This window comes from Talpa europaea, assembly GCF_964194135.1.
Source record: "Talpa europaea genome assembly, chromosome: 9".
Classification (NCBI taxonomy): Eukaryota; Metazoa; Chordata; class Mammalia; order Eulipotyphla; family Talpidae; genus Talpa; species Talpa europaea.
The window spans coordinates 55,619,706-55,745,356 of record NC_140076.1 but is presented as its reverse complement, the minus strand read 5'-3'; the positions used below and the strand labels follow the sequence as shown (position 1 = coordinate 55,745,356).

The 125,651-nt window shown below is 39.1% G+C and overlaps 2 protein-coding genes and 1 pseudogene across 6 annotated transcripts; 1 reads left to right on the top strand and 2 right to left on the bottom strand.

The window, feature by feature from the left end:
• Positions 1-14,178: 14,178 nt before the first annotated feature.
• Positions 14,179-16,058, bottom strand: LOC311177691 (T-complex protein 1 subunit zeta-like; annotated as a pseudogene). The gene has a single exon. The product of its transcript is annotated as a T-complex protein 1 subunit zeta-like (transcript).
• Positions 16,059-32,988: 16,930 nt separating this feature from the next.
• IL12RB2 (interleukin 12 receptor subunit beta 2) lies at positions 32,989-96,507 on the top strand (the record flags this gene model as incomplete). Its single annotated transcript, XM_084241599.1, has 15 exons — positions 32,989-33,064; positions 35,167-35,454; positions 40,800-40,914; positions 41,303-41,487; positions 42,633-42,775; positions 47,474-47,624; positions 58,664-58,743; positions 68,733-68,949; positions 75,407-75,607; positions 80,208-80,306; positions 80,396-80,554; positions 84,855-84,992; positions 88,561-88,651; positions 91,625-91,724; positions 95,977-96,507. The coding sequence occupies 15 exons, from the start codon at positions 32,989-32,991 to the stop codon at positions 96,505-96,507; spliced, it is 2,574 nt and encodes an 857-aa protein (XP_084097725.1).
• A 10,772-nt stretch (positions 96,508-107,279) lies between these two features.
• SERBP1 (SERPINE1 mRNA binding protein 1) lies at positions 107,280-121,889 on the bottom strand (the record flags this gene model as incomplete). 4 transcript variants are annotated; one of them, XM_084241781.1, is made up of 8 exons in its annotated part: positions 107,280-107,501; positions 108,836-109,009; positions 112,621-112,798; positions 115,784-115,903; positions 116,472-116,561; positions 116,673-116,813; positions 117,443-117,593; positions 121,202-121,889. In XM_084241781.1, the coding sequence occupies 8 exons, from the start codon at positions 121,512-121,514 to the stop codon at positions 107,445-107,447; spliced, it is 1,224 nt and encodes a 407-aa protein (XP_084097907.1). In that variant the 3' UTR covers positions 107,280-107,444. The 4 variants fall into 4 exon arrangements, with proteins under 4 accessions (XP_084097907.1, XP_084097905.1, XP_084097904.1 ...); XM_084241779.1 differs by having other exon boundaries at positions 115,784-115,858; positions 121,202-121,514; XM_084241778.1 differs by having other exon boundaries at positions 116,472-116,543; positions 121,202-121,514.
• Between the last annotated feature and the right edge of the window lie 3,762 nt (positions 121,890-125,651).

Sequence of the window (125,651 nt, the reverse complement as noted above, 5' to 3'; positions counted from 1 at the left end):
ATCAAAACAGGAATATTTGCTTGCAAGGGAAGAAGCAATTTTAATTTTATTAATTTCTCTCAAGTGGATAAAAATATAGCCCCCAAGAACAAAATAAGTAAAGGACAGAAACAGAGGAGCAATTAATTAGTATGTCTGTGTTGTTTGTGTTATTATTTTTTTCTCTACCACTTTCCACTGAGGTATTAGGGAATTGATCTTTCCTTACTTTGGTTTTGGACTAAGAAAAGTGTAAAACAACGATGTGTGGAAATCATGAGATTACTGTCTCACTCAGGTTAAGAGTGATGGCATTGTTGTCTTGTGGCATAATTAATATATTAATTATACTATAGTAGATGTAACAGATGTAGGATCAGCAAAGTGTAATTGTTTGTTTTATAATCAAACATATATTAAATTTTGCTAAGGAATTATTGTGAAAAGAGATGTTTTCACCAAATCTGGGATGGCAATACTTGCCCCACTATTGTTACCCCACACCAGTCTCTCCTGCATACATAGTTGATCACCAGTTGATCAATAACTGTTGAGCCCAGCAGTGGCCTCACGATGCTCTCCACACAGTGCTCCCCTGACTGCCACAGGCAGCCAGGGCTGGGACCATGGATGAACTCTGCCAACCAGGTCAAGGGGGGGTCATCTTAAAAATACACAATGTATATTCTAAGTTGAGACATTTAAGTTGAAAAATACTAGCAGACTTCTCTATTCTGATTTTTATGGAAAAGGGAAAATTTTTCTAATGATCAGAGCAATTGGAAAATAAGGTACATTACTGAATTTCTCTTTCTCTTTTAACAATTGTTAATAGCAATTTGTATTCAGATGTAATAGTTTAATCTTACTATAACAAATCAAGCAGCGAATCAAAAAGGACCAGTTTCCTACCATGTGTTCCACACCTGAGCAAACTATTTTGTTTTGGCATTTCTTTTTAAATAAAAATAAATAAGTAAAAGCAGATTTGTTGTCATTGAATCTCTATGAGAAGATGACCATATATCCCATTTTACCCTAGTTTTTGTCTGTTGTCCCAATCAGAAGAATTCATTTGAATGGTAAATTAGATATTCTATCTATGAAGACTGTTTAATGTCCATCATTTTACCCAAAGCAATTATCAAAATTAATCTCTTTTTTTTATCATTTTCTAGAGCCATTTTGCTCTAAAATGCAACATTATTATACAGTGTAAAAATGTATCCCCTGCTGTGAAGTTCTATTTAACCTAAAATATGCATATATTTGTTAAACTTTGCATATTCTGAAATGAGTACATTTTAAATCACTAATGAAGTGGTAATATTAAACATTCTGACTTATAAGTGACCTATGTCTTTGCTTTATTCTTCTCCAAAGGGAAATATAGTAAAGAAAAAAAAAGAGGTAGGGCCTCCCCGGTGGCGCAGCGGTTGAGCGCTGGGTTGCGAAGCTGCCCGCAGCCTCTGCAGCGCCAGTTCGATCCCCGGCCGCTCGCCGGCCACCGGAGGAGGGTCCCACATGGCGTGCAGACCTCTCCTGCCGCCCGCTGCTCCCCTCAGCAGTGTGCTTCGGTCCTTCTGCCTGCTCTGCTCCCCACTCTGGCTCTGGTGGATTCTCTCACCCTCCGGTGCTTCTGACTGTACCCAGTGCTTGTATAAATAAATAAATAAATAAATCTTTAAAAAAAAAAAAAAAAAAAAAGAAAAAAAGAAAAAAAAGAGGTAGGTAGAATTTGAGATAGATATACCAAACAACTGAGATAAATCTTTGATGTTCACCAATCTGATGAAAGATATCTTTTAATATGTGAAGAATATTTTCATAGTGTATTTCAGTGTAATTATAATCTGCCACACTTCAAAAAGCATTATTTTATCTTCTGCATGTGCTTCCATTGCAGTGAGCAAATCCTTCAGAGCTTTTCTTTCTTGCCCCGGGGGTAGGAAGAGCTGCTTTCTCCTCTTATAGTGTTGTCCTCACATTCACATTACTATTTGGCACAGTTTTATCTGACTCCATTTCTGCCATTAGCCCTTGTTGGTCCCAAAGGACTGAAAATTAAGACAGTACATGTTTTGGAGGTAATGTGCCTTATGGTACCCAACTCAGAGAAATTTCCAACCAGTTTAGCACAACCTTATAAATGGGCAAGAGTTTTCATTCTATGATTCTTTTATTCAAAAGTATTCATTTATATTGAATGTCCCTACTAAAAGCAAGGCCCTTTGAAGTACATAGATGCTAACAAAGCCAGCCAAATTCCTGCAACTTGGCACTTATGATTTAGGAATAAGAGATAGATAATAAATGGCACAAAGTCACTGCCCTTTAAGGAGCTTACATTTTAGTGGAAAGGGAATCAGGGCAGAAGATGGAGAGAGGTAGAAAAAAATAAAGAATGCCAGATAATAAGGAATGCTGTGTGGATATATAAAAATGGGATAATACAGTAGAGAGCAAGTCAGTGGTCATTTTATGCTGGTAGCCAGGGAAGGTCTGTCCCAGAAGGGGTTCTGACATTGCCACCTGTACCACAGGTAAGAGCCATAAGGTGAAAATGAGTTTGTCACTCATATGGAAAAATTCTCCACTAGCTAATGTCTCTACTTCTTTCCCTTCTGCACAAGATGACCCTTATACCACTCCATCCACACCCCACCCCCACCACAACCATAGCCACTACCACTTATCCTTTTACCTTCTTCAGCCAGAATTTCTGTAGCTTCTGGGGACAAATACAAGTATTTCCATCTTTCCACATAGCCCTTGGACTTATTATTAATTTTCTTTCTCTGTGTCTCACCATTCATAAATTGTTGCTTCTTAATGAATGTGTATTGATATAGGTTGGGGAAAACAGGAAGCGAGAAAGAGAGAGAAAATGTCTACAAGCTGCCATAAAGAGAGAGGAAGAAGAGAAATATACAAAGAAAGAAAGCACATTAATTCTCGGTGATGCTGAAGCAAAATGGAACACCATAGTTCTGAATAACACTAAAGCTGACTAAAGGTCATCCAATTTCCTTCTGTTCTAGTATATTCATTGCCCCTACCCTTCTTTTCTTTCATAGAAGCAATGGGGGAAGCACAAGTGAAGTACAGTTTGAGTTTTTTAGTTCTGTTGCTGTTTTTTTGGTGTGTGTGCATTACTATTTTCAAATAAGGAATTTATGTTTATCAGAGCTAGGAGTAATACTGAGGAGAAAAGAAAGGCTATGAGTTAAGGTATGGTTCTCAGGTAACATATATGGTTTTACCCGCCCTCCCTCCCCACCGCTCCCCGTTCAACCAGAAGGTGTTTCCAGTTTCTTTTCTTATATTTTCAGTCATCCTCCCTTTGATATAGAGGCAGCACATGACTGTGGCATAGGGCAGAGGTTTTCAAAAATAAATATTAGCAATTGATTCACTTCCTCAAAGTGAAATCTATTGCAGAAGCACAAAATGTAAAACAGGTGAAAGTTAGCCTTCTCTTGTAACAGGTTGAAGATTATGTCAGCTTCCCTAACCCTCTCATCTGCAGCTGCCTCTGAAGAAACCTATATATGCCCTGTGAAAATCCAAGGGAGTGGGGTCCTCTCTTTCATACCTATGTGATCTGGGTCCTGGAGAAGCCTGGAGAAGCCTTAAAATATAATAAAGTCTTCATCCCAGTCACAAATCTGCCAAATTTGGCTAAGGTGACCAAAACTCCCCCCAACCTCCCTACACCCTGAACAACTTTACAAAAAGGAGCTCTCTCTCTCAGAGGTTACTAACAGAGACATGCAGTGTTTCGTACACCCAATTTCAATGAATATGTGCAGACTTTCCCATACCAACAAGCAATTCCGAGACACCAGTAGGTGTCTGAAAATTCAATTTAATTCTGATTCTACTTGGAGATAGTGTATCAGATTCCACAAGTAAAGAGTTTAGTATCCCAAGACCGCCTCTCAGACTTGGCTGCAAGCCCAGGCTGCCACCTGGGCTTCTGAGCAACCAGCTACAGACTGGAAGTTCCCAGGACCCCTCCTCAGATATCAGGTGCCTGTCCTTGCAAGCCCAGATTATTATCTGCACTTCTGACCTACTGGCTATAAATCAGAGGTTCCCAGGACACCATCCTCAAGTTCAATTAATTTGCTAGAATGACCCACAGAACTCAGGAAGCCCATTTAATCACTACATCACCAATTTACTACAAAGGATGTAACTCAAAAGCAGTCAAATAGGAGCTAAGAGATGCCTAGGGAAGGTGTGGGAAAAACATAGGGCTTGTCATTCTCCTCAAATTTTCGCTAACCCAGAAGGTCCCTGAACCCTCTCCTTTAGGAGCTATGTATTCCTTACATAAGCATGATTGATTAAATCTTTGGCCATTAGCAATCAAACTCAACCTCTACTCCCTCGTCCCTCCCCCAAAGGATGGGGGGTGGAATGGATATTCCAAGCCTCTAATCACAGGGTGGTTCCCCTAGCAACAAGAGCCCCCCCATCCCTAAGTGCTGCCCCCAACTTGCCTTCATTATAACAAAAGAAATACCTTTATCACTCATGAAATTTTGGAAATCCCAAGAATTTGGGGAGCTGTGAGTTAGGTATTGTGGATGAAGACCAGGGACCAAATATATATAAGAAATATATTGTGCTCAGGGGCCTCCCTGGTGGTGCAAGGGGTTAAGACACAACCTATGAAGCTGTCTGCAGCCTCTGCAGCACGAGTTCCATCCCTGGCCAGGGAGCTACCCACATGGCACAGCAGACCTCTCCTGACTCACCCACTGCTCCCCTCAGCAGTGTACTTGGGTCAATCTGCCTGTTCTGTTCCCTACTCTGTCTCTGGTGAATCCTCTCACCCTCCACACCTCTGGCCTTTATCCCAGCTCTCTCTTGTATGCATAAATAAATAAATATTAAAAAAAAAGAAATTTATTGTGCTCACCTGAATGATCAACACACACACACACACATACACACACACACATACCCTATAAATCACAATATTGCAAGCTAGTGCTACATGCAATAATTAACTAGTCTCTTTCCAATTACTTTATCATGAATGTCTGGCTTTTGTTCAAGTTAATGTTCTTCTGATATAACTAAGAATAAAATATTGTGTTGTGAAAATAGATTTTATAAACCCAAAGATTGTCAAACTGTGCTTCAATTTATCTCTTTATGAAATAATTATACCAATTATAGGAGGTGATGTTTTAATGGAAAATGTTACCCGCTTGGCAGACACTATTGATTTAAAATAAGAGTAGTGATTAAAAACAATTTATGGCTCTCTCTTGGGTAAAAGCATGAGCCAATATAAAATAATTGGATTCTGATTCATGGAGTGATTGTGTACGACTTTATTGGATGCTATAGTTAAAGCAATTTTACGAGGAACTCTAACAAAAGTTTGATAGAATGTTATTATGTCTCTTTCCCATTGCTAAAATTGCACCATTAAATCCCAATTAATGCTTCATGTTAGGACTCTCTTAGCTATTTTACAACTTTCACTTTTTAACTTAATTTGGAATAAATACTTTGCTTTTTTATATTCAGCATTTTCATGTGTTTTCTAAAGATGCATTTTCTTTATGCTTATTTTCAGGAAAGTAACTTATTATCTAATTGTCATAATTAGCATTTAGCAACAAATTAAGAATTTATTATTAAGTGATTGATTTTTGTTTGGTGTAGTAAAAGGATGCTGGCCTAGCTTTATGAGAAGGAAAAAAAAAAAAAACTAACCTAAGCACGAATTGCAGAAACGGTGCTTTCCTGAGATCACTGGTTCAAAATTTCAAGCAAAACAAAGTGCTGTTTCTAACCATAAGGGCATACCTAAAATTAGTGACTGTCAGTGCACAGGAAGGAAATTATAAATAGTCAAGCACTGGAGCCTAAGTGTGAGATACGGAAGTCAATAAACCTGACTGTTTACTTTCTGTTGATATCCTGCCTGAGAATTTTATCAGAAGTGAGGGAGAAAGAATATAATAGTAAAAATTTAAAAAGCTTTTTCAGTTTTAAGCACACAGTAATTCAACAGCAACGAAAAACACTTTAAAAAAAAATCAAAGTAGGGGCCTCCCTGGTGGCACAAGGGGTTAAGATGCAACCTATGAAGCTATCCGCAGCACGAGTTTGATCCCCAACCAGGGAGCTACCCACATGGTGCAGCAGACCTCTCTTGACTAGCCCACTGATCCCCTCAGCAAAGTATTTCTGTCAATCCGCCTGTTCTGTTCCCCACTCTGTCTCTGGTGAATCCTTTCACCACCACACCTCCAGCCTATACTCCAGTTCTTGTATGCATAAGTAAATAAATCTTTTTAAAAAATCATCAAAGTAATACCAATGTAAATGGAGTAAAAAGTGAGTTACTCTTCAACTGAATTCCTAAATTCCATCCAAATCATCAAAAGTAATAGCTCTCAACAAGTTAGTGTTTTGCACTCCATTTTTTTTTAATTAAGTGGTTAAAACATTGTTCTTTGATTTTCTATTTTCACCTAACAATATATCTTGGAGATCTTCACACATCTTTATAATAGCGCTTTCTTATTCTCTTAAACAGATGCATAGTATTCCATAGAATATCATCATTCGTCACTTAACGATGGGGCTATGTTCTAAGAAATGCATCATCCGGCTATTTCAAGGCTGTGAGAAGGTCATAGCGCATAATTACACAGATCTAGATGGAACAGCCTACTATATACCTAGTCTAGATGGTAGAGCCTGTCAGAACCACCGTCACATATGCATGCAGTCTATTGTTGACAGAGGTGTTGTTTAGCAATGTATTGTTACCTGTGATCCTGTTAATGGACATTTAAACTGTTTCCACTTTTTCACTATTATTCCCATTCCTGTAATAAATCTTCTCTTATACACATCTTTATAGACATTTGAGAATTTGGTGGGGGTGGGAATGAGGGAAGAAGGATAGAAGCTTAACTGGATATATTTAGAATGGGAATACTAGGTACCTGAGAAGAGAGGCAGGAAATGTCACTAGACTCGTGGAGTGAAAAGGAGATGAGGAAACAGGACTAGAATAGTAAAAAAACATTCAGTTTTTGTTAGCACAAGACTGCTGTTATCCACCTAATAAAAAGTACCAATCCTATCGTACTGCTCTTTCACTTAGTGTTCAGGATTTCAGAGTAAACATGTAAAATTGATAGTCGTTAAATATTGACTGATGTCCTAGTTATTCCAAGCCACTTCTTATCTAGATTTAAACCAAGTTCAGCATTCATTTTACTTTGGGATTCTATGTGGAAGATTTATTTTATCATAGTTGGTGAAATTGAAAATCACTTGTACTTCATTAAATGAAAAGATTAGAGCTTTAAAAAACTGCCAGCTGCCACGTATTTGAATATGCATTTGCCTTTTTTAGTATTCATTACACATTCTACTGAAAAGAAGCAGCATGTACAGAACCCTATGAGGAACAAACGGGCGTTTGCTCAAGTCCTGAGTAATGCAAAAAGAGCAATTCTAATGCAAAAACAAATAAGGGGAAAAAAAACAAAAACACTTTGGAAACACGATAGATGATAAATTCAGCCCATCCTCATTACTGTAGTGAGATGGTGACTTTTTAAAGCTCTTTAAAACTTATGTTATTTCCCATGTCATGTGTCTTGTTTTAGTAAGCAATGGAAAACCTCCGCAAAAAATTTCCAGAGATGCATGTAGAACAACAAATACAAATGATGTAGCAAAGAAATGGACTAAACTTTATTTTATTTCCTCCATAGGATCTCAGATTAAGGTTAAACAGTCAAGGTTTTTAAATTTCAAATCTACCCCAGTTCAAGTGTACGTGACACTGGGTAGTTACTAGAGTTTCATGTCTCCCTCCTTGTTTTATTTTCCAGGATAGGGATTCTGATGTTGGTGTACCTTGCTTAAGATTTGACTGTTAACACTACCTCCTTGAAATACTTTCTTAACTTCAGTCCTAAAACACCACAACCCCCGGCAGTGGACTGTCCCATTCATCTGTGCCTCCGTGGCACTGGCTATAGTTATCTATTTATCTATCACACCTAACTTGTTCCTATTTACACTGCGTGACTTACAGTAAACTTACAGTAAAAGACTTAACTGTAAATTTACAGTTCATCCTAACATTCTTACTAACAAAATCCCTGTATTATTGAAGGTAACAATGAACCTACTAAAACATACATTTTCTAGCCTCCTTTGCCACGGAGTGTGGCCATGTGACCAAGTTTTGTCTTCAAACAATGAGTTGTTTGAGGAATTTCCAAGAACTCTTTTCAAAAGGGGAGGCAGACAAATGGAGAACTCTTGTCCTTACTTCCTCCTCCTTCCTCTTTCCTGCTGACTGGAGAAAAGACACCACAGCTAGCCACCTAGGACAATAATGTGACTTGAAGGATAGAAGCCACTCCGTGGAGCAGAGAGACGGAACCATTTCCCTGATGATACTGAGGAGCTGCCCCCGGGTCACATACCTCTCTTTCTTTTACATTAGACTAATGTTTTTAAGTCACTGTTGTCAGTGGTTCTGCTATATGTCCCTAATGGATACAATAGGTAATCACTGCTTTTTTTTCAGAGCCTGGATGGAATACTCCCCTATAGTGGTCATTGTCTTCCCAACTCTCCTACCTGAGACTACCTCTTTCTTCCCATCCACATTTCTTCCTTAGGGATCATGTTAGTCAGCTGGTTGCAACTGATTGCTGTGAGGTATACATCTAATGGAAGTCACACCTTCTTTAGGTCATAACAATTGGGCTAGGTGTCCACACCAGACCTAAGTTACAATCAAAGGCCTTCCCCAGGAATTTTAAAGAAACAGACTCTTTCCAGTGACAGAATGTAAGATGCAAAACTCAAAAGCTGTTGTCAGTTATGTTTTTCTCCATCTGGCCATAATAAAGGAAGGATGTTCTACACACAGACAGCAAGAATAAACAAACAAAAAAGAGAGCATAGAGTAGAGATGGAATGAGAAACCTAAATTCATCTGAGTCTTTGGTTTCAGTTGTTAGTAAGTCTTAGTCCCCTTCATGACTTATGGTTCATAAGAAATTTTTATTTATAGTCTTCTTTATGCTTAGGCTACTTAGAGTTGTGTCTTTATTAAAAACAGTTGGGCATTCTAATACAATCCCCAGAATTTAAAAAAAGAAAAAAAGTTGTATTTTGCTCCCAGAATCAACATTACTTTTAAAAATAATGACTAGCGGGCCAACCCTGGTGGCGCAGGCGGTTGTGCGCAGCGCTGTGAGGCTGTCCAAGGCCTCTGCAGCACCGGCTGGATCCTGGTCGACCAGTGAGGGTCCCACATGGTGCAGCAGACCTCTCCTGTCGCACCCGCTGCTCCCCTCAGCATTGTATTTCATCAGTCTGCCTGTTCTGTTCCCTGCTTTGTCTCTGGTGAATCCTCTCACCCTCCCGTGCATCTGGCCTGTACCCTGGTTCTTGTATAAAATAAATAAATAAATCTCTAAAAAAAAATAATGACTACCAATAATGGTACTTGTTGCCTGTTTTATCCAGTACACTAACTTACCTATGATTGAACAGGAACCACTGCACAAAGATATATGTGATGTTGTTTTCAGTAAATTGCTATTGGAGATAAACCTCAAACCATCCTGACAACTTCTCCCAATCAACTTCTTTGCAATTGCAGACAGAAGAACTACCAATAAATTCAGCTTGAAGAAAATACCATCAACTTGAAAAGCCTGTGAGGGACGACTAGATTCCATTATCAACTCATTGTGAATCCTATTTGAAAAACTATATTAGACATGAAATTCTAAGCTTTTATTTTTATAAGTGCTTATGGCTGTTATCTTTCAATCTCAACAAGTATGCCTGAGAAGAGGAAAACCCCTTTAATTGCATGACTGGGTCAGACAACGTATAGGTATAGCTGACGAAAATGCTCAACCGAGCTGATGCAAATTTCCTTTCTCTAACTACATAAACAAAAATCTTTTGCACGATCTTTTATATGTGGTATAACATATAAAAGAAAAAGCACCTTGTCTACATTTGCACAGAAACCAGGTAACCTTGTCATAAACTGGGGGAGAAATGACTTACATGTCACCTCCCACAGCTCTGGCTATGAAACAGACTTCAGAGCTACCAGGTGTCATAACCTTTAACACACAAACTGGACAGAAACTAAATCTTAGTGCACAAACTGAAGAAAATGTATCTTCTACTAGTGAGTTCTACAAATGCATACTGGGCGATTCTCAAACATCATTTAACTTCTCAGCAATGTGTGAGGTAAGTGTTATTACTGTTACCACTTTACAGCTGAGGAAACTGAGTCAGAGAAATGAGGTATTTAGCCATGGTCACCTAGTTAGTGCGCTTTTAATATAAGTCTTGTCTCTCCCACCCTAACGGCACCCTTAAGCACTGTGCCATATTGTGAATTCTTCAAGGTATGGGAGCTGCTGTTCAAACTGTTCTTTAAATTTACATTTTCCATGGGAGACTGAAATCTTCCTGGCAGTAATAATGTGTTCAGCACCTAGAATATAGCAGTTATACCAAGAGTATATACAGTCAGCAGGTGTGTGTAATAGAGGAATTGCAAAAAGCATACCTGTGAATATGTTCAGACTCAACCATTTTAAGTCATTTGAAAATTGGTTTGACCACCTAATACTACACATGATCTGGTATTGCATCCTATGCCGAGGGCTGGTATGAGGGGAGATTGGCTATCAAGATTATTACTGGAACATTCAACAACAACAAAAAAATTTTCTGAGAACAGAAAATGGGAATTTATTGAAACACACAGCTAAAACAAGCAGCTGGCAAGACAGGAGAGGTCTGCACCATTCAACAAAATTTTAACCTCGATGACAGATTATGTTTTAAATACTCTTTCAGTGTTAAAGTTCTTGCATTGAAACCCGTACTGCTGTACTGTGAATATTTAACAGCATGTCTTTATTAATATGAACACACAGAGAAATGTTACAGCTAAAAAGGCAAGACTGCATGCAAGCAACCTGTCACCTCTCAGAAGCCTTAGAAAAAAAATTGAAGGGAGAATGAATAAAATAAAGATGCTAAAATGTTATAGACAATCTAATAAAATGCATATGGGCATTTTTTGTATGTATTGTTGGCACGATTTTTCTGTGGTTTGAATTTTTCAAAATGTGATGTTAACTAAAAGGAATACTAGGCTTATTAGACCCAGGAGTTCTGGGTTCAGGTTCATATTTCCCACCCATCTGAGCGACATTTGTTATTTCACATAACCTATCTGGGCCATGTAAAATAAACAAGTTTTTTTTTTTTTAACTGCAGATTGGCATTCTACAAATAAGCCTCAATTCCTCCATTCTCCTACATTGGGTAGTATAGACTTTTTCATGGTTATAAGCAGTGATGCAGTGATCGGTTTTATACAGGCTTGCTTTTGTGCAAATTTGTCCTAGTCAATTCATAAGTATAGCAGTGATAAACTCAAGAATATAGCTCTGAGTTAAAAAATAAAGTATACTGCAAAAGGAAACACTAATATGACTCCACGTAAATAAATTTTCAGACACTGAAATGCTTCATTAAAATACAAAAGCATATAGTGGATCAGGGAATTGAGAAGCTCAGAGATAGATTTAATTTTGAGTACAACTTGACTTAATAGCTCAGGCAATGGCATCAAAGCTCAATTTCTGCCCCATCTCTTGCCTTGGCTTGTCAAATATTTCTCTGCATTATTGATATTATCATATGTTTTTTATCCTTTTTATAATGATGCAATATATTACATTAATTGACTTGTTCACATTAAACCATCCTTGCATCCCTGAACTAACTCCCACTTGGTCATGGTGTGTGATCCTTGTGATGCATTGTGGAATTCAGCTTGCTGAGAATCATTGTGTCAATATTCATCAGAAATACTGATCTGTAGTTGTCTACTTTTGTGGCATCTTTGTCTGGTTTTAGTATTAGGGTAATGGCATCACAGAATGTGTTAGGAAGTATTCCCTCTTGAATTTTTTGGAATAATTTGAGTAAAATGGGCATAAGTTCTTCTTTAAAGGTTTGATAAAATTTACTTGTAAATTCATCTGGTCCTGGATTTTTGTTTTGAGGAGATTTTCATTCACTTCTGATAGTGGGTTCTAAGCCAGTAGTTTTGTTTTATTCCCACCTTTTTTATATAAAGGGGAAGCCAATCTAGCCTTCCCCACAGCTCAAGCTCCAGCTATTCACAACCAGGAGCCACTGACTCAAGTGGAGGATCACCACCTTAGATAAACTCCATACTGAGGATAATCACTAAGAGTGTCCACTCTCCTTAAGCAACCCTTCTTTGAGGTGTGGGGTGTTTTACTCTCTGTTTCTGGTTGGCTAGTTACCATCAGGCAGCAGAGAGTCTGCCTTTGTAGGTGCTAGTTTACCACTACAGCATTCTACCATGGGCCTCCACTGCCCTACTCCTATAGTTTTACAAAGGTAGTATTTCTGCCCTGCAAAATATGTGTGCCCTCCCTCTCCAGTGCAACCTTCAGGTTCTAAAGTCCCCATTGTGAACATAAACCCTTGAGTCAACAATACAGGCTTGGTATTATAGCAGTCTCTCCCTTTCTTAGTTGCACTACCCTGATAATGCTCCAAATATAATTAACTTTAAATTTTTCCTAACCCCCCTGCTGTGCATGCCATTATCCATATAATGGTTGTCCTCCAAGGATCATTGTCTTAATTTATCTATAACTTGGTTGGAAATATGTGGAGAAGGTGACCCTGGCATCTTTACTCTTCTGCTGTCTACTGATCTACTGGTCTCTTATTTTTCTTATTTTATAAAATGACAGCAGAGTAGAACATTGCTTGGCACCCAACCCTCACATATCAATATATCTTGGGGATAATTTTATGTCACTACATATAAAATTGTTTCATTCTTTGAAAGTGTAGCTTTGTATCCATTTACATAATCTATCTTATAAAAATGGAAATTGGTGCAATGTTATTGTGAAATTCCTGTACATAAATCATTTCCCACATTTTCATGTGCAAGAATATCTCAAGTGTACATTACTGGAAGAGGAACTGATAAAGGGTATGTTCATTTAAAATTTTGATAGCTAAGTCAAATGGGCCTCCATAGACATTGCACCAATTCACACTCCCATAGGCAGTGTGGATCAGTGCCTATTTTCTCCCACTCTACTATTTAGCTCCATCTTTGCCAATATGATAGGTAAAAAATGGTCTCACACAAATGAAAACAAAGAGATACTACTTCACATGCACTAGGTTAGCACCAATAAAAAGGACAGATAGTGAAGTTTTCCTCATATACTTCTAATGGTAGGAACTTTTACCAAGTACAGCCGCTTTGGAAAATAGTGCAGTAGTTTCTAAAAAGTTTAAACATAGAGATACTATTTGACCCAGCAATTTCACACTTATGAATATACGTAAGAGCAATAAAAAATATATTCCCACACAAAAATTGTACATGAATGTTCATAGTAGCATCATTTCATCAAAAAGTAGATATAACAAAATGTCCATTAGTTGCTGAATGGATAAACAAAGCATAATATACTAATGCAGTGGAATAATATTATTTCCTATAAAGAGTAAAATGCTATATATGCTACAATACATATGAACCTTGAAAACATTATGCTAAGTGAAAGAAGCTGGTCACAAAAGACCACCTATTATATAACTACAGTTATATGAAGTGACCAGAATAAGCAAAACTATAGATACAGAAAGTAGTTTAGTTATTGCCTAGGGTCAAGGTAAAGATTACAGTGGGTTTTTTTGTTGTTGTTGTTGTTGTTTGTTTGTTTTTTGTTGTTTTTTTTTTAGTTTTTCAAGGAATATTTAATAACAAGATAACATATGCTTATCTGACATGTATTTTTATGTCACTGAAGTGAAAACAAAACATCCTGGTCATTGGGTAGAAATGAGCTGCTTTATGTGTATATACTTCAGTGCAATTAAAAAAATAGTATACATATAATTTCAGAACTTGAGAATTTGAGTAGGCGCCAATGTTTTCCTCTTTTTTTTTTTCTCATATGGGAAAAGAAAATTCCTTTGAAAATCATTTGAAGCTCAGACAAAAATTCCATAGCTGTATTATCTTAGGATCACTCTGTTGAGTCTTCATGTTTCAGGTGATATATGGGAAGTTTCAATTCAACCCTTTAGAGAAGACATTCCAGCTCGCATGATTTCATCAACCAGGAGAATATTGGTGGCAATCACAGTGCATGAGTGAAGAAGCTGCTTTTTTTACACAATAGTTATCCCATACGCCGACTTTTGCTGCTACCATTGGCTCACCTGTGTTCAAGTCCACACCCACCAGTTGACCTGATTCTGAATGTTCTGCTTGAACTTTAACTAGTGTTTCCTGAAGGTCAAAACCAGAGTTCTGAGCAAGAACCTTGGGAATAATGAGCAATGCATCAGCAAATGCTTGAACTCCAAGTTGGGCTCTGCCCTTTACACTGGACTTATATTTAACCAGGGCTTCTGCCATTGCCACTTCCACTGCACCAGCACCTGGTACTACACAACCGTCATCAATAGCATTTTTAACAGCTCTTAAGCCATCTTTTATGGCATCTTTGATCTGAGTGAGTGTGTGCTTATTTGGTCCTTTGACCAGCAATGTCACAGAACGAGGATTATTGCATTTCTCGATAAAGATGAACTTCTCTTCTCCCAATGTATACTCATAGACAAGTCCCGAATGTCCCAAACATTCAGGACTTAGGTCATCAAAAGAATTTAGAGCTATCCCACCACAAGCAAGTGTCAGCCTTTCCATATTTCTCCTTTTAGCTCTGCTCAGAGCCACTATGCCTTCTTTAGCAAGAGCATCTAAGGAGAAGGGGTCAATTCCCTTTTGATTAATAACAACAAATCCTTTATCTGAATCACCGCAAACTTTCTTTTTCAGTTCTATTAGTTTTTTAACTCTATCTTCAATGAATTTTCTTTCAGCTTTTACTGGTTTCTCTCTCTCTCTTCTGCACTCTTGTAAAAAAAAGCCAGAATTCACTTCTGTTTTTTCATATTCTAATGACATATTACAGGTGAGGATGTATGCATCTTCTCTTTTTTTCATATCAGGATGTCATGCCCCATGGTCCAAAACCAGACCTCTAATTAAGCTTGTATCAGTTTCAGATTTATGTTTCATTTCCATTATCTCAACCATGAAGAGGTAATAGGTTCACCTTGTTTTTTAATGGCCAAAATGGAGTCCACGACTGCCTCTGTTAAGACATCAGCGAGCTCAGCGTGAACTTTAGTACATAGAGATGTTCTGGCCACATCTCTAAGTGTTTCCCTGTCCATGTCTTTGCTTTCTTTGACTTGTTCCAAAAACTGAAGTGCTTTTTTCTTTGCAGCTTCAAATCCATCTGTTATAATTCTGGGATGAAGACCTTCAGAAATGTAGAGATCCGTTTGTTTCAGCAGCTCTCCAATGATTAGGATATCGGAAGTGGTACCATCACCAGTTATGTCATCCTGGGCTGTTGCCACTTTGGCTGTTAAGGAGGCTGTTGGGTGCTGAATTTGCATTTCATGAAGGAGCACATTCCCATCTTTAGTAAGCTTGATATCTCCAGCACCAGACACAAGCATCTTCATGGTGCCCTTAGGCCCCAAGTTGGTCCTCAGCACGTCCTGCAGTCCCCGGGCCGCGCTGATGCTGACCGCCAATGCCGCCTGGGAGCGAGCCACCTCGGCCTTGGGATTCAGGGTCTTCACGGCCGCCATTGCTGAGCCAAAAGAGGAAGAGGAGGGGAGCCGGCGCGTGGAACGCCCGAAGCCGGCTCAGCATGGCCCATGGGTTTTTTTTTTTTTTTAAATGGGAGTGGGAGAATGAAAACATTGTAAAATTGTTGTGATGATTGCACAACTCTGTAAGTATACTAAATACATTAAATTATAAACTGCAAATGGGTGAATTATATGGTATATGAATTATATCTCAAGCTGCTACCAAAAAATGGCCTAAGTACAGTTACAGTTTTAATGTATCACTGTTATTTGGAATAAAGCTGAACATGTCTCCATATTTATGTTGATGGTTTCATGCATTATAGATACATGCCCAACAGTGGGATTGCAAGGTTTTATGGCATTTCTATTTTTAAAGTAAATCCAGATTACTTCATATAAGGTTTTACCAGTTTACATTCCCTCCAACAGTGTAATAGGGTTCCTTTTTCTTCCTAACTCTTGAACACTTGTGAAGGGTCTTTTTGATATGCCAGTCTCATGGATGTTAGGTGGTATCTTAATGTAGCTTTAATCTGCATCTCTCTTAGTAGTAGTTACAATGAGCATCATTCTTCATGTCTTTTGACTTTCTGGATATCCCCTTCAGTGAATTGTCCATATCTGCTGCTCATTTGTTAATAGGATTATTTTTGTTATTGTTGAATGAATGGGTTTTTAATATATCTTAGATAGTTATCCCTTATCAGTTATATATTATGTCAATATTTTTCCCACTCAGTGGGGGAGTCTATTTACTTATCTTGTAGTTTCTTCTGCATCATAGAACTTTTTAATTTGAGGTAATGCCAATTGCTTATTTTTGTGTTTAATTCCCTTGCCATACGAGTTGAGTCACCAAAAATATCTTTATTGTGGATATATCACCAATGTTTTCTTCTATGTGTTTAATTGTTGTAGGTCTTATACCTAAATCAGTAAAAGATATTTTTAGACAAACAAAAGCAGAGAAAACTTGTCACTAGTAGTCCTCCACTATAGAAAATGTTAGAGGTATTTCTTTAGGTGAAAGTAAAATGATGCTCAGTGGAAACTGATGGTATGTATGTGGGGAATCAAAAGTATGTGGGAAAATATTGAAAACCTTTTTCTTATATTTAAATTTCTTTAAAAGATAAACGACAAATGCAAAAGTAGTAACATATTGTGAGACTTAGGTATGAAAGTATGATATACATTAAAATAGTATGGATGATAAGAAGATAAGAGCATACTGTTATAAAGTTCTTTCTTATATGTAAATTAGCATAACACTATTTGAAGGTAGACAGTAAGTTAATAATACATATTTTTAAAAAAAACTCTCAGACATATGAAAAGATGTTCTCAGTCAAGGTTATAGAGGTTAAAGCTTACTTCTTTAGATTGATATAAATTATAGAAGATAGATATCATTGACTGTTAGTGATAATGTGATATACTACTAGGAGTGTGAATTACCACAATGTGGATAATAATGTGGAATGATCCATTACAGTAAATATATCATATACCCTTTTGCTTCAACAAGCCACATGTGAAAATCTATTACACATAAATAAAAAGGACCATACACTTGTACATGTATCTGTATAAGAATATTTTTTATTTTCAATGTTGTATTTTTGTTTGGGAGAAAACTGGAAAAAACCTTAAGATCTATAAATAAGAGAGTGGTTGACTAAATGTTATTATACATACTGTATGGAATACTTATAGTTACTGGGGAAAAAACGTGTGCTATGGAATAAAGTTTATGCCATTCGGTAAAGAAAAACAAAAGATGGGTGATGACTGATGGATAGATAGATACATAGACAGACAGATAGATAGATAGACTCAGTTTTGTTAAATGCAGAAAGACATATTATGCTTTTATATATTTATAAAGGTATGAAGAGAAAAAAGATTTCAACAAAACTTTCATTTTGGAGAGAAAACAGAAATTATTAGAATTATATATTACTATGTAGTGTTTGGCTCACAGGAAAGGAGTCTTCTTGAACTTCCTATCTCAGTTTTACCAAAGGGTCCTATAGGTAACATACCACTGCTTCAGACTAGTGATTTCTGGTATTCCATAGTTTTCTCTTTTTCACCATTTTACATGGGGGGGTGGGGAAGTGGGATGCAAGCAACATGTATTTTGAATTTATAGGCATTAAACCAAAGGAGTCATATCACTCTAGACAGACACCAATACTCACTCCCCAGAGCTTAGACACTAAGCTGGTGGCAGAGACACCAAGTGGGTTTTCTCACTTGGGAAATCACAGAGTATTTCTTTTTCATGGAAAGCATAGAACAAAAGAAGATATTTGGAAGCAAAAAGGCTGAAATAAAGAAAGAAATGTTAATGTTCATCAATATCCATATTCCAGAGTACTCTTCATGAAGCTCTCACTGAAAAACTCAATGAATGAATGAATGAGGAATATATTGTGATTTTGTGTAGGAATGGTTGTGAGAAATATATATTTTATGTTACTTGCTCTTCTCTTTAAAATAACATACAAAACACTGTCTCTTTAGCCACCAAAAGTTCTCTCTCTCATGACCAAGTAACATACCATTATATTATGGAAAATGTGAATTCTATAACTTTTAGATTTACCCTTTGAGAATAGTAGAGGCAGACTGTAAATCAAATTTGTATTCTGTAGAACCTTATGGTTGTCAGTGTTTCAAATTTGCTTATGTCTCATTTCACTCTTTAATCTTTATTTTCATTTAATGGACCCCTGAAAACATCTTAAAAATGCATTGCTACTACTGAAGACAAGGCATTTTGTATGTGGTTTGTTCATCTACAAATATCTGTGCTTGGGCCACCCTAGTGGTACAAGGGGTTAAGACACAACCTATGAAGTTTTCCACAGCCACTGCAGCATGAGTTCAATCCCCAGCCAGGGAGCTACCCACATGGTGCAGCAGACCTCTCCTGACTTGCCCACGGCTCCCCTCACCAGTGTGTTTCAGTCAGTCTGCCTGTTCCGTTCCCTACTCTGTCTCTGGTGAATCCTCTCACCCCCCCATGCCTCTGCCCTGTACTCCAGTTCTTATATGCATAAATAAATAAATCTTTAAATATCTGTGCTGGGCCTCCCCTGGTGGTGCAGGCGGTTGAGTGCAGCGCTGTGAAGCTGTGAAGCACGCAGCCTCTGCAGCGCTGGTTGGATCCCGGCCGGCCGGTGAGGGTCCCACATGGTGCAGCAGACCTCTCCTGTCTCTCCCGCTGCTCCCCTCAGCAATGTATTTCGTCAGTCTGCCTGTTTTGTTCCCCACTCTGTCTCTGGTGAATCCTCTCACCCTCCCACGCATCTGGTCTGTACCCTGGTTCTTGTATAAATAAATAAATCTTTTAATAAATAAATATCTGTGCTTGCTAAATGCCAGCTGTGGAAAAGTTGCAACTATGCATTTTAAGAATATTTGGGGATTACCAATAATCTGTAAGTGCAACACTTTGGACAGACAAGTAAATATAATGAAAAAATAATAATGAAAAACTCCACAAATGAAATTTTTACAAAATGAAGCCATATGATTAATCTTAGATTCTGATCTCCTTGTTATAAGTAACAGGTTAAAATGTATGTCAAAAATTCTCTTTTTTTTTAAGATTTATTTATTTTTATATAAGAACCCAGGTACGGGCCAGATGCTTGGGAGACTGAGAAGATTCACCAGAGACAGAGCGGGGAACAGAACAGGCAGACTGACGAAATACGCTGCTGAGGGGAGCAGCGAGCGAGAGGTCTGCTTTGCCATGTGGGATTCTCGCTGGCCGGCCGCCGGGATAGAACCCGCGCTGCAGAGGCTGTGGACAGCTTCACAGTGTGGTGCTCAACCACCTGCACCACCAGGGAGGCCCTATGTCAAAATATTCTTACCAAATTCAACAGGTGCCAACATTTGTCTGATGCAATAAGTTCATAATTTGGCAACCAACTCTCACTATTTATTCTGACAAATGACACTCAGTTGATTATAGCACAGTGTGAGTAAGTATTTTCAGGACTTTTAGTATCAACAATGAGCCAAAATAGACATTTAAAGGAATAGAAATGAACCAGAAATGGAAACTAAACTGGTATTTCCTAGAAAACTCTTTGTCACTGTCATTGTGGTTATTCACTTAATTGCACTTTTGATTTACCAGTGCATTCATCTAGCTGTAGCTATACAAAAGGTCATCTCACACCCATAGACTTAAAAATAATCATTTTAACATACATAGTTTGATATTTTGGTTTATATATTAGGCTCTCAGTTCTTCAGGCATTCTTTATTGTATAGAACTTGTTCTCAGAAAATACATAAGATTTTTTTTCTCTAACTAGAAAGGTAACCGCGGACAACAATGATGCATCTGCTAGGAAATTCCCTAGATGCTAAAAGAAGGAGGAGGAGAATGATGAGACAGGAAGCAAAAAAAAAGACAGGCCTCCACAGATGGTTGGATTCCATAAGGAAGGGTCACTGACTTACTAAGAAAAATTGTATATAATTTTCAACTACTTTGTAACTCTGTTGAAAGATTTGAAGATTCAACACCTCCTACTGACCAAAAAGAGTGAGATCTCTCCAGAACAAGTCAATGCTACTAAATATATATTTGATGTTTACCTGTCCTGTTTCAGCTGCTGTAGATAAGAGAGACAGGGTTCTTGCACTTGTGAAGCTTTTAATGCAGGAAAGATGAGAGGCCCACTGTAATTGAATCAATAACCATTAGCACAAATCTTTTGGATTTAACCCTGAAGTGAATGATACACTTACAGATTTAGAAGGTGGTGATTCTCAAATATTTCTATAATTGGTCACCGTATTTATTTATATCTAGGGGTAAATAAGAATGAAGGCAATCACTGTTGCCTGCATCTTACTTAGTCTTATCCTGTGTCTAATTTAACAATTAGACACAATAAGATGTTGCAATTAAAAGTTAGACCAAGATGTTTAAACATTTTAGATTTGTGCACTCCTTCAGAAAAAAAGGAATCTGATAACACATCTTCAGTATATTTATTGCTTTCCTCATTTAGTTATAAATTTTTATATATGCATACATAAATAGATATTGCAATGTTTACAATACAAACATTGTAAAATGTACACAAAATATAAATTCAATTTTAAAATGAGATAGAGTAAGTAAAGTATGTTTTTGGAATAACTTGTTAAATAATAACCTTTCTTCTCACTAAAAATTATTTTAAAATTACCTAATCCATGAGTTATACAAGCTTATTATTAATGTTTGGTTAACACATTTTATTATCAATACTATTGATCAGTTGTCCGTTCAAACTAATTAGAAACTTGCATTTTCACATTTTTTAACAAAAGAGTTCACAATTCACTGAACTACTCAAATGAAAGAGAATAAGGAATTGTTCCCATATTTTTACAGCATTATTTTGTAGGTGACCAACATAAATTTTAGCCAAAAAATACACAACAATGGCAACATTTTAAAATATTTGTTGTCAAATGTTCTCTTCATAAAACTTTCTCATTCAGTGTTAAATAGTATCTTCATCTTTAAGGAATAAAGAAGTCTATGATTTTTTTTTTTTTCAGAAAAATCTATTAAGTAACATACTACTGAGAGACATATATCATTATAGAAAAAATTTTTATCATTGTAAAAAAGATAAAATTAAAAACCTCACTTTTAACTAAAAACACTTAATTTGTTGTAAATGATTTACTCACTTAATAATGTTGACTTCACAACTTTAAAGATTTTATCAAATTATTGAGTAGATAAATTGCTCAAGTATGTGAACTACAATGTCAGTCTCAAAAAAGCAATCTACTGTACATTGCTGATTTTTAAGATGTACATTTTTCATGTTTAATGTGTCCAAATTGCAGATGTCTTATGCCCACTCCCCAAACAGGATGTCATGAAATTGGCTGTTGGTGAATGCTCAGTAAAACTGCATTGGGTTTAGTGGGTTGGAAAAATACCTGAGATAACAGTGGGAGGACAATCTTTAAGAATTACTGCTTTAAAAAATACTGGATGGTCTCACTCACAGCAGGAATTTAGAAAACCCAAATAAGGGACCAGCAAAAAGACTAATAATAATAAAGTTAAAATCAAAATCAACACGCAACTATAAAGGGGGGGAGAGAGGGAGAAGAGGGAGTAGGATCAATACAAGGGTGGTGGGAATTGTACAGGGACTATAATCAAGATGAAAAGGCATACATTGTACAAAAATGAAAAATGATGTAAAAATAAAATAAACAGATGAGCAGATGGGAAAAAAAAAAAAAAAGAATTACTGCTTTATTAACACTGTGTCACTGAGATAGATACTGGGTGAAACGAAAACCTGATCAGAAGTGTTGGAGTCTATGAAAGTGTCTGAAAAATATTTTAACCAATTAATTTTGCTTATATGTCCCTTTTTATTGTTTGAAGGTGTGTGAATGATTGATGATAGACATGTTTAAATCTAAAAGGGTTATTACAGTACATAAAATGTTGATTTAAATATTCTTAGTGATATCAGAGCATTATGCCACAGTTTATGCAGCAATTATTTTTGTTTCTGTGGTACATGCATAATCGCATGGGTTCTATAGAGTTGATGAAGTCCTAATTTAATGTCCTAAGTAGAGGGTACAGTTGCCCAGTTCTCTGCATTTGTGTAGTTTCCCCCCTTCCTTAGACTCCTCACTTACATAGGACACTGCACCACGTCATACCATTAGCAAACGTTAATTTCTTACTTTTTAGACAGCAAACAGATGAAAACCGGAATATTTTCTCCCCACACCCCCGTGGACTGTCTTGCACACTTTAGAGACATCACACCAGGCTGGGGTAGGAGCGGGGTGGCCCGCAGTCACGGAGGAAGAACGTCTCTGAGGAAAGTTGACAAATAAATATCAACCAAGTGCCCCTTCTCTGTCAGAGCCGAGAACATGATTTTTTGTGGTGCTTCTCTTATCAACCAGCGGCGCGTCAGTCACCACACCGACTCGCTCAATCCTCCCTCCGTCTTCTGAGCCAGGCTCTCCCGTCCAGGTGACATACAAAAGGAAACCGAGGTGCGCGGCGACAGTACCTTGCTCCAGGCGACACGGCACAGCCGCCAGCGCCGGGCGGGTTCCTGCCCCGCCGGGCCCTGAGCGTGGGAGCGGCGGGCGCGGGCCCGGCAGCGCGTCCGGCCCCCGAGCCGCTGCGGGTTTCCTGGCGCCGGGCCCCGCTCGCCACACGTCGGCGCCGGAGCGCCCCTCGCCGGGGTCCAAGGGGCGCGGCGGGCGAGGCGGGCGTGGAAAGGGGCGGGCGCCGGGAGCGGCCGCGGCCAGCGCGACACGTGCAGCCCGAACCCCCCCCCAGACCACCGGCTCGCGCCTGGCCTGCAGCTGGCGAAGCGGGGTGAGCGACCCACGGCTGGAGGGAGGGGAAGTGTGGGGGGAGCTGTGGGGGGAGCAGTGGGGGGACGTGTGGGGGGACGAGTGAGGGGAGGTGGGGGCGGGGCGCCGGAGACCCCGGGAACCCCCGGCCGTCGTGGAGCTGGGCGTCCGAAAGCCCGGGCTTCCTCCCCCTGTTCTCCTGGGAGGCTGAGGGGGGGCAAGGCCTCTCCTCGTGAAGGTGCTCACGCCGCCCAGAGGTGAGGTTCACTTGGGAAAGTTCAGTGGAGGCTCGGCCAGGTAGAGGAGAGGGGAGGGGGCGCGTCCTGGCGCTGGAGGCGCTCCCTGAGGCGGTCTAGAAAAGGGCGAAGGTACCCCTCAGCATCCAGACTTGGGCTAGGCCTGCGAGTGAGACTCGGTGTTTGAAAATGGACCTGTAAGCCCATTTTCTGTAAGACAGTGAGGCAGCTACTTAGTCTCACGCGAGGGTGAGCTGTCCCTTTCTCTTTGCTCTTTCCTGTGGGTTCTGTCGCCGGAACAGGAGTCCTGGCTGGCTCCTTTGTAGAAGGTTCTGGGCAACCAAGGCCAGCCTCAGTTTGCTCATTTGTGAAAGGGCTCGCCGAGGGAGGCCCTTCTCACCTGGTTGAGGGGCATATGTAACCTTTGTGAAAGGTTAAAGTCTTACAAATAGTAACCCAAAAGACACAAAAAGATTTTTCCCTGATAAGTCGAAAGGAGGAGGCAAAATTAGTCTTTATTGTTTTTTCAACTCTGGATAATTGTTACAACCCTGTAGGCATTTGTAGTGTGTAGATAAAAGTGTTTGTTGAGCACTTACTATGTTCCTGACCCTTGAGTATACATATTGTATTTTTACATAAGTCTTTAAAAACCCTGTGAAGTGGTGGGTACTTTTTGTGCACTTTCATAGAGTGATGAGTTATGGGTGTCTGGCTCCAAACTCTCGGCTCCTTGTCTTTTGCCTCATACTATGATATCCATCTTCACTTGAGCAAATAAACAGTAGATTTTCTTTTCCCACCACCAAGGAATGGAACAGATCCCTATTTCTCTGCCCAAGATATAACTGAATGGATTTTAGTGGCTAAGAGCTGATGTTCTTCTCTACCACTGTAATGTTAAATCCTCAGTTCATTACTATCTTTTGTTAGGCTCTAAGAACTTGCAATATGCTTTTATTTTTATGTCATGTTTAAGTATCATGATGTTTACATCGGATGGTGAATGTCCAAATTTTCACAAGTTCTTAATCTTTCCTATATTAAAATGAGTTCTAATGTGAATAGAATTTTAATGCACATAAATGATTTTTATGGACAAAGAATCCTCTAAGCATAGTAGAGGTTGTACATCATTTCTTGATTGTGGATTTATTTTCTAATTGATGCACACGGCTTGTTCCCTTACATACTGTACTCTTTGTAATTGTGTGCACAGCATTGCTCTCAACTTCTGCATGAAAATTTGTGCCCACCTGAAAAGAAAACTAAACCCCAAAGAAACTTCATCCAGTTTCCTTTGCTCTTGGAACTTTGTGGTGCTTTATGCTAACAATGGCTTTTTAAAGTTCAAATATGCATCAAACACCTGTTATATTCAACACATTTGTACTAGTTGCTGTAGTGAATATAAAGAAATGTAAGACCTAGTTTCTGTCATTAAGAAATGAAAACTGTTTGGGAAGACAAGAATTACAAGTACACCTATTTTTTCATAAGTGATAGATGTTATAAAGAGGCATGGTATTTAATTTTAATCAAATATTTCAGTGATCACCCAAAGGAATGGGCAAAGAGGTCAGAAAGTAGTCTAAATTCTAACAACAACCTTGAAAATAAGTGATATCATCCTTTTTTTTAATAATAGTAATAGCAAATGATAATATTTATTGCGCTCTCGGTATATGCCAGGCATTTTGCTAAGAGCATCTTGCTTAACTCCTCCTCCCCACCCCACAATAACCCTGTGAGTTAGGTGCTATGTTTATTCTCATTTTACAGATGAGGAAACTCAAGCATGGAAGGTAGATCTAATTTATGTAATTCTGAAGTTACCTCTTTTTTTCCTATATTATCTTGGTCAACTTGAAGATTTCTCTGCTGTAGAATAGAGATACCAACAGTTATTTTATGTAGTAGAAGACAGTTATTAAACCTCAGTAGCATGCTCAGCATTGTGATAAATTGCTAAATAAGTAAAGTAAGAATCTTAACTTTGTGTCTCTTTTGCAGTAATGCACAGTAGGAAAGGAAAACGTTAAGTAAAACATCAGACAGAAATGTGGAGACAGTGGGTTTGTTAGTACAGACTTCAGTTGAGTTCTTAGTTTACATAAAACACCTAGGGAAAAATATGGAATGGTGATAAATAGTCTTAGTATTTTCACTCTTTTTCCCCCAGTGTGCCTTCACTCTAACTTATCTAAAGATAATTGTGAAATTTCTAGAGAACTCTAAAAACGAAGTAATTGTAATATGTTTTCATATGTATAATGTCTCATAGCACTTTGTAAAAAGACTCAGGGATTGATGTTAAAAGGTAAAGCAAACTTGCCAGAATATCACACAATACCCAAGATCCAGAGGTAAAGCTGCCACTTTCATGACGTTCACAAAAACTTCAAAATTGAGAATGTCCAAGGAGAGTCCTTTCCAACAGACTAAGGAAGAAATGTTAATGAAAGAGATTTAGTATTCTCAGTAAATGACTAGTCTTTTTTCAAACAGGGAAAAGAGCCTTTGAAATGTGAGGTTAGCTATGACACAGTAGAAGAAGAGGAACCAGGATAGAATCCAGATCCTCTGGTCACAGACACTGTGCTCCTTCGAGTACATCATCCTTCCCAGTAGAAGATGGTTTGTTTTATTTATAACTTCAGTGGGATGCAGAGGTAGAAAATAGGGAAGGTTGGACTATTCAAACTTAATTGACCAAATGTCATGAAAATGGGAGGCTTGTAGGAGCTAATCAAAGAAAGAATAGGAAATGCAGCAAATAATATCAGTTGGTTTGAAAGTTCCTTCTTTCTGCAAGATTCCACCCATGTCTTGTTCCTTCTTTCTTTCTGTATTTTTCATTCTTATATTTTAGGAGCACTTGTTCAGTTCATAAGACAGTTCTCAGTGCAATTGATTCATTGGTTGGGGTAAAATAAAATTCCCTAATGCATCTTAAATGTAATTTTTACACACAGCATTTCAGAAGCCTGCCTGTTGTGTCCAGTATGATCTATCTGAAATAAAGAATAGAAAATCAACAGAAAGAACATTCCAGAAAAAAAAATGAAAAAGTATGGAGAAAAGAAGGGGAACTTTCTTGAGAAAAATGATAAAGAAGTTATTAAAAGGGAATAGAGAAAACACTCTGAAATTAGAATAAAAAGGGATTTAAGCTTTTAAAGTTTCTTGAATTTGAGGAACTAGCCTCAGTGGAAAGTCTGCTTTGTGCTCGATGTTCTTGTGGGTTCATGAACGCTGTCATATTAATCTTCCCAATAACTTTGACTAGGTAGGTATCACTATGCCCACTGTATGAATGAGGAAATAGCACTCTTGACAGCTAATAGCACACAGCAGAATTGAGATTTGCTAGCTCTTTTCTTTTCCATAATACCACACTGCCCCTTGAACTTAACACAGTGCTACAGAAAAGTAATGTGAAAGTAGAAATTATTACCTGTGATAACGATTTTTCCTAACCTAGTAAAATGTGATTTTGAGTTAGCTGCCTATTTTGTGCTTCCTCCTAGAGCAATGTTGGAAAGAGACTGAAGGGTCTCTGCCCTCCTGCACAGTGTATCAGTGTTTCTTCATTGAAACATTATTTTCACTGTCTGGAAACTGTCACAACTTAAGTGATGAGTCAATGACATAGCATGCTCTTTGATTTTTCTGATTCAAGATAGAGTTGTAGTTTGAATATCGACCCTCCATGCAGGCCAAATGAAGGATGTTTACAGTCAATAGGAGGTTTCGTTTTATTGGAAGTTACCTCATTTACTTGAAGATCTTTCGGACTCTGAGTTTCTTATAAATAAAAAAGCTATTTTACTTGGTATTCAGAGAAAACGAGCAAGTTTGTGCTTGGTTTAATGTACTATATAAATTTAGATTTATCCTCTCTTGCCAATTTCATATATAGTTGTATTTATGAGTATATGTATATATGTTCACATATATGCACATTTCATAAATGTATGTTCTAATATGCACTTATAATGACCAAATGAATATTTTATTGTTGAATATGCTACTATTTGAAGAATGGTATAGCTTCATAGTCAATGCATATTGAAAAATATCCTGTAGAAAACTTTTGCAGAAACCTGTTTAATCCCTATGTATCTGTTCATAAATTATCTTCTGTTTGATTCATAATTTCCTACTTGCTAGAATATTTCAAACTTTAATGAAGCAACTAAAGTAACTATAATAAATAAAAACATATTAAGGATAGGGCCTCCCCTGGTGGCGCAGCGGTTGGGCGCTGGGTTGCAAGGCTGCCCGCAGCCTCTGGGACGCCGGTTTGATCCCCGGCCACCGGGCAAGGGTCCCACGTGGCGCGCAGACCTCTCCTGCTGCCGCTGCTCCCCTCAGCAGTGTACTTCGGTCCTTCTGCCTGCTCTGCTCCCCACTCTGGCTCTGTTGAGTTCTCTCACCCTCCCATGCTTCTGTCTGTGCCTAGTGCTTGTATAAATAAGTAAATTAATCTTTAAAAAAAAACATATTAAGGATATTGGCCACAATATAACAGAATGAGATTTAATGTAGTTTTAATATAGCTACATTAAACTTGAAGCAAAATCAGTGAACAAAGAAAAACCATTTACGTTTCATTCAGATCAGCACTTGCCTGCCACAGGCCATATTTTCGTGCCCGCTGATGAAGAGCTTGAAAGTTAGTGGAGGAGCCAGGCAGATACCAAAAAATACTAGTTCCATTTACTCTAGCCAGTGCTAAAATAGGAGGATGCCAATATGTTATGAAGATAGTAGGAGAAAGAGGCTTCAGTCTCACCTGAAGATGTAGGTAAGGCTTCTTTCCATCACTAGTACTATAACTGTAGTCCACAACATCATTATTTCTTAACTGGATCTCTGCAATTGCTTCCTAAGGGTCTACCTGCTTTCATCTGCCCCACATATGTGGGGCCAGTAATGGTGCTCTTGTTTGTTGTTTTTGTATGTGTGTGTGTTTAGGTAATTCATATCTTATAACACCTCCAATTAAAAGCCAGGTAAATAAGTAAATAAAACTTCTAATTAAACACTAGTTGTTTCCCATAACTTTGAGGGTAAAATCCAGGCTCTCTTACACAGCAACAAGTGTATGGTAGATCTGGCTCTTGCCTTCTTTTCCAATTTCCTTTCATACCATCCCTCCCTGCCACCCTGTATTTCTCTACCTCACTAGCAACAATCTTGTTTCTCTTCATCCAGGCTTTGCACTCTGGTTTACTGTCAGAAAAATTCCGAGTCTTCATTTTACCAACATCAATTTCAACACAAGCTTCACCTCAGAGAAATGCCTTCATTGACCAGATTATCTCCTTTCCAGGCTCTCTCTCCCCAGAGCCTCTTTTATGTTTTCTTTTATCCTTGTCTGAACTTATTGTTTTATTTCTTTGTTTTCTGTCTCCCATTCCAGAATATGGATACCACAAGAGCTGAGCCCCTGTCTTGTTCTGTATTGTATCCCAAAACCATAGCACATAGCAACTGCTTAGTACAAACTCGTTGGATGAATGACTGAATGCAAGGTGTCTGGGCTGACTTAGATTGGGATGAGAAAGATGCAGCCAGTTTAAGAACAGTGAAAAGGTAAATAGCATGAGTATAGACACAGAAGCATGAATTGGCATGAGATGTACAGGGGAACTGTAAGCAACTCAGTATTACTAAATGCTAGAGTATCAGCAGAGTGTTGGGTGTGGCTGGTGATAAAGACAGGAGTCAGCTCACAGAGGCCATTGTATGCCTTGACCTTGGACATTATGGTTTAGTAAGAGGAAAATTGTCAGGTTTTGGTTTATATAAGTGTTTCTCAATCAGTTTAAGACAAGATCCACCAGGAATCTATTTTATGTTAACTGTAAACTGATACCCATCCCCAGATGTTAGAGGCTACCACATTCCTTGGCTCATGGCCCCCTTCCTTCAGAGCAAGTGGTGGCAGGTTGAGTCTTTTTCACACCATAGTTCTCTGACTCTTCTGTCTCCCTTGTGCATTTTTAAGGTTTCTTGTGATTAGATTGGGTCCACTTGAATAATACAGGTCAACTCACCCTTAGGCCCTTAACTTTAGTCACATTTCCAAAGTCCTGCTGTGACTTAAAATAATATATTTTCAGGTTCTGGGGATTAGGACATGAACACCTATGGTGGGCCAGTATTCTGTCTACCACCATGTTTATACGAGATTTTCCATAACTCATATTCCAGCTTTCTTTCAATAAACATTTTTAGTACTAACTGTTTCCCAATGCTAAATGCTGGCTTACAACGGTGAGCAGGACAGTCAATGTTCTTGCTATAATGGTGACTTAAACTCTAGCACAAAGGTAGATGACAAATAATCAAGTAAATAAACAAAGTGGTTACAGATTTTACCATGAAGGCAAGTGAGTAGATAGTAACTAGGCAAGACCACTTTGACCAGGAGGTTAGGGAGGGGCTGTCTGAGGAAGTGACACATGATCTGAATTCTGAAAGTCGTAAGTCTTCTACTAAGAACTGGGGAAGAGGATTCTAGCAGAGGAAATAGAAAGTACAGAGTCCCCAGGCAGCAAAGGGCATATCTTTTTCAAGGAACGGTCTGAAGGTCAGTCTGAGTAGAGCAGAGTGAGCAAGTCAAAAAAGTAGAAGAGATGATGACGGTAAAGCTGGACTGAGAGATGGGATGTGGTGAAACTTTGGATTTTATTCTAAATCTTATGGAGACTGGTTGAAAGGTTTTAAATATTGGTGGTATGAAGCAGGTAACAATCTGGTTTATATTTTTAAAAGGTAGTCAGCTATGTGAAAATGACTTAGAATAAGGGCAAGGATGAATTGCAGAGGTATTTGAGGGCTACGGTAGTCATCTAGGGGAGAAATGAGAGTGGTTTGGACTAGGATGAAAATAAGAGAAATTGGGAGAATTGGATGATCTGTGATATAGTTGTGAAGTAGAATTGATAGTGTTATAGGGAAGCCTCGATACAAAACAGGTTGCCTGACTGTGGGTCCTCACCCACACGCTTAAAAGGACTTATCAATACGCTACTGCAGGCACACACGAAAGGTCAATAAAAGGTTTATTTACAAGGGAAGGGAAAATGAGGAAATGTACAACTCAGGGAGAAAAGTGGAAGACAAAGTTTTAAATGTGTCCCACCTGATCCGCCAATCTGGAATCCCAAATGGCGATCTGAGAGCTGGCTGCAAGCCAGGAGCCGTGATGCCAGGAAGTGAGCGAGAGAGCGAGCCCCCCAGGGCCCATGTGTTTGGTTTTTATACCAAACCTGGCTGCTTAACTCCACCCTCAGGTCCCAGCCACCTTCCCTTTGATGGTGACGGGATTTGTCTTTCCCAATGTCTTGATGGCTTTGGTCTGGAATGGGGGGTGGAGTCCACAAGCCTGCATGGAATTAGCTCAGGACATCCTTTCCCCCTAACAGTAGGACTTGGTGATGCTGCCACTGTGTGATTACAAGGGATAAGAAAGAGGGTGGACTCAAGGATGACGTCTAGGTTTTCTAGCAACTTAGAGGATAAGGATGTTATTCATAGAAATAGAAAAGACTGGGAGAAGAACCAGTATGTAGAAAGAAGAAAGAAGAGAGACCAAAAATTCCAACTGAACATTGTTAATATTAGCAGTATGATTAAAAACAACAACAACAACAACAAGGAGTGATACCTAGAAGAGGACATGTGAGACTAGACTTCAGAAAGATGTCTGAGGTGAGGATATGTATATGAGAGTCTTCAGCAAACCTGTTATCTAGAGCCAACTGTTTAGTTGAAATGAGATTCCCCCCAGGAGAAAGTAGAAATGGAGAAAAAATACATCTTGTGGGTACTGAGGTTCTCCAAGAGTCAGAAAGTAGATGAAGGATAGCCAGCAAAGACTGTTGTAAAGATGCTAGTAGTATTTGGGTCTTTCCTGAGCCATAACTCTATTAGAGGTAGAAGTTTCCAAAGGGGCAAGTTGGCAATCACCTAGCTGCCCTCTAGGGCGGAACTGAGATATCGCTAGCATTTAATGTAGTCCTTGGCACATGAAAAGTCGTCATCAATGCTGAATACTCATTCAAGTGAATTTTACTAAGGCTGTCCAATATATTCTGGTGTATTTCTAGGTATGGGAATAAGAAGTAAACATTCTCAGTGGCTGGCTCTGAGTGACCTGACATCACAGAACTTTCTACTTTATAATTTTTTGGCTTACTGTAATAGAATTTAGAGAATTTGCTAATGACTAGAAGCACCATTCCTTAGGTTTAAATTTGGAAGCAGAAATCACCAGTTTGCATTTTCTGAATCATTCAAGATAAAAAATACTTTAAAAAATAATTAATAAAGGGGCCTCCCTGGTGGCGCAGTGGTTGAGCGCTGGGTTGAGAAGCTGCACGCAGCCTCTGCGGTGCCAGTTCGATCCCCGGCTGCTCCCCGGCCTCCGGAGGAGGGTCCCACATGGCGCGCAGACCTCTCCTGCCGCCCACTGCTCCCCTCAGCAGTGTACTTCGGTCCTTCTGCCTGCTCTGCTCCCTGTTCTGGCTCTGGTGAATTCTCTCACCCTCCCGCACTTCTGACTGTACCCAGTGCATGTATAAACAAACAAAAAAACAAACAAACAAACAAACAAATAATAAATAAATAAATAAAACATGCCTCTATAAAAAAAAAATAATAATTAATAAACAAGCAAACAAGTAAAATCGAACTTCTGTGGAAAACCTAAGCATTTGCATTAGAATCCTTAGAATTCCTTTCTTACTGCCAAGGAGATCACTCTTTTTTTAAATTCTTGGAAAAGGTGTATGTGCACTATTTTTAAACCCCTTCTTCCAGAAGCACACAAATAGATCAGAAATTCTCATTCTTAAGAGTTAATACCTCTGGTCTCCCCGGTGGCGCAGCGGTTGAGCACTGGGTTGTGAAGCTGCCCGCAGCCTTTGTGGCCCTGGTTCGATCCCCGGCTGCTCCCCGCCCACCAGAGGAGGGTCCCACATGGTGCGCAGACCTCTCCTGCCGCCTGCTGCTCCCCTCAGCAGTGTGCTTCAGTCCTTCTGCCTGCTCTGCTCCCCGCCCTGGCTCTGGTGAATTCTTTCATCCTCCCGTGCTTCTGACTGTATCCAGTGCTTGTATAAATAAACAAACAAATAAATAAATAAATCTTTAAAAAAAAAAGAGTTAATACCTCTATGTTTAAGTATGATGATTCAGCCTTGTTTGAAAGGAAAAAAAATTGTGTGGAACTGGCTCAGAAATATGAAATAATTTGCCCATAGTCTCAAAGTATTTAAATCTAGTTCTAAAGGACTCCAAAGGCTATGGAACCTCTCCACCCTTTACTAATCCAAGAAGTTTAAGTGACAGGATGGGGGAGGGATGGTAAGAGTCTTATTTTTGCTAGTTTCATCTGTGGCTTTAAAGGTATACTTTATCTTTTAAAAATAACAAGCAAAATCCTTAACAATATGTAGAAAATTAAAGGAATGTTTGAAGCCCTTCTAAATGTTGTTCATTCTGGCATTTTCTGAATGTATTTAGTGAATTTGTCTTCTTTTACAAGGAAAAATACAGAAGTGTATTCCAGAGTGGACTGTTCATGGCACATACGGTTAGAGCATGCTCACTGGCTCTTGTTTTTGTAATCCTGTTGCTGTTCGTTAAAGCAAAAATAGGTAAGATATTTCTGTAATAGTGTGTGGAAGAACTTGTGGTTTTAAATTTTTGGTAATAGATGAAATATACATTGTGTTTTGGTAGTTGGTCTTTAGTAGCTAATTTTGTCTGGCCCTGTGTCTGTAGCTAATATGCATTTTATTTACCTTATACTAATGATTAGTATAAGAGCTCAATCATATTATTTTTCTCTTAAGAAAGTGGCCAGCAACCTAACTAGACATCATGAATGAATGCATTACATTACGGTGTATTTTACGCGGTTATTCATGGGTGTACTCAGCTTTGTTTTAAAAATATAATAATAATGGCTGTCATTTTCTTTTCTTTTTTTTTCTTTCTTTCTTTTCCTTTGCTTTTTTTTTTTTTTTTTAATTTTCTGGCCCATTAGGGTCAAAGAACAGAAAATAGGCATTAGGAAAGTAAGAGAAAGAGAGAGAAAGAGAGAGAGAGAAGACTTAGTTTTAGTCCTGAAAATAAAAAATGAGAACTTTTTCCTGTAAGTAAATTTTCAGTATTTCCTTTGATTTAAATAACTTCTCTCCCAATTCCTGTTTACATTAGTTGAGCTAAGCAGTCTCAAAATTACCCAAAAAAGACTTTCAGTGGAAGCTTTAAATCACATCTAAAAATTCAGTGGTGAATCTATAATTCTGAGTTTCTTTCAACTGTAGTTACCAGGTGCCATCCAAAACTGCTAGTTGCTGAATAGTCATCATATTTATACACAAACTTCTGGAGAGTAAGAGTGACCTTCCTTTTAAGTAAGAGTCTAATGTAATATCTAGCATGGAGTACATAATATGAAGAACTCTTAAAAAGGAGAATACATCCATGCAATTTCATATTAGCTGTGTTGAGTAATGATTCAGCTAGCCCAAGGACTAATATCTTGAAGGAATATCAGAATGTGGTATAGTAAGACCTAATTCCACCACAAACACACCAGAGCCCCTGAATATTTTCTCTTTATTATACAATAATGTAACAAATTACACATACTTTATACCACTAACATAGCAAAAGAAGGAATTATTCCTAAATCTATTGCGTAAAGTTTACAATAGTCTTTTAAAGCTTTCTTCATTTTTCTTTTTATTATGAGTACTACTGTAAGCATTATAAATCAGAAATGAGGATGGAAACAAATCTGATTTATTCTGGAAAGTATTTTTTAGTAGTCTGGTGAATAATTTGCATAGAAGAGATTGGTTTTTCCTGGAACTGTGTTCCTGAATGTTTGTTCCAACACAATTTTCTCACCTCACCACTTTTCTTTTCTTTCTTTTTTTTTTTTTAAGATTTATTTATACAAGAACTGGGGTACAGGCCAGATGTGTGGGAGGATGAGAGGATTTACCAGAGACAGAGCGGGGAACAGAACAGGCAGACTGATGAAATACACTGCTGAGGGGAGCAGTGGGCGTGGCAGGAGAGGTCTGCCACGCCATGTGGGACCCTCGCCGGCTGGCCGGGATCGAACTGGCACTGCAGAGACTGCGGACAGCTTCACAGTGCAGAGCTCAACCGCCTGCACCACCAGGGGAGGCCCATTTTCTCACCATTTTTCTATTAATAGTTCTGGTTATAGTATTACTGTTTTGAGAAGGATCCAGGTTTTAAATCAGATCAATCAGACTTTAATATATTTAATTTTGGACCTCCCTGGTGGCGCAGGCGTTTGAGCGCCACACTGTGAAGCTGTCCACAGCCTCTGCAGCATGGGTTCGATCCCGGCTAGCAAGAATCCCATATGGCGAGGCAGACCTCTCATGTCCCACCTGCTGCTCCCCTCAGCAGTGTGTTTCGTCAGTCTGCCTGTTCTGTTCCCTGCTCTGTCTCCAGTGAATCCTCTCACCCTCCGGTGCATCTGGCTTGTACCCCGGTTCTTGTATGAAAATAAATAAATCTTTAAATATATATTTTTATATATATATATATTTAATTTTGTTCTCTTTGTGCATCACCAACACAGAGTAATTTACATTTCCATGATTTGATGGGGTTAATTTTACTCTGTTTTAGGGAATTACATATACTATCCATTTTAAAATGGGTTTCTTACGCATTGACTGAGTATTATGTTTGTGTCTTACCACAGATGAGTGCCAGAGAGGAAACGTGACTGTGAAGCCTTCCCGTTTAATTTCCCTTGGATCATCAGTCAATATTTCGTGCTCTTTGAAGCCCAAGCAGGGCTGTTCCCCATATTCTAGTTTCAACCAGTTGATCCTCTATCAGTTTAAGAATAGAATCCATAGCCAGCATGGTGACTCCCTCAGTTCTCAGGTCACAGGCCTTTCTCTGGGTACAACCGTCTTTGTCTGCAAACTGGCCTGTAGCAAAAGTACTGAGATTAGAATATGTGGGGCAGATGTCTTGGTTGGTGGTGAGTATCCCATTCTGAACTCCTAAAAATTGGTCATCTTTTGGTATTTGTCATATGTTGAACAGAAATCCAAATATAGGACAGTGTTCTTTCTTTTTCTACCACCTGGACCTATTTTATCTTGATACCAGCATGAGTACCTTGATGTGAGACATCAGTAGATTTTGGGTCTCCTTTGGTGAGTGTCTCCCTTTCTCATTCTCCCATCGTCTTCCTCTTCCTCCCTCTTCTTTTTGGCCATTAAGATCATTTACTCGTGGTCCTTGTGCTCCAGTGGCAGGAAAATGAGTCTCTGCTGCTAAGTCTTCAATCCTTCTTGACATGAGAATTTTAGAGCTACAACCTCCTAAAAAGAAGAGGTGACTTTCAATTTATGCAACCCAGCCTGACCACCCAACTCTAAGCACTCTCCTTGCCCCCTTTATTTCATGCACAAAAAATAGTTCTTTCATCTATGCACACCCTAAACCACTGGTTATCATACTTAGTAGAGGTTAACAGAGAACAGTCATCATAATGATTATCCTTTACTGGTCTTTTAGAAAACTACCTAAGGCAAATCTGGCATGTAAACATTTCATGGAGGGAGGGAGAGTGAGGGAGAAAAGGAACAGAGCAAGCAAAAGTAGTCAAGTTACTGAGCAGACCACAGTGTCAACAGAAAATTCAGCTGATTGTTGGTCACTAGGGACATCTCCAGAAAGAATATATGGAAAAACAATGACAGAGAAAGAGAAGAATTTAACTGTCTGCCATTTGTCACATTTCACCTACAGGGCATCAGTTCCCCCACACTGCTGACGTGCACTCCTGGCGTGCACTGCCTTAAGAACTCAAGTGTCACAGTGCAGCATGAAATAGCACACACCTGCCTGCAGCTTGCAGCCTGCACCCTGCACCCTGCAGTCTCAAAGGCTCAGCCAGGCAAGCCAGTGAGCTTGCATGGACCCAGAGCAATCCCATGGCACTCTGTGCCTCTGTGGCTCCAGGGAAGCTCCAGAGTGGCAAGTGAGAGGCATAAGGAAGCCTGAAGCAGGCTAGTGAACCAAGTTGCAAGGCCAGGGTCCCTGTCATAAAGGCATTGATAGAGAGTTTAATGAGACTCTTTTCAGGACAGATGGAAGCACCTTCTCTGTGACCTAGAAGGATTAATGCCAGACAATCTTCCTGGAGGGCTAATAGAAGCATTAAGCAGAACACCAAACAAATGCCAGGCAAATCACTGAGGGGTAAGGAGGCATAAAGTAGGTCTAGTGTTCCTCTTTCAGCTCAGGGCGTCCCGTTCACTCTGTTTACAGGTCACATACTCTCAGCTCTGACAATCTGCGGTGTAATTAAAGGAGCTTGAGCTTTGAACCCCAGCCCTGTTGCTAGCAGTAAACCCTTAGACAGTCAACTCTGTGAGCCTCAGTTCCTCTGTCTGTTTCGTGAGGATACTAACACCTACCTGACAAGATAGTTGTAGTGATTAGATGCAAAGTGTTTAATCAAGTAACAGAAACATAGGAAGCGCTTAGACAACGAACACTAAGATTGCAGTTCCATCCAGTTTTACTTTGCTCCTCATGGGTGCAGCATGCTGGATAGCTGAGCACATTTCCCATTAAGAGAAAGACTGATTATTGACAGAATGAAAAATTTTCTTAAAAACACTATTGTTCCTCACCTCGCTTGTCCTCAAAACACCTAAATATTTCATCCAGGTAGTTTGATCTCTTACCAGACCAGCATTACATATTTGTATTAGACATTCTCAACCCTATGATGTCAAGTCCATGTGTCCACAGTGCTACTGTCATTTTCTTCTTTTTAGCAATGCATTGCCTTGGAAGTCGGCACTTGCAGATGTCCTTAGCCCTTCCATTTCACTTCTTAGCTTTTTTTTTTTTCTTTTCCATCCAGAATACTGTTCACCTACGTAGTTGTAAGAGTTTGCAGCACCTGAAGGTCTATGGAGAAGGTGATGAGTATCTATCCTGGTGCAACTCAGTTAGGTGGTGTTGGCAGAATGTTGCTTGTGCAGTGTGCTCAAGTGGTAACTGCACCATCAAATCGCTGTTCTTTGAGCAATTTTAGCACCTTTGAGGTGGAGAACTGACTGGAAGCCAACACCTTTTTCTGAGTATGCCTAGTCATTCCAAGAAAAGACACAATGAATATTGGTTTCACCCAGTGTAGTAAGCTTAATCCTAATTAGTGAGGGAGTAAGCAGCTCATTTTCTATTTTGGGGTTAAATGATAGCTCATAGTGCCACTGTGTGTCTTCAGAAAGCCTGTTGTAAAGTTAGCTGGTTTTTTAGAACTAGTGATAGGCAAACAAAATGTCAGCCTTTTCTGCCGCCCCTTCCTGGGCCTTGCCTGCTCTGCTGCCAAGAGCTCATCAAACTGTAGTAACTGAACACCCAATGCTCTGCTCAACCTCATGAGATTCATCCACAAACTAGTTAGAAAATCAAGGCAGTAAATGAAAGACAGCACATTTTTGTGTGGTTGATTTCAATGTATACTTGGCTGCTATTTCTGAAAGCTGTTTTTCTAAGATTTTTTTTATTCCCCTTAATAAGACTTTTTAAAAAAAAAGATTTATTGATTGATTGATTGATTGATTGATTGATTTATGCTTGCTTGCATGCATGCAAGCACTGGGTACAGTCAGAAGCGCAGGAGGGTGAGAGAATTCACCGAAGGTGGAGCTGAGAGCAGAGCAGGCGGAAGGACCGAAGTACACTGCTGAGGGGAACAGCGGGTGGCAGGAGAGGTCTGTGCACCATGTGGGACCCTCCTCCGGTGGCTGGGGAGCAGCCGGGGAGGAGCCTGGGATCGAGCCGGGGATCGAACCGGGGATCGAACCGGGGATCGAACCGGGGATCAAACCAGCGCTGTAGTGGCTGTGGGCAGCTTCGCAACCTAGCGCTCAACCATTGCACCACTGGGGAGGCCCAATAAGTAAGACTTTTTAAAACAATAATAACCATATAATGATGCACACCTGAAACCTATGTAAAGTTACATGCAATGTTACTTCAATAAAATTTTTTTAAGAAAGAAGTAGTAGTGATTGCACAAGAATTATGGATATATTTAACATTACAGGATCATGCATTTTAAAATGGTTAATGCATTTAAAAATGGTTATTTAGTGGTTTTTGCCACAATTAAAGATTAAGAAGAAAAAATTTGTAACAGTATGATTTACTTTAACAAACAATAATAACATAATATTCATAACAATTTTTTAGGAACTATTTTAATTTTTGTAGGCTTTGATTTCTGTCCTTCTTGGCATCAGCTATTACACATTTGCATTGAAGAGAATTGGGTCTGGTTTCTCCTGGGATAGTCTCTGCCTAAACCAAATCCCTGGCTGAAGTAGATACCTTGACTTCATGGTCCAGGGAATTCACAATGATAAAGTTAACTTGATTTGTAAGTAAAAGCTGTGGTCTTTAAAATGAGTCTTTGCAAACTTTTAGGAGTGAAGGTGAAGGTGAGAAATTACTTTTTCATTATGTAAAAGTACCATGTACTGGGCCTCCCCCATGGCACAGCGGTTGAGCACTGGGTTGAGAAGCTGTCCGCAGCCTCTGCAGCACCGATTCGGTCCCCGGCCACCGGTGAGGGTCCCACATGGTGCGCAGACCTCTCCTGCCGCCTGCTGCTCCCCTCAGTAGTGTATTACGTTGGTCTGCCTGCTCTGCTCTCCCTTCTGGCTCTGGTGAATTCTCTCACCCTCCCGCACTTCTGACTGTACCCAGTGCTTATATAAATAAATAAATAAATCTTTAAAAAAAAAAAAATGGACATTCCTCAGAAATTGATATTTAAAAAAAAAAAAAAGTACCATGTACTTTACATCTCCTTTGGTCATCAAAAGGCCCTAAGAAGGGACCTCCGTGGTGGCGCAAGGGGTTAAGACGCAACCTATGAAGCTATCTGCAGCCTCTGCAGCACGAGTTCAATCCCCAGCTGGCCAGGGAGCAACCCACATGACGAAGCAGACCTCTCCTGTCTCACTCTTGTATGCATAAATAAATAAATCTTTTTTAAAAAAAAATATAGATTCAGAGATCCCCTTTCTGATTCCATGCAGTTCAGAAGTCACTGTTTCACTACTCTAGCACAAAACTGGAGGCTAAATATCAGAGGGTCACAGAACTAGTTTCAACCAGTTCAGTTGAGATTAACTGTACCATACTGTAAAACAGAGGGATTAAAGGACATTTGCAGGTAGCTCCCTTCAGGCCTTTTCCCTCCCCCAAACAGATTAGAAATTCCTTTTCTGAGAAGTGTGACTAGGCCAAGAGGAAATATCTAAAATTAGTGACAACACAAGTTCCCAAGAAAACCTAGCCAGATCACCTGGAGTTAAACCCAGAGTTTAGCCCTGGGTCATGTGCCCTTCAACTGACAATCACACAGCTTTATTCTATCACTTAATACCCCACTCCTATATTTGAATTAAACTGCAAGATACCTTTTACTACTTTGTATCAAGGAAAACTTAGGGAAATTTCCAAAATGAAGGACAGAAACCAAAACCAGCATATGGAACAAAGCATATAAGCTAAGTAGAAAAAATAGAGTGTATTAAGGGAAGCCATGTTGAAAAATAAAAACTATTCTTCATACCCTTAGAGAATTAAGAGAGAATTTTGCAACAGAACAAAAATAGGATGGAAGGAACCATATATGTTGTAGTTCCATGGCTAGCACTGTACCAAGCCCATGGGGAGTACTCAGTGTCTATGTACCTAAAAAATTAATTTATAAATGTTCAAAAAGTGCTCCAAGTGATGCTACAGATATCAGATTTAGATGGTACAGCCCATAAGAACGCAACTGTCTTGGTAGTAAATATCAGTTCAGTGGAGGAATAGGCTTCACTCTAAAAAAGTGACCTCATTACCAGGGATAAGAACTAACACTGCATGTTTATCTGTCAGAGAGATGGTAGAATATGTTGTTGATTAAAGATTTGGACTCAGGTCGACTATGCCTGGACTGAAATAGTTTTATAATCTTGGGCAACATTCTTTAAGTCTTCGTTTTCTCTTTACTATAACAATAGTGTATGTACTTAATGTAGTTGCTATGCACAAAAATACTTAGTGTAGGACTCAGTAGATAGTCAGTGTCTGGTCCATATTCTCTATTAATACTATTGTTATTGGAAGAAATTCATGCCTCAGAGGGAAATCTAAACTTAATGAAATCTGAAATAGCTTCCAGCTATCTGGGTATGGGCAACAGCAGTATTGTTATCTTGTTGGCAAATACTACCAGGACAATTGAAATATCACCTCTATTCAATTCAAACTATGAGGGTTTGCTCTTTCTTTTTAAAGTTGTTCCTGAACAACCTCAGAACTTGTCTTGTATACAGAATGGAGAACATGGGACAGTGACCTGCACCTGGGAAAGAGGACGCAACACACATCTGTTTACTACGTATACTTTACAGTGAGTAAGAAATTATGTTTTTGTAGCTGTTTTGTAGGTCTGCTCTTATTAGAGAGAAAAGGTAATAGTTCCATATAATTAGGTACATTAAAAAACGATAGTGTTAAATCAATTAAAACTGATTCATTCATCTGTAGTGTGAGAACTGATATCATGGGTCTGAATTCTAGGTCCAAGTTTTGAATATTCTTCCCTACCCTACTAAGCTTAAACTGTTGGCCCCTATTTATTACTTAGAATACAAATTTTTCCATAATTTATCCCCTAGTAATAAGACTAACCTTAAAAGTTTTCTAGAATTTTAAATATTTGAACATTTTACTCTTTTGTGCTGAAAGGAGAAAGCATATAAAGTATCTTGCTAAACACAATTATCTATTGTTTACAGGTTAAATGGACCAAAAAATCTCACTTGGCAAAAGCAATGTAATGGTAATTATTGTGACCGTTTGAACCTTGGAATCAACCTAATCCCTGAATCATCTGAATCCAATTATACAGCCAAAGTTATGGCTGTCAATAAACTTGGAAGTGCATCTTCATTTCCATCTGTGTTCACCTTCTTAGACATAGGTACGTCTTATCTTACTTTTTTTAGGTGTTACTCTTGGCACATCTCTCAAATATCCTCTGTATGATTGTTTCAAAGGGGACAGAGGTTGATAGAAAGTGGCCAAGACACATGAACAGAGGGTAGGTGTTACTTCAATACAAGTAAAAATGCATGGAGATGGCTATATATTTCTCTGTTGGAGAAATTTGAGCTTCTGACTTCACATTCCATGAAGGCACCAGTCTCCAGTGACTGCCTCTGGCTGAGGAGAGGATCCTATGAGGTTATTCAAGAAACTCACTGTAGGCCCTTGGCAGAAGTGTCTTTTTACCTTCATGGATACCTGTGGACCTGCTGGGCTAGAACAGCCAGGTACAAACTATAAAGCATATCAAGATACAAATGCATGTTGCTCTGAGAATATTTATCTCGATCCCTTCGTTAGCTTAGGAACTGCAGTGAGTCAGTCCCAGTACATTTCTGAGCAGATATAATTGGTCCAGTTAAATCAGACGCCCGTCTCAGGTATCTCCAACAGTGTGGCTATTTCAGGCAGGACGAGGCTTCTCACTTGCCTGAAGCTCTGTCCTTACATTAGGTGTCTCTCTTCTCTCTTTCCACAGTACCTCTTTGCATACATATTGCTAACTATGAGTCTGGGAACATTCACTATACATCTTCCATCACACTCTCCCCATTCTATTTTCCACCTCTTTCCATTGACTGTTCATCTCTCTGCCACCTTCTTTTTCCTCTTATTCTTTCTTTTTTGCCTTTCTTATGATGTTTTTCCTACCAACACTTCTTTGCATCCTCATCCTGAGGTAGTCAATACTGGCAATCTCTCTCTTCTCAGCCCTTGTCCTCTCAAAATCGGCTCTCAGTTTTCTTTAGAGCATTGAGTTAAGAGGGAACAACACTAACACAAACCTTCGTGGTAATTTATTTGGTAAAGAATGAAGGTAGATTATAGGGAATTATTTTAATAATTTAGAAGTAAACCAAACTTTTTTTTTCTTTCTAAAAGTTAGCAAATTCTCTTTTGTTTTTTACCATATTTAGTGTTGCTGCATCTTAGAAATGAAGGAAGAGTTTTGTTCAGTTCTTTATAATTCATAGCAATACATATGACCATTGTGAAGCCTTTGTTTGTCCTTGTGACTAGTGAGGCCTCTTCCTCCGTGGGACATCAGAATCAGATTTGTAAATGATTCTGTGAAAAGATGCATCCTTCAATGGAAAGATGAAGAACTGGTGCAATTTAATCGACTCAGATATCGGCCCGTTAACAGCACATTCTGGAATATGGTAATGGTCTTTAGAGTGAGGGGTGGATATAATAGAGGTTCTAAGTCTTACTGAACAGAATCTGTCTTTTCACACCAGTAAAATACAGACTTTAAAATATTTAGTCAAATAGTATGCACTAGAGGTATACCAGAAATACATATCCACTTCTATTAATTAAGAAATAGCTTGAGGGCCTCCCCTGGTGGCGCAGCGGTTGAGCGCTGGGCTGCGAAGCTGCCCGCGGCCTCTGCAGTGCCGGTTCGATCCCCGGCTGCTCCCCGGCCACCGGAGGAGGGTCCCACATGGCACACAGACCTCTCCTGCCGCGCCCTCTGCTCCCCTCAGCAGTGTACTTCATCAGTCTGCCTGTTCTGCTCCCCGCTCTGGCTCTGGTGAATTCTCTCACCCTCCCGTGCTTCTGACTGTACCCAGTGCTTGTATAAATAAATAAATAAATCTTTAAAAAAAAAAAAAAAGAAATAGCTTGAATTTTGATCACTGATTCTGAAATTGTTTAAGCCACAGGCTTCAGTAAACCAACATGATATTTTTCAATTTATTCAATTTATTCCTCATCTCTTCTTGTTATTCAACCCTCTGCCCCATTATTACATTTTATTAATTTTTAAATATATTGGAAAGAGAAGAATTAGAGAATATCCATAGAAGCTTATATTAAATTGAATATTGCAAAGCTAAAGCTCCACACCTTGATATAATATTAGGCATTAATTTTTTTTACAAGAAAAAGTCTAGGATTATAATTTCTTCTAGTAGCTTTGTAAAAATATAATGCCTTACGAGCCTCCCTGGTGTTGCAAGTGGTTAAGATACAACCTATAAAGCTGTCCGCAGCCACTGCAGCACGAGTTCCATTCCTGGCCAAGGAGCTGCCCACATGGCACAGGAGACCTCTCCTGACTCGCCCGCTGCTCCCCTCAGCAGTGTGCTTCGGTCAGTCTGTCTGTTCTGACTCTGGTGTACCCCAGCTCTTGTATGCATAAATAAGTAAATCTTTAAAAAAATGTTTAAAAATATAATGCCTTATAATAATAACAAAGAATCAGTTTCACATATAGCTAATAATCAAAGGGTATAATAATTAAATATTTCTGGTATAATTTTCTTTTTTTATGTTTAACTTTTTTGCAGAATTACCAAATTCCTTTTCCACAGTGGCTGCATCATTTTACATTCCTGCTAACAATGTATGAGTGTTTCAATTTCTCTATGTCCTTGCCAATGCTTCATTTTCTTTTTTAAAAAAATGATAGCCATCCAAGTGGGTATGAATTAATTTATTTTTCATTTCTTTCCCCTCCCCAACCCTTATATTTCCTGTCCATTTCTCCCTCCCCTCCTCTTAGCTTCATATCCCTTACTGGCCTTATTAATATCTACTAGTTTTTTAATATTTTACTTAGTCAAATCATCTATTATATAAATGTTCAGGGGGTGTTGATTTTTTTGTCATTCTCACTTGCTTTACTAGACATAATTCCCAGATTCTCCCTCCATTTTTCTGTAAACGGCTGTATTTTAATCTTTCCTTTTAGCTGAGCAGTATTCCATAATGTGGGTATGCCACATCTTCTTGATTCACTCACCTATTGAGGGGCATTTAGGCTGCTTCTGCATCCTAACTATTATAAATAGTGCTCCAGTAAACATTGTAGAGCATAAAATTTTTTGCATGGATGCTTTCATGTTCTTTTGATAGAAGCCCAAGAATGGGATTTGTGAATCATACATTATTTCCATTTTTAGTTTTTTAAGACGAATCCAGACTGCTTTCCATAATGATTGCATCAAGTTTACATTCCCACTAACTGCATAATAGTGTTCTTCATTCTCCACATCTCCTTCAATACTTGTTGTTGAGGGTCTTTTTAATGTGTTATTCACACAGGTATGAGGTGGTGTTTCATTGTGGTTTTAGACCTGCATCTCTTTTTTTTGTTTGTTTGTTTTTGTTTTTTATTTTATGTATTTTTTACATCACTTTTCATTTTTGCACAGTGTATGCATTTTCATCTTGGTTATAGTCCCCGTACAATTCCCACCCCTACTCGTTTTGATCCTACTCCCTCCTTCCCCCCATAGTGTATCTCTGGTTTATAGTTGCTTGTTAACCGGCATCTCTTATTGGATGTGGTGATGAACATTTTTTCATATATCTAATGGCCTTCTGGATATCCTTTTGGGTAATTGCTCATATTTGCTGCTATTACAACCCATTTGCTGCTTGGGTTGTTTGTTTTTCTGTTGACTTTTATACTTTTTAACTATGTATCTTCAATATTGACCCCTTGTTTGTTATATATTGTGTGAATATATTCTCCCATTCAATATGCTGTCTTTTTAATCTTCTTACTTTTTTTTTCACTATGTAAAAGCTTTTTAACTTGAGGTAATGCCAATTGCTTTTTTTCGCTTTTAATTCCCTTGCCATAGAGATTGATTTTCCAAAAACATCTTTAACATCTTTTAGCATCATGAAACAGATTGCAATGTTTTCTCCTATGTATTTTGTTTGTTGCAGGCCTTATATCTAAATCTTTAATCCATTTGGGTTTTATCTTTGTGTATGGAGTTAGAGAATGACCCAATTGCATTCTTTTATGTGTGGCCCTCCAGTTTTACCAGATCTATTTATTTATTTTTTAAAAAATATTTATTTTATTTTATGCATACAAGAGCTGGGGCACAGGCCAGAGGTGTGGGGGGTGAGAGGATTCACCAGAAACAGAGTGGAGAACAGAACAGGCAGATTGACCAAAGCACACTGCTGAGAGGAGCAGCAGGCGAGTCAGGAGAGGTCTGCTGCGCCGTGTGGGTTGCTCCCTGGCCAGCTGGAGGATGACTTTCGTGCTGCAGTGGCTGCAGACAGCTTCATAGGTTGCATCTTAACCCCTTGTGCCACCAGGGAGGTCCCAGATCCATTTATTAAAGAGGCTCTCCTTTCCCCATTTATGACTGTGGCTGCTTTATCATAGATGAGGTATTGGTATGTATGTGGAGTTATTTCAGAGCTTTCTATTCTGTTCCACTGACTCTTGTATCTATTTTTGTGCAAATGCCATAGTGTTTTTATTTATTTATTGGGTAAAATATTTACATTTTGATCATCAGTGACAACATAGACATTAGAGTTCTAGTTCAAACTTACAAGTGTGATTTTTTAAAATTTTATTTTATTTTTACCATATTGTTTTTAATTGTGTTGCTTTATAGTTAAGTTTGATGTCAGGTAATGTGATGCCTCCATTTCTCTTTTTTCCTCAGGATTGCTTTTGCTACTAGAGGTCTTTTGTTGTTACATGTAAATTTCAATATTGTTTTATACTATTTCTTTGAAAAATATTGTTAGTATTTTGATGGGTATTTCAGTAAATTTACATAACTCTTTGGGCAGGATAGTCATTTTGATTATATTGATTCTTCCCATCTGTTAGCATATTATGTCCTTCCATCTCCTTATGCCACTGAGTCTTTTAAAAACATCTTATAGTTCTTGTTGTATAGGTCCTTCACCTCCATAGTTAAGTTAATCCCTAAGTATTTGATTCTTTTTGAAGCAATTGTAATTGGAGTTATTTTCTTGATTTCTTTTTCTTCTTGTTTATTGTATATAAAACTGCTTTGGATTTTTGTGTGTTGATTTTGTTACCTGACACTTTGCTATATTCATCTATTGTTTCTAATAGCTTTTTGGTGGTCTCTTTAGGGTTTTCTCCATACAATATATTGTCTGTGAACAGTGATTGCTTTAGTTCTTATTTTCCAGTTTGGATTCCCATTATTTCCTAGTTTTTGATAGCTCTGTCCAAAACCTCTAATACAAAGTTAAACCGAAGTGCTGACCGTGGGCATCTTTGTCTTATTTCTGATCTTGAAGGGAAAACGTTCAATTTTTCACCTGTTAAATATTACATTGGCTGTTGGTTTATAATAGATGGCTTTATTCTATTGAGGTAGGTTCTTAAATTTTCTTATATCATTAAATTTTTCTTTTTGAAGTCAGTTCTGTGTCTGTGTTAAAACAATAATCCCATTCTAACTGTGACCAAATAAAAAATGATATCTAATTTAGAAACTTCTCTAAACCTTTTTGAAAATTGGTGGTTTTCCATATACATTCTTGTTGAGATAATATTGGTTTATAAACTGTTCCCACTGTACAGCACTGTAATTCTACATCTGTAAATACTGCTTTATGATCAGTGCCAAAAACTCTAGTTTCCACCCATCACCATGCATTTGTTCCCCTTTATACAATTCACCCACTACCCTGCCCCTTTTCCCTCTGTTAATCACCAGTTTTCTGTACTTAAGAGTTTATTTGTCCATTTGATTTGTTTCCATATAAACTACATATGAATGATAGCATATGGTTTTTGTTTTTCTCCATTAGTAGCTTTTTTACTTTCTTTACTCTTTTTTTCAGCTGCTTTCAGGACCCCTCTGGGTACCCACATAGATGAAACTTTCTTAGTCCCATGAGTTTTTTGGGCTTTGTCCTTTAGAGAAGCTATTATTTTATATTAACATCATTTATATTGTGTAACCCAGTCACTGATATTTCTCCTAATTGAACAACAGATCTGAAAAAAAAAGGTTATGTGGTCTCTGGTTGAATTTCTTACCTTTATGTTAAAAATTCTCTCAAATAATTTAGTACTAATAGGCACCTTTCAAAATCTTACCTGATTCAAGGTTAATGCTACAAATGTCAAAGGAAGACATGACTTGCTGGACCTGATGCCATTTGCAATGTATGAATTTCAGATTTCCTCTAAAATACATCTTTACAAAGGTAGTTGGAGTAACTGGAGTGAATCCTTGAGAACACAAACACCAGAAGAAGGTATGTATCAATAAAGATGGGGGAGGGTAGAAAGAAAAGAGAAGATGATGTAATGGAATAGAATTTTTAAAGTATTGGTACTGAATCAACAAGTATTAATGCCATAATTATCAAGTTCATTTTGATTCTAATCCAAATACTGTGACTGCCCAGGGATATATGTTTATATTGCTAGAAAATGTTTAAAATTAGGTATATCTTATACCCATTTTCTGCGTGTTTGCAATTTGGCTATAAATTTATGTCTCAGTAATGTTTGGTTATTACTCCTATGTCTATATTGATACTATCGCTGTAACTCTTTTATTCCACAAAGCTAATCAGTAATAAATTTCATTCCTTTATAGTCAAACCTTGATATATTTTACCTTTGAGATTGTCCCAAAATTATTATTACCCCCTGAGCCTACAAGCTTGATAAAAAGTAGACATCTGGGGACATAACATTTAAAAATAAAACTTAATATCCAGAAATCCTCTCTCCTCCAAATACTGCAGTACTGCTCTCTTTCAAGCCTCTGATTTTCACTGCTCAGATGAGTACCACCAGATTGCTCATGGCTATGAAAAGGATAGCAAATATATTTTTCATTCTAATGCACTTTTGAAGGGTAATTATTGGGAAGATAATTTTTTTCTATGTAATCAAATATTTTATTGAAGCAAAAATACTTATATGGGGCCTCTCTGGTGGCATAAGGGTTAAGATGCAACCTATGAAGCTATCGGCAGCCACTGCAGCACAAGTTCAATTCCCGGCCAGCCAGGGAGCAACCCACATGGCACAGCAGACCTCTCCTGACTCGCCCCACTGCTCCCCTCAGCAGTGTACTTTGGTCAATCTGCCTGTTTTGTTCCCCACTCTGTCTCTGGTGAATCCTCTCACCCCCTCCCCACACCTCTGGCCCGTACCCCAGCTCTTGTATGCATAAATAAATAAATCTTTTAAAAAATGCTTATATGAACTTTATACCAATACAGCAAATCTTTGGAGATACAAGAAATAGTCATCTATATACTAGTTTTCAAAAGCACTCAACTAGTGATATAGTATAGAGCTTTTCAGAATTGGTGTAAATTTGGCGCACAAAGTTATTGGCATATAATTCAATGCTTTATTATCTGGAGATTTTGAAGTTTTTTTTTTAAGATTTGTTTTATTTATTTATGCATACAAGAGCTGGGGTGCAGGCCAGAGGTGCAGGATGAGAGGATTCACCAGAGACAGAGTGGGGAGCAGAACAGGCAGATTGACTGAAATACACCACTGAGGGGAGCAGTGGGCAAGACAGGAGAGGTCTGCTATGCCATGTGGGTTAGCTCCCTGGCCAGGGATTGGGAATTGAACTTGTGCTGCAGTGGCTGCTGATAGCTTCATAGTTCTGAGACTTAACGTCTTATGCCACCAAGGAGGCCCCGATTTTGAAGTATTGATGTGAGAAATTTCCAAATGCTTATTTGTAAAACTTGGGGGTAAGCATACATGTAAACTAGCCTTGTGATTAAGTTCTGTTCATTTTCCATGAGCTACTAAAGATTTTTGGTAACTGACTACACTAATCAGTGGTATTGTAATGATATTCAAAGACCTAAAAACCCTGTTAATAAAATATAATATGTAGTATAGAGATTGTAGAATAGTTGTATGTTCTTCCTTTATATTAATTTCACTCCTCTATTTAAAAAAATAACATTTTGAAATGACTTCCTCCAATAAATTAGAATTTATTCCCTCTCATTTCATAATAAAATCTCTTAAATAAATGTTAAGCCACTTGCTTCATTTTAAATGTTTGTTATTTTTATAATACAACGATTACTCTTACTAACATTTGGTTATACATAGTCAAAGTAATATTTTTTAAAGCCTCATGGATTAGATTTTTTTCATACATAGTACAGATAAAATTCTTGAAAATGGGACATATTTTATGTGCATGTCCAAGGTATTAGTAAATAGGTTGAGAATTTTGTAAGTTATATCACTTAGGTTAAAGTATAAACTTGGGAAACTCTGGGCTAGTAAATTCTTGTCATTCTTACTCACAGCTGATAATAACCTATTTAGAGTTGTCTGAAAGGTTTTTCCTTTAAGTGTTTGTCTATTGAATTAAAAGCCCTTCATGTTAGGACAGTAACTTTCTCACATCCTATAAAGTAAACCACCATCATAACAATGAATACAGCAACTCATTATGGTTATGAACTTACAAATGGTTATGAATTGAACCAAGGAAGCTGGCTTGTTCAGAGCATTGCAGGCATTCATAAAGAGAGGAACTCTTTTTCTGAGATATTACCATGTTTACGAAGCTCTGTTGGCTGCCTTTCAATGTCTGAGTCTTCCTTTGTGTGTGTGTTTGATCTTTCTGTGGGTTGGTGTAGGATCTCTTTTCTCTTACTCTAAGCTGCCTGGTTTTCACCTCTCACCACTGTTTCTGTCATCAGTTTCTTTATGAAAAATCAACTGATGTAAACCTAAAAGGTGTGAATTTTTTTTAACACTTCTTCCTTTAACCCTTAAATGAGTACTCACATGTAACTTGGCATTTTAAAAAATTACTCGTAAGCTTTTTATAGTTACTCTCTCAAACTGTGAATGATCTTATGATAGTTTTTTCTTTGCAGCTTCTGCTACTCAAAACTGAGAGCAACATAATTATCTCCTGGTGGACTGGGCGGTAATATTTCAAATCAGCAGAGAATGGGGATGTTTTTATTCCATGTGGCCTTTTCCTGTGTCATTAAATTCAGTTCTGTCATGATCCTCCATGAAAACACTTTTTAAATGACACTTTGGTAAATGTTTGGAGGAAAGATACCACTTTCCTACGTTTGTGGCGACGGACCCTCAGTTGGCATCCATCAAAGGCAGGCCTGATACTGTAGCAAGCAGCCATATTTTACTTCTAGGGGGAAAAACATACTTGTGTTTGGGCTTCATGGTGTCCAGACATGCCTGAGAATATGCCCAGGTATTGGGAGTAAGTGATCTCTCACTGCTTAGATCACCAGGAGACTCCAGAATAAAGAGGAATGCACTATTTTTTTTTAGAGCTGATTTCTTCATTAGGTTTTTCTCTGTTCATTCATCATTTTTTAAAGATTTCTTTACCTGTTTTGGTCTTGCTAAACTCTACCACGGAGAGTATAGGAAATGTTACACATATCTACTTGCTCTAGCTGTGGAAAAGGAGTCCTCTCCCATCATGGTGGGTGATGGCATGATGATTGAGAGAACCCCAGAGAGAGAGAAAGTGCAGGGTCGCCAGCTGTAGCCACCCCTCCTCACATTACAAAGCAGGGCAATTCATTTATTCATTTGTAATTTTTAAATATTGTTAAGATAGGTTAGATGGGAGCAATTAACTTCTAGAAGTTATTCCAATAAATCTACATTTATAAACACTGGAATTTGAATTTTATATACTGTTCACAGGTAACGGAAATGATTCCTCTTTTGATGTGTTTTCAGCATTTTAAAGTGTAAAAACCATGATTAGTTCAGAGGCTATATAAAAACAGGGAGCCATAGTTTGCTGACTTCTAAACTAGCTAAACTTGAAAATAATATACTTGGTGTCTTTTTGCCTGAGAATTGAGGCAATGAGAATAGCTGGTCCATTACCCTTCTACGTGCAAACATTTTCACTATAGGACAAATGCTGTTTGAGAACCAGTGGTAGCCTCTACCCGCTTTTCTTCTTTTGAACTCCTCTAAGCCCAGCACCTACCCTGAGAAAAGTAAGTACCTAAGCTCAATATTTGATAAGATGGTGATCACCCCAGTAAGGAAAAATGCTTTCCATGAAGCTGTCCAAACAGAAACAAGTAAAAATAACTATGCTTCTCGTTGGTCTGTGAGGAATGAATGTTTATCAGAAGCCATGCCAGGTGCCAGGATACAATGGGAACCAGATCCTCCAATTCAAGGACTTATAGTCTGGCTTAGGATATTAGAAAAAGATTCCTAGAGCAGATGACAACAATAAGAAAGGCAAAGTCAAAGGAAATCTTTTGACCTTCCTCCCTACAGAACAGATGGCCTCCAAGGTCATTGCAGCAGAGGAAGGGGACTGTTTCCTCTTGGAGCACTTGATTCTCTTGAATTCTGTGAAATCTCATGTTGCTAGGTTTTATTCTACCTTTTTGGCCAATTCTTTTTGGTCTCTTTTGCTGATCATCTTTCTGTCCCCAATCTCAATCCTTAGGGCTATCTATATGGGGCCTTCGTATTTTCCCAGTTGACCTCATTTAATACCATGTCTCTAAAACCAGATTGATAAGTAATTGATAGATAGAGAGATAGTTAGGTCAAACTAAAGATTTACCACATAGTTTCAGTTCTGAGATTGCTCCCCAGAACTCAGATTTGTATTCCAGTCACTTATTCTGTATCTCCTCTTACATTGCAGTAGATACCCCAAACCTCATGTAACCTAAACAAAAACTTTAATTTTTTCTCCAAAGCAGTGTTTCTGTTTCAGACTTTCTATCATCGTAAATGACATCACTATCTTCCTAGATACCTAAGTCAAAAATTGAGAAATTATTCTTAAATTCTTCCCTTCTCCGTCCCTCTGTATAATCATTTCTCTTAAACATGTTCTACCTGAAGCTTCTTTTTCGTTATTAAGCATAATGATAAAATGAACACTTAGGAACTCAACATTCAGTTTAAATACATCAAATTGTCAGTATATTCTTACCCCTATCCTGCCTATCCAGTGTAACTGCTATCCTGGATCATACATCTATCACTGTCATGCTTTTCTCATCACTTTCAGAAATATTTGCATCTCTAAACAATGTTTGTTTTGGTTGTCTTGGAACTTAATCAGAAGTATATACGGTATGTGATGTTTCACACCTCACTTTTCCCCGTAGTGTACTCCCACACATGCCTCCAGTGATTTTAGTATGAATGAAAGTCCCTGCTTAATCAAGAAGCAAACTCATCACTTTTTATTTGAGTGTTAAGATATGTATTTCTTTTTAAAAATGGAGCAAGTATTCAACTACATCAAAAACAGAGGTGTGACTATTGGATTTGGCAAATCAGATTATTGCCAACCAGGAGCAGTGTCAGTATTCTTGCCAACCAATTATTATTGCCAACCAATCACAGTGGGATTGGCTGAGAGTGAATGTGAGGTAAAGCAATAAAGACAGTGATAACTCTAAACTCTTTAAGAAGTTTCTGTGAAGGGGACCAGAGTTGCAGGGCAGAAGCTGGAACAGGATGTGGTATTTCAAAAGTCTTTGTTTTCATTTTTAGGATAAGAGATAATTCAGTATAATTACATGATGATGATAAGGGTCCAGCAGAGAGGAAATAAATAATGATTCAGGAAAAGTAGTGATAATTGGGGATAAAAGTTTCTTGAAAAAGTAAAGGATGGAATTAGGATCTCAAGGAATTGGACTTTGAAAGAAGTAGTGATGCTTCATCCATAGTAAAGCCAGAGAGGGTTTTGTGTTAGGGAATTGATGGGGAAGTCTGAAATTTTTTATGGTGGGAAGATGAAGGAAGTCTTGACTGACTGTTTCTTTTTCTCAGTAAAGTGTGAGGAAAAGGTGTCAATTGAGAGAAACAGATAATTTGGAGTGGGCAAGTGGAAGAGTTGATAGTGCTGGCCATTGGGAAGACACACCTGTGTGGCTAATGAGCCACCAAAAATAGTGGCAAAGAGATGGAAAGAGAAAGAGTGAAGTATTAAAAGTCCTCAAAGAAAAGGAGCATTGAGGGGCCTCCCTGGTGGCACAAGGATTGTTAAGCACAGCACTGTGAAGCTGTCCACAGCCTCTGCAGCATGGTTTCGATCCCTTGCCGGCCAGGGAGCTACCCACATGGCACGGCAGACCTCTCCTGTCTCACCCGCTGCTCCCCTCAGCAGTGCTTTCGGTCTGTCTGCCTATTCTGTTCCCCACTCTGTCTCTAGTGAATCCTCTCACCTCCCGCACCTCTGGCCTGTACCCCAGTTCTTGTATGCATAAATACTATTTTTTAAAAAAGAAAAGGAGGACTGAGGAGTCTATGGAGGGCTTCCCATGGGGACATAGAAGGTGATAAGATCTGAGGTGAGAACCTACAACTAAAACCATGTTTAATCAAGTAGGTATTTGTAAAATCTGTTTGAGTTGAGTTCTTTGAAGGTATAGTTTAGATATATGTATCATAGCCCAAAGAGCGTGGGACAGGGTGGTAAATGACTTATCTCTATCTTGTCCTGCTCAGAACATGACTTGGATCAAAACATTCTCACTTGTTTTATTTAGTCTGCTGCTTAAAACCTCTCAAAATATGTCTTTTTCACATTTACTTTTTCTTAAACCCCCCAGTTTCACTGTTCTTGGTGATCTTTATACTCCACTGCCTGCTGAAACTTCTTCCCCACTATAGTTCAGGTGCTCTTGTCCATGTCCCCTGTACTTGCCTGGGCTTCAGAGATGGCTGCTGAGCTCAGAAACAACACATAGTTTGGCTTGGATTTGTTTATAACACATACTGTTTCATGGAATCCTAGAATCCTGGGTTTTAGAGTTTAAAGAACCTTCATGGTCATTTAAATCATTTAAGCCATTTAGGTTCTCTTTTTTTCTTATTAGTGACTCCCTTCTTTTTAACCCTACAATTTTGCCTGTTATGTAAGAGGTGCTTACATCTCCGTAGAGCTGTCTTCCATTTCTCCTATGTATATGCTTTTTTTAAAGATTTATTTTATTTATGCATACAAGAACTGGGGTACAGGCCAGAGGTGCAGGGGGTGAGAGGATTCACCAGAGACAGAGCGGGGAACACAACAGGCAGATTGACTGAAATACACTGCTGAGGGCAACAGCAGACGAGTCAGCAGAGGTCTGCTGTGCCATGTGGGTTGCTCCCTGGCCGGGGATTGAACTCATGCTACAGTGGCTGTGGACAGCTTCATAGGTTGTGTCTTAACCCCTTGCGCCACCAGGGAGTCCCTCTCCTATTTATATTTTTACATCCATTACTTACACCCATTTGTTAACATTTGGACATGTTGCCCTTTGACTTTCCTTTTCTTGTCTGCCTGTAATTGTTTTATCTGTCTTTTGTTAGAAAACACTGAGATTAGAACTTTAAGTGATTTTGTGAGAGCTGAATGTCAAATATCCTTAAAATATTAGCCCTCTCTGTTGCTTTAAGAAGCAGTGGTTTGACAGCCCTGGACATGAAATTTTAGGCTTTGAAAATCATACAGATTCAACTAATGATTTCTCTCCCATAAAGCTTCACTTTGCAGGGGGGCACCATTAAAATTTCCATTTCACTTGCAGTTTAGCCTTTGAAGAGAATATAATTCTAGAATTTGATTCTTAGCTCTGTAATAATCTGTTAGGTTATAGATCTTTAATAAGCAATGAGGGCCTCCCTGGTGGCACAAGGGTTTAAGACACAACTTATGAAGCTATTCGCAGCCACTGCAGCACGAGTTCGACCTCCGCTAGGGCGCTACCCACATGGCACAGCAGACCTCTCCTGTCTCACCCACTGCTCCTCTCAGCAGTGTATTTCAGCCAGTCTGCCTGTTCTGTTCCCCATTCTGTCTCTGGTGAATCCTCTCACCCCCCCAACCCCCGCACCTCTGGCCTGTACCCCAGTTTCTGTATGCATAAATAAATAAATCTTTAAAAAAATAATAATAAGCGATGAGTGTTCCCTTTACATTTCTTACCAACACACATCAGTATGTAAAAACTGAAGACATTTAACACTGTGGAACAAGTCAACTGTCTGACACTGAATATATAAGTTTTCAGATCCTAATAATGTGGTCAATGTCTGCATTATGTAGTGTGTAAAGTATTCAGATCTTTACTCCACAAGTGAACTGGCATGAAAGAGCAGGGCCTTTGAAGACAGCAAACCTAGGCTTTTCTCTCAACTTTGCCACTTGTCAGCTCTAAGACTGTTGTAAATCATTTAACCTTTTTCAGTTTCTTTGTCCTCAGCTGTGAAACAGGTATAATCAAATGCACCCCATGCATTTTGTGAGATTAAATGAGATTATGGATATAAAATGTCCAAATAACATTTGGTACAAAGTAGGTGGTTAATAAATGCCAGGTCCCCTGGCCTGTACTTTTCCATCTGGGCTAGCAGAAAAAGCCCTGGACTTTATTCCTGGATAATCCTAAGGGACTGAGATCATTTTCAGAATGTTTTATAAGCATCTCTTACCTCTCAGTCCTCATTGCAAGAAGACATACTGCCAGTGGTGGGAAGGGGGGGAAAGAAGTGAATACTTAGAAAAAAAAGAGATAAGGATGAGAGAGGCAGGAAGAGGAGGAGATAAAGGAAGAGACAGAACATGAAAGAGGTGCACCTGGTGGGGCCAGGAGGTGAGATGGAAGTATTACAGAGAAATCATCAGCTTTCTTAGAACCAGACATCTGTGTGGTTCACAATGAAGACTGTAGGAATATGATATGGTAGACCTGTGTCCAAACCTTGGTTTCTCCAATTATTAGTGCTGAGGCTTTGAACAAGTTTCTTAATCTCTCGGTACTGTGGTTTTCAAATGATGAGAACAGCTAAATTTACTGAGTGCTTACCATGTGTGAGTACTATTCTCTTTGAAGAGCCCCATGTGGTGGATGAAATTGGGATCCTTATTTGACAGGTGAGGAAACTGGCTTAAGAATGCAGTTAACATTTGTTCAGGATCACAGAGCCAGGATTTGTCTGGGTCTGGCTGTGGCTCACCACACTAAAATTGCACCCTGGACTGGGGAGGACAGGAGATCCAACTGAGAGGACCACTGTAAGGCAACCAACCCATACTGGGTAGGTTCATTAATGGTTCTAGCAGCCATGTTGTCTTCATGCTCTTCGCCATTCGTAGTTGCTGTACTCCCTCACACTCTGTCACTCTCCGCCGCACTCCTCCATCCTCGACACCGCACCTCCACACTGCACTCTGCTACGCCACCCTTATAAACCCAGTCTCTCAGCCCAGGTGTACCCACCTACGCATGCCCACACCCTACTCCAGGTGCCCGCCATCAGGCATGCATTCAGGGCCGCAAGGATCTATCATTAATCCTAATGGTGAGAGGGCAGAAAAGCCTGATATTTTACCTACCCTACAACCACACAGGAGCTGCCTATAGTATGTACTCATTTTTCTTTCTTTTCTCCTCTCTCTGGCTGCTTGTTTTCTGTTACCCAGGTGGGACTTAATGTTCTGGAAATTTCCATCTGATTAAATGGGACTTGCTGCTCCAAGTGGAACCCCCATGTAATTTCACCTCTAATGTAGTCCAGGTGTCACTGTCAAGCAAGTTAGATTGGTACAGTTGAAGGCTGTTTTCAGTGGTTGCTTCTATTGATTCCACTCCCGGCTGTAAATCAAAATAAATATGATAACGAGAAAAATAAAACTTCACACACACACACACACACACACACACACACACCATTGTCTTATGGATTGGTGGTTATTTCTTCTATTGGTTCATACTATTTCAGCATCCAGTAGTTAATAATGCCTCATTTTTTAACAGAGTTGTGCTAGGTATGAGGAATATGAAGGTGAGTGAGATAGGACTTCCCCTTAAGTAGACCCTTGTATGATGATCCTAAAGTCAAATAATTTACTACAACACAGTAAGTTCAGGAGTGGAGCGGAACACAGAGATTGTTATTTGTCTTTTGTATTTTTACAGAATCAAAAAATGTTTTCCTTGTGATGTCTTATTGTATAGAGAATTCTTACTGTACTTCAATTGAAAAAAAAGACACATACTGTCTTTGAGTTATTTAACGAATACATGGTTTTTAAATCTTATTCTTGTTGACTGACAACTCTATATAAATTTCTGGGGTACATCTTCCTAAGCCTTCCCCCACAACCAAAGTTCTATTCCCATTCCCATTGTCAGGCAGACACCATCTACCCTTCGCTCCTACCCTACTTCTCCTCCCATTTTGGTAACTGTCTTTTTCAGAAAGTCAGTTGTTTCTGTTGTGATTTGGCAGTTTGTTTTGGTTACTGATATTCCACATATGCAAAACATCATCTGATAATTGTCTTTCACTTCCTGATTTATTTGCTTAGCATAATCATCTCATAGTTCATTCATGTGGTCAGAAAAAGGCGAGATTTCACCTTCTTTAATAGCTGAGTAGTGTTTGATTCAATATCTGTGTATCACAGCCTTTATCTAGTCATCCATCAGTGGGCATTTAGGTTGTTTCCATGTCTTTGCAATTGTGAATATGTTGCTATTGGACATAGGGGTGCATAAACCTTTTTGAATTAGTGTTTTTATTCTTCAGAAAAATATCTGAGAGAGGTATTGCTGGATCAAATGGTATTTCCATTTTTAGATTTTTAAGAACTCTCCATACTGTTTTCCATAAGGGCTACACCAGTTTACCTTCCCACTAACATCCTCACCAGCACATCATTTTCACAGCTGCTTTGAGACAGGCCATTGTCACATGTGTGAGGTGATAGCTATTGTGGTTCTACTTTGTATTTCCATAATAAATGAAGTTGAGCAGTTTTTCATTATCTGTTACCCACCTGTATTATCTTCTTTGGAGAAGTGTCTGTTCAGATCCTCTGCCCCCACCCCCCTTTTAAATTAATTGGTTTGGCCTTCTGTCGTTCAGTTATGAGTTCTTTATTGTATTTTGGATATTAAATCTTTGTCAGATGTACATTGAGCAAACACCTTTTCCCAGTTTTCTTTTTCTGTGATGGTTTCTTTTGCTATACTAATACATGTTTTAAGGTAAGTCAGGAATCTAATTTTCTCATCATTTTAATTTTTTTGGTGTGGTAACCTTGTTTTTTCTAAATTCTGTGGCTAAACATATACATGTTCCTTGTTTAACAAAAGAAAAAGGAAAATACTGGAACAACAGAAACTGGGTATTATCCTGTGATCCTACTCAGAATCACTTAATAACAAATTGACCTTAAAAGATCTTATGGGGTGTGTGTGTGTGTGTGTGTGTGCATATAGATATATGAAAATATGATTTTTCCCTTTCAAAACAGAGCCTACTGGCATGTTGGATGTCTGGTACATGAAACAACACATTGACTACAACACACAACAGATATCTCTTTTCTGGAAGGTAAGTTTTCACTGTCAACTTACAATTTAGTAGTACTATATGTTTTGTTTTGTTTAGTTTTTTGAGATATAACTGACATGTATAGAGAATTATGTGTAGTTGAACAGTAGGTTTCAAGGTCAGAAAAATCATCCTCTTTCCATGGAAGCTTTAATACAAAGCTACAAAAACTTTGTTAGCACCCCTTTCTCACTAAGTCAATTCACGTTTACCAAATAAAGGTGAGAGCTCTGACTGAGTTCCTTTCTCCATGTGATCACGTCTTCTCCCCATCCACTTCTAATTGGCACCCCCAAACATGTTCACCCTCAGACCCCACTACACCTTCTCTGCTGGCTCTTTTCCCCTCTGCCCATCCCATACAATTTGCCCAGCAGTGACCATGCTTTACTTACTTTTTTGGGAAATTAAAAATGGGAAGACTGTGGACATGGATATTTAGGGGATACATTTTTTATAGTCATTGAAAAGGGAAAGGGAGAAAGAGAGACTCCCTACCTTAGGAATACTACTACTAGTAGAAAATAATACAAATAGCAATAGATAGCAGTTCTTCTTCAGGAATAGTTGTAAAGCAGTAAATGAACAAACTTCTAGAAAACAATGAGGACTAATGTTATTACCGAATGTGAAAGTTTCACAGAGTCCTGAAAGTTGGCATTGTCATTTCATTTAACCCTTACAAAAACCCTATGAGTATCCCCTAAACAATTAGCAAATGAAAAATGGAGAGTCAGAGAGAGAGGTCTTCCCAAAGTCACCCAGCTAAGTGCAATGTTGAGACTGAAACGTGGTCCCTAACTCTTTGTGATACATTGTGACTCATCTTTGTCCAGTGTGAATACTATTGAATTGAGCTGCTGATTGGCATGATCTTAAGAGGAGGTTTCCGTACTCCTCTTTATTTCCCAAAACCTGCATCCCACTCACTACCCCTCTTCCAGTTAAGGGTAATAGAAGAGTTTTGGAATTATGAAGCTGATGAACCTGAAACTAGAAGAGTGAAAGTAATAAATATAAAGTCCTCTTATGGAGTTAGTGTGAGCAATTTTGATAATTGCAATCTTCAATTTTAAGATACGAGCCTCCCACACACAAACACACACTCATGCGCACATGCACGCTCACACACACATACACAAAATGTCTGGTATTTATAAGACATGCATATGGTGAGGTTTTTGTTTAATCAATCCTGGGAAATGCGATGTGAGGGACACCCCACCACTGCAGAGCAGGTATTTCAGATATTGGCTCCAAAGGAAGCCCCAAGTAAAACCCAATTAGCTTGTGAGCAAAGTGAGAACAGGTCTCTCATAGCTCTGAAGTGTGAGATGGGCTTTCATTTTTGTAGGATGTTTACACTAGAGAACAACTTTGTGCTAAATGAGTGCAGTCTCTTTTAGGGGGACCTGAGTATGTGTGTGAAGGTGAGTATTTGGAATTGTATGATTTTGATGTGTGTGCATGTGTGATGTATATGTGGGTGAGTGGGAAGGACATTGTAAGTATGTATGGAGTTTTGTATGTGTGTGAGGGATGTACTATGGTTATGTATTGTGTGTGTATGTAAGTATGTGAGATTCGTGTTTATATGTGAGTAGACTGGGTGGCTTATAAACAACAGAAATCTGTTTCTCAAAGGTCTGGAGAGTGGAAATCCAAGATCAGAGCACCCATATGGTCTGGTAAGGGTGCTGCTTTGGGTGAAAGAATTCTTATTGTATCCTCGTGGAAGAAGGGACTCGGGAACTCTCTGAAGGACTTTTATAAGAGCACTAATTCCATTTATGAGGGCTCCACCCTCATCAGCTCATCACTTCCCAGAGTTCCTACCTCCTAACACCATCACACTGGGCATTAGAATTTCAATGTGTGTCACTCTTGAAAGCATAGAGATATTCAGACTATCGGTGAGTGAGTGTGAAGGTTTAAGTGTTATGTGAGTTTGCAGGAGATGGGTGTGCGTATATGTGTTATGAGTGTGGAATGAGTGTGTGAATGTGAGAGGGTGTGTGAGTGTGTTGAGGGTGAAGGAGACCTTTGTTTTGCTGCTTCAACCTCCACTGTTACTCATTTTCCCACACTTTGGTTTCACCTGGAAGCACCTTTTCCTCAAAAATACCCTGTGCTATTTTTGCCATAGCTTATTTTTAAGAGAAAAACAATATAATTTGAGAATAAAACAAGAACACCTGTGTATTATTAAAAGGGCAAATGCAATAACAATACATTTATTTAATCCAAAAGTATCTGGAATATTATTATAACACATTGATTTTAAAATTAATGAGCTATTTTATATTACTTTTTTCCTAATAACTAGTCTTTGAAAGTTGATGTGCCCACTAAGTGCCAGTATTGTACAGTGGCTAAGAGCTCACCCTTTGGGTAGCAGCACGCCTCAGTTCAGGTTAGCCACACTTCCAGAACTCCGTAGCCCTATACTATAAGTGGCTTCTTCTGTTGTGGATAGTAAGACTTCTGAACCTTGACAAACTATAAAGAAGAGACTCAGGGAAACTCATGATTCCAAAAATGGAGAAAAGATTTGCCATTTTTATTCATTTGTTAAATGAAGGTATTTATTTTTGTAAATAGCTGCCCTCAAACCACAGAAGGTACTAGGAAAGATAATAGCAAAACCTTTAACAAGTTGAAAGTACAGCCTCAGGAAGACTTTTGTGACCAGAGGCAGCTTACTCTGTACATTTGCCTTGTCTCTTTCTCCCTGCATTACTTTGTCAAACGAAGAAAATTCCACTTGCACTTTGTCAAATGAAGAAAATTCCACTTGCACTGAAGGAATGAATTCTTTGGCCTCCTCATCTGCAAGAGGCTCAGTAAAAGTAGAAATTATAGGTTATAGGTCTATTGTAACTTCCCAGGGAAGACTGGCTGCCAAGAGCTTGAGGCTTTTATGTAATTATTGGAGATATTCAGTCTCAGAATTTGTATTTAAATACAGAAGTAGCGGATGGGGAAATCTCAATAGCTTTGTTGCAATATTCAATTCTCTTCCCTTCCCTTTCCCAACTCTGTCCCATCACTGTTCCATCACAGTATTTCTGAAGCTATTTTCTGAAGATACTTGCTTAGTATTCACCTATTACATCAGCTGTAATATATAGAATGTCAGTTGGATGGGAGAATGCATGCGGTCGGTGGCAAAGACAGTAAGTCGCAGAGAATTAACGGAAATTAGAAAACAGGTGGAAGGGGAGTTAAAGTTTTGCTCTGACAAAAGTTTCCATTATTTTGCTGCCTTTCTTGCTGCAAAACAAGATGGAAATTATAAAACCAGAGTAACTACCACAAGGTGTGACTATCAATTAAATCAGTTCAGTGTGGCAAAACACTGGGGAGTGTCTGCTGGGTGCCTGCATGAGTGTGGTGGAGAGTTCATCTTAGAGATAGAGCCGTGCTACCCGGGTTCAAGTTCCAGCTTCCCCATTTACTGGCTGTGTGTTCTTGAGCAAGCTTAATCTTTCTGTGCCTAATTTTCCTCATGAATAAAATGCAGATAATAATAAGTGCCACATGAGTTTAGCAAAAGGGGTATCTGCTACGTCACTGTTAGGAGGCAAACAATGCTTGACACTGAGAGTCAAAGATAAGCTGACGGGCTAGTGGGAAGACAGATTCATTGAATGTTTCCATGCGATAATTTTTAAAACTTCCAGATAAGAATTGTCTTTTGAGTCACTCATTTACTTTTGATTGGGATTGCTAAAGGCAGCCATGAGTTGCAAAATCGAGGTAGCCAGGCTTAAAGCCACAAATTATATGTATTTTGTGATCAACTGTGTGACATTTGTGTGACTTCCATAAAGAGCCATGGCATGAGCTGAGTCAAGAGAGCCTGATTTTCTATGCGTCACATGAGTATGATAGGAAAAAAATGCCAATTGTAATGATTTTTGTATTAGAGTAATGGAGAAAAGAGAACTCTGTCTTAATATCTGTCATACGCTAAGCACACCTTCAAACAGTCTGCTTCCCTTTGCTCATTGAATCTCCCAATAATTCTGTGCTGCACATAGAAATAACCTCATATACAGATAAGGAAATTGAGGCTAAAAGAGATAAAATGACTTGCTGCTATGTGATGAGTAGGAAGCAAATGATCTCCCCTGATAAGAAGAAGTAAGTCTAGCAATGTTCAAAAAAAGTTTTCACAGACAAAGCTGTGACTAATAAGTGTTCAAATTCCCCAGCTTTCAAGACACTCTTCTTTCATATGGGCTAAGCTCTAATAGTATTTTGTTTTTATTTGCATCATGAGAAATTCAAAAGTAAAATATTGTTTTATGGCCAGTAGTTTTTTCTTTTAAGTCTCAGAAGATATAATTTGTCAATTCACAGAAACACCCATCCTCCAATATTCTTAAAGACAAAACAAAACAAAACAAAACAAAAAAACCTAGAGGCACTGCATTCTGAAATGTGTCAAATTTTGTCCTATCCTGTACTACATTCCACATTATTTACACATTATTTTTGTTGCTGAAAGTCTTTTCAGGCAACAAAACTCTTACAATAAATTTATCTTGGGGCTGTTCACTTGTTTCTCAGACAAACCAAAGTCAGAAAGGCTTTCCAAACTAAGTGTCAATCATTTTGCACAGGACAAAGCAGAAATAAAACTGAATGACAGAGACAATAGGACAGTTTTTATTTATTTATTTATTTTGCAGTAGGAGAGCATACCCAGAAAGTACAGAAAGAACCAGGTCTTCCAAACACTCCCAGGAAAGCCCTACACATTCTGAATATCATCTTCCTCTCTTACATCCACTAGGGGGCGCACTAAAATCTTATATTACTTTCCTGTTAACACCTGAGTGGGATTTTTTTAATATTTTAAATGTATTTATTTATTTATATTTTACATTATTGTTCATTTTTGTACAATATTTGCTTTCTCCTCTCAGGTGTAGTCCTCGTAAAATTCCCACCACCAATTCACCTGAGCACCATCACCATAGTCCCTGTGTTCTTCCCTCCCCTGTTTGTTTTATTTTTTTATATATAAATTATTTTATTTTATATAATTCTTACATCATTTTTAATTTTTTCATAATGCATGCGTTTTCATTTTGGTTATATTCCCCATACAATTTTCACCCCCTTATTCTGACCCTAATCCCTCTTCTCCTCCCCCAGCCCCTCGCTGTAGTGTCTCTGGTCTACAGCTGCTTGTTGATTTTGATATTTACTTTATTGCAATTAGTCTTTTTCCTGGTCCCTTATTTAGGTTTTCTAAATTCCTGCTATGAGTGAGACCATCCGGTATTTTTCTTTTTCTTTCTGGTTTATTTCGCTGAGCATGATCCCTTCCCGCTCCATCCATGCTGCTGCAAATTGCATGAGTTTATCTTTTTTGATTGCTGAGTGATATTCCATTGTGTATATATATGCCACATCTTCTTGATCCAGTCACCTATCCTATTTTTGGGCATTTGGGTTGTTTCCATAGCTTAGCTATTGTAAATAGTGCTGCTATAAACATATGGGTACAGGTGCCCTTTGGAATTACTGTTTCTGTGTCCTTTGGGTAAATACCTAGGAGTGGAGTTGCTGGATCATATGGAAGATCTATCTTTAGTAGGTTAAGAAATCTCCACACAGCTTTCCATAGTGGTTGGACCATTTTGCACTCCCACCAGCAACACCTGAGTGTTTCTTAACCTCTCCAAGCTTCATGACCATCATTAGAATGGGGGAGGAAGAGTTATAAGAACTAAATGTGACAATAGATGTAATGTTACTGACTCTGGAATAACCCAATAAATAATGATTTTTTTTTCCTTGTTACCCACTCAAATTAACAAACATTGGTTAAAAATAAATGTATCTGGGAAGACCAGCTGGCTCCAGAGGTCTATACTTCTGGATTCATAGTTTGTCTCCTTGTGACTAAGGGCTTGTTGGTTCTGGGAGAAAAAGGATTCTGAATATTCACCCTCTGCAAATTGCTAACCTCATATCCAATGTTGCTGCTCCACTCTCAAATGCACCATAACCTCAGGATTAGAGAATACACATTGCTACTTTGGGCCAGGAAGATGATTTGGGATTCCAACTAAGAAAGATGATACCCCATACTATCAGTTCACTGTCTTAGTTCATTAATACTCAATGTAAGGAGCATCACATCAGAGTAGAGGGAATACCAGTCTAGAAGTCAGGAGCTCTGGATTCTACTCTCAGCTCTTCTCTCTATCCCCAAGTGCTCTTAAACAAGTCGCTTCATGTCCCTGAACCTTAAGAGGAAAGGTTGAATTAATAATCTGTAAAATCCCTACTAATTCTGTTATTTTGTGATGATATTCCATCCCACCAGAGCCAAGTGTAACTCAGGGGTGATGGATTACATACATTATTGAAAACCTTAGTTTTCAATTTTTTTTAAAGATTTATTTATTTATTTATTTATACAAGCACTGGGTATACTCAAAAGTGCAGGAGGGTGAGAATTCACCAGAGCCAGAGAGGAGAACGGAATAGGCAGACTGACGAAATACACTGCTGAGGGGAGCAACAGGTGTGGCAGGAGAGGTCTGCACACCATGTGGGACCCTCTCTGGCAGCCGGGGATCGAACTGGTGCTGCAGAGGCTGCGGGCAGCTTCGCAGCCCAGCGCTAAACTGCTGTGCCACTGGGGAGGCCCTCAATTTTTTTTTTAACAAAACTCATTACAGTGATGTATCGTTTAACATTTCAGTCACAATGTTCCACATACACAATCATCTTCCCAGTAGGTTATACTATATAGTCTAGGTGTGTAGGTGACTGTCCATTAGGTTTGTATACTTACATTCTCTGTCATTTACACGTGACAGAATCACCTAATGTATTTCTCAGAATGTTTCACAGTCATTAAGTGCTGCATGACTGTGTACAGTTTTCAGTTGCCTCAGGACAGTAAGTGCCCAACTGGCTGAATATCTGTTCTCCTCTTGGCTCATTGAGTGTTTTTGTTCCATGGTCCCTGCTAGACAAGGTAGGCCCATTTTCCAATTTAGTTAAGGAGACCATCTACCTGAGAGGTGTTTACATCTATCCCAAAACTTTTATACAAGCATAACTCATGGGATACCATATTTATTTGTCTAACTACCCACCCTCACATTCTCACTGGTGTTTTCAGTTTTAAAATATGTGATATGGAAGAGGACATGCAAAAGCTTAGGTTTATGCCCTTTTCTGCCTCCTAGGAACCTTCATTTCTTGCAGATCTTTGATTACTAGATCACTGTGATCAGCAAGATGTCCACAGCAGACACTAGGCAAGTTCATTGGATCCAAGTGACTTGACATTTTATCCCTTCTTTCAGCACTTTACCATTGGTTTGAATGTGATTGCTGGGGTGTCTGTGAAGGACAATAGCAAGGAGGTATTAAGGGCTGATTTGCAAGGTGTTATTTCCAGATAATACTCTGGTTCCTTAGTTGTCAGAGTGAAACTGAGGCCCCTTGGGTCCCTGGCAAGAATAGGGAGTTTTATGAGTTCAACTAATTCTTTTTTTTTTTTTAAGATTTATTTATTTATACAAGCACTAGGTACAGTCAGAAGCGCGGGAGGATGAGAGAATTCACAAAAGCCAGAGCAGGGAGCAGAACAGGCGGAAGGACTGAAGTACACTGCTGAGGGGAGCAGCGGGCGGCAGGAGAGGTCTGCGCACCATGTGGGACCCTCACCCTGTGGCCAGGGATCAAACTGGTGCTGCAGAGGCTGCAGACAGCTTCGCACCCCAGCGCTCAACCGCTGCGCCACCGAGGAGGCCCTCAACTAATTCTTGAGGGGATGACCTTACAGTAAGGATACATAGGGTAGGGGTGGGGAATTGTCCTACTTGTGGACTCACAGAAGAGACAGACAGGGAAGGATGGAGTGAGAGCTGAGAGAATGGTCTTTCCTAGCCAGCTTTTGCTTTAATTTATCCTGTTTTTTCTTCTACAACAAGAGGCATCTTTGTAAATAACAGTTCAAAACATCACAATTTCCAGAAACACTCACTTACTATAATCCACACAATATACCTGTGTCCAGCAGTGATGTACATTTGAGATGCTAACCTCCGTTCCTGCCAGCACACAAAGATGCCTTCTGGTAAAGGCTGAACGTGCCCCCAGAGGAGCCCTCTGCAACCAGCATTTACGTTGTGCACTGACCATGGCTTAAGATCCAGTCTTGGGCCTTGTAGCTCTAGAAGTGCATGAGAAACCTGTAGTAATCAAGCTCCTGGAGACTGAAACATATAAATATAAAAACTGGGTGTTTATGGATTAATTTTCAGTGAGAAATGCAGCTGTTGGACCAACCAGAAAGCTTGAGTCAGCAGAAGGAACATTCTCTCCTGGTATGCTAATTATTTCGGAAGCCAAATTATAATCAGAAGGCCAAGTTAATCACTTAAAGTGAAAAATACAGGGCCTCACTGGTGTCGCAAGAGGTTGAGTCGCAGCACTATGAAGCTATCTGCAGCCACTGCAGCATAGCACAAGTTCGATCCTCGGCTGGCCAAGGAGCTAAACCACATGGCAGAGCAGACCTCTCCTGTCTTGCCCACTGCTCACCTCAGCAGTGTATTTCAGTCAGTCCTCTTCTGTTCCCCACTCTCTCTCTGATGAATCCTCTCACCCTCCCACATCTCTGGCCTGTACCCCAGCTCTTGTATGCATAAATAAATAAATCTTAAAAAATAAAGTGGGGCCTCCTCTGGTAGCGCAGGCAGTTGAGCACAGCGCTGTGAAGCCGTCCGCAGCCTCTGCATGCTGGTTCAATCCCGGCCGAACGGCGAGGGTCCCACATGGCACAGCAGACCTCTCCTGTCTCGCCCGCTGCTCCCCTCAGCAGTGTATTTCAGTCAGTGTGCCTGCTCTGTTCCCCGCTCTGGCTCTGGTGAATCCTCTCACCCTCCTGCACATATGGCCTGTACACTGGTTCTTATGTAAATGAATAAATAAATCTTTAAAAATAATAATAAAATAAAATAAAGTGAAAAATACAAATTTTAAATGAACCAAATATTGATATTAAACCAGCCTATCTTAACAGATAGGAAATCAAATTATTAGGTGATTGCTTAGGGAGCAGGGAACCAGAGAAAAGGGCACTTGCCAGTCCTAAAGTGTGTCTTTTACTCAGCAGTTTAAAGCTAACCCACAACCCGCGGAAGGAAAAACCTTGCCAAGAAAGCTGCAATGCTTGCGTCTGGTGAGCTCAGCCTTCCTCCCCTGCATGGGGCATGGATGGGCACTGCCTCTCTCACCGTGGCAGTCTCCATTTTCAGTGCTTCTGTTTCCCGTGGCCCTTGTCCAAACAGGGTTACAATATAAATAATTAGATTTACGCTTTCTTTCTAGGATTGCTTCCAAATGATCTCAGTTGGAATTTCTGCAGTTCTAAAACTTGTTAGTAACATACTTATAAAGTGTTTCAGTTTCTAGCACAGATGGCTAATCTAATTCATTAAGTGTAGGTTTTACTAGTTTAGCATTTAAAAATGTTAATTTCATGAGCAGCGATGTACTTTCTGTATAAAAAGTTAAACGTGTGTGTGTGTTTCATCAATTTAGAAATGGAGTCTCAAAGGCACCAAGTACCTGCCCTGGATCACACAGCAGGTGATTGGTAGAACTGGAACCCAAACCCAGATCATCTGAATTCAGAACCCATTCTTGTTCCACTGCATGTGACTGAGTGCTCCAGTATTAGAAAGTTTTGTTTTGAAGCAAAAAAAAAAAAAGAAAACAAAACATGTGTTTTTAAAATTTAACATTTTAAAAATGTTAACATGTTTTATTCTAAATGGCAGAGGTGGGCAGACTTAAAAGAATGCAGTGGAAAAGATGTAAATAAGGAAATCACTCAGATGTAGCCACCTGCTGCAAGGGGTCATGAGGTCCAGGCACAGAGCATCCAGCCACCCTGTCACAGTACACAGTGATAGATGTGTTTTTTTGTTTTTTTTTTTTTGCAGAATCTGAATGTATCAGAGGCAAGAGGAAAAATCCACTACTGGGTGAGCTTGCATGAAGTGACAGGAGGGAAAACCACACTACAGAACATCACAGAAAATACCTCCTGGACCTGGATTATTCCCAGAACTGGGAACTGGACTGTGACTGTATCTGCAGCTAACTCAAAAGGCAGTTCCCTGCCTACTTGTATTAACATAACGGACCTATGTGGGGCAGGTAAGTACCATCATTTCTCTTATCTTGCCTTTGGGGAACTGTGTCTTACTCGTCTCCTGTCTCCCATAGGTCTAGTCCAGTGCCTGGCATGAATAGTATGGGAGTGTAGACCCTAGAGTTAACAACTTGCAGAGGCTTTTTCCATTGCACTAATGAGTGGCCGTGGACAGATGAATTAACACCTCTGAGCTTCAATCCCCTCCTCTCTAAAGTAGGGATTATATTACCTACTTTGCAGGTCATTATGAGATTAAATACAGAGACTAATACATAGCCAGTGCTTAATAAATGTTTAGGAAATATGAGATACATTAAAATTAATACTAATAATCTGGCTAATTTTTCCAAAGGTAAGAATATGTACTGTCAACTTACAGTACAAACATTCTACACCCACAGTCAAAATACATTTTAAAACCAAGTGTTAAAATGGAATTCTGGCTGTAAAGAAATTACAGATCTTCCTTAATTTATAATAGAGTTACATCCCAGTAGGGTCTCCCTGGTGATGCAAGGGGTTAAGACACAACCTATGAAACTATCCATAGCCACTGACGCACGAGTTCGATCCCCAGCCAGGGAGCTTACCCACATGGCGCAGCAGACCTCTCCTGATTCGCCCTCATCAGTGTATTTCAGTTGATCTGCCTGTTCTGTTCCCCACTCTGTCTCTGGTGAATCCTCTCACCCTCCACACCTCTGGCCTAGACCCCAGTTCTTGTATGCAAAAATAAATAAATCTTTGAAAAAAAGGAGTTACATCCCCGTAAACCCACTTAGTTGAAAATACCATTAAGTCAAAAATACCCGAAATTGAAAAAGCATTCATCGATCTCATCTATTGAACATCACTGCTTAACCTAGCCTAACTTAAAATGCTCAGGACACTTATATTAGCTGACAATTGAGCAAAATCATCTAACACGAAGCCTATTTTGTAACAAAACATTGACTATCTCAGACACAAATGGGCACTTTGCAGACATGATGGGGAGCAAAAATACAATATCAGAAAATCGCTGGCTGCACAGTATACTGTAGAGTATCAGTTGCTTACCCTTGTGATGGAGTGGCTGACCAGAAGTTATGGCTCAAAGCCACTGCCCAACATCAGGAGAGTATCCAGCCACTTAATGTTCACTCAGGAAAAGAGCAAAAATTCAAAACTCAAGGTACAGTTTCTGTTAAATACATATTGCTCTTACATCATACATTAAGTAGAAAAATCACTAAGTCAAACATCATAAGTTGAGGACTGACTGTGTAGTAAAATTTTGCTTTACTGCAGATAGGTGTCCTGTTATTTACATTGAGAATTTCCCAACTAGCTATACATGCTTTGTAATTACATCCTCTGAAAACTATAATGTCTCAAGATAAAAAAGCCCATGCATGATTAGTTAAGAAAATAGCTATTTTTTTTAAAGATTTATTTATTTATTTATACAAGCACTGGGTACAGTCAGAAGCGCAGGAGGGTGAGAGAATTCACCAGGGCCAGAGCGGGGAGCAGAGCAGGCAGAAGGACCGAAGTACACTGCTGAGGGGAGCAGTGGGTGACAGGAGAGGTCTGTGCGCCATGTGGGACCCTCCTCCAGTGGCCCAAGAGCAGCCGGGGATCCAACCGGCGCTGCAGAGGCTGTGGGCAGCTTTGCAACCCAGCGCTCAACCGCTGCGCCACCAGGAAGGCCCAAGAAAATAGCTATTAAAATTGTTCCTCAAGGGCTCTATTATAAATGGATTCCATGTCAAGATTATTAGCCTAACTTTAAAAATAAAAATTTCTAATAGAATAAAACTTTATAACTAGATCCCTTCCTTAAAATTCCATGCAACAATTTCATCTATTGTTGGTCTAGCAGTTATCATTCTGAAAAAGTTTCTAACCAAACTTTATTTTATACACACTGTTAAATATTTGTTCTGTATCTTTTTAGTCATAGATCTGAGATAACATAGTAAGTGAAAAGAACGAGAAGAAAATACAAGTAAATACTGATAGAACCTTGGGGTGATATACGAATGAGGGATTTTTCTTAAGAGTAAGAGTTGCTCTTATTAGAGGTCTGACTACAGTGGCTTATTTATTCTTTCACATAAAAGAAGTTCAGACTTACATAGCCCACAGCTAGTGTGACAGCTTCATTACATTGTCAGGACTCCAAGCTCCTCCTTTCTGTTCCCTTTGCCAATCTTGGCTTCCCTCCTCAAGATGGAAATGGTCCAAGATGACTGCTGAAGCTCTAGCCGTTTCCTTCCAGGCAGAAAAAAAAAAAAAGAAGGAAGGAAGGAAGTTTCACCCTTCACTCTTCAGGCTCTTTGCCCCAGGTAACAACATTTCAGTCATCATTAATCCTTACTGGTCACCTTCTCATATCCAGCTGCAAAGATGGCCCAGAATAGGCAGCAGTGTTCCCTTGAAGGTGAAGATAGGTTATTTGGTTGACAGCTGACAATCTTTGCCTCATGTAGGAAGGCACCTAAAGCAGAAACTGGAAGGAAACAGTAGATTCGCTATGAAAAAAATACATTTATGCCCAAATCATGTTTAATCTACACCACACCCACTCATTCCTTCCCCCAGTCTTGAGTCATTATAAACAAATCCCAGATATGATGTCAAATATTTTGTAGATATGAATTTCTCTTTAAAACAAAACACTATTATTTTCTCATCTAGCAAGTTAATTAAAATTCCTTAATATAATCAAATGTAGTCAATATTTAAATACCTCTGCTTATCAGTGTACTTTATTTGATCATGATTAAAATAAATTACATACTGGATAATAAAAAAATACATTTATGTATAGTAAAATAAATATTTTTAAAACATGAGAAACCAAATTAGAAGAGACAGGTTAGTTATAGCCAGGTGAGAAATACAGAAATATAATAAACCTTCAAAATGCAAGTAGCATTTTGAGAAAAGTATGTTTCACAATTTTTTTTGCAAAAAAAAGAATCAATTATTCTATAAGCTGTCTAACATTTTTAAATAAATAAGAGATGAGGGAACATGAACAGGCAACTCAAAGAATAAATATAAAAGAAGTAATAAAGCTATGAAATATAGGGCCTCCCCAGTGGCACAGTGGTTGAGCGCTGGGTTGCGAAGCTGCCCACAGCTTCTACAATGCTGGTTCGATCCCCGGCCACCAGACGAGGGTCCCACATGGCGCGCAGACCTCTCCTGCCACCCGCTGCTCCCCTCAGCAGTGTACTTCATCAGTCAGTCTGCTCTGCTCTGCTCTCCTCTCCCCTGTGCCTCTGGTGAATTCTCTCACCCTCCCGCGCTTCTGACTGTACCCAGTGCTTGTATAAATAAATAAAATAAAATCTTTAAAAAAAAGATATGAAATATATTAATCCTAATTATCAATCAATGGGATGTGAATTTTTAAAAAACACGAGAAACCAAATTAGAAGAGACAGGTTAGTTATGGCCAGGTGAGAAATACAGGTGTTCAGTGAGAGGATTTGTTTTAAAGTGAGAGGTACATGGGTATATAAGTTGAAAAAAAGGGGGGGGGGGCATGGAGAAGAAGGTTGAAGATGAAGAAGAAAATAAGACTAATTCCTGGAGGGATATCCCTGGGGAGCTGGCAAAGATGGGATCAAGAGACAAAAGGAGATAAGAGGAACATGTCTTTCTCTCAGAATGGACAGGTGTTAAATAGAGCTGAGGCTCCTTAAGGAGGAACATGTAGGGGAGGTAAGATAGGGCATTAAAAAAGCTCTCTACAGCTAAGTGGTAACTAAGAGGGTCCTGCACCTGAGAATCGTGGAGTCACAGAGCTTATTGTCTCTCCTAAAGCCACATCCAAACCGCCCAGTACAAGTAGTTGTACACCCCCAGGTAACCTGGAGGCCAAACTGGCAAGCCAGTTGTCCCAACCTGGACACTCATCTCACACTTATTCTGAATGACCTGCAGGAATAGCATGCCATGATTGTGTGTCTGTGTCTCTTTCAGTGTATGTTCACACTACTCACATGGACAAATAACAATGCCCCAACTGAAAGAATGATTTTGAGAAAATTGGGACAATATGATTATAAAAGGCACCTGCCACAGCATTGCCTATCAGAAAGCACAAGAATTACTGTGTTGATTTGTTATGAAAGCCGAATATGTATTAAACCCACCATCAACAAGTAAAACATATTTGATATTTCAGACCAGTCCCTGTGCTCAAAAATTCTTAAAACTACAGGAAGAGGCAGAAGTCGTCCAGCCCTACACAGAGACCCACAGAGATGTTAGGGACTGAGGCCCCAGTAGGTAAAATAACTTAGCCAAATCTTATATCCAATTAGTAGCAGAGCTGGACTGAAAAATCAGGCCATCTGTCTCTTTGGTGGGCACTTGTGCCTGGTACCTTATGAACTTCATACCTTTATTCAGAGGCCTCAGTGAAATGGAGATGAGACACTGAATGATGACGAGAAAAGGAATAATTTTGAAAGGTGACAGAAAGCGGTGAGCTGTGAGCTGAGTTCTGAAGAAGAGAACATGCCCTGGCAAACATCGTGGGGGAGGAAATCCAGGCTGGTTCCTGGCAAGTATAGTGACTCAGAGGTGGGAAAATGCCAAGCTGATTTGCTTAGCTCATTCCACAGAGAGCAGTGGTTAAAAAGGGCATTTTTGCAAAGGGTCTTGTGAACCAAGGTGTTCAATAAATATTTACTGAATGACTAAATTTATTCCTTAAAATAAATAATAAGCACATGTATACATATATAAATGAACAAATAAACAAATGCCATGCCATAGCCAAGACATCAAAAGTCAAGGCAGATGAAGACAAAGGAATGACTGCTGGGAATCCCAGTTCCTGACCCAGTTGCGAATACATAGGTTACAGGATCTCACCACTAAACCCGACCCTGAGAGATAGGATGGCGATGGCTAAGCCCCTGTGCAGTGGGGAATGGTGATGAAGGCAGAGGGCTGAGGTACACTTCATGGTTGCATTCCTTTTTGTTGCCCTGATATGATAATTTTGCATTGCCCTGATATGATAATTTTGCATTGCCCTGATATGATCATTGCTGGGCATTTCTCTTATGGAGCAAAAACTCTGAAGAGCAGGGCACAGTAACTTCAAGGACACCCTAGAACCTACCTGGGGAGAGCAGCAACAGTGGGCAATATAAGCTGCCAGAGATTTGTTCCTGCCACTTACCCCATGGACCGGGCAATTACAAAACAGAGTCATAGTCCCACTCCCCATAAAGAGCAGTGCCAGCATAAAGCACGGGTAGTTTCTGAAGGAGCCTAGGGTATGCCTAAGGGTAATCTGGGCACAGATAGTGGTCATCTATCTTGAAAAGTTGCTCCTCCCCACCTAAACTTATGTGGAAGCGCATGAGCTACAGCTAAGTGATAGAAAAATAAAGGTAATAGGGTAAATTCATTAGAAACAGAAGTAAGTAATAAAGATAAGGACAAAAATAAATAAAATAAGCAATATCGGGCCTCCCTGGTGGCTCAAGGGATTGAGATGCAGCCTATGAAGTTATCTGCAGCCGCTGCAGCACGAGTTTGATCCCCAGCTGGGGAGCTACCCACATGGTGCAACAGACCTCTCCTAACTTGCCTGCTGCTGCCCTCAGCAGTGTATTTCAATCAGCCTGTTCTGCTCCCCGCTCTTTCTCTGGTGAATCCTCTCACACTCCCGCGCCTGTGGCCTGTACCCCAGCTCTTATATAAAAATAAATAAATCTTTAAAAATATATATATATTCTAAAAAATATAAATACATGGAAAATATACACATAAAAAGATGCACAATATCATACATGGTTAGGGAGCTGCAAGTTCAGACAATGAGGTGCCACTACAGATTATCACAATGGTCAAAATTCACAGTACTGAAAATGCCAAATGTGAACACAGAAATGGAAAGTGAAATGGCAAGATGAAAGGTAAAATAAGGGCCTCCTCGGTGGCAAAGCGGTTGAGCGCTGGGTTGCAAAGCTAACTGCGGCCTCTGCGGCACTGGTTCGATCCCCGGCTGCTCCCCGGACACCGGAGGAGGATCCCACATGGCGTGCAGACCTCTCCTGGCACCCGCTGCTCCCCTCAGCAGTGTACTTCAGTCCTTCTACCTGCTCTGCTCCCCGCTCTGGCTCTGGTGAATTCTCTCACCCTCCCACGCTTCTGACTGTACCCAGTGCGTGTACAAACAAACAAACAAACAAATAAATAAATAAATATACATGCCTCTTTAAAAAAAAAAAAAAAGGTAAAATAATTCCACATACCATATTACACAGGGTCTTTGCACAAGCCATTGATTCCAGAACTAAGAAGCAGGATGAACATAAATCTGTAAACTTGAAGTCCTTAAAAAGAATTTTTTTCCTCACACCTTCCCGGGATGGGTTCTTTCTTATATCTTCTTATCCACTGTCATTTTGTTTTTGTCCCTCCCTTTTTTTTCCCTTAAAGAGTTGCTGGCACCTCACCAGGTCTCTGCAAGCCCAGAGGGCCTGGACAACATCATGGTGAGCTGGAAGCCTCCTGCCAAAACTGCCCCTGCTGTCCAGGAGTACGTGGTGGAATGGAGGGAGCTTCATCCCGGAGGGAGCACAGAATCCCCTCTAAACTGGCTGCGGAGTCCCCCCTATAACATGTCAACTCTCATTTCAGGTACTTAATTGTTCACCTTCTTTCTGGAGGGTTGCTAAGTTGGCACTTGCTTGAGAAACTTACAGAACCTTAACTTCAATTACAGGTGGCAATCTGGGATAAGGGACTCTGATAATCTAGGTTCCATCGGAACAGCACCTCAGAATATACCACTGTGTATTCTTGAAAGCTGTGGAAGAACACCGGTTTACTAAATAGTCTAGTATTTATGAAAAATCCATGCACCTGGCACATTCACTTATATTGATGAATGTATTATTGAACCAAACAAGCATGGCAGAGAGTTAAGTAGTAACCAGTCAGTGTGGTAGGACCTGCCATTTAAGAGTTTTCTTAATTCTAAGAACAATCATGTGGGGCAAAAGTTACTATGTCCATTGTACATATGAGGAAACCAAGAGACTCTTTCATTCCTAATTCTACTTATTATTTGTGTGGCCAGAAATCCAGAATTATCTATATGATCACTGGAGTCTCTAATCCTCAAATTCCAAATCTGTCAGAGGTTATGATTTAGTTGATGGAAAGCATCTAAAAATGTATTAAAACGATTGGACACATCTTCAGAAGTAATTGCTAGCAGTGGCTTTTCAATGACGAGAGGCTATCAAAACTGTTATTTTGATCTTTTGAGAAACAGTGAAAGCTCTAATTTGGAACACTTTAAGTTGCCAGAGTGACCAACACAAAGGGAAAGAGGAGAGACACCCCTGTATGTTCTCTAAGCCTTTTAGAAAACATGAAGTTGTTTCTTTGGCCACATATACACAAATCATAAGAAAGAAAGGTGATACTGCAGACAGCAAGCAGATGGACACTGTTCAAGAAGCAATGCCCAACAAATGTTGCCATGGCAAAAGTGGAATAATCTATAATGTTGCCCAGCCTGCAGTTAGCATTGTTGTGAACAAATACATAAAAGGCAAGATTCTTGCCAAGAGAATTAATGTTCCTATTGAGTATATTAAATCCTGTAAGAGCCGAGATAGCTTCCTGAAATGTGTGAAAAGAAAATGATCAGAAAGAGAAAGGAAGTCAAAGATATAGGTACTTGGATTCCCCTGGAGCTCCAGCCTGTTCCCTCGTAGAAGCACACTTTGCGAAAACCAATGGAAAGGCGCTTGAGCTGCTGGAACCCATTCCCTGTGAATTCAGGGCATGAGAGGTGTGAGAAGAAAAAAAGACCTCCAGACTATTAAAAAAAAAAAAAAAAAACTGGGCAAAATTAAGTCAATGTCCATTTGAAATGTTAAGTTCAGCAAAGTGGTTAAAATTACTGGTCCCATAGCCAGGCTATCTGGGTTTGAGTCCTGCTGCTGTCATTAGTTTGTATGACCTAGAGTAAGCTGCTTAACTCTCCTGCCTTCTCATTTTCCTTATCTGTAAGATGGGGGCGATAATGTTGCCTACCTCTCTGGGCTATTGTGAAAACTAACAGTGTAGGGGAGATGCTTGAACAATCCTTGGCACATGTTAAGTGTGTGCTAATTTAGCTGTCATTTTTATTATATTGATATGTGACAGAGCTAAGATTTTAATAGGCTTTCAAGCTCTAAATTCCATATTTGCATGACAGCTTGACAGTCATTGCATCTGTCCAGGAGGATACACGCCTTGCTTTATGAAAATGAGATAAACAGCACACAACACGAGAACACATGAGGTGGTCCTTAACTATGTCTCTTTTGTAGTCTAGCTGCTCAGGCTTTTAGTGGGTTGTGTTTAGTTTTAGCCCCTGCACTTAAAGGGAACACTGCCTAGATAACCCAGCCAGCAGCAGAGGAATGTCTGACCCTTTTAATTTGGAAACCATTTTGCCCACAGAAGAGAACTCTAGATGGGAGTGGGGTGGCAGGATGACTGCTGCTGGCGTTGATATGTACATGAGGAAGAGTATGTGTCCTTCCTTGTTCTGGAGAGCAAAAGTAAGGCCCCTGTGTGGAAATTATAAGAAAGTAGGTGACAACTCAATTTTTAGAAGGAACTTTCCTTGCATTGGAGAGTCTCTAATAGAACAACTGATTTCCCTTCAGGGCAATGTGTTCCCTGTCCCTAGAGTTGTTTCAGTAGAACCAGTTTTCCTTTAGGGCTGTCAAGCCCATCAAGTCAGATGAAATAGTGGCTAGAAAAGGCATTTACTGAACTCCAAACTGCTAAAAAAAATTGTTAACAATTATTTTAAACTGTATTAGGACTTAACATATGGCATAGTTTGAACCATGTAGTCCCTAAAGTTCCTTCCCTTTTAAAAATCTTTTATTTCCACACAAATACTGTAAAACAGATGACGAGAGGATGTTCTCCATACTTAAGAAACTAGAATGTTTTTAAGCACTTTAGAATATTCATATTTTAATAAAACCAATATAACACTGGGTAAAATAACTTTATTAGTGGAAGTTGTTCTCCTTTGTGAAAACACTTGCTTAACTATTTGTTTGGGTTGGAAATTTAGTAATTCGTAATTATCACGAATTCAGAATGAAACTCCCCAGGCAGTAAGAGGACGCACTGCAACCTGGTCCTCAGCATCTGGCCTGGGCGGAGCTGGGTGTTTGGGAGTGAGTCTCAATGCAGCCAGCTCCTGGATTTTAGGTTTGGTGGGATTTAGCTAGGGACCATCAGTCTAGTTCTATCTGGGTAAAGATGCTTCTGCCCTTACAGAGCCACTTCTCTCACAAGTATGTAGACATCGTGTGTTTAGGAAACCTTCCCTGATGTCCCCGTTGCACTTCCTTTGTGATTGCTCCTCATTAGCAATCATTTAATGTTTGCCTTCTCCTAAACTAGTAGGTGAAATTAGCACCCTGAGGAAAAAAACACTTAAGAGATGATTTATAAACCCAGAGACAGGGCCTGTGCTCAGTGGCACCAGGTATAGATGTATGCACAGGAATAGAGGGGAATAGGCCTGGAAGTTGGGGTCAAACTGCAGAAAAGAAATGAAAATCTTTGGCTTGTGGGCCACAGGGCTAAGGAACTGTTGAGATGGTTCCAAACATGGTTAGGGAGTTTTCATAGAGGATTAATCAAGCAGAGTCCTTGAAGTCTGAACCAGTAAACAAGCTCGCCAGAGTTCTACTTGTCCTGGAAAGGGGAATGTTCACTGGTTTATGGAGCCATCTTGTCTTCCCTCCCCCCGTATGGTTAGCCCCCCAAGTAAGCAATGTGGCATTTCCCAAAGCCTCTGCCCTGAACTTATATTTTGCATAGCAGAATGCAATGAAGTCTTTTGCCTGATAAGCTCATCTGGAACTCCATGTCTCCACGTGACACAGTACTTGGAAGTCACTTCCACTACTACAGGCAAAGCAGCCAGGCAGTTAGGCCCTTCCAAATGAAATATGATTCCATAGTCCATGTTGCCTTTGACCTTCTGGATCTGGATGCCACTCACAAAGAACCTCTGAGTTATTGGATTAAGCTAACAGCATCCTTTTCTCCATTTCACTTGATTCACAAATACGAGTTGGAACTCACTCAAGGTGTGTTTTCATTTCATGGTCTCTTCTGACAGTACTGGTTGTACAGCTGAGCTTCACATGCTACTTACTTGCTGGAATATTTAAGGACAATGGACTTTCATATAATAAATCACACAGTATTTAGTAAATTATTCTGATGTAAAATTCCGCTTCCCAAAAAGGAAAATGTTAATCAGTTGTCAGTGTAGGGGATCAGATTTACCTATGACAGGGCATTAACCAATATGGAGAGAGTCCTTACTTGATCACATGATGATTTATCAAAGCTATCTAGTGAGGATTCTCTCTTCTTTTCCTTGGGAATTTAAAGATATGTCAAGGGCAGAACCTAAGAGAGGGGTCTTTTCTTTACAGGAAATAGATGTCTGAGATATAGGGAAATAAGGTGTTTTGGCAGGGAAGAGTGACTTGCCAGTAAACCTCATGACTGGATAAAATTGCGAAGCATGATGTTTTAAAAACTGGGAAGGTGCACTGACATCCCCAGGTAGCTTCCAAACCTTCCAGGCTATGATGCAACTAGGATCTAATTGGAACATGATGCGGGGAGGAGTGAAACACGGGAAGGAACAAAGGGTCAGACTGCACTGAGCTTGCCCTGGTTAGTCATACCCAAATGTGTCATTCAGCAATGCCCTGTCAGATCCGATAAGCATCTGGGATGAGCAGATCAAGTTCTATGCCTGCAAACAAAAGCCTCACCTTTCTGTAAACAGCAAATGATGTATTTGTAAAAGTCAGTCTTTTTCTTAAAGGTAAGTTTTGTTTCAAAAGCAGTCTTTGTGGTTACATTTAAATCCTTGTTGGAACTGATACAGCTTTTGTCTCCTTACTCATGATGACCCTGGAAAGAAACAGGTTTGCTTATTTGTTCACTTCATACCCATTCGTGGTTGCGAGCAATGGCTTCCAGAAAGTCAGTGGCATAGCAAATAAGATGCTGAGATTTTTATAATTTATAAAGGTCACCCCTTTGCCCTCAGTCAAGACTGTACCATCTTCAAGCTAAAAAAGAGACAAGAACCTTGAATGCATCCATAGCGGATATTAAAATGGCTTGCTTTAGTGACTCACCTCTGATACCACACTATTTAAGAATTACCTGTTCCTTACAGAAAACATAAAGCCCTACATCTGTTATGAATTCCATGTGTACGCGCTGTCGGGGGACCAGGGAGGATGCAGCTCCATTAGGGGTGATGCTAAGCACAAAGGTGAGTCTTGGGTCCTCCTGCCAAATTTTGCTTAAGTCTACTGATTTGGATTTGGAGGGTAATAAAAGCCTCGTCTGTTCCACCGACAGCACCACTAAGTGGCCCTCACATTAATGCCATCACAGCGGAAAAGGGAGGCGTTTTGATTTCATGGCATGGAATTCCTGCTCAGGAGCAAATGGGCTGCATCCTTCGTTACAGGATATACTGGAGGGAACAGAACTCTGATTCCCAGACTTACCTCTGTGGTATGTGTGAAAAACAAATGCAGTGGGGTCTTTTCTGTTTAGCTGTCAGGCGTGTGTTTGCATGCATAAACGCTAGCACCTGGGACTGGCACTTATTAGGTGCTTGATCAATGTTTGTGAAATTAGTTGAAAAATAAAAGACTTCTAACCACACACACAAAGCTGTTGAATATACATTATGTGCCAAACAAACTGAATAAATGAAGATAATGGACTAGACTGTCAAGGAACATACTCATATAGACAGCATTTCAAAAAGCAAATAAAAGCATTTCAATGCTATATAGACCCTGGAGTTTTGTAAGAAATGCATTTAAAGCCCCACATTTGCCAATACCATGATAGCATATTTTCTCCTTTAGGTGAATAAAATGCAGTATCATTTAAGTAACCTTTTATGACCCGTAATTATTCTATTATAAGACTAAAGCAATTAAATTCTGATGAAAGCATTATCTGAAATTATTTCGTGGATGATTTCTTCATGAAGTAACTCCAGGTCACTTGCAGCGTTGATGTTCTATTCTTTGATTTATTCAGTTTTTTGGGTTCCCCTCTGTGCCCACCTGGATTGATAACTTTATTTCCTAGGCATCTGGCTTTATTTCAGGAGCATTTATTATAAAAAAGCAACATTCCTTCATGAGAACAGTTAGGTCTGAGAATAATGTAACAATGTCCCCCTGAGACGTGGGTGCCAGAGAGCAGCCTGCTAGAGTGCTTTTTTCCTCAGAACCTTTAGGAGTTGGTCCTCTCTCTTCATCTTATATAAGCTACAATACTGATTCTCTGAAAGTTATGACTTTGAAAACTAGTTAATTTCTTATTATAAATAATAATTATACATGGTAAAAACATTCAGCTAGTTCAGAAAGATATAAAATGGAAATTATCCTTTCCTCCATACTTAGGCTGCTAGCAGGTCTTCATGTGTTCTTCCAGAAAAAAACTTTTTAATGCTTATATAGCATATATTTGGGTTCTTCTCATATATTTTCACGTGTCTTTTAATAATACATATTGGAAGTGTTCATATGAATTTGCCTTATTCTTTAACAATTCTATAGTATTCCCTTATGAAACCTTATAATCATTCACTTAACTAATCTACCTTTGATAAATAGAATATGTCATTCAACAGAACTGCTTCTCACTGACCTGTCAGGGTACATCAGTTTGGAAATGCATCCCAAAAGGTGGGGAATTAGTTGACCTTTTCATGGGCCATTTGGAGTTTTTCACATGATACTTGGTACCCCCCAAATTTTCTTTTTGGCCTAGTCTAAACCTACATGCTTACTTATAACCAGAAAGATCAATCTGTTTAGATGGTAGAGCAGTTTCAAGATGCTCTTGCAGTTGTTGAAAAAAATACCTACTTTATTTTACAATAAATATGGTAAGGCTAAAGTCTATGTAAGGGTATTTTAAAACAAAATAGGAGGGCACAGATTTAAATTCCTAATTTGTAGAGTTTATATTAAATTGCCCTGTTTTTCATTAAGTTCTTATTGATAAATGAAACCTGTTCCCTATCTTCTGAGAGTTCAGCCTACTGAAGGAGATGGAAAAGGACCCAAAAGCTGTAACCAAGGACTGACAGGCACCTATTGCGTTGGCAACCAGAAATCACTAGCAAATTCACAAGAGTAGTTTCTGGAAAGAGGTAGAGGGCAGTAGGTTGAGGAGAAGGAAGAAAGGCACCAGAAGAGAGGGGTGCCACAACAGCAGAAGGAGAGTGGAGTTCTGAGGAGGGAATCCCATTTCACCTCTCTTGGCACTGTCCGCCAGGTACATGCAGAGTGCAACAGGAACCATAAGGAAGGGCATGGCCAGGACAGGAAAGAAGAGGTGTACAACTGGGATGGGGCCCAGGCATCTGCATTCCAGTACGTTTGGCAGGTGATTCCAGTGTGTAGTCACTGCTAGGAATTGTGTTGCTGCTGCCATGTACAATGGCAAGCATGCTCTTCCTCTGACCTACACGTTATACTTTGTTTCTTCTTGGCTCCCTTTGCCAATAGACTTTAAGCATCATGAGAGCAGAAGCCAAGGCAGTTTGCTTGCCTTTGTCTCTCCTGTATCTATAAGACCGTCAGACACACAGTTGGTGCTTAATAAAAATAAGTATTTCTTGAACAGCACATGGGTGAATACTGCCCTACATTTTATTAAACCAATGCAGATTGTTAAGTAAAAACTAACTTAAAGTAACAATGCAGATATTTTGCCTGGTACATTTTGACCTTACCTGCAGCCTTTCCTTTGATTGGCAACTATCAAGTCTTCCTCAGCTAGTACCTTTGTCATTTACCTTGTGTCTGATGTTTCAGATGCCAGGGTTGAATGTCCTCCTTTATCTCTGCTAGAGATCTTGGCCTAGACCTAGGCAGCAGAACTAGTATTTCCTGCATGACTTGATTTCTTGTTCCCATTACTCAACCTGTTTTGCCAAAACTGCTGACACCATCACCCTCTTTACTGCTCCTACTCCCCCCATAGCTTTTATTTTTATCCATCAAATACATATGTGTATGTGTGTATATGTCAACTTGTTCAGCACAGCACACTATTCAAGTCCTTACCTTTAGTTCTGTAATCTCATTTCACCCCCAGAGCTGAAGATGCCCTCACAAGTTGGATGTTTGACTCCCTGAGGCTTGCTGATGTTTTGCTGCAGAAAGTTGAGCAGAAGGTCTCTTCAAAATGAATTTTTTTAATTCTCTGCCTTAGGAAGAAGTCAAAGATACTTTTGAGTTTAATTATATAGCCTAAGTCCATGCAAGCAAGCAATTTCATCAGGTTAGAGTAAGACTGGAAATTTTCCACATGGTATTTTTTTCTCAACAGGATATAAAATATAGAAATTGCTATGACAGTGTTAAATTATGTGCCCAGGTCTCAGTGACCTTGGGTGGAGTAGATGTAGTATTACAAGGCTCTGTCTTATTGGTCACCCAACAAGACAGGGTGGGAGTATGTAAAGGGTCTGTTTTTTCCTGCTAGATGGTGAACACTTTGAGGCAGATTCTATGCCTTGTATATACTTATTGCCTTGCCCAGAGCAGATACTCAGTAAATATTTGTGACTGTCTAAATAAATTCAGCATATGGTTAGCATCATCTGACTTGCCTTGGGGTTTGGGGGCCAGTAAATGATGTTGAGGCATAAGGCTAAGTTTCTAGTTTCTGCATAGATCACCAGTATGGGTGCAGATGTGACAAGTAAGCCAGCAAGCTACCCTTGCCAAAATTCTGGCTTTGACTTTACAGTCCTCCGCATCTTTTTTTGTTGTTGTTGTTAAAGATTTATTTATTTATGCATACAAGAACTGGGATATAGGCCAGAGGTGTGAGGGGTGAGAGGATTCACCAGAGACAGAGTGGGGAACACAACAGGCAGATTGACCGAAGTACACTGCTGAGGGGAGCAGCGCACGAGTCAGAAGAGGTCTGTTGAGCCATGTGGGTTGCTCCCTGGCTGGCCTGGTGATCCAACTTGTGCTGCAGAGGCTGCAGACAGCTACATAGGTTGCATCTTAACCCCTTGCACCACCAGGGAGGCCCCCTCCCCATTTTTTGAGGGTCACTTCAAAACACAGCCAGCAAATCACTTAGGGAGAAGATTGCCTATTTACTGGCTACCATCACTAATACTTCTCAGAGGAGAAAAACAGCAAAATCTTCCTTCTAAGGACCTAGAAGGGGTGTTAAAAGTATATAGAACTGATATATTAGGCTTCAGCTGCCAAAATTAAATACCGTTGCTCTAATTTCTAGATTTTATGTCAATTTGAAGCAGATATCATATATTAAGCTCAGTATCCAGAGCCAACAAAAAAATGGAAAAATGAAATGAATACATGTCACTTAAATGTCTACTTCATTAACTGCTCAATTCAACTTTCTTAAAAATTCCATTGGAAACAATTTGTATCTTGAGTTTCCTCCCCAGGAGTTCTCAAATATATATGATAAATGCTGGGAACAGAGTTATCAGAAATAAAAGGAGTAACCACAGCTAAAGAATTTCAAAGCAAAATGATAAAAAATAATTCTTTCAAAGGAATTTACCACAGAAAAAAATACTTAATTCCTTTGATGGACTGTGAAGTGGGGATTCCATAAATGACAATGACAGGGATTGTTAAAGTACTAAGTACTGATGAATTAAGACTGTCTTAAATCAGCAATGTGCTTTTCTATTTCAAATTAAAGGTATCATTAACAAAAATGAATAAAAGCCCATATCCAAATATTTCCTATAATACATGCCTCACTTCCTTTCTCTTCCTTTCAGAAATTCCCTACAGGGCATCCCCAAATTCACATCACATAACTAGCCTGCAACCCAGAGTGACATACATCCTGTGGATGACAGCTCTGACAGCTGCTGGTGAAAGCCCCCAAGGAAATGAAAGGGAATTTTGTCTACAAGGTAAGAAACAACTTTTAAAATGGTGAGTCCCCCCTGGATTCCTACAGGGACAGATATCCCACTACATTTGGCACAGAGATGATCAGATTGTCTTTAATCCACTCAATGGTACCTTGGTCATGACATTTTGGTCAACCACAAATACGACACAAGTACGACAAAAAAAACCACACATATGACAGTGGTGCCAATGGGCTCCACCATCTAGCCTTGGTGTGTAATAACTGTACTTCCTAGGTTTATGTGATCCCTCTCTGTGACGTCTACACAATGAAGTCGCCTCATGGCGCATTTCTCTGAATTGTGATGCATAACTTACCACCTCTTTGCTGTTACACCTTTGCACTTGCTGTTTCCCCTGAGTGGAGTACCCTACCATTTCACTGTGTGTTTGTAGACAGTGTATACTCATCTTTCAAAACTCAGGGTACAGGTTTCCTTCCTAGGAAGCCTTCCCAAGAGCACCGCTAAATCTCCTTCATAAAGCACTATATCTGACTGCTTCCTATTCAAAATTCTGAGTCCACTAAGTGGGGACTAATAATCTGTTTTTCTGTCTTTATGGTCTAGAATGGTTCTTAGCACCTAGTACTTGTTCATTAAATATCAGTTCAGTGAATGATGAGAATTATCTCAATAATAACAATACAGGTGTTGCTTATCAGATAGTTATCACAGATCAGTCACTGTTAAGCCTTCAGCATATTCTTAGTTTGCTGAATCTGCTATAATAAAATACCACAAACTGAGTAACTTAGGCAACATAAATTTATTTTCTCACAGTTTTAGAAGCTGGAAATGAGTTCAGGGTATCAGCAGAGTTGGTTCCTTCTGAGGGCTGTGAGAATCTGATCCATGCCCCTCTCCTTTCTTTTGATGCTTTGCTGGCAATGTCAATGCTGGGCATTCTTTGGCTTGCAAATCTCAGCCTTCATCTTCACACTAAGTTTTCCTTTTGTGTGTCTCTGTCAAATGTCCCCTTTTTACAAAGATACCAGTCATAATGGATTACTCTAGTCTTTTTTTTTTTTTATTTGTTTGTTTGTTTGTTTTGTTTATACATGCACTGGGTACAGTCAGAAGCGCGGGAGGGTGAGAGAATTCACCAGAGCCAGAGTGGGGAGCAGAGCAGGCAGAAGGACTGAAGTACACTGCTGAGGGGAGCAGCGGGTGGCAGGAGAGGTCTGCGCACCATGTGGGATCCTCCTCTGGTGGCCGGGGAGCAGCCGGGGATCGAACCAGCGCCGCAGAGGCCGCGCGCAGCTTCGCAACCCAGCGCTCAACCACTGCGCCACCGGGGAGGCCCTAGTCTGTTTTTTTTTTAAAGATTTATTTATGCATACAAGAACTGGGGTACAGGCCAGAGGTGTGGGGGTTGGTAAGCGCATTCACCAGAGACAGAGTGGGGAGCAGAACAGGCAGACTGACTGAAATACACTGCTGAGGGGAGCAGCAGGCGAGACAGGAGAGGTCTGCTTCGCCATGTGGGTATCTCCCTGGCCGGCCGGGGATCAAATTCGTGCTGCAGAGGCTGCGGATTGCTTCAAAGTGCTGTGCTTAACCCCTTGTGCCACCAGGGAGGCCCGGATTACTCTAGTCTGAACTAATCTTAACTAATTACTTCTGCAATGACCCTGTTTCCAAATAAGATCACTTTCTGGTGGAATGGGATGGCAGAGGGTAGAACTTCAAAATGTGAATTTTGTGGATGGGAAGACACAATTGAATTCACATAACATGCAGTTTTACTCATTTAATCTTGACCTCAAATCATGTAAAGAACCTGCTTTATGCGATTTTACTGAGCTACACTGCCAGGCACTCCATATGAAATAAATTAGGAATGAATTATTAGAATGCCTTCTGAGGTACAAAATGATCATCCAAGGTTATGGAGGTTGTAAACAGCAGAACTACAAATCAAATTCAGATTTGAGATATATGTATATGAGTAAGAACCCAGCTAACATGGCTTTCCCTCCACCAGCTAAGTACACCATTCTCTCTGGCAGTGCTCATTTGCATCTGCTGCAGGCATTATACAAGCTGTTCTTGCTTTGCGACATAGAATCTCAAGTTAATCATTTAGGACTTTGGTATCCTCTGCTAGGTATGTCCCACTGGAAAAAATTGATAAGCCCTTGCCCTTTTCTCATCTCCCTAGAACTCTCATGAAAATTAATTTGTTGCAATTAATAGGATTAAAGAGTCAGCATCTTTCTGCTGGTGGTACTCCAGATTTGTCCCATCTGCCCAGGAAAGGAAGGCCGATGATGATGAAATTGTCAGATTGTGCTGACAGTGTAGGGTTGTAACAAGGCTGCCTACTAACGCGGTCCTTCCTTGCTGGTAACACACATTTCACCTGGTTAGCAGGTCTCTGGCCTCTCCCCACTGCTCACCCTTACACCCACCCTGTCTGTCACTCTTGTTTGCAAGATCCTCAATGCTGACACTCCACTTTTTGTGGAAGAACCACCAGTAGTTCTTCAAATACCCTCAAATTGGAATTCACACAGCTTTGTTATCAGATCCTACATGATCTGGTCCAGTTCGCCCATTAGCTCATCCTCTGCCACACACTGATCATTTGTATTTGAAAGCAAAGCAAACTACCTATAGTTGCCCAGACTACCTATAGTGCTGTTTCCATCCTTTTCATGGTTCTCTTTGTCTGAGTTTTTCTAACTTGTTCACTTTGCTGATGACTCCCACCTGCCCTTCAACTTTAAATTTTTGATAACTGATTTTTTATAAAACCTCCCTGAGCCCCTCGCGAGGCCATTTGCCATGCTGTTCTCTGCTACACTGCTTTGTCCATGTCCATTTTTATGCATATCCCCTGGCATTGTGGATTATTGTTTAGATGTTTACACATCTGTCTTCTATACTATACTTTTACCTTAAGACAGTGGAGCTCATGCCATATTCATTTTTCATCCAGTACCAACAGGGCCTGCTACATGGTTAACTAGATATTGGAAGAACTAATGAATGGTTCTGAACCGATAGTCAAGTCCTGAAATTTTTTTCATAGGATAGAATTTGAATAATTTCAAAGAGCCTAGCTAGTTAGACACCTTATCCACGATTTGGTAAAATTAATAGCTACTGTTTCTTGAAGGCCTCCTTTGTTCAGAAATATTGTTATGAGCTGCAAATACACCATCTCTGATCTTCACAGCAAACTGCAAGGTAGATATATTCATTCACCTTTTACAGATCAGGGATCTGTAGTCCACCAATCACACATCAACTAGGGCAGAGTCAGGATTCAGGGCTCCTCATTTTCAAACAGTGCTTTATATGTCCCCCCGACCCCCCACCCACACACACCCCTTCTGCCCGGTTACAGGAAAGAGCTCCTCATAGGACTGGGGCTCCTCACTAAGAACAGAATTTGGTCCCCTTAGGGCTTCTTCTCCCTAAACTGAGTAGACAAAAATGAGTTGCCCTGTGCCTGAGCCTCGCTTACCAGGAGCTGTGGATAGGACTCAGAGGCTTTACACAACAGATTTTGATATGGTCATTGAGGATAACACAGTCACAGTGTTTGCTAACTTTTCAGGTAAAGCTGACTGGATCGCATATTTGGCACCAAGCATTTGCATTGCTGTCATCACAGTGGGCATTTTCTCAACACGTTTCTTCCGGCAAAAGTGAGTTGGTTACACCTGCCAATTTGGTAAATGTATTTTTATTTTATTTTTTATTTATTATTTTTTTTTTAAAGAATTTCGTTTTATTATTTTTTTTTTAAAGATTTATTTATTTATTTATTTATACAAGCACTGGGTACAGTCAGAAGCACGGGAGGGTGAGAGAATTCACCAGAGCCAGAGCGGGGAGCAGAGCAGGCAGAAGGACCGAAGTACACTGCTGAGGGGAGCAGCGGGCGGCAGGAGAGGTCTGCGCGCCATGTGGGACCCTCCATCGGTGGCCAGGGAGCAGCCGGGGATCGAACCGGCATTGCAGAGGCTGCGGGCAGCTTCGCAAGCCAGCGCTCAACCACTGCGCCACCGGGGAGGCCCGGTAAATGTATTTTTAAAATGATATTAGTTGTTGCTATGGGTGAAAAAATGGGTATTCATACATTGCTGGTGGCAGACCATACTGAACTTTTAGGGGCAGCAGTATAATTTTTTTTTTTAATATTATACCTTTGACCTACAAATTCCTAGCTAGAAATGTATTGTAAGTGTACTGCAGGTATATACAGGTATTTAGTGACAGGACTGTTCACCCAAGTATTGTTCACAAACAGAAAACAATTTGAAAAAACCTAAATGCCCAATAATCGGGATTGGCTAACTAAATCACAATATTTCTCATGCTCTGTAGCATATTATAATCCATTAAAGATGATGTAGGAGAAAATTAAAAGGTATAAATAGTTGCTATATTACATTTTAAAAACTGGTTGCAAAACGTGCTTTTATTTTATGTACAAACATGCATGAAGATAGATCAGTTAGCATTAAATTTGGTTGTACGTAACATAAAAGCCAAAACAGCACTTAGACTAGCTTAGTGTCTCACTCAGGTGAAGAAAGGAAGCTCAGGTAAAGAGCAGGGGCAGGGCCTCCCGGGTGGCGCAGCAGTTGAGCGCTGGGTTGTGAAGCTGCCCGCAGCCTCTGCAGCGCCGGCTGGATCCCTGGCTGCTGGCGAGGGACCCGCATGGCGCGCGGACCTCTCCTGCCGCCCGCTGCTCCCCTCGGCAGTGTGCTTCTGTCCTTCTGCCTGTTCTGCTCCCTGCTCTGGCTCTGGTGAATTCTCTCACCCTCCCGCGCTTCTGACTGTACCCAGTGCATGTATAAATAAATAAATAAATCTTTAAAAAAAAAAAAAAAAAGAGCAGGTGCAGTAGCTCCATATGGAGACACAAGGGCCCTGGGCAACTCCTTTCTGTGCCACTCTCCAGATACTGGCTTCTGGCCCCGCGTTCACCTCAGGGTCCAGTGGCTGCAGGCCATCATGCCTGTGTTCTACAACTTGGGGGAGAAGGAAGGAAGGTGCCCACTTCCCTTTTTAGAAACCTTCACAGAACAAGTCATACGTGACACTTTATCTCATTGGCCAGAATGTGATGAAGTTAAGGGGGCTTAAAATTGTGGTCTTTTAAATGGACTCTCAGCAATCCCCCAAAGCAGGTTCCTCTTCCTTAGGAAGGGGCAGAAAAGGGTGTTGGTGGCAATTAACACTGCCCCAAGGATAGACACCAAAATATTAACGTTGGTTATATATCCGAGGGTAGACTCATAGGTGAGTCTAGTTTTTAGTTCTTTATTCTTAACTGTTATTTTCTAACATTTCTTTGGTAAACATTTTGTAAAAAAAAAACTTTAATGTTATTCTATATAAAATTTTCTTCAGATGTTATGTAAGAGGCCAAAAGAAAACTAGTTCAAAGTCATCCTACTGGCCATTGAACTTGTCGGAAATTTTTACTGAGGCTCCCATGTGTGACAGATACTTCAAAGTAGAGTTCCCTTTTGGTAGATTTTGGAAAAGTTTAACTCAAAAATTTGAGTCAACTAGAATCATATGCACCCTCTTCAGGAAAATGGTGTCATTTAGGATGAAGGTTAAGCTGCTGTTAAAAAATAAAAGGTCCCCAAAATACAGTGATTTTAATAAAATAGTTTATTTCTCTCCCACATTAACAGTCCAGAGGGAAAGTGCTCCAGCTTCATTGGCAGCTGTGCTCCACAGGTCATATAGAGACTCAGTTTTCTTCTGTGTCATTGGCCTGCCATCCCGTGGGCACTGACCTCATCTGCTTACATTTCTTTAGAGAAAAACTGATCATATGGCCACATTTCTTGCTGCTCAAGGGCTAACCAAGTCCCAGAGGCTTATCATTCCTATTAAATATCAAAGCTTATTCAAGCCAAGTCTTTTAAATTTTTCATACAGGACTTGAATTAAAAAAAGTCAAAATATTTGTCACATGCATTCTTAAGAAATAATTTTAGGATTGTTTTTCTTTCCACATCATGAACATTATAAACTCCTTTAAAATTATTTTTTTAATCCAGAAATATAGAATGAAAAGACCCTATTTCCTCTGATCAAATACAACAATTAACAGTTTGTACATTTCCCTGATACTTTTTTCCTGGCGTATTTTTACTTAGCTGTATTCAAGCTTTTATACCACTTGTATTCTACTTTCTTTTTAATTTGAGCATAATAATTTACCTGTTATTACAGACTTTTAGTAAACATTCTAGTTAGCTAAATAATAAGCTCCCCAAGGGTAGAGACCATGTCTTTTTGTTTGCTATTCTGTCCCTAGCTTGTAGCACTGTGCTGGTCATATATTAAGAGTTCAGTTAATGTTTGCTGAATGAGGGCATGGCAGGATAGTGACAGATAGCTGAACATTGAGCAAAAGTACTGTAGTTTATTAGCAAATTGCAAATGGTTGCATCACGATTCTGTCATTTACCCGAACTTCACAGAAAACTAGTATAGCCTTGGATGATGCATCATCTTTCTCCCTTGGTGTTTATATTTTACTTATATTTGCATGCAAAATAATCCCTGCACTGAAACCACTGCACTAAGAACCTGCTTCCCAGCCACCATGTACACACGTGATCAAATGTCACTGTTTTCTTTGTCTATAGGGCAGCTGCTCTCCTTTCAGCCCTCAGACCTCAGTGCTGTAGCAGAGAAATTCCAGACCCAGCAAACAGCATGTGGGTCAAAAAGTGTCCCATTGCAGAGGTACGTAAAAAGCGTCAACAGGCAGTCGATAGGGTTCTAGTGATCACCACATAAGTTTGCCCTTGTAGTTACAAGGATACCTGGGTGCTTAGAGCCTATGGATAAGCCAGTCACTCATGCTAAGTTACCATCTGAGTCATCACTCCATGCAGAGGAATTTTCTGGAGCTTATGACCCAAAGACTTCACAGCTTATCATTCCTCTCATGCTTTAAGGTCCCCTCAACTTACTTCAAAAGAAATAAAAAGTATCTTTGCCATTTACCATGCACTAGCTTGGGCACTGACTCATCCAAATTCAAGAGAATTGAAGTTTTACTGTGACATTCCCAGTCCTGTCTGAACATAGAACAGATAGAGCCTAGTCTATTTTGGTTTCGGCAGGAAGCCAGAAAGTTATTTCACTGTACAAGGAAAAGGTTTTAAAGAAAGAACCATTGCAGTGGCAGATGAGAGCGAGCTGAGAGTAAACCAACGAAGGGAGCTGCTACTGGGCAGTCGAAGGAGGTGGGAAAAGCTCAGTGTGGGCAAGATGATTCCTCTCTGGTGGAAGATCTCGAAGTTGAAAGCATTTGAATATGAAATAAGACAGCTTTTCGGGGGAGCAAAGAGGAAAAATGTGATCTACCAATATTCTTCCCATTGCCTGGGGCCTTGGCAACCCCAGTCACCTTTCCTAAAACTTTACAAGCCTTGTCCTCCAAGACTCTTCTCTTCAGTTACCCAGTCCATTCTATCATCCATACCTTTCCTCAGGTCAGAAGTAGTGGTACCAGCCTCTTCTCAGGAAAAGGGCTGGTTTCAGTAGGAATTCAAGTCACCGCAATTTAGGGCCTTTGTGATAAGGCTTTGATGCTTACTATGATGGTGGCTCATCCATGGGCAACTTGCCTGACAATCTGAATCCTAATTCCATTCTCTGTAAAATAGAAATTGACAATAATGCCTTAAAATGCCATTTGAAATACATGGGTCATATAAGGCAAAGGCCATTCACTTTCTTCACAGGAAGATTAATACTAGAAATCTCCTTTCTATTGAAGGAGTTTGTCCTTGTTAAGTTACAGTAGCAAGAACAGTAAAAATAAACCATATTTTTATATTTATAGTACTTGTACTATATATTAGCTAGTATATATATGTATGCTTTAAATTAATACAAATATTTCACATACATAATTATAATTGTAGTGTGTGTACATACATGTATATATACACATACACATGTATATATACATATATATAAAACTTTGTGTGCCAGGCACTTTAAAAAACATTTTCCATGCATTGATATGTAATCCATACAACAGCTTTATGAGGTTATGCTGTTGCTGAGACACAGGACTAAGTAATGTGCCCAATGTTAGTCAGCTAGTAAATGGTGAATCTCAGGTTCACATACAAGGAGGATGTGCTATCCATGACACTATACATCCTAAAGGACCTTGAAATGAGGGTAGAGGGTGTGTTTCTAGCAGCCATAGCTCTAAGCTGAACAGACTAGAGAGGTGCTTGTAGGCTGGGTCATCTGGAGGGCACTACTTGACAGCAATGTGGGGATGCTCTGTGGAGATGCACTCGTCACAGATGCCACTGCTTGTGTTAGAGGGGATCCAAGTACCAGCTAAGCTTTAATCTCTCTTCCAATGCTGAGATTCCACAGTCCTGTGTCCTGAAAGCCTGAAATAGCATGGTGGGAACAGCCTTGGGTCAGTCACGGACACCTGGCTCCCAAGCTGTAGCTTTGGCATCATGTGCTCTGTTTTTCTGTCTGGGCGCGAGGGGATAGAGAGGCATCCAGAGCCACTAAAGGGCCCAGAAACAACCTAGAAAAATGCTACAAAAGACACACACAGAGTTAGAAAAGAACACTGGGAGAAGGTAACTGAAATTATCACACATAAGCCTGAAGTTGTATAGCTTAAGTATGTTTACTGCAGTATGATAGAGGACAAAAATTTGGTATTGTGTAATCTGGAAACCTATATATGTTACATATAAAGCGGATATGGTAATTGCCTCTGGATAGGAGGTTGGGAGTGAGAGAGTCAATTTTCACTATATATTCCCTTTGAGCTTTAAAAAGATGTTTTTAGTGTTCATATATTCTTCTTGCAAAAGTAACTAGTAAATTAGAACAACAACAAAAAAAACACAACAGCTTAAATGTGGCCTCTGCAATGAAAGCCTTGAGACAGCTGCAGAACACCATGTCACTTGGTCCTTAAAGTGCTCTCCAGGTGACAGACTGGGGCAGATATCAGAAACACAGTCATTTTGATTTTTACCTCCAACAAAATATACTTTGACTTCTCAGTCTTTATGTCCCCCTACTACTTCTTAGGATATCTGGAAGGTCTTAAAACTCATAAGGAAAATGCCATACAAAGGGGGTCACTACAGTGTTAGCTATTTTGAGGTTGTAAAAGCTGAAAGTTGTATACACGAAGTGCCTGAACTAGTGGTGGTCTAAGAGGCCTTGCCCCAGGACCGCCAGGCAGAGGGCCTGCTACTTTGTAAAAGCTCCAAGGAGCAGCCTCTGTCAACACTGCCAAAGCTTTGAAGAAGATAGAGTGAAAGTCTCACCACATGAACACAAGCCAGTTCCACCCTGTGTAATCACTCCTAATCTGTGGTGGCGGTGCTTTGGCAGCTCTGCTTCCCAGAGCTGTTGGCCACATTCCAAGCCAGACCAATTTGCCAAGATCAGTTTGGGTTGTGATTGGAAGATCCCCCAAAGAGAAACACACATGTACCCTTTAGCTTGTCAGGGAGGGCCCTTGCAGAGGTCTGTGTTGTGCACCATCATTTACTATTCAGATACTTGTCGTGCTCAAAGCAAGGGAGGGGACTTCAGACGCCAATCCAGACCAAACCACTCTTGCACAACTTGGCATTTGATGGATGCAGAATCCAAAGGCCAGAGAAGTTGATGGAGTTTTCCCAGGCTATAAAAGTGACCTAGTCCCCAAGGCTTGTCCTGCCTCAAGACTATTATAATTTATTGTTATCCTCCCCTATGACATGGTCCCTGCTCAAAGATGGTTTAAGAACATGTACAAAAAAAATAAAAATCAATAGCATACAGTATCATGTGCCAAGAACCTAGTGGGCTTAACTGTTGTAAGAGTCCAGTGAAGGGACTAAAAGCACTTTGCGAAAGAGAAAGGAGTTACAGGAGACAGTGCCGCCAACAGAAGCAGGGTGGAGGCTTGCAGTGGAAATAAAGTGTGGTGATGGCACTGAGAAAATGAGTGTGTCCAGTAAGACTAGATGAACAGTGTGGCTGAAATAGCAGTTTCTGAAGGGAGCCGTGGGGAGGTGGTGGAAAGTGCAGGAAACTGACTGCCAAGCTATGGGCAGCAAGCTTTCTTCATTGGTAAGTCTGAGTTGATAAAGGATTTGGGGCTGTGTTTTTGAAAGATTATGCAGTCAGTGTGAGTTTGGAGGATGGAAGGAGAGCCTAATAAGGCCTATTAAAAGAAATGTTAGGAAAGTGCCCAGGACTTTGATTCAGTCATCAGGGAGTAAGTTTATAAAGGAATGGTAGTATATATTGAAGAGCTAGTAACCGATGCAATGGTGAGAAAAAGAAAAGAGAAGTCAAAATTAGCTAAAGAGAAAATAGGATTAAAAATGTCTTCCAAAAAATGCTATTCACAGAAGGGTCTTTAAGAGCAGAGCAGATAAGGACATCACCCTGCCTAACTCCTTTGAATAGTTGTATCAAAGCCCAAACTCGTTAGCATCCCTTAAAAGGCCTTTCATCATGTGACCTATTTCCAGCTCCCCCGTTTGCCTGTCATAACAACTAGCAGATTGCAGAATATTCCAGTCCTCCTTGCCCACCACTTCCCTATTAGAAAATACTATACAGCTCAGGATTCAGCTCTAATGTGACCCTTTTAGGATCTTCCCCGCCTTCTCCCCGGAGAAGCTGGTTGTAGCTAGAGGGCAGGCAACCAGCTGTGCTTTACATTCCAGAGGAAAAGCACTAGTGCAGTTTGACTCACAGTAGAAAGTATGGCTGAAGGTTGAACTGAGCAATGAATCACTCTTGACTGGGGGTTCTGAGGAGTCCATGGCTTTTGCCTATCTGCCTCCCTTTCTTTCACCTTGCAAAGTCAAAGGTTCAAACATCTCACCTTGAGCTGACTAGGTAGTGCAGACTGTTGAGGCTCTTTGGAACCCTGGAGAAGTCAATTATCAAGTTTACTTAATAGTAACATGAACCTCTTGCTGTATCTTCTCAGGAGAAGATGGTCCATTTAGACAGGCTCCTGACAGCCTGGTCCACCTCTGAAGAACCTGAGCCCCTTGTCATCAATGAAGTCCTCAATAAAGGAATCCCAGTCATCAGACCTACTCATCGCTCCAACTGGTCAGAAGGACAAGAAGTCCAAGGTCACTGTACCTCTGAGGAAGACACAGGGTACTGTGCTTCCAGTCCACCACATCCAAGAGCTCTCACAACAGAGACTCAGCAACAAGTGGACCTATACAAGGTACTGGGCTGCAGGGGCCCTGACTCAAAGCTGGGAAACGTCCCCTTGAAGGCTCTCCCTGTAGACTACCTTCCCGCACAGGAGGGCTACTTACCCTGCAACACAGATCCTCTCCCTTCACAAGAGGAACCCATAATAGACCCTCTGGAAGAACTACAGCCTCAGCACATCTCTCTCTCCATTTTCCCCTCAAGTTCCCTTCACCCACTCAACTACTCCTTTGGTAAGAAGTTGACTCTGGACCAGTTAAAGATGGGTTGCGACTCCTTTATGCTATGAGAGGCAAAGCTTGAGCATGGAATGTCGGTGTGCCCACAACCAGCATGGCAGGCTCCATCTACCCAACCCTGTGCCCCAGTGGTCACTGCCTCTGGATATAGCTAAGGATAAACAAGCCAGCCGGGTGAATATCTGGAGCTGAGAATGATTGTCACCAGAACCTTATTTTGTCTTGTCCGGAGCCTTAAGATTACATCCACTGCCAATCTAGAGACTCCAACTTTCTTAACTATGCTGGCGAGAAAGGGAAAGTGGAAACCAACTCTTATTAGCACCGACAACCAGTCCAAAAGACCATTCATGCAACAACTATTTCTAGAACCCCTACTACACACCAGGTACTATTATGTCTAGATCAGTACAGTCCAGAACTTTCTGCAATAAAGAAATGTTTATACACGTGCACTCTCTACATATATCTGCTACAATACAGTGGTCACTGAACACATGGTCTATTGACTACTTTGCAGTGTCCAATATGACTGACAAAGTGAATTTTGATTGTAATTCTTCGCATGGCTAATGGCTACTGTATTAGAGAACACAGCTCTAGCCCAAAACACTAGAGAGAATTACAGGGAAGTTTCATACATCAACCCAGTTTTACTGATGAGGACATGGAAGAACCTGGTGAACACCAAATTGAGTGCCCCGAGATGGTCATGATTGCCCTCATTTGTGCAAGCCTAAAATTGTATTTTTCTCCCCTAAAAAGCATTATTTTGCCTTTACTCCCTCAGTGAATCAACAGCAGCTCAATGATTTCTTCTGTATCTTCTAAGGGAGCTGGCCTAAGGTTCTGACCCCATCTTTTTCCTACCGCGGCTGGCACTGCCTTCAACAGGGCTATCTCAGAACTTAAAACAAGAGTGCACTCAGTCCCCTTTCCCTGGAGTCATCCAGCATTCCTTCCTTGTGGCTAGTCCTCAGACATTCAAGTTGCGCCTGAAGATACCTCTTTCCCAAGGCTGAAACTTCAAATAGGATTCACGTTTCACTCCCTGCAAACCGAGGCCTTTGGCTTGTCAATCTTCTCTTGCCCATCGCTGTCTCTGCCTCTTCACTATAGGCACTTCTAAGCTGGTGGATGTCTTGGTTTAAATGCTAGCAGTACCCTTCCCCAAAACAGGAAGAAAGGTCCAAAAAGTTTTTTCTTAAATCTGTCAAGCTGGGGCAACAAGTGGGGGGATAGGGGAGAGTGGGAGCTATTGCTAGTTTTCCCTCTGCGCTCTAGAAATTAAAACGAAAAGCATTTGCTGTACTTGTTTTATCTTGATCCATGATTCCTGGCATTCCACATTTTCTCCCAAGCTTCCTTTGAAAACCTAAGCTCCATCCTCATCTCTATTCTACTGTATTTAGCTGCTGCAAATCATCGCCACATGATCCTTGCTGCTTCAGTGTTGATTTATCTTCACCCAAGACATGCTAGCCCTTGTTTGACAAGGCCACCTCCTCGGAAAACTGGCCAACGTATTGCCAATGGCAGTTCCTTTTCTCTCTCACAATGGTTTTCCTTCTGATTACCTGACAAACCAACATAGTTACTCTTCCCCACCCCTCATCCATCTTACCAAAGACCCAGTTCCCAGTTTCCCTCTCCCTTCCCTTAAAGGCTAGGTGAGCATTTGTATTTCTTAGAGTATGAAAGAAGACAAACGGGGCCTTCCTTGACTTAAAGGCTCCTTCTGGGATGTGGAGGCCTCCTCAGTGCTCTCCCAGCAGCATAGCCACACCGATATTTACTTCTACTGGATTGTGAACAGGAAGGCAAGGACTATGGCAGGCTAACCAAGTGTGTAAGATGTTACCTGTCACCAATTTTATCTTGTTCCAGAGGCCAGTTCATCAGTACCTGCTTCCTCTTATCGGGACAATTGAATTTGCATTTGTTCCTCTTCATCCCTAATCCCCATTCTACCCCGCAATGTTCCCTGAGGGCACTGTTATGACACACGAGGCATTTCATACATACTTGAGCAGGCTAACCCTGCCAGTGTCCTTTCCACCAATGAGAGGATAGATAGGTCACCTCATGCTGCCCTCATCCCAAGTAATTTTCATAGCCCATTACACCCAAAGTCAAAATCTTCACTCAGGTTGCAATTTACCAGGACTGTGTAGAACTCACCCTTTATACACCAGTTTTTCATTGCTCAGGAAGCCTAAAATCTTCATTCCTAACATATATACCAGAGTCAACCCAGATATTTGATTGAAACATCAAATTCCTTTTAGTCTCTGGAACTTGAGATACTGTAGTCCAAATTCATTCTTAATGGATTCATGGGACACTATCACTAATTCTCATGAAGAGTCCTTACCTTGAAAGAATTCTCCTTTTCTAGAAACCTGCAATTCTATTCACTGGGCCTGTCTTCCTTATAGGCAATAGGAAAGTCAAGCTAGTGTTATCTAGTTCTTTCATAGCCTCTCTACACCCTGTCCTGATTTCTCAAATTCTATTAATAACTTACAGCTGCAACTCACCAATGCCCTGAAGCCAGTGAAAGAAATGTCAAGCTAGGCACATTCTATTCTAGTCAACAACCCATGTTTGATTCTTGGTTTTTCTCCATCAAGCTGTTTTTCCCCACTGGATGTAAGTGTCATTTGTCCCGATATGGCTGCTCAAGCCCTCCAAAGGAGCCCTGTTTTTCCCTTCCTAGCCTGCAGAATTCATGGAAGTTCACAATATCCACTCAAGAAGGGTTGATAGGTGAACCCCTGAGTAAATCATTCTCTAGAATAATCATTCTCTAGTAAATCATTCTCCAGGAAGTTCTCTTCCTCACCCCCTAAAAAATAGATAAGCAATTTGATTGGTTAACTGATAGAAAAAAAAGTTTCTTACATCAGTCTATACCCAAATTTTTGAGAAATTAAAACTTCGTGAAACACCACATACTAAGTTAGAATAACATTTGCAATATATGCCCAAAATACTGTCCTTAATAAGGGACTTAGCAATATGAAAACTTAACCCAAGACTGGACAATTCATGAAATACATATAAATGCTCAAATTAGCAAGCACACACACACACACACAGAAACAATTAGTTGTAATCAGAGAAGGTATAGTATTAGAGAAAACTGGTATTGTAGTTGGCTCCTCTACAGCTAAGCAATATTCAATTTAAATTTGAATAAGGAATTTCACTGCTAGTAATGTAGACTTAGGAATACTATAAATACAAATTGAATGGATTCATTACAGCATTACTGAAATGGGGCGAAGGGCCTAAACGTCCTTCAGTAGGGAATTGGTAAAATCACTCTATACAACAAAAAACTGAACATGGAATCCAAGACTCCAAGAGTTTTAGGACATATCACTCCACGTTCCAAGTAGAAAAAAAATGCTAAGACGGTAACGTCATCATGGCAAACATTATTTCTCAAATTGAAACATGCCTAAAACTGGGATGGATCTTAGAATATTATGCCTTAAAAAAAGGGACATAAATATTTTACGTGGGAACAGTTACAAAAGGCTGAAATACAATCACTCTTCTAAAAAGTTAAATATACACCAAAATGCTATTACCTCCAGACAACTTTTTAAAATTACACTTGTGTTTTCATTAAATACTTCTTATTCTTATAACTGCATAGTCAATAAAACAAAATCTCACCAATTTCTTTCTAAAACGTGGGTCTAGAGACAGACACTACTAACCACTTTCTTTAACCAGTGTCTGCATCCTCCACCTTCTCTGGCACGTCTACTGATCCTTAGAACTCCAAAAAAGTAAAAAGAGATGAAACTAAGTGAAACTTGAGGATTTTAGAGTAATTAATGAAAGCAATAGATCTTCAAAATACAAAGTTTGTGTTGTAATTTTTCAGCAAACCCATTCTAAAAGTAATGAGCACTAACAGTTTGTAGTTTTAGCTCACTTTTTGCCACAATTGGTTAAGATGGGTGTTAACACCACTAGAAACTGAGATACAAACATTAACTTAACTGCAGTTCCCTAACTAGTATCTGATACTGTAGTCTGATTTTAGAGCTAACTTTTAAAATATCCTAACAATTCCTTTTGATGCAAACAACTGTGCTAGAAATTTCTATCAATTGTATTGATTCCAGTTAACTATAATTTTGCTTCCTTCCCATAAACATCTTAGACATTTCCATCATTCCTGGTTCTTGTGAAAGCTATGTAAAAACCAGGTAAATTTAAATAAGTGACACCAGGATGTATCTGGCACCCCTAAATTTGCTAATTTATCTACCCAGCTCATCTAAGCATTAAAAGATAAGGCACAGGCAATATGGGCCAGAGAAGGGAAGTAAGGTTTTTAAGGAAAATGGTAAAATGAGTATTAAAAACCATAAAAACATACCTTTTAAGTAGAAAAGTAACTGAAACAGTGTGCCCTTTTAACTGGCTCTACATTTTGCTAGTGGTTCTCATTTACAAATGGTAAAAATCATTCTTAAACTGGTTTCACTTACATTTCAATCTCATTTCTGAAACACACAAAACTTACGTGCTACCATGGGTCCCTGTAAGTCCTGAATTCAGGCCACTTTTCAATTTCCACAACTTTAAGGAACTCTTCCATGAGACCCTGGCCTTGCCCAGGCAAGAAAACATGAGGTGAAGCTAAGAATACATCCCTTGACAATTTTACCACCTACAGGTTGTAAGGACCCAAGGAAAGACGAGATTCTCAGAATAACTCTTCCCAAAGAATACATTTCATTAGAAAGGCAAGAACCACAAGCAGGGCATTTCCACTTTTCAAAAAACTAAAGACACCCTTCCAAAACTGGATGGAATTCACTATGAAACCCTATTTGTTCCTTTATTAAAAAAAAAAAATCACTTGATAAAAATGGCAATGTCTCCCTGGAGATTAGCTGGTAACATCAGCTATGTTAACCCAAGGGCAAATTTCTTGCCTCCTATCCAAGCTGCTCTTCAGAAGATCCTGCTCTTTTACCCAGAGGCAACAAAATTTCAAGGGGAAATAGGAACTAGCAAAATTTCATTTGGAAGCAGAAATCTTGATTTCATCAAACGGATTAAAGGATCATTTGCCTTCTCACACCACCATAGAAAACACTGGTTTCCTAGGTGTTTTTTTTTCCTCTCATACCTGTAATACAACTCCATACAATTGGATTCTGTGAATTTCCATTAACATTCCCTTTAGTTTACCTCCTCTGATCTACAACAGGGTAGATTTCAGAGCAGTTGCAGTTTTAAATCAATTCCAATTTTTCTTCTAAGAATCTGCAGCTGTTTTTTAAAAGAAACACACAGGCTCGCTTACAACTGGGGTATAGAATTACTTAAGTTGTTCAATCAAGAGCATATTAACAATGATCTCTTAATAACCCTTGTCCATTTTTTCATTAAAAAAACTCAGATGACTTGTAAATATTTTCATTCAGCATTACAGAATCCAAAACATTTCTCTACTTCGGTCAACCTGACTTCCAACTCTATCATTCAACTCAACGTACAGGAAGATCAGTCCAATTAACAGCTTTTGATAGTGACCTAGTACTACTCAACCAGTATCAAGGGATACCCTTATGAACAAATAGTGTGTCTGAAGCATGCACAGTATACCCCACAGGTATACTGCTTTTTTACCGTGTGACTAATGGTCAGTTAACATCGGTCTTAAAAGTAGTTTTATCCAATTCAATCTTCCCAAAACTGCTTCAGAAGCTAACTGGATTTCAACACTTAAGTGTCTTGGTAAAACATATACACATAATCAAGTTGAAACCAAACTTATCCGTAGTTTTTAAGATCTCCCTTTCTTACTTGAAAAACGTGGCATTTCATTGGAAACTCAGAATTCCCAGGAAAAGACAAATTGTCCGTCCCTAAACATTTATGTGCTTAACTCAATTCACCAATCATGGAAGGCATTATTTTCAGCTGAGACTGGGGAGCAGGGAATTGTAGGAGGAATCTACCATCTTTTTGGATGTGTCATCAGTTTCAACCACTTCTGACAAAATGCCTAAACATGCGTCCAGCAGAACTGTGTGACTGACAAAGAACATTTCATTGTGGATTATTATACCCAAGGTCTGAAACAAGGAATTCAACAAGCAAATTCCCCAAACAAAATCTGACAGTTTACCAACTAACTAAAAATTCTGGCAAAATTCTAGCTCATCAAGTATCAAGAACTAAGTTCTGCTAGAACATTTTACACAGAACATTCATTCTATGTAGATAAACTGCCACTTCTTAACAGCTTTTTGTGTTAAAATGAGAAATTAACTGTACTTAAGTTGACAGAAATATAAACACTATCCAAAGATAGTTGCCTTATTTTCCCTATTCAGTTTACCAAATAATATTTGAATATTACCCCCTTGCCTTCCACATTTCCACACCTCTAAAACACTGCTGCTAATTAAGAAATAGAACTGTTAGCAGTACCTGTTCAACAGTTTCATCACCTGGTGTGAAATTATCTAAAGATTTTTTAAAATCCATGACAATTGTCATATTATCACTACGCATTATGTTCCATGCACAAAGGTTAAGACTACGTATGGGACTAGGAAATGCTGCAATCCCCTCCAAATGGAGTGACAAACATCAGATTTAGAACACTAGGTACCTACACTGCAAACAAAAACAACTTAGTAAATTTTCTAAAGCACATGAAGTATTTCTCATCCTTCCCCTCCTCTTATAATTGACTCCCATGTAGTATAAAAAGCTAGATTCTGACCAATCCTCATTTAAGCTGAAAAAATGTAATCCTCAAAAACCATTAATTCCAACAACTTATTTACTATGTATTAAAACTTTTCTTACTTACACAATGTTCAAAATTCTCATCTCACAGAAAAATCAATTCTTACAACTGAAAAATCTTACTAAGTGCTACTAATGTGAAAATTTAGCTGCAATGGTATTGACCTTACTTTTATAGAAAATTTGTATTTTAACAGCCTCCAGAGAGTATTTGTGGCAAATTAAACTTTTGAAAAAAATATGATCTTTACTAAAAGGCTACCTCCTGATTGGAGGTCAGGTAAAAAATTTACCTTACACTTCTTCTAATTTCACTTCACATGGGGGAAGGTTTATTGTAGACCTAGAATTAGTCTTTTATTTCAAAAGTACTCATCTCGACCTGGGAAAGACTGCTTAAGTCAAGTGTCAGTGAACATTTTCTGTCAAGAGCCAGATAAAATATTTGAGACTTTAAGGACTTACATGTATCTTTTGTGGCATAGGTTTTGACCCTTTAAAAATGTAAAAGCCATTCACAGCTCAGAAACAATAAACTAGACTACAGATTGAAACTTGCTGACCCCTGGCTTATTTAACTGACATTCATTTCAAATGTAGTAAGTTTCCCCTGTGGCCAAAATCTTGATGGCTTTTAATACTTTTTACATCCTAAAAACTCTTAATCTCATTCTTTTCCTTTTTCAGTTGAATTCCTTAGTGTGAAACATCACAATCGTTTCTCATATAACCTATGAATCTGCCTACCTTAAAAACCAGCTAAAAAATCTCAAGTCTTGAGAACCCAAGCTACGCAGAAAAGTGAACCCAAATTCCTTCAAGTTGCAAACTCAGACCTGACAATTTTTCAAATAATGTCAAAAAGTTAGTTTCACTAATACTAGAGTCTGCCAAGTTTGATGAGATTATACTGCCTTTACTAGATATACTCTGCAAAGCATCCTAGTAATGAAATACTGGGCTTTCTTTCTATAGTTAACTTGGAGAGCAAGTTAGATCCTTGGCCACTTATCTACATGTTAATTTCAGGAATTTATAATGGGGTTAGAATCTATTTTCTGAGATTTACTTTCACTAGAAAGTAGAATTGCATAACTATCTCAGAGCCCCAAAATTTGCTATTCAATACTTCACTATCATTTCAACATATGTTACAATCTTACCTTAAACTCAAAATCTGTCAGTTTCTAGCAGCTTAACATTTCTCCATTTTTTTTAAAAAAAAAAGGTATTTTAATACTTGTTGTTTGGTTCCTGCTACATAATGCTTGTGCTCTTAAAAGGTGTATTTCAAAAATCCAACATCCAGTATTTGCTTTGTTTGAATCTCCCTTAATTTTCTATAGCGTAAGAGTAATACTTTTCTATTTCAGTGCCACTATCTCTAGAAGTTAGAAAAGTAACAAAATTAGAGTGAGTTCTTAATATTCCCTCCAAACTCAAACCAAAATATAAGCCCCCCCATATTTTTATGACCCTGGGGTTGCTGTGTCCTTTCATTTTCAAATATAATCATTACATGTATAGCACCTGGTGATATTGAAAAATCTTTCATCACTCCACAAGGTCTCAAAATAATGTTAACAAAAAAAAAAGAGAAATACTCTAGTCATTTCAATGCAAGCTGAAAACAAACATCAGCTCTGGCATTCCCATTTAGAAGAATCAAAGAGTACACTAAAACACTCAACCAATTAACATTATTTAGAGATCTGTATCCTTTGGGGGTTTCAGATTATACCATTTGTCAAAGGGATGGTAAGGGCATTCAGTTCAGTGTGATTATTACATTCAAAAGGCGATTTGCTAAGAAAAATGCTAATTGTCACATTAACCCTTGAAACTCATTTTACAAGACTTCAACTTTCTAACTCATTGATAGCCTGAGTTTACAAATAAGAATCCCACATAAAGTCTATGTAATATAACAGGAAAAAATGAAATGTGAGCATTATCTTGAAGATGCACACACACATCAGAAAACACATGACAATAAATGGGCTCCTATTTGATTGCTTTTATGACTTTTAAGAAGTGAGCATGAAAATAAATCTTTATTTTCAATTATTACCCACCAGTAAGAGAAAAGTTAGGTTCACAGTTTTAGCTCTTGACACAAAGTGAACTAGGAGGCAAATTAACATCCATCAGATACAACTAATGGACCAACTTTTTAAAGTTCAGGCTATCTTGAAAGCTTGCAACATACCAAATATTGCTGTATATTTTCTAGTGACAAGAATGCCAGCAGTGGCTGACAGAATTTGTGAAGCATTTTTAATAAGCAGGTGTTTTCTCTATGTTGCTAGAAATCAAGATGTTTATAAACATGTTACATGTCCAGAAACAAGTTAAGGTACTTGAAAATCTAAACACACTGATTTAGGAGTGTGTACGTTACAATCTCAAGAGGGGTCAATAGTCCATAAGGACTAAATTAATACTCGCCTCTGGGTAGCAGGTATGTTTTTAAATACAAAATTACGCTAGACATTAGCACCAGTGCAGAACATGCTCAGCATCATAAGATCCAAAATACCAGCACAAGTTTATCCATCATTGAGAACCAATTAATCTCCTTCTAAGATGTCAAACTAGTTGGCAACTAAGATTAACAAATTCAAATGAGTTAACTCTTGTACTGTAAAATTCCTTTCTTTAAGTATATGGAGAACTAACCAGCTACACAGACAATTATGATTTAAGATCTTCAATGATCTTCAATATTTTTAAGACTGGACATAACCATATGTAAGTGAAAAACTCACTAAAAATTATTAAGTGATAAAAAGGTCTTTAAAACTATAAATAAAATCCCTTTTCCTGTTTATCAATTATGTGGCAGATTGAACAAAGATCCTACAAAACCTGTTTATTTGACCTTTCTCTCCATGTATGTTTTAGTAAGTGGTGATGTTCCCAATTCAAAGAATCCATTAACTTAATTTTCCAGTGGAGGAAGAGGGAAAAGATACTTATCTTCTGTGGAACAGTTATCTATGAACTTGAACTTAAGACCAAAATTATAGCAATATAGGAAATTCAGAAACGTTAAGATTTTTGGTTTCTGTTTCATGGATGATGCTGCTGTTCCAACCTTATAAAGCGAAGCTGTCTGCTTTCCAAATACCAAAAATTATAATACTCCCCCATATCACCATACTAACCAGTGCCCTTTGGTTTCTTTAGAACAAGGAAAGGGTTAGGAGTTGATTATGGACATACAATTTTGATTTGGGACCTTTCACACACATAAATCATACCAAGTGGCCACTTATTTTACATAATGGATCGACTATTTCCCATTAGCCAAATTAATTTGTTCCACCCACTCTGCTGGAGGGAAAAACCCAGTACCCACAAAACTACTTCACTTGACAGGATATCTCTATCAACATTAAGCAGTTTAAATAAGTTTCAGCAGTAAGATGTGCAGTCTGGTTTCGGGAAGGGGAAAGCCACTCATTTTAGAAGGATAGTTGAAATTGTTAATCAATAATTTGAACCTAATGAACCATGCAGGAGCAAGAGTTAATAAATCAATGTGCTTTGAATTTGTTCAAGTACTGATATTTCTGTATATAAAGATTTAGCATATATAACAGCTTTCATGAGAAATGAAAAGATTTTTCCCCAGAAATGAAAATATTAAAACTAAGGTAAAATACATAAAGTAGTTAGTATTCCACACAGCATAAAATTTGACAAATCAAAGTTTACATGTCCCAGTAGACCATGTGTGAAAATGCAAAGCAGGTATTAAAACTATGTCCAATATTTAAAACCAGTTTGTAATTGGGGGGAACATCTAAATCCTTAATTAAAAAACACAAATGAAGTGGAAGCTTTAAACTGGTACACACTGTTCACACCTATATTTCAAGTTTGGAAATGCATATTTGCAAGCAGCAATACAAAAGTATTCATGAAGAATGCATAATCTCTGAAAATTATGAAAACATCCCTGCTACCAATACATTTCTAAATACAAAACTGACTACCATATTGTTACTTCTGTGTAGCGAGAGAAGTTCATTTTCAAAACAGATAAAATTCAGTCTTTAGGTGTGAATGGTATGAATGACAGTCTTTTTTTTTTTTTTTAATTTCTTAGTCGTTTGGGATCCTTAAGCATGCAAAACCTCAGACAGGAGGGTCCACAAAGGAACCAGGGTTGTCTTATGGCATCCAGTTAAGCCAGAGCTGGGAATGCCTCTGGGTCATCTACATCAGGAGCAGAAGCACTTGACTGAAAAAGAAACAAACCAAAATTAACAATTCTCAAATCCTGAAAACAGACTGCCAGTGTCCACATTTAGATACAACGCTAAGAAATCTTGAAAGAACTAAATAAAACTTATCAAAGCTTTTATTTAAAAAAGGCAAAATTATGGAGAAAAGGACTACAAATATTTTCTATGAGCTTTGTCTTGAATTTCTATCAAGACCTCAGAAAATATCTGGTAAGAATATAGGTTATTTTATTTTTCTAATAAGTCACAAATAGATTCACAAGGGATATGAATAAGGATTAACTCCATTCTTCAGTATATTTTCCTCACTTGCAAAATGATTGGCATCAAACTTAAAAGCAGGTCAAAAAACTAACAATTATTTAAGCAGTACCATCCATCATTGTTAGAAAGGGGCCGCAAGTGCTATTTACAGTGTAGGTACAAATACCTTTGAAAAAAGGCACTGAAAAGGCCCATGCCCACAAATTGCATTTTTTTTTTAAAAAATTGATGGCAGAGCATGAACAGAAATAAAGTACTATTACACTGCTATTAGTGACCATAAAATCTGTTAATATTAAGCTACCATTATAAACACTGACAGATTCAACATGGGTGCCCCAATTTGTATTTCATGTTTTGAGAATCCAGGACATAGCTGCTTGTAGGCTATAGGAGACAATGAAGTAAGTCAAAGTTTACCCCTAATAATGTAACATCAAATCATTAAGCTCATGGACTTTGCCTCATACACATCAAGAGTTTAAATCTTTCCATTACTAGGGCTTCTCTCTGACTAATTAAGAACTTGTTTTGTGTCACACTAGGCAAAGCATTGTGGTTTAGGGATAGCAGGCCAACAAATTATCCCAGCTCTCACAGATCAGTCTAGTAAAAAATAAAGCACAACAAAAAAGGTGTCAACAATCATATGAAATGTCACATAGGAAATTATACAACAAATACAAAGGTAATGTCCAGCTATAAATAGCAGTGAAGAATCAAAAGAAAGAGAGCAGCTGGCATTTCAGGCAGACCTTAGCAAAGGCCAAGATTTAACTTGGTTCCTTGTACCTGATTTTCATCTTCTGTAAAACGAAGATATCAATATCAAGAATTGATATAATAAAGTGGGGTAAATAATAAAGTGGGATAATTCAACTCCACTGGTAGCATTTCTCAAAATCATCTGAGTGCTTTAAAGAAAAGTATACTCCAAAATAAATGTTCTAAAAACCAAGTCTATTATTTTTCCTTCTTCTTACGTACCCAAAAGGACTTAAGTGTGGTGATTTACCCAAAGAGGCCTCAAATTTCTTAGGAAAGGGTTTAAAAGCCTTAAAATTACCTTGTCAGTCCTGCTGCCACGGTTAGGACGTCCACCACGCCCACGGCCACCTCGTCCTCCCCTGCCACCACGTCCAGGGCGGCCAAGGTCTCCAAAATTGATCTCCAGCTGAGATGTTATATCATTTGCTGGCTTCCGGAAATGATGGTCCATAACAGAATCTTCCGCATGAGCCTAAAAATTCAAGTGAAAGTCATTGGGTTAATTTAGGTAAGCAATGTAAGCACATTTCTGAATGAATTTTTTCACCTGAAAAACCCAAACACCCACCTGGTACTTTGTGTGAACAAATAAATTAACACTACAGATTATTATTAAGCTTTGGAATTGGCTACAATGATCTTAGAGGAAGAATTCAATTTTCTCTATTCCAAATTCCCCTATTTTTAAGTTGCAGGTGATAAAGGCAGTTCTCAACTAAAAGTATATAATCACCTCTAATGATGAGCTCACCCCATCTCAAACCTTCTGAAACATCATCTTTGGCAGTTGAATTTGGGTAAGTACATTTTAAATATGCCCTTCAGATTTGGATTCCAATGAGATCCTCTGATGAAAACTTTTGGATATAAGTTATGTAAAGTTTCTTCTACTCGTAATACTGAATCTCTATGTTTTATGCAGCTCAATGTCTGATTTCTTCTTGTATATTTGGAATGAACAGGTTTTTAATCTCAGGATATTTATTTCAAGTGCATTTTATTTTTCTAAATTCACATATCCTCTTGACTATGTTCTTTCTAAGTAACACATAAATTAACTAACCTTTTAAGTACAAATATATTTCTGTATTTATACACATGCTTTCACCACTTTAATCATCTCATACCCAAACTGCCACCCCTTAGAGCCATGCCAAATCAATTTACATAGGATCTTTTTAAAATATTAATTTCAGAGGCTCCTTGGTGGCACAAGGGGTTAAGCACCGCACTATGAAGCAATGCGCAGCCTCTGCAGCACGAGTTCTATCCCCGGATGGCCAGGGAGCAACCCACATGGTGAAGACCTCTCCTGTCTTGCCCGCTGCTCTCCTCAGCAATGTATTTCAGTCAGTCTGCCTGTTCTGTTCCCCGCTCTATCTCTGGTGAATCCTCTCACCACCCCCACCCCACATCTCTGGCCTGTACCCTAGCTCTTGTATGCATAAATAAATAAATCTTTAAAAAAATATTAATTTTAAAGGAGCCCAAAGCAAACATAAATGTAAATCCACAAAGCCACTAACAAGTGAAAAGTCAATTGTAAATACTAATTGCCTAATTTTTAAGTTTGCTATTGCAAAGCAATGGTTATCAACTATTAGCAGTTTTTAAGTTTCACTCAGAAGCAAAAAAGCAGACAAACTACTGAAACAACTTGAAAGTTTTACTACAATAAAGAGGAACTATGGATGTTCAAAGCACATACCTATCCTTTAAGGGAATTAGGATAAAATTTGCAGTTTTTATTCTAGAGTAGTGAATAAAAAAAAGAGTAAGGTCTTGAGTGTGTCACTAACAATGTTAACTCAATTCTCCATTCTAAAAAATTTTTCTTCTTTTTCCTACCACTTTATGTTTGCTGTGAGGATGAAGATACATAAAAGAGCACTTTAAAGTATGGTATCAACCAACTTTATGATATGGCCATGTAGGCCAATTAAGATCAAATTTAAGTATTCACATCACAAAGGCACATTAACTGTATAAAAGTCCAAACATAGAAAAGTGGCTTAACAGCCTTTTGGTTCTTTGCACAGCACCTTATAAAAGGTGCCCAAAGGGAGCCAAAGAGAAAATGATCCATTTTCTAAGAAAGACTGTTATGATGTGAAAGTACCAGCAATGTTCAATATAAGAAATATTGGAGAACTATCAATCGTAAGAACTCAAGGACCCAAAATTGCACCTGATGGCCTCAAGCGTTGTGTTTTGAAGTGAGCTTTGCTGACCTTCAGAATGAACTCACATTTAGAAAATTCAGGGCAAAACTACCTAACTTTCATGACATAAATCTTACCCAAGATAAAATGTGCCCTACAGTCAAAAAGTGGCAGACCATGATTGAATATGTCAAGACTACCTATGGTTACTTGCTTCATCTAGTCTATAACCATCAGATTTGGAAAACCTCTCATGCTTAGCACCAACAGGCTCGCCAAATCTGGAAAAAAGATAATGGAAATCATAACCCAAGAGGTGTAGAAAAGTGACTTGAAAGAGGTGGTCAATAAACTGATTCAACAGCATTGGGAAACACAGAAAAGGCTTGCCAATCTATTTTACCCTCTTCATGAAGTCTTTGTTAAGTAAGTAAAAATGCTGAAGAGGCCCAAGTTCGAATTGGGGGAACTTATGGAGCTCATGATGAAAATTCATTCACTAAAGGTGAATGAACTGATGGATATGAACCACCAATCCAAGGTTCTGTTCAAAATTCAGACTTTCAAAGCTGACAAGTAAAATGTCTCATTTGTCTATAAAAAAGGTGGCTTATTAATGAAAATGTACTGGTTTCAAATCACTTGTCATCAATTTTAAATTTTCAAACATTTCTAATTATAAATATCACCATATAGAAGTTATTTCTGAAAAGCTCAATTTATATTATAAGTATTTATTTATAATACTGGAATGCCTACCCTGATGTCTCCTGAATGCATAAAGTGGTTTCAGGTATTAAGAAAATCATCTAAAATTGAAATCAGAAGTTTGCGTCTGTCTTGTTCTGGGACAAAATAATTGTCTCAAAATGCCTAGGTAATTATTTTGCATATCAACCTGAACAGTTTAATAATCAGAACACATGAACAATTTCCCCAAGATGAACTTTTAAGGCTTTTTAATCAGAAAACAAAATTTATCTGCAGTAACTATGAAAAATAACCAACTCCTCTTATGAAATGTTTTTTTCCTACAGGATTTGACAATGTCCTTATATTTTATTTTTATGGAGTCAATGTTAAAAAACAATCTTTAAACCTAGAAAAGTATTTCTCAACTTAAATTCTTTTAAAATGTTTACATCTATGTTTCACAGCCACTTCGTTTAGAAAACGTAACTAGTCATTAAAAATTTATTACAAGTTTGCCTTCATAGCATTTCAATTTAACTTTATGATTAAAACCTCATGCTTACACAACCACTAGAAGAATGAAGCACTGGACCATTCCTCTAAGAATGTACCCTAACACCTAAGAAGCTACTGAATCAAAAGCCATCAACCACCATGTCTTTTTCAAATATTTCCATAAGTTTCCAAGTTTCTCTGGTCTTTTACAAGACTTCCTCAGTAAAGAAGGATACTACCTTTACTGAAAAGTCCTGACCATAGGTCTGACCTGTACCCCAATTCTTGTATAAATAAATCTTTAAAAAAAAAATATATATATATATAGCATAGAAAGGCAGTTTTAAAAGATGAATACTAAATGAAGTCATTTATTTTAGGTTAAATCACATAAAAAAGGCCTACCTCTCAAAATAAGTCTTTTATTCCAGGCTAGGTCACTATTTTTGTTAGGCAGGACTAAAAAATATTATCACAACTCTGAAAAAAACCTACTATCAGTTTTAAAGGAAATTAAAAACTGTCACATTAAATAAAATTATTGACTGAACTAAATTTCTTGGAATATATAATAATGCCAGGTATTTTCCTTTCTGAGCAATTTATCTGCCCCAATGAGCCTATGTAAAACTTTCCTTTTTTATAGATTATCCCTGTGAAACTTTTAGACAAAAATTATAAATACAACCAAAACACATGTGAACATTTTCAAACACAACAGAACAATTTTTACCTCTTCACTCTTTGACTTATGAAGAACAAACCCCTTCTTCCACTGTCCATCAGCACCTTCATTTGGTTTTCGGATATTAAATTCTACTTTTGCTCGGTCCTTATTTTGAATAGCCTTCCATTCATCCAAAGTCATCTCTTTTGGACCCTCTTCCTTTACTTCTTCAACTTCATTCTCCCTGTGAAACATGTTAAGTTTTACACCTGGTCAGGGGCTGATAAAATCTATGTAATTTTAGGATTATTAATAAGGAAATTAACCTTGGCTGGTTGGTAAATGTTTAGAGATTATCCAAGGGCAAGAGGATGTTTTCATTGTAACCCAATGGCTAACAGGAAAGTTTGGGTAACTGAAAAATACACAATTCACCTTCATAAACTTTTAAATGACCACTGTGTCAGTAGTACAATTTGAATGTTACTGTACATACCTCACAAACCACAGTACTTTGTTTTAAAAACTGCACTGTCACGTGGTTGAAATCTTGGCCTAACTTCTAACACACTTTAAATGCCCTTAACTTCCCACAATATGTAACTCACAACATATCTGAAAGTCATGATCTAGGATGGCTGTGAGCAACCAAGTTTCATACTCTGGAATTTAATAAAGAACTGTTTCTCTATTACTCATTTCAGAAATTAACATTTAAGGCAAAAGTACCTTAAAAGTTTCTACAAATCCAACTTGCATATGAATAGGGGACTACAATTTCACTAATAATGGAATTCTCCACAAGCACAATGATTTTGATACCTAGTATTAGTTATTTTCAAATATAATTCACAGGTTTTAACTGTGTAGTATCCTTTTCCCTTTTTACAGAAATAACACAGGCACAGGCATTCATTATTTTATCATAATCTCAAAACCCAATAGTCACTAAATAAGCATTTGCTATTTTCAGAGCTCTGGATCTTTCCAAAGATAGCAGGTGATTCAGTTAGCCTTGGAGCTCAAATATCTCCCTTTTCATGCTACTCTTTACTGCTTCGCAAATTTGATTTAAAACTTCCTATAGGAAGCTGACAATGAATTTACAAGAGCTATCAAGTCCAGTCATCTTTCACAGGATGAGAAAATTAAGTATCAAAAACAGGTCCGGGTTACTCGTAAGTTATGACATAGCCAAGTATAGAACACTGCATACCTGTATCACATCATGAATCCATGATACCTACCTTCAAGGTGTGCACTAAGAATCAAATGAGAAAGAAAGGTTCTGGATACCATATGTAAGCAAGTTAAAGTTATCAGAAGTGCTTCTGGAATTTCTATTCCATATACAAGATATGATACTATTTGTTCAGACACTCTACTACTCTGGAGTAAAGCTAGATTGCTCTAATGTCATCAAGATGTATTTTAGGCCAAATAACCAGTTTCATCCCTGGGTCCAAAAATAACAATTTGTTTCCAATTCTCTACCAACATGTCATATCTCTCTGGTATTATAATCTTTGCAGGTCATTCTAAAGGTGACTGAAACATGGGCTCTTTAAATTCATCTATTACAATTTTGTTTACCAAATAAAAATTTTGATTCCAGCTTCATTTAAATGAACTGTTAAGTACCCTAAGTTCAACACATCACTTGACACCATATACTTTTATTTACTCCCTTGAACAGTTAATCGATTCTTTATATCAACAAACCTGCGGACAATGAAACTCCTATCATTCTTAGAGAAGAGGTAAAGTTTAGAAAGCATCTCCGTCCACCTCCATATTGATTTGAATGTGCCCTTGTTAAGAATTACTGACCTAAATAACCTGTAATCCAAGACTTTAAACCACAATACTGAAGAAATGACTGGCCTTTAACTTTGACTTGGGTTGGTAGTAATAGAGGCCAGCATTAAGTTACTTCTGTCAGAATAATTTGAATCTTTAAAACTAACCCAACCTGTAACACATGAAAACCTCAAAACAAAGCCTTCTACTTAAAAATTCAGAATACGTAAACGATTAAGAAACAAGTGAACCTATATTCTAGTCTTTGCTTTCAAACATTTAAAACAAGTCAACAATGCTATGTTCCAAATTCTATGTTTGTGGAAAAAACTTACGAAATAGAGACATTTTAAGTCACATCTTCTAATTTTAGTGTCCCACAGTAAAAAGTGTAGTTTTAAAGTGTCTCAAGTACTCTGAAGTGAATCCCAACTAAACATTGCAAACCATTCGGTCTAATTTTTTAAAAACCCCAATTTCAACTTCTAGTTCCCACCTATTTGATCTGGACAACCATCTCATCATCTCTACCAAGTAAAGCAATTAGATAAAATACATGACACCTGTGCCTCCCTGATGGCGCAAGGGGGTAAGCACCGCACTATTAAGCAATCTGAAGCCTCTGCAGCACGAGATCAATCCCCGCCAGGCAGGGAGCAAGGCACATGGTGCAGCAGACCTCTCCTGACTCGCCCGCTGCTCCCCTCAGCAGTGTATTTCTGTATTTCAGTCAGTCTGCTCCCCACTGTCTCTGGTGAATCCTCTCACCCCTGGCACCCCCCGCATCTCTGGCCTGTACCCCAGCTCTTGTATGCATAAATAAATCTTCAGCGCCCCACCCCCCCACCCCCAGTGATACAGCGGTTGAGCACTGGGCTGCGAAGCTGCCCGCGCAGCCTCTGGAGCACTGGTTCGATCCCCGGCCACCAGCAAGAGTCCTATGCGGCGCACTGCTCCCCTCAGAAGTGTACTTCATCGGTCTGCCTATTCTGTTCCCTGCTCTGGCTCTGGTGAATTCTCTCACCCTCCTGCGCTTCTGACCGTACCCAGTGCTTGTATAAATAAATCTATCTTTAAAATAAAAATCATTAAAAAAAATCTTCAAAAAACAGAAACAAAAAACATGACATCCTATTTTTAATTCTTCATTCTCAGGTTAAACTAGCTAAATTTTGTTGAGCTAACAGGTTTTTTCCTCATCTTTTTAAGGTGACTGATAATTTCAAATAGACATTTTTATTTTTCAACCATTAAAGCCCAAAATACACATATAAAGTCTGTCTCTAAATCGGTATTATTTGAGGAGCTGAGTTACAATAAATTTCTCTTTGAAAAGTCATCTAATAATAACATCAAAGGTTCTTTTCTCAGTAAATACCCAAGTTTCCTTCAACGCTGGAGTATCACCACATTGTATTAAACTACGTACTTATTTTCAGTGTCTGCCACTGGATGTTCTTCACCTTCAGGTGTTTCCTCAGTCACATTTGATTGATCCAAGTCACTGCAATTATAAGATATTTGTTTCTGAATGTATTTTGGGGACTCTCTAAGGAAAGAAGAAAAAAGAAAGGCATCTAGGTCCATTTACATGTAGCTGAAGGATTCTTTATACAAAAAGTTGTTTTTTAAAATCCTTACATTCCTAAAGGTCTTTTCCTACTAAAATTTACTCTCTAGTAACTTCTAGGAGAGAATAATTTTAAATTGTATACTGATTAAGTTACAGTTCAAGTACTTAACTCATAAAATAGACAAAGGAGTTCTAAAACAATCTCGCCAGCATATCAAATTTTTTAGGATCAACAGCTAGACTAGTGACACTCATTAATGACTTTCAAAAAAAAAAAATCACAATACTCAAATAACTTTAATATAGAGTTTTGGGAAAAACTAATATCCATGAGAAGAAAATTATCACTGAGTACAGAAAAACTGGTTATTAGGTACATTAAAACCTGAATATATTCAAAAACACATTATAAGAATGCCAAGAGGAGAGCATTCTTTCTTGTCCCAAATAAATTTAGTAGTTATGGGTTAATGCCTAGTTGGTCCCTAGTAAGAAACAGAATCAATTTTGTTAAAAGTATTTTTTAAAAAATCAGAATACCAACGTTAATTCATCTTTGACAGTTCCCCAGTTGTGAGATCCGCTACCTCCACGTTTGTCCTCATGCTTCAGGCCACTATAATGTGAGAAAGAACTAACAAAACTGAGTTAACATAATACTCTTTAGTTCTAGAAATTCAAATTTTATTTTACTAAAGAAGGAAAATAAAATATAAAATGTATTAAAAACCAATATAAGACTTACGATCTATCACTTCCACTATGCCTATCAAATTCACGTTTGCCACGAGAATCAAATCCATCTCCTCGGCCCATTCCACGTCCACGGCCTCCTCGGCCTCTTCCAAGACCACCGCGGCCTCGGATAGGCCGGTCAATAATCGGTCTACAACAAAGAAAAAATATATACTTCTCAGGGTTAAAATAAAAAGGGGTGGTGAATACCGAAAGACTCAGAAATACAGGAACAGTTACTACTTCATAACCTAACTGCTAAAGACATGTTTTAGATAAGTCAAAACAGGCTATATTTCCAAGCACAAAGGAAATCAGAGCATGAAAGCTCCCACAAACAAGAAAATTATTTTGGTGTTCTCTAAAACTTTACTACTGGTAATACTTTTTCATTGTTATTCACTGCACGTTATAATGCAGATAAACTATTTACCAATTCACCTGAAGATTAAAATTGGCACACATAACCTGCATATAAAACAGTATTGCTTACATAAACAATTACCCAATAGAACTGTTCTAGAAACTCAACATCTGGTGACAGTAAGGAAAAGAAATTGGCTATCAATTCAAATGAAGTTTCCATATAAGAAATCTATGTTTAAACACCAAAAACTGCCTGCAGAATGTTTGAACCTTAACAACAAACAATTCACGTGTTTCTTTGAGAACTATTATAACCAGCCACCCTGCTACCTGACACATATACCCAGTCTATAGCTTTGTGTTAATATGTGACTACAAACTGACAAAACATTAAGATATTTTTAAAAATCTTGCCTATCAACTGAAAATTCTCCTCCTTCACCCTTTTCTTCAAGTGGCTTTTCGAATCGTCGTTCACGAGGTGGTCGCCTTTCTGGTCTCCTATCAATTATTTTCCCTTCACCCTGAAGTTGCTGATCAGGTCTTCTTCCAACACGTCTTATTCCTAAAATGACAAAAAACCCAAATAAGTTATTTCTATAAAAAAAAAATAGGCTTAATTATAAGAGAAAAAAATGTTGACACACTTTCAGTCTACTAAAAAGCTCTTCCTGTTTGTACCCAGGCAAACACTGGATATCTCTAAAGTGTAACAAAGTACTTTATAAGTGGTAATTCATCTGGACAGTCATTATTCCCCTTGCTTTTTAAGGTACCAATCTCAACTTAAAATTCTAAATTTAAAGAACTTTTTAGGCAATGATATATTTTGACTTTAAAAGATAAAAATGAGATAACCAGTCTCCAGTCATACAAGCAAGCCCATACATTCACCAGAAAAGGACCCCTCAATAAAATAGTGAAGGCCACACTACTCTACATTATCTGGAAGGGGAAAAAAATGCAATGAGAAAAAAAAAATGCAGTAGTTTTATGAAATTATAGACTGAAAGGAAAACAAAGGGCACTTTGAGTTACATTTCTATAGTTTTAAAGTTATTTAACCAGAAAAGAGTACCATCTCCCTCTTCTACTACATTTTTACACATATGCAGGCAAACACACACAGGCACACAGCACACCTAACTTAAAAATATACTACTATTCCTATGCAGTCACTAAGAAATGGTCTAATTATTTTATGGTGGACAGCTTTTTTTTAGTTTGCTTTTATAAGCATGTTTCCAAAAAAATCTTTAAAAACCACATATATACACAATAAAGTAATAGGTCAGAAACAGGAGCTTGAGGTACTAAGTGGTGGCTGAAACATTTATTAATTTCTCCCCGGAGGCCCTTGGTGGCCTTAAGAATAAGGAGATTGATGTAGTATAATAGGTGACTGTAAAGTATCAGGTATGCTTCAAGTTTACAGGCTTGGTATTCCCAAACCACAATTCTGACAAAGTCAACAAGTTGCTTAGGAACTGGTTTTTATAACACACAATCTTAAGTTGGTTCACCCTAGTTCTAAAAAATTGAAACACCATCAGGGCATAGCCAAGTGTTCAGATGCTTGTAAATGAAGTTAAACAGTAAATACCAAACTCTGAAATGAAAATGTAAGGCCGGTTTAACATAAACTCTCAGGATAGACCACAAGAGTCAGTACATACACCAATGCATTTTACATAAATTTCATCAGAAGTATAGTGTATTAGGGTGGAGCTATGGAACCAGCATTATAATGATATCCAAGCCAAACACACCCAAATGAACAATGGCTTACTTCCCCACCCAATACCCAGTATTAGGCTTACAGAATCTAAAAAACTTAAATTCACCCAATGAAAAAATGACTGACATGTTAAAACTCCAATCTTTTATTTGTCTATCTTGCAAGTTCACTTGATTTTCACTGGATTCCAGGCTTAAATATTAGAAAACATATACCTCTTTGGTTTAGTGTCATCTCAAGTTCTTCGAATGACAGAGGCGCCTCAAAAACGAATTCATTAGAACACAACCATTAAATACACACCTAAGATGTATCTAACATATATCTAACATATATGTATATATCCATAGTGTGTGGTAGAGTAAGACTGGTGGCTTTTCTGGTTAAATAGCTTTTTAAAAGTATGGGGATGTAATCTGGAGTGCCTAATCTGGAGAGTCATCAATCTAGAATTTTCTGCCAAAACCTATGCTATATTCAAAAGTAAAGATCACCAGATCAGGTAACAATCCTTGTCACTTCAAGCAGCAGGAACTTTGTTTACAGGTCTATCTATCCCCATACCCTGAGCACTCACTGACAAGTAACAGGATCTCAAAAGGAATATTTGACTCAACATTTCCCCTATAACTATAAGCTTGCATTTTATGCAATTTAAGATTAAGAAAAGCTGATCTAAGGAAAAAGTACTGAAAGTTAATAGAGGTTTTCCCAAAGACTACTGAAAGGTAAACTCAATGCTAATTATAAACTTATGAAATTAACTCCTTATCTTTGTTACTTAAAATATTAGTTTCCAGGTGAGACCTTATTTCAAAAGTGAGCTTTATGATCAAAGCAACTAGGGGATTTAAATCATGTTTCATGCTCTTAACATTCAAAATGGGTGAACACATCTACCTGGTACATTTACACTTGAGACTATTTTTCTTGTGTTTTCTTTGGATTAATGTAATCAAGTTGGTAAACTGGACATACTTTAATTACACAAGCCAGGATTAACACAGAAATTAAATGACTTAGTCAATCGTGTCTCAGGCTGTCATAAGGCTTAGTTGACTGAATGTGTTCACGCTTCCTAATACCCTAACCTTGCTTCTCCCCATCCTGTAATTTTTATACAGTAATTCTTTGTTTTTACTCATCACCTGGAATTTCATTCCAAGTCATACAAAAATCCTTTATTAAAAAAAGTAACTAAAACCTAAGGTAATTATTCTAAGTTGAATGCTATCAAACTCAACTAGAGCCAAGGAGAGAACTCCTTTCAAGAGCACGTGGCAGGAAAGGGTAAATCCAACTTTCAAGCTGTAAAAGCAAATTAAAGGTTCAGAGCCTTCCATACTACAACCCACTTGCTACTGAACGACCATGCACCCTTTCTCCCAGCTCTTTTGCCTCTCCATCCACCACAAAACAAGCCAGTCCCTAGAACCTAAAAATCAAAGTCGAGTCAATCCACGGAGGCTTACAGTGCTCTGGAAGCAACTATTACCCGCCAATGAAACCCTGACCACGCTTCACGCACATGTGGGGGGAAAGGCTAGTCTCAGCGTGCTAAGGTTATGACAGCCTCTGCATTCGCTTCACCACGAGGCTTAGGCCAGACACTCCACACCACATGAAACAGTGAACGCGGGTGTTAGGAAGAAACGAGAGCGCTCCCCAGGTCATTCCTGCAATAACCAGTGTTCGTTCAGAATTTCCGTTTCTGCAAAACTGAGTGTGGCTAAGTTTCTCTCCTTCCCAACAGCAAGTTAGTAAGTTTATCATAGCTGGTGTGTGTGTGTGTGTATGTGCGTGCGCGCGCGTGTGTGCGAAGAGAATGAGAGAACAAAGCACATGTGGCACCTAAAACGGCAGCTTACCCCACAATATAATAACTTCAAACATGTAAGCAGCTTAGGTGTAAACTCTGACCCCCGGCTCCGCGCCATCGTGGGACAAGATGGCAGAACAGAAGCCTAAAAGACAGAACAGCATCTCAAAGGAACACGCCGAGGGAAAGCTTGGAGCAGGAAGGCGCGGTGGATCGCAAGCTTCCCGCAACTACGAAAGCTTAAGCGAGAAACTAAGCTCCCCGAACCCTCAGTCCATGCGCTCGCCCGCCCAAGAATCCGGCGGGAAGGCAACAGCCTCCCAGGATCCCAAGCACGCTCCGGGAGCAGCTCCTCTCCGGACCGCGCTTCTCGGCTCCGCAGCTGAGGCGGGAAGGGGGTGGCTCCAGGATCCTCGCAGGCGGTGGTTTGAACTTGGAGCTACCACGCTCCCAGCTCCTTCGCAGAACCTGGCCTCGGTCGCGTGGGAGAAACGTGGGGAAAGCGGGGGCAGTTTCCCGCGGACCCTCCGAGGTCCAGAAGCAAGCGGTATCCGCAAGTCCCCTCACGCCTTCCCTCCACACTGGGTTTACCCCCCACCTTCCACCACAGCTTTACCTTCTTTCTTCAGCGCCACGGGCGGCTGCGTCTCCTCTTTCTTGTCAACCACGCCAACGCTGGGAGGCAGTGGGTTCTTGCGGTCTTTCTGGGACTCTTTACGCAGCTGTTTACCTGCCGCGTTGGAGTTGGTCTGAGCTGCGGCCTGAGCTGCGCTCTTGGACCCAGGGCCCCCAACGCCGCCCCCGCCGGCTTCTTTTTTCTTGTTCTCTGCTGCCTTCAACACCTCGAAGGGGTCCGATTCGTCGTCAAATAACTGGTCGAATCGGTTGGTGACCACGCAGCCGAAGCCTTCCTGTAAGTGGCCAGGCATGATGGTGGCTCGGCGGCGCGTTCCTCCACGGATTGCAGCGGGCCGCGCCAAGCCAAGAGCGCCTGCTTCAGCTCTTCCCACAAGATGGCCGGGCCGAGAGAGGGGGGCCGTCTTCTCTTCCGGCGCCAGACACACATCCGGGATCGGCCAGCGCCGCACGGCACCATGGGGTATGTAGGCCAAAGTCGCTTCTCCCGAGCCAACTCCCGGTGATAGGACTACAACTCCCAGAATGCATGGCGCTACAACTCTTCGCGCGCGCCTAAGAGGCGGGACCTCACCGAGGGCGTGGCGCGTGCGAGCCGAGGGAGGGGATGAGCCGTGGTGGGCGGAGTCTTGCCACCTGCTCTTCGCCACCCTTGTGCTCTCGCTGTTTAGCTGCCCTGAAAACCGGAAAACGTGACTGCGAATTTCGCTCGGGAAAGTTCTCTGTCTTCGGTTTTATTTTCCCCGCCTCTAGCAGGGCTAACTTTCCCCACCTTTTCAGGAGGGTCAAGGTGACTCCGGTATCTTACAACTGGAAGACTCAAACTTCCGGGGCTGGGGGGAGTGGGGGGGGAAAGGGGGTGTGGGGGGGTTTACTGAGGTGCTGCCCTGGCCTCGCGGAGGCTCCCTGCGATGTTTCTAGTCCCTGGCTGCTCAGTTGCTAAAGTCGCCCTTCTGCACGCCCAATAATGAATCGAGACTCTTCTGTTAAATGCGAAGTGAAATACGCTTCCTCTGGTGGGCACCTTGCTACTCCGGGTAGCAGAATTAATCAAAAAGACAAGTTACACTATCACGTGGTGGTGGTGTGCACCTTTCCCTGGCGAGAAATGCCGGGTCGCGACGGCTGCTTTAATTGCTGTTAACTCCTGACAGTGCAGCACTAGACACTAGGCAGCCCTCTCTGTACAAATACTTTAGCACCTGGCAAGCCAAGGATTAGATGCTAGGAAAAGTGCGCACAAGAAATAACATTTTAGAGAAGCTACGTGTATAGCGTGCTGAGGGATGTAGTGAGGGGTGGAAAATATCAGAGATCGGTCATTACTGAAAGCTTTGATATGAGTTGAAAATATTAAGCCTATTAAGGTAATACAGTATCAATGCATATGTTAAAGCATATTTGGTAATGTTAAGTATTTATATCACAAAAAATTCATTTACAATAAAAAATGCTTTTGTACCACGTGCTGTGAATAACCTTAATCTCAACAAATTGTTAGATAGGTAGTTTCACCTTTTCACAGATGACTTACCAAATTCACCAAGCGTTAATCCAGACTTCTAACTCCATGCTGAGACTGTTGACATCCAGTCTAGCCAAACTGTCTTAGAGAATTATATTAATCAATTTCTAATTCTTAATGAGATTTGGACATTGTATGTCAGTCAGGTCGGGTGTGTAAGGTAGCAGAATGTAGTGTCATCAATTTCTGAGCAGATTTTAAATCAATTCCTTAGCAGGGAGAGTAAGAGTCATATTACAGGCATGTGACAGCAAGCCTGGTGGTTTTTTTGTTTCTAAGTCCTCCCCCACTCCCCAAGGTCCCTTATTTCTCTGTTGCCTCAGTCCCTACCACACCGCAGGCCTGTCTCACTTTTACCCCCTAGCCCCCACAACATTACACAGACTCTGACTCTTTGGCTCTGACCAAGACAAAAGACAAGAAACTTCTGACTCTTCATGTGCTTTTGAAAATAGCTCAAGTGCAATTTGGAAGATCTCTGTGATTTAACACTTTCTCCTTCACCAAGGCCATCTCTCAGACATCTGCTAAAGCTCTTCTTACCTCTTTCTCACCACTATCACAACTTTAAGAACTAAAATTTGATATTTGCTGTGTGCTTGGTGCACTTACATATGTGATCCCATTTAGTCCTCACGTCAACTCTGAAAGGTATTATTTCCCTTTTAAGGTGAGGAAAATGAAGCACTCCTATCACAGTCTGGTGAGTAGAAGGATCCTGTTCTTAGTCATTCCTATGATCTGAACAGATCTCTGGTGTTCTCAAACATATCTTTATGACCACCAAGCCCTGTTGCAATAAGAATAAGAGAATTGTGTGGCGATGAATTTATACGGTTCACTTATACGTTTCAGAGAGTTTACCTATTAATATGACAAAAACAGATTTTTGTAAGGACTTTCAGCTTCCTTCTCTCCTGGAAATCTGGTTAATTCAGATAAGTTTTAAAGCCTATTTTTCAAAAATACAAATAAAGCTTAAAATGGCAAGATTTTTACATTTCACAATCAACTATTTTACAAGTTATTTTATAATAACTTATAATTTGTATTTTAGAAATTATTTTCACTCATGTTTTCTTTCTCCTAGAAAGTTAAAAAAAATAGTCTTTAAAAACATTAAAAAGATTCTGCTACTCAGTAGAAAAATAATGGCCAAATAAACCTCAAGGGAGGAAGAAAGGAGACTTCCTGGCAGACTGTTATTCAAATTAAAGACATGAGGGAGGAAAAAAAAATAAAGGCAAGAGTTGTAAAGTAACAAGTTATAAGATACCGCTAATTAGAAATGTGACCTAAAATATCAGCTTTTTATGAATCACATATTGTTCTCTGAAAAATACTCATGAAACCTCACAGCCTTGTCCATGGCAAACTCTCCAGCAGTTTTCTAGCAGTAAATACTGAAATATCCAAATATCTTGATTAAATATCTAATATACTTGCCTATGTTACTAAAACTGAAAAATAGACTATTCGATCTCCTTCCAGCCCCCATTTGCTTTTGGGGTACTAAAACTCAAATTCTCAGCCACACTAGAACTTGTTTTTTTCCATGCCTTAATAATCTCAATTCCTTGTTATTAGCTTTTGCTGTGTAATAGTAATTACTAATAACTACTATAATTTGAGTACTTACTATGTCCTTAGCACTGTGCTAAATATCTTCCATGCATTATTTCCTTTATTTCTCAGTACAATCTTATGAAGCAGATAGTATTAGTAAATCTTCCTCCACAAATGGGGAAACTGAAGTTAAGTGCCTCTCCCAAATTCTCCTTGCCTGAAAGAGTTCAGACAGTCTGGTGTCACAGCATAGGTACCCCACTATATACTTGTGGGGGACATGATTGTGAGGAACAAAGTCCCTCATCTTTACTTTTGCTATCACCTGCAGAAAAACAAAATTACTGTACTGTTATAACACTTTGAGGACAGGTACCACATCACTGTAAGTAAGAGACTAGTTTTTAGTGTACTCTGAGTATACAACTCATTTTCAAATAAAAGCAATAAAAATGTTTCTTGTGAAGAAAAGGACAGACCCTCTATGTCTGAGGATGGAATGCTAAATATAATATTAGAAGTCTAGGAGCCTGCTAAAGTTAGAATATCAGGGCTAAAAATAGATATTACACTCTATTTTGCCACCTCAGACTTGCTTTGAGGGTTGATCCTCTTGATTGTAATTTTTCCTTCCTTTTGTCCTTATATTGTACTTCAAAAAATAAAAAAAAAAACTTTACTAAGATGTAATCCATATGCCATATAACTTACCTATCTAAAGGGTACTTGTCAGTGTTTTTTAATATATTCACAGAATTGAACAACCAAGATTGCTATCCAATTTTAGAACATTTTTTCCACCCCCAAAAGAAACCCATACTAAAAACAGTGCACTCTCCATACCGTCTATCCCAGCCCTAATCTACTTTCTGTCTCATAGATACACTAATTTTGGACATTTCATGTAAATGGAATTAAATAGTATGTGGTCTTTATAACTGACTGCCTTCACTTAGCATGTTTCCTGGTTTATCCATGATACATGCATCCAGTACTTCATTCCTTTTTTTGACCATATAGTCCATTGTGTGGATAGACTACATTTTATTTATCCATTCATTATTAAATATTAATGGACATGTGGGCCATTTCTGAGTATTTATTCTCATGAGTAATACTACTATGAATGTTTGCAAAGCTTGTGTGGACCTATGTTTTCATTTCTCTTAAATACATACCTATGAATGGAAGTGCTGAGTCATATATCTCTATTTAAGAGGAGCCAAATCGTTTTCTAAAGAGGCTGTACCATTTTACAATCCCACCAACAATTTTGAGTTTGAATTCCTCCATATACTCACCAGTGCTTGTTATTGGCTATCTTTTGGGTAACCAAAAC